Below are 121,896 nucleotides of genomic sequence, written 5' to 3' on the forward strand. Positions count from 1 at the left end.
AGACTATGTTTCAAAGTAAACACATGCAGTTGAGTCTGGGAACAGTGGGAAGTGGTGGGTGGAGAGACAGGGAAGAGGAGGTCAGAGCTGACGGTAAGCCCAGAGCCTGGGATCCTAAGTCAGACAACTTCCCACCGGTAAAGAGGGAGGAGTGGAGTCCGTGAACTCAGAGTCTGGAAGTCAGAAGAGCTAAGGGGCTTCCCATGCAATAAGGAGCCGGTTAATTAGGTGAAGGTGGAGACAGTCTCGGTGATTTGGGAAACAGGAGACAGCACCGAATTGCTCAGGAAAACCGGAGTTTTAGAGAAATGGGGTGTTTGCCAGGCAGTTTTCTGGGGCCCCGAGCGGTTAATGATTCTTTCAGCTGAGACCAGATAGCCAGTCCAAACGTTTTCCTGAAGCCGGGTCCAGCTCTCAGGGAGCAGGCCTGCGGGAGGTAGAGAAAACTGTGTTTAAGCCGGGCTGTGCTCGGCCAAAGTGCAGATCAAAGCCAGAGAAAAGCGGGTTATAATCATCGTCCTTGGAATTCGAGCTGGGCTACAGCGGGAGAGTAGAGCATCTGAGACACTGTGGAAAGGTCATCTTGTTTGTGCAAGGTATGAGGAATGCCTAGAGGGAAGAGAACAGGGAAGAAAATTGGAGCCAGGCTGGAGAGGCGGCTCAGTGGTAAGGGCCATGTACAGCTCTTCCAGAGGATGGCAGCTGGGCCAGCCTCCATGTCAGCTACCTGGAACTCCAGCTCCTCTGGCCTCTGTGGGCACCCGCGCGCGCATGCACACACATAATTCCGTCTTTGCTTTTCTTTTTTAAGATTTATTTATTATGTATACTGTGTTTGCTCTGTTTGCTCTGCGTGTATGCCTGGAGGCCAGAAGAGAGCGCCAGATCTCATTACAGGTGGTTGTGAGCCACCATGTGGGTGCTGGGAATTGAACTCAGGACCTCTGGAAGAGCAGCCAGTGCTCTTAACCGCTGCGCCATCTCTCCACCGCTTTTCACGGTGATTGTATTGTGATAGGTGTCCACAGATTTTTGATCTACTACCTCCCTTTCACCCAGCAGTATCTTTTGCCTCAAAGTCAGTTTGGGTTTATGTTTCTTTGGGTTTGCATTTTACTTCCTTCATTTTAACGAGTTCTATCCTTTTAGGAATCTCATATAGGGGGCTGGAGAGATGGCTCAGTGGTTAAGAGCATTGGCTGCTCTTTCAGAGTACTGAGTTCAATTCCCAGCACCTACATGGCAGCTCACATCATCTGCCTATAACTCCAGTTTCAAGGCTTCTGACACACTCACACAGACAAAACACCAGGCAGGCAAAACACCAATGAACATAAAATAAAAATAAATCACATATATATGATAATACCTTAAAAAAATGAATCTCATATAGGTAAGGCCTTCTTTGTGTGTGGGGTCATGCTAAGCAAATGTCTATCACTGAGCTATCTCTCCAGCCCTCTTTACAGTTTTATACTGATGTTCTTTACTCTTAGCTTGGAAGCCTGTCCTGGATCTCGCTCTGTAGACCAGGCTGGCCTCAAACTCACAGAGATCTGCCTGGTTCTGTCTCCCGAGTGCTGGGATTAAGTACACCGCTGCCACCGCCGCCGCCACCACCTGGCTTCTTTTGTAGTTTTGAGAGGAGGAACTTGCTTTGAGCAGAGGCTAGCCTTGTGCTCAGGACCCTCCTGCCTCTGTCTCCCAAAGCTGGGGCTGGTGAGTATGGTGATATTTTATTTGTGCTGAAATGTGATTTTATTTGTATGTTAATAAATATAGTTTCCTGGGGGGTCAGAGCTAATAGCAAGCCATTTAGCAGAAGTCTGGCAGTGGTAGCTCACACCCTTAATCACGATCACATGACAGGCAGATCTCAGTGTGCTCAAGGATACAGCCAGCATGGAGACACACGCCTTTAATCTCAATACCAACCATGGAGACCTGGAGGTCTGTATAGACAGGCAGTGATGAGGAGGTCATGTGGTTGGGTTTACAACCAATGAGAAGGCAGAACAGAAAGTCAATAAAAAGACACACAGGAAGTAGGTCTCTCTCGGAGGGGAAGGACGACAGTGACAGTGAGGTTTGGTCTTAGCTTTTGGCTGCTGGTCTGACCTCTTGGGCTTTTTTAACTCTGCATTTGGCTCTGTGTTTCTTATTTAATAAAACCGTTCAGAATTACGTCTACAGGTGAGCACCTCCACCCCACACTTACTTGGTTCTTTATGATTGCTTCTGATCCACTACCAGTACTTTCCTTTATTTCTTTGGGGTATTTCTATGGCTTTTGCTCTGTTTACGCTTGTCATCTAAACATGTTATTCAGCTTGCTGTCTTTCTAGTGGTCTAGTTACTACCTGTGACGTCATTTCCTCTCAAGGTTCTCAGCTCTCTTGATGGGAAACAGATGAAGAAAGGTAGGAGGAATAGAGGCCCAGGTCTTTGAGAACCTCACGTATGTGGCTGTACCTCCTAACGAGGAGTACCCTTGACCCTGTTCCAAAGCACGTCTTTGTTTTGCCAGTGTAGTAAACAGGAAAGGGTTCAACTCCAAACGTCCCCTCAAATCTAGTTCCATGTGTGAAGCCTGGTCGTCCTGGGCCACCTTAGTTCTCAAGACTCATTCTTTCTTCCTTCTCATGTGTATTGTATGGGCACATGTGTGTGCCTGTACACATGCCTGTGTGCACACGGGTGAAAACTAGAAGAGAGATGTACAGTGTTTTCCTCCGTCTGTCCCCGCCTTATTTTTGGAATCAGGGTCTCTCGTTGATCCTGAAACTCACTGTCTAGCTGGACGGCTTCTCAGCAAGCTCCTGGGATCTTCCTTCTCCACCCCACTCCCCGGCTCTGAGGATAGCATCACTCACAGCCATGCCCGCCAATCGTGATTGCTGGGGATCTGAACTCGGGTCCTCTTGCTTTCCCAGGAAGCACTCTTGCCCGCTGAGTCACCTCCCAGCCCGATTTCTTGTATTCTGGGCATGGATTGGGGGCACTGACTATTGTCATGTCAGGGGCCCATAATAATGTCCTTGTCCTGGCTCAGCCTGTCCCAGAGTTTGGTGAAGCTGTGTTTCCAGTGATATGGAACAGGAATTATGTCTCTACGTTTTCATATGTGTTTATTTTATTCTTGGCTCTATGATGTTTTGCCTGTATGTTTGTGTGTACCATATGAGTGCCTGAAGTCAGAAGAAGGCATCATATCCCCTGGAGATTGGGATCTGGAGTTATAGGTGGTTGTGAGCCACTGTGTGAGTGCTGAGAGCTGAATAGTTCTCAGCAAACAGAGCAAGTAGTACTCTGAACCACTGAGCCGTTGCTCCAGCCCCCATCTCTCGACAGGTTCTGAGGTAGCACAGGCTGGCCATGAACTTGATATGTAGAGGATAACTCTAGACTTCCAATGACTCTCCTGTCCCCGCCCACTGAGGCTGATTACAGGGGGGCGGTGCCTGCTGTCTCCGCCCACTGAGGCTGATTACAGGGGGGCGGTGCCTGCTGTCTCCGCCCACTGAGGCTGATTACAGGGGGGCGGTGCCTGCTGTCTCCGCCCACTGATTCTGATTACAGGAGGGCAGTGCCTGCTGTCCCCGCCCACTGATTCTGATTACAGGAGGGCGGTGCCTGCTGTCTCCGCCCACTGATTCTGATTACAGGGGGCGGTGCCTGCTGTCTCCGCCCACTGATTCTGATTACAGGAGGGCGGTGCCTGCTGTCTCCGCCCACTGATTCTGATTACAGGAGGGCGGTGCCTGCTGTCTCCGCCCACTGATTCTGATTACAGGGGGCGGTGCCTGCTGTCTCCGCCCACTGATTCTGATTACAGGAGGGCGGTGCCATACCTGATTTCTGTGCTTCTGGGGATGGAGCCCAGGGCTTAGTACATGCTAAGCAAACACTCTGCCAACTGGGCTGCACCTCAGCTCCAATTTTTTTTTTTTTTTTTGGGCCAGGCGAGTGATACACTACTGAGCCAAATCCACCTCAGCCTTTAATTTTTTTAAAATTTATTTTCTTATATGGATATGAGTGTTTTGCCTGGGTGAATGTACGTGTACCATGTGTATGCCTAGGGCCTGTGGAGGTCAGAAGTCACTGAATTCCCTGGAACTGGACTTATGGGTACTTATGAGGCACCGGGTAAGATCCAGCAACTGAATGGGGGTCCCTCAAGAGCAACAAACTCTTAACCACTGAGCCATCTCTCCAGCTACTCCTGGTCTTTTTTTTTTTTTTTTTTTTTTTTTGACACAGGTTCAGGCACCCTGGCTAGCCCTGAACTTACTAAATAGATGAGAAAGACTTTGAACTCCTGGCCCTCTTGTTTTACCTCTAAAGCACTAAGATGACAGGCTTATGCCACGATGCCTAGCTTTAGACAGCATTCTTAAGGTCTACAGGCAACACAGAAAGCAGAGTAAACACATCAGTTTATATCCATGGAAAAGAGAAAATAGGCCTTTGCTCGTTACAGGCTTGTCTGTAGCTCTGCAGTCACTTGGGAATCTTCTTAGACCTGGAAACGAGATAAGATAATCAACTATATTATATTATAGTGATAGTCCTGTGACAAACTGGTCTTAAACACATGGCTAGGCAGAGAGGTGTGTGGTGTGCCAGAGAAATAAGGGCTGAGCTCCTAAGGCAAACCAGGGAAGCCAAGACACAACCCGTAGCTGTTCAAGTCACTGCCACAGGAAGGGTCCCATCCAGGAGGAACAGGGATTGATATTAGCTCGTTATCTACTGCAGATGTTACTATACCACAGCTAGAACATGGCTAAAACCTTGACAGTGGTCATCACTTCAGGGAATGGACATGCCACCATTTTCTAAATTTTCTATCAGAAAGAAACTATTATTTTAATGACATTACCACAGGGAAACAATCGTATAAATATCAAAACATGCACACAAATATTTGGTGTGAAATAATTTGTAATGTTGGAAAATACCTTAATTTCTATCAGAATGGTTCAACAACTCACAGTATATCTATGCAATGTAAGTCATATAATCAATAAAATAATGATGTGTGTTTATATTTAATTTTTAAATTATGAGCCAGATGGCAGTGGCGCACACCTTTAATCCCAGCACTTGGGAGGCAGAGACTGGTAGATCTCTGAGTTCGAGGTCAACCTGGTCTACAGAGTGAGTTCCAGGACAGTCAGGGCTACACAGAGAAACCCTGTCTTGAAAAACCAAAAAACAAACAAACAAACAAAAAAACCAAAAATTGTATTGACTTAGAGAACACACAGTGGTGCTCACCTGGCGGCCAGAGGACAGATTTTGAGAGATGGTTCTCTCCGTCCCCCATGTGAGACTGGGGACTGGAACACAGGCAGTCACTTTTAGTGGGAAGCGCCTTTATCTGCTATGTTTATTAACATAGAAAACTGTCCAAGGGCCGGGCGGTGGTGGTGCATGCCTTTAATCCCAGCACTCGGGAGGCAGAGCCAGGCGGATCTCTGTGAGTTCGAGGCCAGCCTGGGCTACCAAGTGAGTTCCAGGAAAAGGTGCAAAGCTACACAGAGAAACCCTGTCTCGAAAAACCAAAAAAAAAAAAAAAAAAGAAAGAAAGAAAGAAAACTGTCCAAGATTTATGCTTAGTGAAGCAGAAGCGGCTTTAAGAGCCTCTCAACAGCGTTGTGCAGTGATGGTGTAACCAGTGAGGTTTATCTGAGGGACGACCATTGCTCATTGAGCATTTCTCCCAGCACCCCACTGCAGCGTCGTCGGCAGTGGCCAACAGTCAATGGAGGCAATAATTCCGGCCCAATAAAGATGCGTTTTTTTTTTTTTTCATTAAAAATGTGCCCATTATGAGCGTGCTTTGCAACAGAAAAGTTTGTGCACATGCCTGTGTGTGTGAGCATAAGTGATCGCTGCAAGCTGGGTAAGGAGGCTTATGCCTGTTATTCCAATACTTGGGAGGTTAGCAAGTTTCGGGACAGCCTGGGCTTCTGAATAAGACCCTGTTTCAAAACTCACAACACACAAAAAATAAAAGTGAGCGCTCCCGTCTAATAAGTAAAACCCTGAAAAGCTGAAAAGACTGATAGAGATCTGAGAAAGAAATGAGGAGGTCACAGGGCAAGCTGCTGTCGCCAGCGTTGGAGAGATGGAAAGGCAGATACGGAAAATCACAACTTAATAGAGCAGAAACCAGCGGGCGCCGGGCCAGGGAGAGGGAAACGTGAGCTGTAACTGAGGAACTGCTGGAGGCTCAGTGAGAGATAAAGCTCCCGGGGGCCAGGACAGGATGCTACCTTCTTTTGTGTCTTCCTGCTGCCAGGGGGAGGGTAAAAACAATCATTTAAAATGAGCCAGAGCATGCTTCCTAATAAGGTCTACCAGAGCTTAGACCGCCTGAGGGAGGGGTCCCAAACCATAGTTTCCTCCAGTTTCCAGACCCATCTAAGTAGAGAAACCAAACCAAACCCAAAACCGGGAAGCACTGAGTTCATAGTTCAGTTCGGGATGCAGGCTCAACAAAGACAGGTCCGGGGAGGGCTTCCTCCCTTACTTTATCACCCCACGGCCACAGGTATCTTCCCTGGAATTTCTTTCACTTGCCACATCATGTCTGCACATTGACCAAAAAAAAAAATGACAGGCACTTCAAAAGGTCAGACCGCTGTTTGAAGAGACTGATGCCTGGGGCGTGGCAGGGGTAGGAACTGTAGGCCGGAAATCAATCTGCTCTTTCTCCTTCGTCTGAATTTCTGTTTGTTTTCTTGAGACAGGATCTTACATTGCTCAGTACAGCCTCAAGCTCTCTACGTAGCTGAAACTGGCCTTGAACACCTGATCTTCCTGCCTACACCAACTCAAGCAGTGGTTCTCAACCTGTGGGTCATGACCCCTTTGGGGGTTGAATGACCCTTTCCCAGGGGGTCACCTAAGACAATTGGAAAACACAGATATTTACATTATAATTCATAACAGTAGCAAAATTACAGTTATGATGTAGCAACGAAATAATTCTTTGATTGGGGGGGTCACCAGAACAGGAGGAACAGGTCACAGCATTAGGAAGGTTGACAGCCACTGTACCAAAAGCTAGAATCACAGGTACGTGCTGCTGTACTGGTCTCTCTTCCCTCTCCTTCCCTCTTCCCCCACTGCTGGAACTCATGACCCTCAGCCTCTTGAAAGCTTAGATTACAGATGAGTGCCACCAGGTCCAGCTCAGACCGCAAAGTTAAAACAACTAGGATTATTGTTAGGGTTTTGCGGTGATCGGAGACCCTGTCTCAAAATAAAGAATAACTAATGGAGAAGAATGCATGTTTGCTACTTGTCCACGACCCCTTAGACCTTCCATCTTTGTGTCTCTAGAGCCAACACACGGACAGCATGGCGACCTTCAGCCTCCAGCTGGGGTTGGACCCTCAGTCTTTGAACCACATTAGCAGCAGCTGTTCGGTCCAGTTGCCTTCTGGGAGCAGAAGCTGCTGATGCTCTTTTTCATACACTGGAAGCTCAGCTAGGCGGGGTCTTGCCCTGCTGATGCCTTCCCTTTGTTCCAGGGCAGAGCGGACATCTCCTTGATGCTGCTGACCTCCTTAGCAATTACGGCCTCTTTAACACAAGCCCTGGCTGCAGGGCTTTAACCCTAAGCTTTTCCTCTCCAAACTGCCTTTCCTTTCTCTTTCTCCTCTGCTTGCTCTTTTTCAGTGCAGACTGGCACAAGGGAAGTTAGCAACAACCACGCCACAGTTTCAACACTATACTGTCGTGAAGTTCCTTCTTTGCCAAAGAAATTAGTCCTTTGCTTTTTAATTTGGCCTCAGGCAAGTTCTTAGGACAAGAGCAGAAGATACCTAGGTTCCTTGTGGAAATATTACAGGAATGGCCTCGTTCCCAGTGACCAACACTGTTCCCCTCTAAATCCTCTTGAGCTGGACCTCCAGAGTCCTTATTGCTGTCAGCATGACTGTCTCCCAAAGGCTTACTAGAATGGCCCTTAAGCTGTGTTTACAGTGTTAAAATGCTTTTTTGTCCAAAGTTCCAAAGTCTTACACATTCCTCAAAACAACAAAATGAACAAAACAAAACAAAAAACCCAAACAAACACACTCAGGTCCTTCACAGCAGCAGCCCACACTCTGGTACCAGTTTCTTCTGAATTTATTACTTTAATATATCTGTGATAAAATACCATGGCTAAGACAACTTATAAAAGGAAGCCTTTACTTATAAAAAGATGTGTTTATGGTTCCAGAGGGCTGAGTTCATCCCGGGAGGGAGCATGGAAGCAAGAGGCAGGAATCATGGCAGAAGCAGGAAGCCCAGCGATAGCAGCTTTTACCACAAGCACAAAGCAGAGTGAGGACAGGAAGTAGGGCCAGGCTATAAACCCTCAGAGCCCATCCCCAGTGACATACTTCCTCCAGAAACTCATAAACCTGTCCCCAAAGCACCACCAACCGGAAATCAAATGTCCTAATGTCTGAGTGTTAGTCCACCAAGAACCACCCACATTCCAGAACCAGGTGTTCCCCCAACCCCTACTCCACCTCCTTCATCTTCTTCACTAAAAGCCAATGTGACATGTCACCACTGTCCTGTACTTTCCCTTTGTACATGCTCCATATCCCTATAAAGCTTGTGTCATCACAGCCTGGAACATGAATTGTAAACAGTCTTTGTTTTGTTTTGTTTTGTTTGTTTTTCGAGACAGGGTTTCTCTGTGTAGCTTTGGTGCCTTTCCTGGAACTCACTCTGTAGACCAGGCTGGCCTCGAACTCACAGAGATCCGCCTGGCTCTGCCTCCAGAGTGCTGGGATTAAAGGTGTGCACCACCACCACCACCCGCCACTTTAATTGTTTTAGTAGTTACTTCCTGAGGCTGTGACCAAAATACCTGACAGGAAAAAAATATATGGAGAGCAAATATTCTTCAGCTCACGGTTCTAGAAGGTTCAGTCCCTCAGGGCCAGGAAGACGTGGCAGAATATTGGATCTCACACTGTGATGAGCCAGAAAACCGATGTAAAGGAATGCTGAGGTGCTCTGTGGGGACTCCCAGTGAGTGGAGTGATGTCTCCCAAGGCTGCCGGCTGCCGGCTGCGGGCTGCCAGGAGTCTCTCGTCCTCAGAGAATTCTTTCTGGCAATGCCTCACACACAGATACAGAGGATGAGTCTAACCACTTCCTAGAGGATTCTAAAATCAAGACTGGTTGGCCTTGAACTCACTCTGTAGCAGAGGATGGCCTTGAGTACTGATCCTACTGCCTCTACTCCCAAATAACGAAACTGCAGGAATGTGCCATCATCTCTAGTTATTTCCTTTTCTATATGTATATGTGCACTCTAACACATATATGCACTCTCTCTCTGCATATATACGTGCATACAGAATCATCTATAGGATTTGGTTTTCCTTTTTAAAAGTTTTGAAAGTATCTTTTGTGTGTGTGATATGTGTGCGTGTGGAGCCAGAGATGGGTGACCAGGTGGCTTCCTTGATCACTCGCCACCTTATCTGATACAGCGTCTCTCACTGAGCCTGGAGGTCAGCAACTCACAGGCTGGTGAGCCCAAGTCTCCCCAGATCTGACTGTCTCACCTTCCTTCCCTCCCAGTGCTGGGGTCACAGACATGCGGGGCTGTGCCCAGCTTCTGCACGTGGGTGCTAGGAACCCACACTAGGTTGTGTTCTGTTTTTTGTTTTGAAAGAGGAATCCCTTTGTTTCTTGTCAAAACAATTGAACAGCAATGTCGATTATCCACCTTTTTAGACAGGTAAGTTCTATTTTTGGGTGTTTCTTTCACCAGGACTCTGTGACGCTCATATCTTGATCTTTTAGTGAAAGGTGAATGGCCGCATTAGTCTTCCTCAGACACTGGGAATACCCACAGAACTCGGGTTCTCTTGGCGTGGGAGGCACTGTACCAGCTGAACCTTCTCCAGCCTCCGTGTTTGCCTTTGAGACAGGCTCTCACTGTGCAGCCAAAGCTGGCCTCAAAGTTTTCATCCCCTACTTCAGCCTGCTGAGGGCTGGGATAATGAGCATATGCTAGGATACGTGTCTTTATATTGTATACATTATTTATTGTTGTTTCGCTGTGCAGTAAGTGGAACCCAAGGCCTAGGGCACACTAGCAGGCACAGCTGAGACACACCTCCAGCCTTCTATGATAGACTCTGTTTTCTCGCCCAGTACTGAGGGTTGAATCCAGGGCCTCACATATGCTGGGCAAGCATTCTATCCCCAACTCTGTTTTGTTTTGTTTTGTTTCTTGAGCCAAGGTCTTGCTATGGAGCCTAGACTGGCGTTGAACTCATGTAAATTCTCCTGCCTCCGCTTCCCAAATGTTAGAATTCCTAGCCACTCCCCCAGCTACAGGACCACATATGCGCTGTCTAGTAGCTAGACAAGATGCTTAGTCATTCCAGGGCCTTATGTCCTACTAATCCGTGTGCTGCATGGTCACGTAATCTGTGTGCATGCATGCTGTAGCTACCTAAGCCCACATGTGCATGTGCAGGGGCCGAGGGCAGAGGCGGGGGCGGTGTGGGGGGAACCTTTGCTGCAGAAGAAAGTCAAGTTAGGAAGACAGAAGATAGGACCCAAGACCCAGTTACCAGAGTACCCAAACCTTTACTCACTGTGACCGGATGGAAGCAAGAGATTTCCTGAAGGTCGACTGAATATCTAACTCCAGCAGTCTGGGAATATCTGGGTACCCACCCAGCTGGGCCCAGAGCGTACTCAGAGATGTCTTCTCCGTTATCGGGTAGCTTGAAGTGGACAGGTCAGCATTCCAGATGGCCTCCATCTGAGCTTGCTCTCTATAGAGTCAGAGGGCATTAGGCAAAGGATGAAGCTCCTCTGAGCTCCACAGCAATCAAAACACACATATCTCCCCCTCCTCTTCCCTGTACCCGTGAACTGCCCTCCCATGCACCGGGGAGCCTTGGCTGTAGCCACTGGACAGAGACGTGGGGAAAGCAGGATTTTCCCTGCAGTTACCAAAAACACCCTTATGACTAGTCATTCATTTTCAAGCTCCTTTCTTAGCCTCGTAAAGTACACAGACCATGTATCTTTTCCTCCCAAAGCTTTTGCCTTCTTACAAAAGACAGAGAGACTGAGAAATACAGAGAGAAAAGGGGAGAAGGAAGTACAAAGAAACGTGTCAATGCTTGAAAGTTTACTAGATATTCTTTAAGTAATCTGTTTCTTAGGAGGAATCAGCTTTTTAAAATGTTGTGGGAACATGTGCCACGGCATGCACGTGGTGGTGGTGGGCAGACAGTCCAGTTCTCTCTCCCCTGAGTCCCAGGAATCAAGCTCCGTGGTTAGGCTTGGCAGCCTGTGCCTTTACCTAAGGTTAAACCATCTCTCTGGCCCAGCAGTGTTAAAAAAAAAATGAGCAAACAAAAAACCCTTTATTTTATTAAGAGAAAGAGGTGCTGGGTTGGGCGGGGGAGGACAAGGTGGCGGCCTTGGTTGTCTCCTTCTGCCTCTGTGTGGGTCCTGGTGCTTGAGCTTAGACCCAGAGGCATGCCCAATGAATGCCCTTATCTGCTAAGCCATCTTGCTTCATTTTTTAAAAAAGGAACTCAAAATTAAATGCTAAATATTTGAGTAGAAATATATGTAAATAAACCTTGCTAAGCCAGGCATGATGGCACATAGCTTTGATCCCAGCACTAAGGAGGCAGAGGCAGGAGGATCTTTGTGCATTCCAGGTCAGCCAAGAGGACACAGTGAGACCTTGTCTCAAACAAAACAATAAACCTTGCTGAATTCGATAAGGAAATAAGTACATCCACACTCTTCTTCTACCATATCATAACTGTGGGAAAAGGAAAGCCCTCTGGTAGAACTAAAATATTTTTAATTAGAAAAATAAAGCACTGGGTACCACTTATCACCAAAAGTTTAATATTGTTCTACTACATACCCCAATGTTTTGAAAATGTTGGGTTTTTTGTCTTCAATTAATAACTCCAAGACTGGCCGTTGAAATTTGGGAAGATCAGGTATCTGCTTAAAGTCGGAGAGCAAGGGCACAGGCTGGCTAAGATTTAGTTTAAACACTCTTTCAAGCTAGAAGCAAAACCAACAACAAAAACAAGTTAGTAGATATGGAAAAGAAAGCAGAGTATCATTTCTCAGCCTTTTGGACAGAGTGAGGTGTGAAAAGAGAATCAGGAAAAGCCGGAAATGTTAGGAAGTTCTGCTTTGAATCCAGACGGTAGCAGAGCAGCCAAGCCATGCGCCCACACCCATGATTCCTTTTGGAGGATGGGTTAGCGTAGACTATGGCCTGAAACTCTATGTATGTAGCTCAGCCTGACCTTGAACTTGCTCTCTGTCTGCTTCCACACCCTGACCAGCGCCTTCCCCCTTTACTGTTCCCTCTCTACGCCTTGACAGCCACACTTCACCACCTGGGTTCTGACTTCCCTGACTCTAGCCCTGTTTTTCTCAACCTTCCTGATGCTGTAACTCTTTAATACAGTTCCTCATGTTGTGGTCACCCCCAACCATAAAACTATTTTCATTTCTACTTCATAACTGTAATTTTGCTACACTAAAGCCAAAAAAGTCTTACCATAAAATGTCCAGAAAATTTGGGACACCATGAAAAAACCAAACCTAAGAATAATAGGGATAGAAGGAGAAGAATACCAACTCAAAGGCACAGAAAATATATTCAACAAAATCATAGAAGAAAACTTTCCCAACCTAAAGAAAGAAATACCTATGAAGACCCAAGAAGCTTACAGAATGCCAAATAGACTGCATCCAAAAAAGAAAGTCCCCTCGCCACATAATAATCAAAACACTAAACATACAGAACAAAGAAAAAATATTAAGAGCCGCAAAGGAAAAAAAAAACCAAGTAACATATAAAGGCAGACCCATCAGAATAACACCAGACTTCTCAATAGAGACTATGAAAGCTAGAAGGTCCTGGACAAACGTTATGCAGACACTAAGAGACCACAGAAGCCAACCCAGACTATTATACCCAGCAAAACTCTCAATCACCATAGACAGAGAAAACAAAATATTCCACAATAAAAGTAGATTTAAACAATACTGAAAGACCCTAATCAGGCTTACACCCCCCCAAGCCCCAGGAGAATAAGGAACTAAAAAGAAAACTAGTTCCAAGGGCAACCTGACTCAGCCACTATTCAATCACCCCTGCAACAATGTAACAATGTAAAAAGATTTCTGTTAAGAGATGTGCTCAATTGTGACTGGGATAGTTGCAAGTGTTCCAGGAAGGACCTCTGTGACCTTTGTGTAAACTCCACTCCCGCCCTGATACCCCCCATCCCCTTGAGGTTTCAGGAAGAACGTACATGTGGATGTGACTGTACCCACTCTGTGATCAGACCATGATCTTGTGAAACGAAATTGTATGGGAATTGTAATCTTATGGCTTTGGTGGGTTTTTCCTTTAAAAGCCCCATGGTGCTGCAGTAAGATGCGACTCTTGCTCTTAGGAGCAGAGTTTGCCCGTCTGTACAGTCTCTTCAATAAAAACCTCGTGCTGTTGCATCAACTGGACCAGAGTCTGGGTTCTTGGGGTGCCCCCTCGAGAAGGTAGTACCCTGGGTCTGGGGTCTATCAAATACCTATCCACAAATCCAGCCCTACAGAAAGTCCTAAAAGGGGAAATCCAACCTAAGGAAATTAAACACACCCATGAAAACTCAGGCAATAGATAATCCCACAACAACAAACACCAAAGAAGAGAAGCACAACACTACCACCAAAAAAATAACAGGAATTAACAATCACTGGTCATTAATATCCATCAATATCAATGGTCTCAACTCACCTATGAAAAGACACAGGCTAACAGAATGGATATGAAAACAGATCCATTCTTCTGCTGCATACAAGAAACACACCTCAACTTCAAAGACAGATACTACCTCAGAGTACAAGGCTGGGAAAAGGCTTTTCAATCCACAGGACTTAAGAAGCAAGCTGGGGTAGCTATACTAATATCTAATAAAATAGACTTCAAACTAAAATCAATCAAAAGAGATCGGGAAGGACATTACATATTTATCACAGGGAAAATCCACCAAGATGAAGTCTCAATTCTGAACATTTGTGCCCCAAATACAAAGGCAACCACATTTGTAAAAGAAACATTACTAAAGCTTAAATTGCACATCAAACCCCACACATTAGTAGTGGGAGATTTCAACACACCACTCTCACCAAAAGACAGATCTACCAGACTGAAACTTAACAGAGAAATAAAGGACCTAACATCTGTTATGGCTCAAATGGACTTAATAGATATCTACAGAACATTCCATCCTAACACAAAAGAATATACCTTCTTATCGCTGGGCAGTGGTGGCACACGCCTTTAATTCCAGCACTTAGAAGGCAGAGGCAGGCAGATCTTTGTGAGTTCGAGGCCAGCCTGGTCTACAGAGCGAGACCCAGGAAAGGCGCAAAGCTACACAAAGAAACTCTGTCTCGAAAAACAAACAAACAACAACAACAAAAAATAAACCTTCTTCTCAGCACCCCATGGAACCTTCTCGAAAACTGACCACATGCTTGGTCACAAAGCAAATCTCAACAGATACAAAAACATTGGAATAACCTCCTGTATTTTATCGGACCACCATGCCTTAAAGTTACTGTTTAAAATAACCCTGGACTTTTGAATTATAAACTGTTTTTATGTTCAAGCTATCTGTGTATTATTTCTCCTGCAGTTGTACATAAAATGTTTTTACATTCAAAAAAAGGACAAATACTATAGCATTGTATTACATGAAATATAAAGAATATACAAATTCATAGAGACAGAAAGATTAGACGTTATCTCAAGATGGAGAAGAAAGTGATATAGAGCAATTATTTCCTAAGTACAGAATCTCTGTTTTGAGTGATGGAAAAGCCCCACAAATGGACAGTAGTATCAGGATATAATGTCATGAATGTAATAAATCAATATAATTAATGTAATTAATGAATATCATAAATATAATTATTGAATGAATACTGTGAACGTAATCAATGAATACCACAAATGTAATTAATATCATGAGTGTAATTAATGAATATCATGAGTGTAATTTTTAAAAATTAATTAATTAATTAAAAAAAAGAATCTCAAAACAAGAGCATCCTGGACTAATTAGGTGTGTAATACGTCCATTGTCATTTGTCTTCAGAGTCAGGAAAGCGGACAGCAGACACATTGGCCATCTGAAAGCAGAGTTACATAGCTAAGGAGACCAGCTGATGGCTGCGACACCAGCAGAGAGGCATGGGACAGAGATCTCTTCCCGGGACCTCCAATTTCATAAACTTCTTGTTGCAGCGGTGGTAGAGGAATCCTTTTGGTTGTTGCCAGTTCTTGAGGGGGCAGATGTTCACTAAGATAGGAACTTACCCTATAGCCAAGACTGCCCTGGAATTAGCTATGTAGACCAGGCTGGCCGCAAACTAATAATTTCCATTATAAATTTCTGATAATCTGTTACAACAGCCCCAGGAAATTCATACACATGGTCTAGCCAGGAAAACATTATTGTCAAAATTTATTTCCTTGGAACTGAGCACGCCTTTAATCCCGGCACTCAGGAGGTAGAGGAAGACAGATCTCTATGAGTTTGAGGCCAGCCTGGGCTACAGAGTGGGTTCCGGGGCAGCCAGAGCTGCATAGTAGAGAGACCATGTCTCAAACAAAACAAAACTACCCTTCTTTCTTTGTCTTGCCCTGGGAGAAGGAGCGAACAGCAGAGCTACCTGGGTGAAGAACTGCATCATGGACCACAGACAGTGTTTCCGCCTCTGCTCTAACTGGTTCTGCTTTTCAGTCCAGAACCACATCACCTTCTTCTGGTAGTGATCAATTCTGTCCAGCATGGTGAAGAGGTTCTGAGTCTCGTATCCTTTCCCAGTATTTTGGATGGCTCTTAATCGTTTGATTATGTTGTTTCTTGAAAAAAAAAAATGAAGAATTAGATCCATACAGTTCCTAAACCTACCTGAGCAAACCTGACTTCTGTTTCTTTCCATTCTGCTCTCATTCTGAGTTACTAGGAGGTATGAGAAGGGGTGGGAGACTTGTTTAATGAAGTCTTTATCTAATTCTCATATAAGAATAAATTTCTGCCGGGCGGTGGTGGCGCGCGCCTTTAATCCCAGCACTCGGGAAGCAGAGGCAGGCGGATCTCTGTGAGTTCGAGGCCAGCCTGGGCTACCAAGTGAGTTCCAGAAAAGGCGCAAAGCTACACAGAGAAACCCTGTCTTGAAAAACCAAAAAAAAAAAAAAAAAAAAGAATAAATTTCTGCCGGGCAGTGGTGGCGCACGCCTTTAATCCCAGCACTTGGGAGGCAAAGGCAGGCAGATCTCTGTGAGTTCGAGGCCAGCCTGGTCTACAGAGTGAGATCCAAGACAGGCACCAAAGCTACATACAGAAACCCTGTCTCAAAAAACCAAGGGGGAAAAAAAAAAAAAAGAATAAATTTCTGAGTGGATTGGTGGTGCAAACAAAAACTATACATTTTTATTTAAAAAAAAATGAACAAAAGCTATACATTTCTGTAGACTAGGCTGGCCTTGAACTCACAGAGATCCACCAGGCTCTGCCTCCCAAGTGCTGGGATTAAAGGCGTGCGCCACACCTGCCTGGCTTAAAATTATTTTCTAATATTGGGAGGTGAGAGGACTATCCGGGCAAGGTGGCTGGTTTCCCAGTACTGAAGACTCCAAGGCAAGAGGGTTGTCATGAGTTTGAGGCCAGCATGCCGTCCTAGACTACAGGAGACCCTGTCTCAACAACAAAAACAAACAAACAGAAAACTCAAAGAATTTATAATAGACGTACATTTAAATTCCCTCAGTAGAGGGAAAGAGATTATTTTACAAATAGTGATCAAGTAACTAGGCAAGAAAAAGACCAAAAGACAAAAACAAAAAAAAAAAAACCACCCAGATCTCATAGCACAGAGGTGTGAGCCAAAGACTTACGTGCAAGAAAAACAAACTGAGAAAGGTTGGTTGGTTGGTTGGTTTTCCGAGACAGGGTTTCTCTGTGTAGTTTTGGTGCCTGTCCTGGATCTCGCTCTGTAGACCAGGCTGGCCTACAGAGCGTGCACCACCAAACCAGACCCCTAACTCTTAATTGATTGATTAATTTAAAGACAGAGACTCATGTCATCCAGGATGGCCTCGAACTCAATAAGTAGCTGACAATTGCCCTTGAATTCCTGAGCCTCCTGCCTCTACCTCTAAAGTGGTTGTAATTGCAGATGTAGCCTACCAGGCCTGGCCAATTTCTGAAAAAATGTTAAAAAAAAAAAAAATCAGGGCCACTGGGTGGCAGTGGCACATGTCTTTAATCGGGAGGCAGAGGCAGGCAGATCTCTGTGAGTTCGAGGCCAGCCTGGTCTACAGAGCCAGATCCAGGACAGGCACCAAAACTACACAGAGAAACCCTGTCTTTAAAAACAACAACAACAATGCCGGGCGGTGGTGGCGCACGCCTTTAATCCCAGCACTCGGGAGGCAGAGCCAGGCGGATCTCTGTGAGTTCGAGGCCAGCCTGGGCTACCAAGTGAGTTCCAGGAAAGGCGCAAAGCTACACAGAGAAACCCTGTCTCGAAAAACCAAAAAAAAAAAAAAAAATCAGGGCCAACAATAAAGTTGTTATCGTAACACCTTGTCTATAGCCTGCCGTTTCCCACTTCAAAACTCACGCAGAGCAGAGTCTGACGGCCCATGTCTGTCCTCCTACTCACCTGGAGGCTGAGGCAAAAAGTCTGAGAGTTGGAGGCCAGCCTGGGCTACACAGTGAGTTTCAGGTCAGTGTGGGCTTCAGGGTGAATCTTATCTCAAAAACAAAACAGAATAAATAGGTAAAACAAGACAGGCAGGCACAGTATCGGTGGAGTACTGGCAGGGAAGCGGGTCGTCCCCGCCAGCCTGGTGTGAAGATTCCGTGAGAGATGCAGCCTCGAGAGAACAGGTGTAGGGCGAAGAGGAAGACATCTGGAATCCTCCTGTCTCCTCTGGCTTCCCCGTGCAACACACATGCACACACACACACACACACACACTCTAAGCTCTGAATGCTCAACGTACATACTCCTTCTGCCTCAGCTCCCAAGCAGTAGAATTACAAGCATGTACCACCACAGCTGACTTCCTTTTATGGCCTTAAACCTCCATCCTGCAGATCCTTAATGAGAGGATATTTCCAGCGTATGATCTGGGGCTGGAGCAGTGGCTCAGCGGTTAAGGGCAGTTGCTGCTCTGCCAGAGAACTCGGGTTTGATTCCTAGCACTCACATCATAGCTCACAACTGACTGTAAGTCCAGTTTCAGGAGATCCAACATCCTCTTTGAGCACAGGCACACACATAGTACAGATAGGCATGCAAACGAAATGCCCATACACATAAAATAAAAACTAAACAATTTAGAGTGCATGGTCTGACAAACATGAAAATTCTAGGCAGTGAAGGACGGTGGTCAGCGCAAGGACTGTATCAGAAAGTGGTTGTGTATAATCATTATACCCACCTGGCAAGCTGGATCAGCCTATAGGCAACATACTTGCGGGACAGATACCCCAGCCGAACTGTATTCATATGAAGTAATTCAATTATGAGATTCCTGGCAATTGTGTGGTACTGTGAAGGGAGTCCAGCAGTTTGTGCAGCGTGATTTAATATAGCCAGGTTCTTCCTTTGAGCCTCCACATCAACAAAGTATCTGTCTTCATGGTGCTGGGCAGTGAGGGGGGACCCCACCCTCCTGGCTTTCCCAGTGCCAGGAACTGGGGATAATATCCAGGGCTCGTCTATTGGGGGGAGCCGTGGTCTTTGGCCCCTGTCAGAAGGTGTGATCTGTGATGCTTGGGAGAGCTGAGTGGTAAGAGACGGCAGTGACGCTATAGATTTCCCCCGAGCGGAAGGGGCTCTCTCACCAATGTGATGGGACTTTGATCCTGGGATCCTAGAACTAGTGACATAAGGCTGAAACATTCCAAGTGATCTCATGTCGGGAGAATCTTGGAGTACCCGCGTTTCTTCTAAAATGTCAGAAAACTTAGACATTTGGATCTTCTCCATAGGGAAGGGAGCCGGAGAGACCTCAAAGCCCAGAGCAGCACTCGGGTGAGCTCTGATTGATTCAGGTTTGGGAGGGGAAACAGTTACTGGCTTTTTCTGAGAAGCTGAAGAGGGAGAAATTCTCTGAGGTCTTCCAGGGACTGGGAAAGCCTCTGCTGAGACAGGAGTTCTTACAGAGAATCCTTGCTCAGGAATGATCAGTGATGGCTTTGGCTGTCCAGGCGCAGAGTAGATCTGCATGTAGGGAGCTTGGTCATGGATGGCCGGAGGCTGGAAGGGGACAGCAGAGCCTCCAGGAACAAAGAGGCCTGGAATCTCTCCAGAGGTCGGTGGGACTCCAGATATGAGAGGTGGTGTCAGCCTTCTGTGGGTGAGGTGAGTTTCCGGCGTTAGAGATGACCCGGTGTCTCCAGGTTTGAAGGAATGCCAGTGACCAAGGGGCAGCCCTGGAATGGAAGGGACTTCTGGTGTTAGAAGCTGTGTGGGAGTGACTTGACCTCTGTCTGCTAGAATCTGTCTGTAGGTGGGAGAGATGCATGTTTCTTCAAGCTTCTCAGAGTCAGGAAGAAAGCTCATTGCTAGGCTCGTCCTAGGGGAAAATGGGGCTTGAGGAGAAGACTTCAATTTCTGCAATGCAATAGATGTAGGAAGCAGTCTGTCAGGGGGAGGGACCAACACAGCCGGCTTTTCTGATGCGGTTAAAAGCCCCCATGTCCAGGCCAGTTCTTCAGTGAGTGCGTCTTCTAATGCTGCCACCTGCTCAGAGGTGAGGGTGATAGATGCTGCCTGAGTTTGTTCCTGGGTAAAAGTGACACCCAAATTCTGGGCTTTCTCAAGTGCAATAGTGAATGTTAGTGTTTGTATCTCTCCTGGACCAAACTGGCCCAGCAACCGGGCCTGCCTGGATGGGAGGGGAGGCTGCAATGCCCGGATTTGCTGGAATGCCTGGGTCTGCCCTGGCATGAGAGTCATGCCCAATGCTTTGCCCTGTCCCTGTAGAAGTGGAATTCCAAACGCTGGGGACAGTTGAGGAGTTAGTGGGATTTCAATTGTCTGGGTCTGTTTAGAGGCAACAGCTGGTTTAGGTGTCTGCATAGACTCAGGGGTAATAGGGACTTTCAGAGTTTGAATTTGCTCTGTAGTAGGGCGGCCCCTTAGTGCTGCTGCCTGTTCATAGGTTAATGGAGCTTCCAAATCCTGGAATTTCTTAGGAGAAGAAATACCCCATGTCTGGAACCGTGAAGGAGTCAAACGGATCCCCAGGGCCTGGGCCTGCCCAGGGGTAAGAGTAATCCCGAGGGCTTCTGCCTGCTCAGGGGTCACACTGATTCTGTGTGCCTTGGCCTGCGCAGGGGTGAGAGTGATCCCCAGGGCCTGGGCCTGCTCAGGGGTCAGACTGATCCTCCATCCCTTGGCCTGCTCAGGGGTAAAAGTGACTCCCAGGGCCTGTGCCTGCTCAGGAGTCAGACATATCTTCTGTACCTTGGCTTGCCTAGAGGTAAGAGTGAGTCCCAGGTCCCGGGCCTGCTGTGGACTGAGAGAGATTCCCAAGGTGTGGGTCTGCTCAGGGGTGGGACTGATCTCCAGGGCCAAGGCCTGCACCCGGGTCAGGCTGACCTCTTTTTCCTTACCTGGCTCAGGGGTAAGAGTGATTCCCGAGGCTGCTGTCTGCTTAAGGGTAGGAGCTATCCCCAGGGCCCGGGCCTGCTGGAGGGAGAGTGTGATCCCCAGGACCTGGGCCTGCTCAGTGGTCAGACTGATTCTGTGTGCCTTGGCCTGCTCAAGGGTGAGAGTGATCCCCAGGACTTGGGCCTGCTGAGGGGTCAGACTAATCTTCAGTGCCTTGGCCTGCTCAGGGGTAAGAGTGATGCCCAGAGCTTGGGCCTGCTTAGGGGTGAGAAAGATCTTCTGTATCTGGGCCTGCTGTGGGGTGAGTGTGAGCCCCAGGGCCTGGGCCTCCTCTGGACTGAGGCTGATCTCCTGTGGTTGAGCTAGTTTGGGAATGAGAGTAATCCCCAGGGCCTGGGCCTGCTCAGAGGTGATTGCTATCCCCAGGGCCTGGGCCCGCTCAGGGGTCAAACGGACCCTCTGAGTCTTGATCTGCTGAGGGGTGAGAGTGAGCCCCAGGGCCTGGGCCTGCTGAGGAGTGAGAATAATCCCCTGTGCTTTGGCCTGGTCAGGGGTAAGAGCCATCCCAAGAGCCTGGCCTTGCTGGGGGGTCAGACTGATCCCCTGAACCTTGACCTGCTGAGGGGTGAGAGCAATGCCCAGGTCCTCGGCCTCCTCTGAGGTGATGGTGATCTGCTGTGTTTGGGCCAGCTGAGGGGTGAAAATGCTTGTCTGTGCTTGGGCCAGCTGAGGGGTGATTGCTATCCCCAGGGCCTGGGCCTGCTCAGAGGTGATTGTTATCATCAGGGCCTGGGCCTGCTCAGGACTCAGACAGACCCTCTGGGTCTTGACCTGCTGAGGAGTGAGAGTGAGCCCCAGGGCCTGGGCCTGCTGAGGGGTGAGAATAATCCCCTGTGCTTGGGCCTGCTCAGGGGTAAGAGCCATCCCAAGAGCTCGGCCTTGCTCAGGGGTCAGACTGATCCCCTGAACCTTGACCTGCTGAGGGGTGAGAGCAATGCCCAGGTCCTCAGCCTCCTCTGGGGTGATGGTGATCTGCTGTGCTTGGGCCAGCTGAGGGGTGATATCTATCCCCAGGGCCTGGGCCTGCTCAGGGGTGATTGTTATCCCCAGGGCCTGGGCCTGCTCAGGACTCAGACAGACCCTCTGGGTCTTGACCTGCTGAGGAGTGAGAGTGAGCCCCAGGGCCTGGGCCTGCTGAGGGGTGAGAATAATCCCCTGTGCTTGGGCCTGCTCAGGGGTAAGAGCCATCCCAAGTGCCCGGCCTTGCTCGGGGGTCAGACTGATCCCCTGAACCTTGACCTGCTGAGGGGTGAGAGCAATACCCAGGTTCTTGGCCTCCTCTGGGGTGATGGTGATCTGCTGTGTTTGGGCCAGCTGAGGGGTGATTGCTATCCCCAGGGCCTGGGCCTGCTCAGAGGTGATTGTTATCCCCAGGGCCTGGGCCTGCTCAGGACTCAGACAGACCCTCTGAGTCTTGACCTGCTGAGGAGTGAGAGTGAGTCCCAGGGCCTGTGCCTGCTGAGGGGTGAGAATAATCCCCTGTGCTTGGGCTTGCTCAGGGGTAAGAGCCATCCCAAGAGCTCGGCCTTGCTCAGGGGTCAGACTGATCCCCTGAACCTTGACCTGCTGAGGGGTGAGAGCAATGCCTAGGTTCTTGGCCTCCTCTGGGGTGATGGTGATCTGCTGTGTTTGGGCCAGCTGAGGGGTGATATCTATCCCCAGGGCCTGGGCCTGCTCAGGGGTGATTGTTATCCCCAGGGCCTGGGCCTGCTCAGGACTCAGACAGACCCTCTGAGTCTTGACCTGCTGAGGAGTGAGAGTGAGTCCCAGGGCCTGGGCCTGCTGAGGAGTGAGAATAATCCCCTGTGCTTGGGCCTGGTCAGGGGTAAGAGCCATCCCAAGAGCCCAGCCTTGCTCAGGGGTCAGACTGATCCCCTGAACCTTGACCTGCTGAGGGGTGAGAGCAATGCCCAGGTCCTCAGCCTCCTCTGGGGTGATGGTGATCTGCTGTGCTTGGGCCAGCTGAGGGGTGATTGCTATCCCCAGGGCCTGGGCCTGCTCAGAGGTGATTGTTATCCCCAGGGCCTGGGCCTGCTCAGGACTCAGACAGACCCTCTGGGTCTTAACCTGCTGAGGAGTGAGAGTGAGCCCCAGGGCCTGGGCCTGCTGAGGGGTGAGAATAATCCCCTGTGCTTGGGCCTGGTCAGGGGTAAGAGCCATCCCAAGAGCCCGGCCTTGCTCAGGGGTCAGACTGATCCCCTGAACCTTGACCTGCTGAGGGGTGAGAGCAATTCCCAGGTCCTTGGCCTCCTCTGGGGTGATGGTGATCTGCTGTGCTTGGGTCAGCTGAGAGGTGAAAATGCTTGTCTGTGCTTGGACCAGCTGAGGGGTGATATCTATCCCCAGGGCCTGGGCCTGCTCAGGAGTGAGATTAATCCTTTGTGCCTGGGCCTGCTGAGGGGTGAGAGAGACTCCCAGGACCTGGGCCTGTTGAGGACTCAGACTGACCCTCTGTGCCTTGGTCTGCTCAGGGGTGAGAGTGAGCCCCAGGGCCTGGGCCTGCTCAGAGGTGAGTGTTATCCCCAGTCCCTGGGCTTGTGGAGGGGTCAGACTGATCTCCTGTTCCTTGGTCTGCTCAGGCGTAAGAGTGAGCGCTAGGGCCTGGGCCTGTTGAGGGGTCAGACTGATTGTCTGGGCTTTGGCTTGCTCAGGGGTAAGAATGATGCCCAGGGCCTGGGCCTGCTGAGGGGTTAGCGTGATCCTTGGTTCTTTGGCTGGCTCAGGGGTGGGGGCAATGCCTTGATCCAGGGCCTGCTTCAAGGTGAGAGTAATGTCTTTTCCTTGGATCTGCTGGAGAGGTAGAACTGCTCTTTGGGTCACTGTGACCCCAGATATTGGTCCTTGTTCAGCGGTTTGGGGGATTTCTGATATGAAAGACCCCCCTGGAGCCATTGTCCGCTGAAGGATCCTAGGGGCCATCAGCTGAGTCCCCAGCTCTTGTTCCTGCTTTGCTGTGGGAGGAGGGATCTGCACTTCTTTCATGGGTTCGTGACTAGGAGGACCACCCCAAACCTGTACCCACTCAGGGGTGAAAGACACCCTTGAAATCGGAGACATCTTAGAATCCACTATCTGGGCCTGCTCAGGGACGGGCACTGGGAGGGGCTTGGCAGAAACGAGGAGGGTCCTGGGAGAGAAGGGCTGCTTCTCATCAGGGCTTTCCATGGCTCTCGGATCCACTTGGAATAACTGTACTTGGCTCGTCTGGAGTTTCAGGCTTTTCATCCACCTGGGCGTTAAGACCATTGCGCTCTGGGTGAAGGTTTTGAATAGGTCTTTAGACTTTGAGTCACTCTTGCCCGGCAGCTTTGGTTTGCTCCCTTTCGGCCTCAGGCCTTCTTCTGCATCTCTCACCACCTTCAGCTTCTCCTTGTCGGTGTCCTCCCTCTCCCTCAGGTCCTGAGCCCGGCTCACGTCGGGTGTCACCGCCGCCGCCGCCGGTCTCAACTCTTCCAGCTCTGCTGCCTTCTCCCTGGCCCTGTGCTGTGGCCCGGCCTGTTTCGGAAGTCTTTGCTCTTCCTTCCAGGTCTCCTCTTCCCACCTCTGCCACTCCCGCCTCTTGTCCCTGTGGTCCTGGCCTGCTGCTGAGACTGTCACACCGTCTTTCTCGAGCTCCAGCTCATCTATGATTGTCTGTGTGAGTGCCCTGATCACTGGGTCTGACATCTCACTTAAGAGGAAGCTGATGAGGTCGGACTTGGTGCTGACCAAGCCCTGCCTGGCAAACGGCTGCGGTAAAGCAGCCGTCGTCCTTTGTTGTCTGCTGAATTTCTCTCTCAGCTGTTTTTTTCTCGCCTCTTTGTACGCCCTCAGGGTTCTAGTCACGGTTTCAGCCACTTTTTGGACATACTCTTCCGTTTTTGCCTTTATGAGATATAGTTTTTCAACGTCTGCTCTTTCTAACGATTTCTCCTCCTCCTGTATACTCTTTGGATCAAAGGCCCTTCCTACGTTGTTCGTTTTCTCTCGCAGGAAAGCCAATATGGCTTTTTGAAATGATTCTAGAGTATTTTGTTCACTCCTGGCATCAGGGGTTGCCGGAGTCTGCTTAGGCGTCCTGGGTTGTAATTTACTTTGCTGTTGTTTTGTGGTGCCTGGCGTTTCTTCAGTTTTTCCTGGCACGGGTCTTTTCCCCTTCATTTCTATTTTGGGTGGCTCTGGGGTACTCTCAGGCTGGCTTGCCTTGGTTTGTTCTACTTCAGTCTTGGATTCTTTGTCCATTGGCTTAACGGGGGGTACTATTTTAACCTCTGATGAAGCTGGGCTTTTTCCAAGTGAGTGCTCCGATCTGCCCTTCTTGAATCGTTCCCACAGGCTACTCGCTCCACTTTTGACCTCCTGGCCCTGTGGTTTGCCTTCTAAAAGGGATTTTCTGTCTTTTCTCTTCATGTCCAGTGCTTGTAGATCAGAGAACTGACTAGACGCTACCTCCACGGCTTTCTTCTCCTCCTTCTCCAGGTTTGTGTCCGAGGTCTCGGCTGGCAGTGGGACTGGGGGGTACTGCTTTTTCTGATCCTGGTCAGCCTTCTCTTCAGCTTGCTGCTGAGCCACATCTGTAGCCATTTCACCTTGGGCGACATATGTCATACTCGAGTCCCACTTTATTGCGGTGGCTCTGACACCTTTCGTTTGGGACTCGTCTATAATCTTCTCGAGCTCTTTGTTTAGGAGACTGTCAATCTCCCCCGCATCGACATCTTTGCTCACAGGTGCCTGTGGAGACCCTACGGCCAACATCCTCAAGCTCGGCGTCGTTGGGACCAATAGCTGGCGTCCTAGAAAATTTTTTATTCGGATAAGTTGGTCACACTTTTCTTCGGAATCTCTAAGTTTCTGGTGAAGCATTTCGTTTTCTTTACTGAGTTCTTGGATGACCCGCTGCAAGAAGTCTTTTTCTGTCTCTTTTTCTTCACTCACACCCACGTTGGTAACTTGAAGGGTCATAAGCTTCAGCTCGTCACTGACCGTACTCAAGGCTTTGGAAAGGTTCAGAATAGTCGCTGATATGTATTTAATGGCATTGTTTTCCAGCTTGCTTAGCATGGCTGAGCTGATGAGTTCCTGGAGCATGTCTTGAATTTCTGTAACCTTCGTATTTAATGCAAGCTGGTCGAAAATCATCTGATCTGGTCTTAAAGCGTGGGCTGCGGCAGGCCGCTTTACAACTCGTTCCTTCCAAGCTTTCCAGAGAGTACCTCTAGTCACTAGGAAAAAAAACATAAAAACAAAACAATGGACTTGCATTCCTTCTTTTATGTTGTGCTGTGCCCATGCTTAAGCCTAAAGAACTTAGGATATAGGATAAACATTCATCAGAAAAGTTTAAATAATATTGGACTTTACAATCACTAGCCAAAGGTGAGGTATCCACGGTCTCACTTTAGCACAGAAAATGGCTAACTTAACACTTGAGAGAGAAGAGACAAACCTCCATCACAACAATGGAAAACAATAGGCAGATGCTCCTCTCTACAAGAACAGCTGTGCTCTCCTTGCCCACAGGCTGCGTATATAGACTTCCTTCCAAAGATTACTTCCCCCAAAAGAAATGGGGGGAAGTAATAACATTTTTTTAAGGCAAGGTCTCTTGAATGGCCTAGAACTAGGAATGTAGACCTCGTTGGCCTCAAACTCACAGAGATCTGCCTGCCTCTACCTCCAGAGTGCTGGATTAAAGGTATTGCGCCCCCACCACCCGGTGCTGTGGGATGGTCTGTATGTCAAATATGTTGCTGATTGGTCAATGAATAAATCACTGATTGGTCAGTGGCCAGGCAGGAAGTATAGGCGGGACTAACAGAGAGGAGAATTGAGAGATCAGGAAGCTGGGTGAGGGAGACACTGCCAGCCGCCATCAGGACAAGGAAGATGTAAAGTACCGGTAAGCCACAAGCCACGTGGCAAGGTATAGATTAATAGAAATGGATTAATTTAAGCTGTAAGAACAGTTAGCAAGAAGCCTGCCACGGCCATACAGTTTGTAACCAATGTAAGTCTCCTTGTTTACTTGGTCGGGTCTGAGTGGCTGTGGGACTGGCAGGTAAGAGAGTTTGTCCTGACTGTGGGCCAGGCAGGAAAACATTAGCAACAACCCAGCGTGTGCCATCATGCCCAGCTGTACTTTAGTTTTTGAAGTGGTGATGTCTGTCCTGAACCCAAAGCTCATCTTCTTGGTGACAGTCTGGCCAGCAAGCCTCCAGGACCCACCTTGTCTCTACTTCCCCAGCTCTGGGACTACGGCTGTTCTTGGCTGCACTCTAAGTTTGTATGTGGATGCAGGGGATCCACGTTCAGTGCTTGTGTGGTATTCTTCTGACTGAACCTTGATATGATAGAATGAAACGGCACATTACTTAGGTGCTCTTTATTCCCCAAATCAGCCATCTCAGGGCAAATTTCAGCAGAGCAGCATCTTATCATGTACCTGATTGTTTCTCAAAATTCCTAAGGCCAGACATCGAGCACAAGGAAAAGTCTGAGAAACTCTAGCAGCTAAGAGGAGGCTAAGCAGATACAGAGGTAGTGTGGTGCTCACATCCAAAACAGAAAGGAATGGTAGGTGAGGACCAGGAGGTCTGACTATATTATGCAATTTCGTTACTAATAACATGCCAGTGTTGGTTTCTTTCTTCTTTCCTTTGTCTTTTTGGTTCTTTGAGATGGGGTCAAACTTGCTGTGTAGTCAACAATGGCCTTGAACTCTGGATCCTCTTGACTTTCTCTCTTAAATACTGAACTACAAGTGTGAGCAACTGCACCTGGCTTCAACTTTGGCGTCTTAAATAGAACCAGTGTACATACTATGCGAGATATATATTCAAAGATTGTCTTAGGATTAGGGTTTCTACTGCTGCGATGAAACACCATGACCAAAATCAAGTTGGAGAGGAAAGGGTTTATTTGGCTTATACTTCAGCATCATAGACCATCATTGAAGGAAGTCAGGACAGGAACTCACACAGGGCAGGAACCTGGAGGCAGGAGCTGATGCAGAGGCCATGGAGGGGTGCTGCTCACTGACTTGCTCCTCATGGCTTGCTCAGCCTGCTTTTTTTTTTTTTTTTATAAAACTCAGGACTACCAGCCTAGGGATAACCCCGCCCACAACAGACTTGGCCCTTCCCCAAATATACACCAAATAAGAAAATGCCTTACAGCTGGATCATTTTGTTGTTGGATTTTTTTTTTTTTGAGACACCCTTTCTCTGCTTAGTCCTGGCTGTCTTGGAACTCACTCTGTAGACCAGGCTGGCCTTGAACTCACAGAGATCCGCCTGGCCTTACAGTTGGATCTCAGGGAGGCATTTTCTCAACTGAGGTTCCCTACCTCCTCTCTGATGACTCTAGCTTGTGTCAAGTTGACATAAAACTAGCCAATACAAAGATTTAACTTTGTGTGTGTGTGTGTGTGTGTGTGTGTGTGTGTGTGTGTGTGTATGTGTGTATGAACACATGTATGTGAGCCCATGGAGAACAGAAGAGGTCATCAGATCCCCTAGGACTGGAGTTGTACACAGTTTTGACCATGTGGATACTGGGAATTGAACTGAGTCCTCTGGAAGATCAGGCAGTGCTCTTAACCACGGAACCATCCACCAGCCCACTAATGTAAGACACTGATAAGGGAAAACTATGGGGAAGTATACAAGAACTCTAAAAGTACTCTAAAAAAATAAAGTTCGTTTAAAAGTAAAGGTGAATGACGATGAGCCAGGGCTGGCAGGTAGGGATGTACTCCTTTAATCCCAGCACTTGGGAGGGCAGAGGCAGGTAGATCTCGGAGTTTGAGGCCAGCCTGGTCTACAGAGTGAGTTCCAGGATAGACAGGGGTGGGGTGGGCTGGAGAGATGGCTCAGTGTTAAGAGCCCTGCCTGATCTTCCAGAGGACCTAGAATTTGATTCCCGGTGCCCACGTGGCAGCTTTTAACCTTCTGTAAACTCCAGCTCCAAAGGATCTGATGCCCTCTTCTGGCTTCCACAGGCACTGCATGCACATGGAGCACAAATATATATGCAGGCAAACACCCATGCACATAAAAATAAGTAAATAAATTTTAAAAAGAGTGAAAAGCAGCCGGGCGGTGGTGGCGCACGCCTTTAATCCCAGCACTCGGGAGGCAGAGCCAGGCGGATCTTTGTGAGTTCGAGGCCAGCCTGGGCTACCAAGTGAGTTCCAGGAAAGGCGCAAAGCTACACAGAGAAACCCTGTCTCAAAAAACCCCAAAAAAAAAAAAAAGAGTAAAAAGCAGTAAGACTTTGCCCACATGACCCAATTGTATTCCCAGTAGCCTCTTTTTTTTTTGGTTTTTCGAGACAGAGTTTCTCTGTGTAGCCCTAGCTGTCCTGGAGCTCACTCTGTAGACAAGGCTGGCATTGAACTCACAGAGATCGGCCTGTCTCTGCCTCCCGAGTGCTGGGATTAAAGACGTGCGCCACTACCACCAGGCTACCCAGTAACCTCTTGATATTTAGATTTTGATATTGATATTTAGATCTTGCGGCATGAGGTTGGGCCCCACAAATATCCCCTAGCCAGTAAGATAAAGAAATAATTATAGCCAGGTGGTGGTGGTGGTGGTGGTGCACGCCTTTAATACCAGTACTCCGGAGGTCAAGGCAGGCTGATCTCTGTGAGTTCGAGGCCAGTCTAGGCTACAGAGTGAATTCCAGGAAAGGCAAAAAGCTACACAGAGAAACCCTGTCTCGGAAAAAAAAAAAAATTATAAAACTATATTGTTAGGTCAGATATGGTGGCATGCGCCTTTAATCCCAGCACTTGGGAGTCAGAGGCAGGTGGATCTCTGTGAGTAGAAACCTTGTCTGGAAAAAAAAAAGAAAAAGAAAAAAGCATAGTGGAATAAAGAACACTATAAGATATACAGAGAACAGGCATAAATTTAAGTAAATCAAGAATTACATCAGATGTAAGTGATATAATGTACAAAAGCAAGGCATGCTGGCACACACCTGTAATTTCAGCACTCAAGAAGTTGAGGCAGGAGGATTGCAAGTTTAAGACTAGCTTGTTCTACAGACTTAGCTCCTATATTGAAAAAACAAACAGAAACAATAATAAAAGTGCATATATGCCCCCTCTTCACCCTGTCATACACATACACAAACCTAAAAAAAAATCAGGAGCTGTTAGATTTGTTTAAAAGAAAAATAGTATTCAATTGTAAATGGCATACCTTAGATTCTAAGGCCTAAATAGGTTGGAGGTGAATGATTTTAACATAGCAAGGGGTTGTAGGGTGGGAGGAGACGAGAGGGCTCAGTGAGATAAGGCCCGTGCTATGAAACCTGACAAATGAGTGTAATCCCTGGGATTCACACTGCGGAAGGAGAGAACTGACCCCCTCAAGTTACTCTCTGACATGTGCCCCATAAATAAATAAATAAATAAATGTGGTTTTTTTTTTTTTTTTTTTTTTTAATGTAAGGGATCTGGAGAGATGGCTGAGTGTTAAGAGCACTGGCTGCTCTTCCAAAGGACCCAGTTCAATTCCCAACACCCAGATCCAGCCATCTGTAACTCCAGTTCCATGGCATTTGATGACCTCTTCTGGCCTCCAGAGACATCAGACATGCAAGTGATACACAGATATACTTACAGGCAAAACACCCATACACATAAAATTGAAAAATAAAAATAAAAAGCCTGTCAGGGCAGGAAAATGGATGGAACTAGAAAATATCATCCTGTATGGTGATATTTTATTTGTGCTGAAATGTGATTTTATTTGTATGTCAATAAAGTTGCCTGGGGATCAGAGCTAAGAGCAAGCCATTTAGCAGAAGTCTGGTAGTGGTAGCACACACCCTTAATATGATCACATGACAGGCAGAATCTCTGTGTGTTCAAGGACACAGTCGAGCGGTGACCTTTAATCTCAGTACCAACCATAGAGACCTGGAGGTCTGTATAGAGAGGCAGTGACGAGGAAGTCAGGTGGTTGGGTTTACAGTCAATGAGAAGGCAGAACAGAAAGGCAATAGACAGGACACAGGAAGAAGGTCTCTCAGGGGAAGGATGGCAGCGAGTGGTAAGATAAGGTGGTCTTAGCTCTTGGCTACTGCTCCATCTCTGGGCTTTTAACTCTGTATTTGGCTCTGCGTTTCTTATTTAATATGACTGCTTAGAATTACATCTACATTTGGTGCCCACGTGGCAAGAGTTCATTAAAAACCATTGGTGGTTACCGGCCTGGCCCGGACCAGCTCAGCCCTGATTCAGCCAGAGTTTACAGGCCCTAGGCCCGGTCGGCTGGAGCTACTGGTCCGGCTGCAGGCCTTCAGAGCTGCACTCAACTGTAGCTGCAGCTGTGTGGAGTTGCTTGCAGCCCAATCAACAACTCACGTGGTCCGAGCCTAAAGAAGCCGCAGCTCAGGCTCTAATCGGCTCAAGTGGGAGCACGTGGCTGGATTTCAGCCGGAACTCGTGGCTACACTTTCTTTTCTTTTCTTTCTCTCTCTCTCTCTGGATTCCCATCTCGGACACTAGGTAGCTGTTTTGAAATTCCCTCGGATTTCTACTGTTCTACACAAACTTGGTAAGTCAATTAAGATAACAGATATTTTTCTTTTTTTTTTTTTTTGTTTTTTTGTTTTTTCGAGGCAGGGTTTCGCTGTGTAGCTTTGCGCCTTTCCTGGAACTCACTTGGTAGTCCAGGCTGGCCTCGAACTCACAGAGATCCGCCTGGCTCTGCCTCCCGAGTGCTGGGATTAAAGGCGTGTGCCACCACCGCCCGGCTAGATAACAGATATTTTAAAGGAAAAAAAACTACTTAAAAGAGAAAAAATTTTCCACATTAAAAAAAAAGGGTATTATCTGTAAAATAGAAGAAAATTGGTCTTTGTTTGATAAAACTTTAGGCAGTCTGAAAATGGAACAATTATATGAGAAGATTAATGTTGATGGGATGTACATTACACCAATTATGCATATTATTACTTATCCTTATTTTACAATTTCAAAAAATAGTCAATTTAAGCACCAGGATAAAAGCTTTAGAAAAACCTGTTAAAATTATAGAGAAATTCAGACTCAGAAGAATTTAAGCGTGAAATTATTTCAGGATTGGATTATAAGGTTACAGAAAGAAAGCCTGTTTTCAAACAATCAAACTTAATTTATCTGGTAACCGTACAGCAGCTACCTGGTCAAGTGAATGTACAAAATAATTGGACTCCAACTGAAATGTTAGATTTAAGAAGATTTAAAGAGGCAATAGTATCTTATGGCATGCATTCCCCATTTGTAAAGCAAATGTTAAACTCCTGGTCAACTTGTAATAGGATTATTCCTCAGGACTAGAAAGAGCTGGTAAATGCTGTCCTGGAACCCAGGGCACAGTTGCAGTGGTGCATGTGGTTCAGAGATGAGGCTAAAAACATAGAAAGTCAGTGGAGGGCTAGAGGTGTGGAAATCTACCAGGATCAGCTTCTTGAAGAAGGCCAATATGCTGAAATACAAAGACAATGTTTATATGATAACCAAACCCTAATTTTATGTCGAATGGCAGCCATGAATGCATGGGACAGAATTGAGGAAGCAGGAAAGAAAACTGAGTCATTCACAAAAGTTATACAGGGCCCAAAAGAATCCTTCATGAATTTCTTACAAAGACTGACTTCAGCAGTAAATAGAATGGTCCCGAATTCAGAAGCTAGCAAGATAATAATCTAATCTTAGGCTTTTGAGAATGTGAATGCAGCATGCAAGAGAATAATCAGGATGTTAAAGGCAAGATCTGCACCCTTGGAAGATTGGATTAGAGACACGTTTAATGTTGAGGCTCATGACCATGATGATATGTGGATAGGAGAAGCAATTTTAAGAGGTGTGAAGAATGTCAAATGTTTTGGATGTGGAAAGCAAGGTCATTTGAAAAGGGACTGTAAACAGGGCATTCCGAAAAACAATGTTTCTTCAAGGAACAATGGCAACAGAATGCTCCTTCCTTCTGGAGTATGCAGAAGGTGTGGTAAGGGTAAACATTGGACCAACAAATGTAGATCAACAAGGGACAGAAGGTAATACTTTGCCTTGGTCTTTGGGAAACTCCCAGAGGGGCCTCAGGCAGGCCCCCACAGCAAATCCAATTCAGACCTTTCCTGCAGTCATAGAAGAAACCCCTATTCAGAGCAATTAAATAACCAAATGCCTATTGGAATAAACCAGGATGCTCAGGGGTGATGGAACAGTTGAGACACAGAGAACAGAAAATTCAGGAGAAACCATAAAGAAAATTTTTGGCAAACTTCTATAAATGAACAAAGACCAAAATTAACAATAAGAATAAATGATATTTTGTTGTCTGGTCTGGTAGACACAGGTGCTGACGTGACCATAATTTCACCAGAATTTTGGCATCCAACTTGGCCTCTTCAGGAGGTAAGCATTCAGCTGTTAGGAATTGGAACTTTATCTCAAGTGAAACAGAGTGTAAGATGGCTTGAATGTATAGGTCCAGAAGGACAGAGAGGAAAATTAAAACCATATGTGGCTAACATAGTTATGAACTTATGGGATTGAGACCTGTTACAACAATGGAATACTCAGATTAACATCCCTCCAACCTCAGAAACAAATCATAAATTAGCACGTGTTTCTGAGAGAAATATTAGAAGGTATTATTCTAATGAGTGGTCACCAGCCATCCAGATTGTACAAGAAAAAGGCACAACAACTGATGATCTTCCAAAGACACCAACAGCTCTACCTTTAAAATGGTTAACAGACAAGGCAGTATGGGTTCAGCAACGGCCTTTAACAACAAAAAAACTCCAGGATTTAAAAGAGCTGGTACAAGAGCAATTAAATGTTCAGCATATTGAAGAATCAACCAGCCCTTGGAATTTTCCTGTATTTGTTATTAATAAGAAATCTGGTAAATGGAGAATGGTAACAGACCTTAGAGCAATTAACAAAGTAATTCAGTCAATGGGCTGTCTACAATCTGGAATTCCTTTGCCTACTCTATTATCTAAAGGATGGCCTCTTATAGTTATTGATTTAAAAGACTGTTTCTTTTCAATACCCTTACAAGAAAAAGACAGAGAAAGATTGGCTTTCACAGTGCCTACTTATAATAATTCTCAACCGGTTAAGAGATATCAATGGAGGGTTCTCCCACAGGGAATGTTAAATAGCCCAACCCTGTGCCAATATTTTGTGCAACAGCCATTGGAAGTGATACGTAAAAAATTTCCTAAATCTATAATCTATCATTATATGGATGATATTTTACTAGCTGACTCAAATGCAGATACTTTAGAAAGAATGTTTAAAGTAAAGAAAATTTTGCCTTGCTGGGGATTACAAATTGCTCCTGAAAAGATACAAAGAGGAGAGTCTATTAATTATTTAGGATATAAAATAGAGCTACAAAAATTAGACTCCAAAAGGTACAAATTAAGAGAGATCGACTACAGAATCTTAATGACTCTCAAAGATTATTTGGAGACATTTCTCATCTACAAACTATTCTTGGGGTAAAAAATGATGAACTGAATAATTTGTTCAAAACCTTAGAAGGTGACAAGGACTTAAATAGTCCAAGAGAATTATCACCTGAAGCTGAGAAAGAGTTGGCCTTGTTAGAAAAGAAAGTACATGAAGGGCATGTTGGTTATTTTACCCTCTAGGCATTCTCCCATAGGAATTTTAATGCAGAGGGAAGATATTATATTGGAATAGATATTCTTACCAAATAAACCAAATAAAAAATTAAAAACTTATGTGGAAAAAAATCTGACTTGATTTTGAAAGGAAAACTGAGACTTCGTCAATTAGCAGGAATAGACCCAGCAGAAATTGTTGTACCTTTAACTAAGGAAAACATTGAAAAATTATGAACACTAAGTGAACCTTGGCAAAGAGCTTGCAGTAATTTTTTGGGAGAGATTAACAGCAAATATTCCAAAAGCAATAGAATTGATCTTATAAAGAGAGCTGATTGGATCTTGCCTCGAATTGTATGGGAAACACCCATATCTGGAGCTCGTACATTTTATACAGATGCCAACAAACAAGGAAAGGCAGGTTACAAATCAGAAAATTTAAGTAAAGTGGTTCAAAGTCCATATAATTCAGTTCAAATCTGAATTCTATGCTATTCTGTTGATATTAATGGATTTTTCAGAACCTCTCAACATAGTTACTGACTCTCAGTATGCTGAAAGAGTAGTATTACATATTGAGACTGCAGAATTTATCCCTGATGCTTCAGAATTAACTTCACTATTTATTCAATTTCAAGATATAATCAGGAAAAGGAATCATCCTTTATATATAACTCACATCTGATCCCATACAGGTCTGCCAGGCCCTCTAGCACAAGGTAATGATGAAATTGATAAATTATTGATAGGAGATGTGCTGGAGGCCTCACAATTTCATAAAAAACATCATGTCAATAGCAAAGGTTTAAAAAAGGATTTTTCTATAACCTGGCAATAAGCCAAGGAAATTGTAAGGAAATGTCCTACTTGTTCCTTTTACAATTAGACACCATTACCAGCAGGATGTAACCCAAAATGTATTCAGAGGAATGAAATCTGGCAGATGGATGTGTTTCACTTTGCAGAATTTGGAAAATTGAAATATGTACACCATACCATCGATACTTATTCAGGATTTCAATGGGCAACTGCTTTGAGTTCTGAAAAAGCTGATTCTGTAATCACTCATTTGCTAGAAGTTATGGCCATCATGGGTATACCTGCACAAATTAAAACTGACAATGCTCCAGCATATGTCTCTGTTAAAATGAAACAGTTTTTTGCTTGTTACAATATAAAGCATATTACAGGTATACCACATAATCCTACAGGCCAAGTAATTATAGAAATATCCAACAGAACTCTAAAGGATATGCTAAATAAACAGAAAGGAGTTTTAATTGGGCTTTTAACTCTTTATTTGGCTCTGTATTTCTTATTTAATAAGACCGTTTAGAATTACATCTACAATCCTAAGTGAGGTAACCCAGACTCAGAAGGACAAACATGGTATGTCCTCACTCATAAGTGGATACTAGATATAAAGCAAAGAACAATCAGACTGCAACCCACAGATCCAGGGAGGCTGCCTAGCAGGGGGGACCCTAGGATGACTGTGGCTTATAGTAAGTTTTGGTTTTGCCCAATCACTGGGCAAGCTTTAGTGAAACATTTCACTATTAGAATAAGAATTTGTACCATATCAAGCTAATGAAAGAAAATGCTGTCTGTACTTTCAGGAGGGGAGGCTAAAATCTTTTTAGATTATGGATTAGCCTATAGAAAAATGTCTGCCATAAATCAAACAGTGAAGGGGAAGATGAATAGGAATCTCACATACACAACTTAAGTGAAACATAACTCTCTGAAGAGATGAAGATAGGTTTCTTCTGTATCCCAGAATCTAATCAACATTTATATGTATAATTCAGGTATCATTTGGCTTAAAAGGGCTAATTAGGAAATGTTATCATTTCTACTATTTTCTACAGAGAAAATATTTTCCAGTTTCAAATAACCCTGGACTTTTGAATTATAATCTGTGTTTATGTTCAAGCTATCTGTGTATTTCTCCTGCAGTTGTACATAGAATGTTTTTACATTCAAAAAAAGGACAAATACTATAGAATTGTATTACATGAACTATATAGAATATACAAATTTATAGAGACGGAAAGATTAGACCTTATCTCAAGGTGGAGAAGAAAGAAAAATAGAGCAATGATTTCCTAAGTACAGAATTGCTGTTTCATTTTGTTTTGTTTTCAAAAGATTTATTATGTATACAGTGAGTGTTCTGTCTGCAGGTATGCCTGCATGCCAGAAGAGGGAGCCTGATCTCATTACAGATGGTTGTGAGCCACCATGTGGGTGCTGGGAATTGAACTCAGGACCTCTAGAAGAACAGCCAGTGCTCTAACCTCTGAGCCATCTCTCCAGCCCCGAGAATCTCTGTTTTATGTGATGGAAAAGCCCCACAAATGGACAGTAGTATCAGAACATAATATCATGAATGTAATAAATCAGTGGAATTAATGGAATTAATGAATTTAAAAAAGCCTATCAGGGGTCACATGGCGTGGCTCAGTGGGTGAGACCACCTGACAGTGAGCCTGACAGTTTGATCCCTGGGACCCACATGGTGGAACTAATCCTCCCACGTTGTCCCCTTGCACTCCACAGCACTTGCTAGGGATAGTGCTGCAAAGTTGACACCCTAGCTACTCAGGGGGTTGAGGCAGGAGGATCACAAGTTTAAGGACAGCCTCAGTAAGATAATGAGTCCTCCCTCCAATAAAAATATGATTCTAGAGACTGTAAAAGACATTGGATACTGATAAACAGTGTCAGGAAGTTATTAAAGGCACCAACACACATGCATCTAACAATTGAGCCTCAAATGTGTGAAGGAAAACCTTAAAGAGTGAACAGGAAATAGATGACTTAGCTGGGTGGCGGTGGCACACGCCTTTCATCCCAGCACACAGAAGCCAGAGTCAGGTGGATCTCTGTGAGTTCGAGGCCAGCCTGGTCTACATCAGGGGTTCCAAGGCAATCTAGGCTACACGGTGTCCAGCAAGGAGGTGCCTGCTGCAGTTCCTAACAAATACCTGAGCTCAATTCCCCATAACCTTCCTAGTGGACAGGGAGGGATGATTCCCACAGCGTGCCCTCTGACCTCCACATATAATTATATGTATATGTGTATGTGTGTATATATACATATGCGCACGTGTGCACACACACACACACACACACGAATAAATAAATGTATCAAATTTTAGAGACCACTATCCCATTCTCAATAACGAGTAGAACAACGCCACAGAAAATCAGTAAATGCACAGAAAGTTTGTAAATTGTAAATCAGTTTCACCCAACGATAGTTTAGCCGTGTACTTTTTATGCACACCTGGACCCTTCTCCAGGGTCAGCCATATGCTAGACCTGAAAACAAGCCTCTGTCACTTCAGATGATTAAAATGATATGAATGGTCCTCAAATTTGGTGGAATGCACACATCATGTCAATCATCTATCCGTCTATCTAATTAATGGATTATAGATAGTCTCTCATTGATTATCCTTTTCAAATGATCCTCCTGCCTCTGCCTCCCAAGTGGTTGGAACTAAAGGCACCACCGTGCCTGGCTTGATATAAGTTCTTAGCACAGTACTAAAGCCATGATTGTCAAAAGGAAACCTGCTAAGTCAATTGGCGCTTACCAAAATTAAACATTGTGGGTCTTCGGACATACCCACATGAAGATGAGAAACTACAGCTTTCGAGGAAATAGTTACGAATCCCTTTTCTGATAAAGAGCATTTATATAGCCAAGTGTGGTGCCACATATGTAGGAGTCCAGCATTTGGGAGCCTGTGGCAGAAGGGTCGCGAGTTCAAGACAGCCCAAGCTACATAGCAAGTTCTGGAGCAGCCTGGACTATGTTGTGAGACATGCTGAGATGCTATCTCAAAACAAAACAAAAAAAAAAAAAACCAGGTTTGAAAGGGGCATATTCAAAAGATATCAAGAAATGATAAGATTGATTAAAGCAGCAGGGAAGTTTCTGCTTTGAACATCCCAGGCTATAAAGCTGTAAGGGAGAGTGCTGAGAGGTCACGTGGTGCTGAAGACTAACAACTAGCAGACTTGGGAGCAGTGAGGCACTTCCTTAGCTCCTTCAAAACTCCCTGTCCTAGGGCAGACTTCATCACAGGGAGAGCCAACAACAGCAAAACACCCCGAGGGTAAACATATCCTGCCCCTCAGAACAGCTAAAGGTGAATTGTCTCCAGCAGACGTCAGTGTTCATCCCGTGGTATAAAAATGCCTGCAGTAGAGAGGCAAGCTGGAAACTCAAACACGGAGAGAGAACGCAGAGGACAATTCCAACTGACTTAGTTGATTTCCGCTTGATGTTACAAGCCCCGATTGGATGATGCTTCCATGGTTTGCTTTCCCCTTTGGTGGGGTAGTGAGAGATGAGATGGGGTCTCACTGTGTAGTCTTGGCTGGCCTGGAGCTTTCTATGTAGACCAGGGTAGTCTCAGACTCACAGATCCACTTGCCTCCACCTGGGATTAAAGGCATGGCCACCACACCTGGGTTTGGTTTAATAGGGTGACTCTTCTCTGCTGGATGTTGTAAATTGATGTGCTGTTTTGTCGTCTGTCAGTCTGCTGCTTCTATCTGCCTGCTATGGCTATTCCTTTGCTTTTTCTGGCTGCATGTCCAATAAGCTCACTCATTAGAAATGGAAAGCACAGCCAACATAGGTCCATAGGAATCCCACTCGGAATCCTCTGTGTACGATTTTTTTTGGGGGTGGTGGTGTTCAAGACAGGGTTTCTTTGTGTAGCTTTGCGCCTTTCCTGGAACTCACTCTGTAGCCCAGGCTGGCCTCGAACTTACAGAGATCCAGCTGGCTCTGCCTCCCGAGTGCTGGGATTAAAGGCGCGCGCCACCACCGCCCGGCCTCTGTGTACAGTTTTAAGTACAGTTAAAAAAATAAAAGGGGCTGGAAAGAGGGTTCGGTAGTTAAGAGCACTGGCTGCTCTTGCAGAGATACCAGTTTCAATTCCCAGCACCTACATGGAGCTCACAGTCATTTGAAACTCTAGTTCTGGGGGGCTCTGACGCCCTCTTCTGGCCTCCATGGGCATCAGGCATGCATGTGGTGCACAGACACACGTATGCAAAACATATATACATGTAAAAAATAGTAGTGAAAAGTTTATAGGAAAATAAAAGATGAACATTTGCAATCCCAGGATTTGAGAGGTAGTGACAGTAGGATTAGGAGTTCAAGGTCACCCTTGGCTACATAGGAAGTCCAAGGCCGGCTCAGAATATAGGAGACTCTGCCTCAAAAAAATAAAAACAGCCGGGCGGTGGTGGCGCACGCCTTTAATCCCAGCACTCGGGAGGCAGAGCCAGGCGGATCTCTGTGAGTTCGAGGCCAGCCTGGGCTACCAAGTGAGTTCCAGGAAAGGCGCAAAGCTACACAGAGAAACCCTGTCTCGAAAAACCAAAAAAAAAAAAAAATAAATAAATAAAAAAAATAAAAACAAAAACCTGAGGAGATGAGGAGTACAAACATGCAAAAGGACAAGTATTTAATAGACATTTTCACCAAAGCCGATGTAAGAGAGACTGACAAGCATATATTATTTAGTCTCATTACTTATTAGGAATGTGAAATGTAAATATGCAGGAAATACCTCTTCACAAGTGCTAGCGTGGGTAATAAAAGAATAATGAGTGTTGAGGATGTAGAAAGGCTAGAGCTTTCCTACACTACAGTCAGAAATGAAAAACAGTGAGCCACTTAGAAAACAGATTTACACCAGGCGGTGGTGCGCACCCCTTTAATCCCAGCACTCTGAGGCAGAGCCAGGCGGATCTCTGTGAGTTTGAGGCCAGCCTGGTCTACAGCATGAGATCCAGGACAGGCACCAAAACTACACAGAGAAATCCTGTCTCGAAACCCCCCCCCCCCAAAAAAAAACAACCAAAAACCAAAACAAAAACCAGGTTTACTGTATGATCAAGTAATTCTACTTGTCTACAAGCACTGTACATGCGCACAAGCTGAAACACATGCCTCACAGAAACGTGAACATGTATGTTTATAGCAGCATTCAGAAAAGCCAAAGGTGGAAAACATCCAAGTATCCCCCGGTTGGAACACATCAACCAGATGTAGTATATCTGACGACCACATAGAAAGCTCAACAGAGCAGTGTGCCCTGCATCATTGCTGAGGAAGCATTAGGCTGACTGGAAGAAGGCACGCAGGACAGACCTCCCAAAGCAGTGAGGTGTAGTAGCTCACATTTGTAACCCCAGCATTCAGAAGGCTGTAACAGGAGAATCTCGAGTTCCAGGCCAGCCTGAATTACATAGCAACACTCTGTCTCAACAGAATAAAACAACCCCCCCCCCATATAATCTGATCGTCTATATGAAATAGCCCAAATAAATTTATTGGGACAAAATAGATTGATCAATGGTTGTTGAGGACTGTGGATGGGAATAAAGTCTGCCTACACATGAGCACAGATCTTTTTGGATAAAATCAGACTGCCACGGGCTGGGGGTGTGGCCAGTGGTAGAGTGCCGAGCAAGCTTGAGGCTCTGAGCTCAACCTCCAGTGTCACCACCAAGCAGGGACAAGGGGACCGCAGCACAGCAACTGGGAGCTGACAGAGATAATTGTGCACTTGACACATGTACCTTTTAAGGAATGCAAGTTACACCTCCATAAAGCTGTATTTACATTTTTGTTTATTATTTTATGTGTATGAGGGTTTTGTCTACATATGTCTGTGCACCATGTCCACGCAGTGCCTGAGGAAGCCAAAAGAAGGCTGTTTCCACCGGAACCAGAGCTGCCGTCTGGGTGCTGGGAATGGAACCCAGATTCTCTGGAAGAGCACCTAGCGCTCTGAACCACTGAGCCGTCTCTCCGGCTGCCAGTAGAGCTGTATTTTGGTACTGGGTCAAACCGTGTCTCCAAGCATTACAAAGCACACTTACCTAGCTTTTTCTTTTGTCTCTTCTTTTCTTCTAAGAGCAATGTGGTGACCTGACAGACAGTCTTGATACTGCTGTCCATCTCCTTCAGCATTTCTGGCAGCAGCTCCATCTGCGCAATCCAGTGGTGGTATTCATCAACATCAATCTCAGCCACCTCCGACAGCACAAAATCTTGAAGAGAGTAAAAGGAAACCATCTTATGGAATTACATCCATACAGATTTATGATATTTGGTAACTCTACGACACGGTTCCATTGGGGGATAGAATTACCTGTGCTTATTGCTATTCTGAGCCTTTTCTCTATTAAATAATTATACAGGAAGAGACCTGGATAGAAGCCCACACAGTTAAATCAGCGAGTTAAGAAAATATTATCCAGGTTAAAAAGGCCTGGGTTCGTCTCCCTTTCTCGGCCCATCTTGCCTCCTTCATCTGCGAGTCCCTCAGCTTTTCTGCATGATTTAACCTCTCCACTTCTGTTTACTTTCTCCCTTCCCTCTGAACCCATCCAGACACTCACTCCAATCTTCTAGCCAGGACAGAAGTTTGGTGAGAATCTTTTCTCTGATATCAATACTCTTAATGTGCGCAGCTATCTTCTCTAAGAACACCTTTCTCTTCTTTCTCTGGCTCTCTGAGATGGAGCCTCTCTTCCCAGGAGAGGTGCTGTCAATAGCATAGCGTGTCATTATCAGCTCCACTTTGCTCATTATTTCGATCAGCCGTGAAAGAATAGCCTGTAAAAAGGAGAAATAACAAGTTAGTTTGTGTGGTGGTTTGAATAGAAGTGCCTCCATTGGTCCATAGGGAGGGGCACTATAGGAGGTGCGGCCTTGTTGGAGTGGGTGTGGCCTTGTTGAAGTGCATGTGGCTTTGTTGGAGTGGGTGTGGCTTTGCTGGAGGAAGTGCAGCACTAGGGATGGGCTTTGAGGTCTCAGAGGCTCAAGCTAGGCTCAGTGTGTCTCTCTATTCTTGCTTCCTGTGGATCTGAATATAGAACTCTCAGCTGCCTCTCCAGCACCATGTCTGCCTGTGGCCACCATGCTTCCTGCCATGATGACGTCGGACTAAACCTCTGAACTGTAAGCCAGCCCCAATTAAATGTTTTCCTTTATAAGAGTTGTGGTGGTCATGGTGTCTCCTCATAGCAATAGAGACCCTAAAGCAGAGGTTGGTACCAAGGACAGTATTGTTGTGATAGGCCTGACCATGCTTTTGTTTGGAGGAATGTGGACATGGGGACTTTGAGTTAGAAAAGCAGTTGAATGCTTGAAGTGGGGCTTCAAGGGCCATCCGAGGAGCAGCTTGGAGGGCAGTGGTGCTAGGAGTTTGGTTCAAAAGGTTTCAGAGAAGAATTTTAGTATGTCGCCTAGAGATCGTTCTTGTATATTTTGGTGAAGAATGTGGCTGGTTTTTGCCCTTGTCCAAAGAGTCTGCTGAAGGCTAAAGTGAAGAGATTTGGATTAATTCCATTAGCAAAGGCACTCTCGAATAGCCTAGTATAGACTCTGTTGTGTGGTCATTAGTGCTCACTCTTATGGAGATTTACAATGCAAAGGAGCAAGCTGAGCAAGGAAAAATACAAAAGGACAGTTCAAGAAAGGGGATGGAGCACCAGGAAAAGGAATGGAGCTAAATCCTGTGTTCCAGGAGGTCTGTGTTCCAGGAGGTCAACAGATTAAAGCAAAGCCTGAAGTTAAATGGAATAAAGGGAGCAGTGACCTCAGGGCAAGACCCCACCCTGCTAAACTTCCACCTTGTGAAAAGGAATTAAAGAACAGCTTAGGTCCAGTCATAGTGGCACAAGCCTTCTATCCTAGCACTCAGGAGACAGAGGCAAGCAGGTCTTTGAGTTCAAGACTAGCCTCACCAGGCAGTGGTGGTGCACGCCTTTAATCCCACCACTCAGAAGGCAGAGGCAGGCAGATCTCAGAAGGCAGAGGCAGGGCAGCCTGGGCTACAGAGTGAGTTCTAGAAAAGGCACAAAGCTATACAGAGAAACCTTGTCTCAAAAAAAAAAAAAAAAAAAAAAAGACTAGCCTGGTTAACAGAGCAAGTTCTAGTACAGCCAAGCTTAGGCAGTGAAGATAACCATCGAGAACAGCAAACTGGTGAAGATGTAATTGAATGGGGCTGGGGGCCATGTTCCAGCCCCAGTAAGCAGCGGAACTTGGCAGCTTCAGCCACATGGTTCTGGCTTTAGAGTTAAGGATAGAAGAAACGGGTTATGGAATCTCCCTCCATGACTAAGGAGACCAGGCATGTGTCAGGGGTGTCCCTGAATGGAGGCTTAGAGAGGCCATTGTGTGAAGCTGTGAAGTTGAAGCCTGGATTGCCTTGGAGACTCCAAGATGTTGGAGATGCCAGAGCCATGAGATACCTGCTGAGGAGAGCTGCTAAAGGAAGTGGAACCAGCCCAAGAGGAAGAAGTGTGCTGCAGTCAACCAAGCTGAAAGGAGCTGGAGTCTGAAGAGCGCTTTGACATCAGACATGGAGATGCAGAGTTTGGAGTTTGCCCAGCTGCCCTTTCCTCCCTTTTGGAATGGTAATGTATATCCTGTGCCATTATATGTTGGAAGTATGCAATTTGATTTTTTATTTTGATTTTACAGGGAATTACAGTTAAGAGATTACATGAGTCTCGGAGGAGACTTTGAACTTTTAAACAGTGCTGAGACTATGCTAGACTATGGGGACTTGAAGTTGGACTAAATGCATTTTGCATTATGTAGATAAAAGCCTATGGGGGCCAGGGAATGCAACGTGGTGATTTGAATAAGAATGATCCCCAAAGGGAGTGGCCTTATTGGAGGAAGTCTATCACTGTGGGAGCTGGCTTTGAGATCCTATATGCTCAAGCTATGCCCAGTGTGGTACACAGCCTCCTGCTGCCTGTGGATCCAGATGTAGAACTCTCAGTTCCTTCTCCAGCATCATGTCTGCAGCATGCACACTGCCATGCTTCTCACCATGATGATAATGGACTAAACCTCCCAAACGGTAAGCCAACCCCAATGAAATGTTCTCCTTTATGAGAGTGGCCATGGTCACAGTGTCTCTTCACAGCAATAGAAACTCTAAGATCATTTGAAAATAAGTTTTGGGCATGTTTACTCTCAGAATGTCAGTAATTAATATAAACCTGACCTGTTCAAGTCTTGCTAGGGTGGTAAGATGGCTCAGTGGTTAAAAGTGCCTGCTGCCAAGCCTGAGGCCCCGAGTTTGGTCCCTGGGATCCACATAGAGTTAGAAGAGAACTGAATCCGGCAAGTTGCCTTCTGACCGCCACATGCATGACCACACACATACAAGCTACAACCAAACACCAAACAAACAAATAAAATAGAATTTTTAAAAATTCTTTGTTTTGTTTTGTTTTTGTTTTTCAAGACAGGCTTTCTCTGTGTAGCCCTGGCTGTCCTGGAACTCACTATATAGACCAGGCTGGCCTTGAACTCACAGAGATCCACCTGTCTCTGCCTCCCAAGTGCTGGGATTAAAGGCGTGCGCCACCACCGCCTGGCGAATTTTTAAAAATACTTCAAGTCTTGCTAGTTCACTTGAGCTTTTGGGTGACTGGCCAAGAGGACTGTGAGTCCTAGGCCATCCTGGGCAATATAGGAAGACCCTCCCATGTCAAAAACAAATGAAGTGTCCCTAGTATGGCTTTACTGAGTCCCAGATTTTCTCTCATCTAAAAAAAGAAAAGAAGTCTTAGGTCAGGTGTGGCGGCTCATGTCTGCAGTCCCAGCACTCAGGAACTACACGCAAGGATTCAAGGCCAGCCTAGGCTACATAGGGGGTTTGAGGCCAACCTGGGCTACGTGAGACCCTGTCTCAACAACTCTTCATATAAATAAAAAACAATTTTTTAGCTTTTATCTTCTAGCAAGACTGAACATCATTGGGTTTTGACCTGGCTGTTGGGGTTCAGCCCTGACCCATTGATGGGTCCCTTGAAGGGAGGAGTGAAGAATTGAGAAATAATAGGAAGAAATATAGACGTAGACGGAGAGAAAGATAGAGACATAGCATAGCTTCAGGAGGGCCCTGGGCCAATACCCAGCAGCCTCAAGTTTATTTCTAATGGACTTTTTATACACTAGCAAGGGGAAAGGCAAAAGACCTCTCCTTTTCAAGATCAAAGCCAACGTACAATAGACCCTTCAAAACACCTGGAAATCACGCCCCATGGCAACGCATTTTGTGATTAGGACTTGAAGTATAAGACACCCGGTAACCATGCCTTTGCACCCTATTATGCAGCCTTGGAGAGCAACATAAACTCTGACTCTCTGACCTTGAGTCGTCACAAGTTGTAATCTTTGTGGGCTCCCACAGCTGGCCTAGGACCTGGCTGTGGCACTTTTGTTAAAATAGCATTTGGTGTGACTTAACATCTCCGAATGGCCTCTGTGTTATTTATGAAGCTAGACTATCAAAGGCAAAGTGTAAATTGCATCCTTGCCATGGTAGTGGGCATTGAGCCGAGGCCTTGCACATCCTCTGCAGGCATCCTACCAGTAAACCGGTGTGTTTGGAATCCCAGCACATGGGAGATGGAGGCAGAAGGATCAGAGGTTCAAAGTCATCCTTGACTACACAGGAAGTTTGAGGCTAGCCTGGGCTACAAAAGACCCTGTCTCAAACAAACAAACAGTGGAAAACTGTACAAACACACTTGTCAGAATTATCAGAGAGAGGGGTTACTAGTATCTTCTAAAAAGGTACTGTGGGGTCTGGTGATATGGCTTCACCGGGAAAGGTGCTTGCTGCCAAACTGACAAGTGGAGTTCCAGCCCCAGATCCTACTAATGGCAGGAGGGAACTGACTCCTGAGGGTTATCCTCTGACTTCCACATGGTGCTGTGGGATGTGAGCACTCGAACACCCACACATGCAAGAGCGTGCACATGAACACCTATGCGCACATACACACACACACACATACACACACACACACACAACACCTGTGCTGATTAGTTTGTTGTAAAACTTGACACAAGTAGGGTCATCTGGTGGCTTAGAGTTACCATTTGCAGCCATAGAACAACATGACCAAAAGGAACTTGGGGAAGAAATGGTTTATTTCACTCACAGTTCCACATAACAGTTCATCATCAAAAGCAGTGAGGGCAGGAACTCACACAGGGCAGGAACCTGAGGCAGGAGCTGCTGCAGAGGCCATGGAGGGGTGCTGTTTACTGGATTGCTTACAGCCGGATTTCATGGAGGCATTTTCTCAGCTGAGGCTCCCTCCCCGACTCTGACGACTCTAGCTTGTGTCAAGGTGTCATAAAACTATCCAGCTCATCAGTCAAGAGGGAACATCAATTGAGAAAATGCCCCCATCAGATTGGTCTGTAGGCAAGCCTTTGAAGCATTTTCTTGATTAAGGGTTGATGTCGGCAGGCCCAGCCTCTGTGGGTGATACCACCCCTGGGAAGGTAGCCCTGAGTCATATAAGAGAGGAAACTGAGCAAGGTGTAAAAAGCGAGACAGTGAACAGCTTTCCTCCTTGACCTCTGCCTCGTTCTTGCCTCCAGGTTCCTGCCTCGGCTTCCCATGACAGTACACTGTACCCTGAAGCCAAATAAACCCTTTCCTCCCCAAGTTGCTTTTGGTCACAGTTTTTGTAACAGCAACAGAAAAAGCAAACTAAATTGTCCCAATAATAATGCGCTGTTGCTAGTTGTATTTAGTGTTGCTATGATAAAGCTGAATTTGTATCAGGATCTATTTGTAGTTTTCACATTTATTCAATTTAACTTATACATGAAAGTCCATCTACTTCAAGTTAAATTTGACGTAGGATTTAAACACTGAGAGGCATGATATCATAACTAATTTCCTTTTATTTACTCATTCACATTAATTTTAATGTATGGCTATAATTAGTAGAGAATTTATGAATGTAATTTTATTTATTTATTTTTTCCAATACATGGTTTCTCTTGGTTGTCCTGGAACTCTCTTCATAGACCAGGCTGGCCTTGAACTCACAGAGCTCCGCCTAGCTCTGCCTCCCGAGTGCTGGGATTAAAGGTGTGTGCCACCACCCAGCATGAATGTAATTTTAAAAGAATAGAAGTGTTGAAAACATTTTAAAGCCAGCTGTAGTGACACACATGTCTAAATCCTAGCAGTTGGCCACAGAGGGAATAGAGGTAGGAGGATCAGGAATTTAAGGTCATCCCTGGCTGCATAGTGAGTTCAAGGCCAGCCTGAGCTACCTGAGATTCTGACTTAACAAAACAAAGATAAGGTATTTTGAGAAGGCACAGTGGAGGCTTAGTAGGTAAGAGAAATGTAAGCGTGAGAATCTAAGTTCAAATCTGCATAAAAGTTGAGCATGGCTAAGTATGCCTATAACCCCAATACTGGGGGGGTGGGGGGGCAGAGACAGGCAGTCCCTAGAAACCCAGTGGCCAGCTTTCTTAGTTGACATAGTAAGCTTCAGATTTGGTGAGAGATCTCTCAAAGGAGGACAGTCATGAAGAAGGACCACTGGGTCGTCCTCTGGCCACTGCGTGCTAGTACAAATAGATGTGCATACACCACACATGCACACACACACACACACAAGAACCTAGAATTCACAAAAAATTCTCAAGTAACCTGAAATATCAGTCTTGACATGGTTGGAGGTTGTTGTGAAGGGGCCCCCAAAAAAGCTTAACCACACAGCAGCCATGACAGGCTTAGGGTCCTAGACACAGCTTCTGTGACAGGCTCACTGGCAGGCAACACCCAGATATAGGAAAAGCTATAAGCTGACACCACCCAGGGGTCTACCCAGATGAGGAAGTACCTGACATTCCAACCATTAGATAAGGTGGACAAAAGTCCCTGAGTCTAGCACACAACTATTTTACAGACACCCCTAGACAAATGTCAGCCAATCAGGGTCCTGAACCATGGAAATCCCTCTACTCCAACCTCTGCTATGATAAAAATCCCACCCTGACTGGGCTCAGGGCTCTCTGTTCTCATCGCTTCGTAGGACAGACATGCCAAGCCCTGGAGCTTGAAAATAAAGGCTCTTTGCTTTTACATGTGGGATTCAGTCTCCGTGGTGGTCTTTTGGGGGTCCCGGAGATCTGGGCATAACAAGATGAATCCAAGACTGCCCAATGGGAAAATCAATTTTTTTTCCAAGACAGGGTTTCTCTGTGTAGCTTTGAAGCCTGTCCTGGATCTCGCTCTGTAGATCAGGCTGTCCTTGAACTCACAGAGATCTGCCTGACTCTGCCTCCCAAGTGCTGAGATTAAAGGCGTGTGCCACCACCACCTGGGGGGAAAATCAATTTTTAAAAAAATGGTATAAGGAAAACATGTAAATGAATCCAGTGGACCCTTACCTTATATTGTATACATTTAACTCAAAATAGATCAAAGCCTTAAATGTAAGTTAGATATGTAAAAGTATAAAACAGAAGAGAACATGGAGGAAAACTTTTTTCTGGTCTTCAAGACAGGGTTTCTCTGTATAGCCCTGGGTGTCCTGGAATTCCCTTTGTAGACAGGGTGACCTCAAAAAGAGATCTGTCTGCCTCTGCCTCCTTATTGGCAGGGATTAAAGATGTATGCCACCATGCCTGGTGGAGAAAAAACTTCTTGATGGTGAATTTAGTAATGATTTCTCAGATATGATGGTGAAATCACAGACAGCTAAGTGCATATGTATATCATCACTCTGAGATACCACCTTACACCTGTCAGAATGGCTATGATCAAAAACACTAATGACAGTCTATGTTGGAGAGGATGAAGAGCAAAGGGAACACTCCTCCACTGTTGGTGGGAATGCAAACTTGTACAACCACTGTGGAAATCAGTATGGCGGTTTCTCAGAAAATTAGGAATCGAACTACCTCAAGACCCAGCCATACCACTCTTGGGGATATACCCAAGGAATGCTCAATCATACCACAAAGATATGGTGGTATTTTACTTGTACTGAAATGTGATTTTAATTGTATGTTAATAAAGTTGCCTGGGGGTCAGAGCTATTAGAGCCATAGCAAGTGCGTGGTGGTGGCGGTGGCGGCGGCGGCAGCGGCGCAAGCCTTTAAGGACCTGGAGGGCGGTACATTCAGGCAGTGACGAGGCAGTCACGTGTTTGGGTTTACAACCAATGAGAAGGCAGAACAGCTAGACTATATAAAGACATCCACACAGGAAGTAGGTCCCTTTCGGAGAGCTCTCTTGACTGAAGAGGATCGCTGAAGCAGGAAGGGTGAGGCTCTTAGCTGTGACCTCTTGGCTTTCTTCTCTGAATCAGCTCTGTGTTTCTTATTTAATAAGACGGTTGGTTACATCTACACAAAGATACATGCTCAACTATGTTCATAGCAACATTATTTGTAATAGCCAGAACCTGGAAACAACCTAGATGCCCGTCAACTGAAGAATGGATTAAGAAAATATGGTACATCTACACAATGGAGTACTGCTCGGCAGAGAAAAACAATGACAGCATGAAATTTGCAGGCAAATGGATGGCACTAGAAAATATCATCCTGAGTAAGGTAACCCAAACCCAGAAGGACAAACATGGTATGTACTCACTCATAAGTGAATACTAGATATAAAGCAAAGAACAATCAGACTGCAACCCACAGAACCAGGGAAGCTACATAGCAGGGGGACCCTAGGATGACTGTGGCTTATATTAAGTTTTGGGTTTACTCAATCATTGGGCAAGCCTCAGTGAAACATTTCACTATTAGGATAAGAATTTGTACTGTATCAAGCTGATAACAGAAAAAATAAAATAAAATGATTAAAAAAAAAGCATCCTATGAGATGAACAACATGCTGGCTAATTTTATGTCAACTTCACACAACCTATAGTCATCGGTGAGAGCAGAGAACCCACCCTCCAGCTATCTCCTCGGCTTGGCCACAGGCTCACAGGGAACCAGGATAGCCATTGCAATATCAGGGCAATCCATTTCCTTCCTTTTGGACACTGAGCCGCTTACTCAGTCCTAAGGGAGTTTTGGGTTCCACCTCTCCTTCTCATTTCCCTATCGTCGGGGTAGGGGGACAGCCTTACCCTCCTCACCAGACCCCACCACTTAATTGTATTTTCAGGGGTACCCAATGGGAAGAGATTTTCTAGCTAAGGTAGAAGCTTCATTTCTCATTTCGTTTGCTCCTACCATTTGCCTCACTCCAGACCCGTCATCAACTGCCTCCTCTTCTCCCCATGCACAGTGACCTGCTCTCTCTCAAGTTCCAGAGGACACCAGGATCCACCGCCTTGTCACCAATTCCAGAATAATGAGGTCTCACCCCACAAGCTCTTCCCTCCTGGTTCCCTCTTCTAATTAATTACTCAGCTAATTGTTACAGGACCACCATAGAGCTGGAGGCCAAGAAGTATACCTGGGCAGTAAGGAACAGTAACAGTCCAAAGGTATTTACACCCCAGACCCAAAAGGGTCTGGGTTCTGCAAAAACCAGACTTTAATATAACAGTCTATTACTGTTGGCCCTCAGTAATTGATCACCTGTGTCTCCTAGATGCTAAACTAATAAAGGAAATAGGTACCTTAATATAATCTGTCTCAGATAAGGCTTATCTCAGGTAAAAATTAAAAACATGTTCCAAATCTCTCTCTCTCTCTCTCTCTCTCTCTCTCTCTCTCTCTAACACTAACCAAGTATAGCAGAGTACTAAAATATTACAATATCATGGTCACCAGTCCAAGATTTTAAATTTCTCATGGCTGCTTCTTAATATGTTTAAAAATTCTTCTGAGCTCCAGAAACCAGCTTGAATCCATCTGGACAGGTCAGCTCTGTTTCAGATAAGTATAACCCAAACTTTCCTGGTCCCAGGACCACCTCCGTCACCCTGGGACTCACCAAAGGAAAAATACATATATAATTCTTTTTTTTTTCTAAGCTTTTCTCTGTCTCACCAGCACCCTCTTAGGCATAAGCAGCCAGAGTCCCAACCTGAGAAAGATGATGGATTGCTCCAAGGCAGCAGATGCCAGTCCACCATCCCAGGATGCCTGGCTACCTCAGAAGCCCCCTTCCCTACCCGCCCCCACCCCAAGAGTCGACTGACGCCCACCAGGGCAGCTGGAAGCAGTTCTCGGGAGAAACAATGCCCCTATTCCTGTGCACCAGCCTTTCTTTATAATAAGCAAAGAGTCTAAACTGTTGGAATTCCTGGCCACTCCCCCAGCTACATGACCGTACATGTGCAGCTCAGTAGCCAAGCAAGAGGCCTTGTCCTATGTAATCCGTGTGCTGCGTGATCCTGTAATTTGAGCACAGCATGATCACGCAATCTATGCACATGTATGGCACAGCTCCATAAGCCCATATGTGCATGTGCAGGGGAATCCATAAGAAGCAGGACACAGGCTGGAGAGATGGCTCATAGGCTGGAGAGATGGCTCAGTGGTTAAGAGCACTGACTGCTCTTCCAAAGGTCCTGAGTTCAATTCCCAGCAACCACATGGTGTCTCACAACCACCTGTAATGAGATCTGGTGCCCTATTCTGGCCTGCAGGGAATACTGTATACATAATAAATAAATCTTAAAAAAAAAATCAGGACACAGACTCCTCCCCCTTTCTCTCCCCCACCCCCCAATGCATATGTTTTCCACAGGCCTGGTCATGTTCTCTTCTGTCCCTCCCTTCTAATAAAATTCTTATAGTGGATTTTGTAGTACCTCCTGGCTTTTCTCATACGGTAACAGTGCTGCTTGATGAATAACACTACGATGCCGCATTAAAACCAACACCTGCCATCTGGGCATAACAGAACAATAGCAATAAACTGATTCCTAATGATATTGTGCTGTAGTCTTAGATCAGCGCATGGCTCAGCCATCATCAGAGAAGTTTCCTCTTAAAGTAGATGGAAACTAACACAGACCCGGGACTGGACAACATGCAGAGAATGAGAGTGGGGGCCACTCAGTCCTCAGTGGGAGGTCTTCATCAAACCCTCCCCTCAGGGATCAGGGTATTTGGAAGAGGAGCCAGAAAGATTGTAAGAGCCAGAGGTAGTGGATGACTCGGAGGAAACAGTCTTCCAGATGAACTCCCAGAGGCTGTGGCAGCATGCACAGGGCCTGCACAGGTTCAAGTCCAATGGGGTCCCAGTATTGAAAAGGGGAAGTGGACATGGCATCCCAACACTAACCAAGAAGCTATCTGCAATTGGTACCTGCTTGCAAAGGAAAAATTAGTCTTCTCCAATGGGATCTCACTAAGTATATTTAGCCGACTTCGAAGTAGAGTTCACAGAGTAGATGACCAACACAAAATTAACTCAATGGTATTTTTGTAGACTTTGAATCTCATATAGATTTTTGAGGGCTTTTTTTTTTTTTGGTCTTACTGGTTTTTTGCTTGTATATTTTGGTTTCAAATTTTGTACTTTTGTGGATTATTTTGGGAGTGTGTGAGGTTCTTGTGTGTGTGTGTGTGTGTGTGAGAGAGAGAGAGAGAGAGAGAGAGAATTTATTTGTTTTTTGAGACAGGGTATATTTTATTTGTTTGTTTGTTTTTCGAGACAGGGTTTCTCTGTGTTGTTTTGCTACCTGTCCTGTGTAGCTGAAGTTTTCCTGTGTCCCGGCCTGCCAGCAGTTGGGACAAATCTCTCCCACTAGCGTCCCCCAAGTAAACACACAGAGACGTATATTACTTATAAACTGTATGGCCATGGCAGGCTTCTTGCTATCTAGTTCTTATATCTTAAATTAACCCATTTCTATTAATCTATAAGTTGCCACGTGGCTCGTGGCTTACTGGTTTCTTCACGTCTGCTTCTCATGATGGAGGCTGGCAGCTCCCTTCACTCAGCCCTCTCCTACCCAGCATTCTCCTCCCTGCTTGTCCTGCCGACACTATCCTTCCTGCCTGGCTACTGACCAATCAGCATTTTATTTATCAATCAGTCATAGCAACACATATTCACAGCATATAGGACAACCCACAGCAGTCCTGGGTCTCGCGCTGTAGACCAGGCTGGCCTTGAACTCACAGAGATCTGCCAGCCTCTGCCTCCTGAGTGCTGGGATTAAAGGTGTGTGCCACCACCACCCGGCTGAGATAGGGTATTTTAGACCAGCTTGGTCTCAAACTCTCAGAGATTTTCCTGCCTCTGCCACCTTAAGTGCTGGGATGAGGGATATGCACCACTACGCCTGGCTTAACACCTTTTTTTTTTTTTTTTTTTTTTTAATAAATTGCCTTGGACGTGGAGTTTTATCACAGCATTAGAAAAGTAACTAAGAAGTTGGTACCAGGAGTGGGTGTTGCTGTGACAGGCTTGACCATGCTGACTTCTGGAGGAATGTGCAAGAATTTGGAACTTCGGATTAGGAAAGTGTTTGAATACTCTAAGCAGGGCTTCACGGGCTAGCCTAGTAGGAGCTTGGAAGACAATGGTGCTGAGAATAATGTGGACTATGGAGGCCCAACTCAAGAGGTTTCTGATCGGAACAAGATTGGTAACTGGGCTAGAGGCCATTCTTGTGATATTTTGGCAAAGAATGTGGCTGCCTTCTGCCCAAGAATCTGCCTCAGGCTAAATTTAAAAGTAATGGACTAATTTCTTTGGGGGAGGAGATTTGAAAACAGGCTAATATTCAAACCCAGGACAAACAGCTGAGATGCCTCTTAACACATCAAAGTGACTGGCCACCAGGATCCCTACCTGTTCAGGGCCCTCCTGGCTGGCATCCCCACCCCTACCCTGACCTCTCCAGCCCAGGGGCTGGGCTGCCCTTCCCCCAGCTGCTCTTTCCTATACAATGTAGCTATTTGGCTACATCTACACTCTTTGGCCCCTTTGCCTTTTTGGTCTTTTGGTCCATGCTTCCCCCCTTGGTTGGCGGCTCCTCTCTTGCTCTCCCTCTTCCTCTCTCCTCACATGGCCCAGCTCAGTCTGGCCATGTTCAGTCTGGACTCTCCCAGATGTCTCTGCATTTGCCTGTATCTATAATAAAAAACCTCAATCCCTTAGGGGCAGTCCTGTTCTCCTTTTATTTCTTTTTTTCATTCAGTTATTAGTAATCACTTATGCAGGTCTACAAAGGAAAAAAGTAAGTAGGACAAGAAGAAATACAAAATGTACAATTTGGAGCAAAAAAAAGAACATCAAGAAATTTAATATTGGAACCAAGGCCTGTGCTCAAAGATGAGGAAATTGAAGAAAGGCCTGCTGCAAAACGGAACAAAGGGAAGTGTGCCCTCAGGGCAAGACCCCCTCCAGCTAAGCTTCCAAAGGCCTGAGGAATTTGTTGAAGCAACAAGTTGGGAGGCTGTGGCGCCTCTAATCTCAGTGCTTGGGAGGCAGAGGCAGGAGGATCTCTATGAGTTCCAGGACAGCTAGGACTGTTACACAGAGAAACCTCTCAAGTGGATGGGCCCAAAACAGCTTGACCACACAGCTGCCATGACAGGCTTAGAGGCCCAGACACAGCCTCTGTAACAGGCTTCCTGGCAGGTAACACCCAGATCCAGAAAAAGCCATGAGCTGACCCCACCCAGGGAGGGCCTGCATCTAAGAGGAAATACCTGACATTCTAAACATCCCCCACACCCCTAGACAAATGTCAGCTAATCAGGGTCCTGAACGCTGGAAATCCTCTCACCCAACCTCTGCTATGATAAAAACCCCACCCTGCCTGGGCTTGGGGCTCTCTGCTCTCACGATGCATCAGATGAGTCCAAGCTCTGAGCTTGAAATAAAGGCTCTTTGCTTTTATATGTGGGATTCCGTCTCTGTGGTGGTCTTTGGTTGTCCCCACGATCTGGGAATAACATTTTGAAAAAACAAAACAAAGAAAAGCTTATGCCAATGTGATTCAAGGGGGCTCCATCCCAAGCAGGCAACAGAATTGGGCAGTGTCATCCACATGGTTCTCTGTCTTTAGAGTCATGAAGGATACTTTCGTAAAGGGTTCATGGAGTCTTCCTCCATAGTTAAGGAGAGCCACTGAAGCCAGGCATGTGAAAGGAAGTCCCTTCAAGGAGGCCTGAGATGCCTCTGTGTGAAGCTGGGAAGCTGAAGCCTGGGTTGCACTGGAGACCCCACGATGCTGGAGATGCTTGAGCTGTGGGATACCTGCCTAGGGGAGCTGCAGACAGGGAGTGGCATCCACTCAAGAGGGGAGGAAGTGTGTTAGTATGTTGCAATCAGCAAAGCTGGAAGGGTGGAGCCATCTGAGGCCTCTGACATTAGACAAGGAACTACAGGACTTGGAGTTTGCCCTTCTGGACTTCAGGTTTGCTTTGGTCCTATATTTCTTCACTCTGCCCCATTCCTCTTTTAGAATGATAATGCATGTTCTCTGCCATTGTGTATTGGAAATTCGTACTTGGCTCTTTTATTTTGGTTTTATAGGGCGTTACAGTTAAGAGATTGCCTTGAATCTCCTAAGAGACTTTGACCTTTGGACTTTTAAACAGTGTTAAGACTGTAAAGACTATGGGGACCTTTGAAGTTGGACTACATGAATTTTGCAGTATGATATGACCACAAGCCTGTGGAGGCCAAGGAGCGGAATGTAGTGTTTGAATGAGAATGGCCCATAGGCTTATATATTTGAGTACTTTTTGTGAGCTTCGAGGTTTCAAAAGCCCACACCATTCCCAGTTAGCTCTCTCTGCCTCCAACTCGCTGATCAAGAAACAAGCTTACAGCTGTTTCTGCCACGGTGCTTTTGATCCTCCATCACGGACTCTAACCCCCTGAAGCTGTGAGCCTCACACTGAATACTTTTTTATGCATTGCCTCGCTCATGGTGTTTTATCCCAGCAATAGAAAAGTGACTGAGACGACCAATAAAGCTGTTAAGAGTAAACACTGGTGTTCCTGTTGTGAGAAGCTAGAACAGGAAACTGTCTGGAAAGCTAGAAAGTACCAACATCACCAACATTTCCTCTCTCTCCTCTTTGGCAGGGCTGGAGCTGAGCCTCGAGGCTAACTCAATGCTGGCCAACGGCTCTATCACTGAACTTGGTCCTCGGCTTTGATTTAGTTTCTAGATTACATTTATGGATTTATTTGCAGGGAGTGCAGGCGCCACTACATACGTGTGGAGGCCAGAGCGTGGTTGGAGAGTTGATTCTCTTCCGTTGTGTAGCTTCTGGGGACCAACTTCAGGCAGTGAGGCTTGGCAGAAAGAGCCCTAACCAGCTGAACCATCTCCGGAAAACCCACCTTTTGATTTTTTTTCTTTTTTTTTGGACAGGTCTTGTTACTATTCAGCTCAACCTGGCCTCATGTTTGAACTCAAGCTTCTCCTGCCTTCATCATCCTCCTGAGTGCTGGAATTACAGATGTGAAGCCATATTGATTGATTGATTTCTTAGATGTCTTACCTAATTCTAGTGTGAACAGACTGATGCAGAATTGGAGCTTGCTATCCATAGTCAGACTGGTAAAAGTGTCATTTGTAGTCAAAGTTAACTAAAATTCAGTCAACTCTCTTGAATGTAAAGTGTTTTCTTTTCAAGCAAAAAATTCACCCCATCATACAAGATGTGGTCTGTAAACCAATCGACTGCTTACCTCTTTGGCCCGAAGGAGCTGCGCCTGCTCAATCTTATTGATGACTGCTTTTACTGATAGTGGCATTTCGAGTTTAGTGATCGCTGGATCCTCATAACCGCCACGGGACTTTCTTTTCGCCATGGCAGCGTCCTTCAATTCGTTGTCTGAGTCGGACTCACCGTTGGCATCACTTTGCCTTTTGGCAAACATTTTGAAAACTTGGGTGATCTGTCTGTATTCCTTCTGTTTTTCACAGAATATAGGCAAATGCGAATAAAAGTGTCCACTGGGAAGCTGCAAGCCGACTTCAAGAGGTTGTGGCTTACCTACTTGGACCAACTAGAGGCCTTCTACTCTTCAAGTCTTGATGATGCTATTAATAGGCCCATTGTGACACTATCATTGATTAGAACATTTAAGAACGCTTACTCTGTGTAAAGAACTAGGCATTCTATGTGCTGTGATAGTAGAGGGGGGAGGGGCATGAAAGACTAGATAGGAGGGGCGCTAAAAGGAATAGAAGACGGTCCTGCGTGGATGAACTTCAGTTATAGGTGTTAGAACCCGAGAGCCAGTGTTCCCAATGTCACCGCTGACTCTTCTCTCTGCCACAACAGTTTTAAGCCTGTAACGGAATAGCTACCAGCTCCTCATCTGGCCCTTAACTTTTCTAGCATTTGATAACTTAGAAGGTATTTGGAAGAATATCACAGTTTCCCTTACTATTATTTTGTTTTTGTTTGTTTGTTTTGTTTTTTCCAAAGAACCCAACAAAGGCTTTGGGGTTTCATAGTTGACTCACAAAATCGAAGGGAACATTAGAGGCTTCTACCTGAGAAGAGATGCCTCTTTGGGCAGCTCTGACAGCAGGGGAGGTACTGGGATTACAGGTGTGCGTGACCGTGCTTGGCCAGATAGCTTTAAGTAAAAGAACAAGTCTTAGAAATAAAGTTGAGTTCCTCTTTCTTCTTCCCAGATGTCTGTCTCCTCCTCTATCTGACTTCATTCAGAGGTAACAGCAGTCATGAATGTGGTGCACCGGTACCTAGTGTGTCTTTACATAGTTTTACTCTGTGTTTATGTATTCATAAACTTTATAGTATCATTTGATAGGTTCTATATATTTTTTAAAATTATAGATGTATAATTTAAGCTCTCTCCAAAACTTCCTCTGTTGAGTCCTTGTTGGAAGCATTGTAAAACTAGTCCTCTGTTGAGTCCTTGTAAGTTTTGAATAGGATACAACTTAGGAGTTTTAGTTCCTAGGGAAAGAGAAGGCTGAATCAGGATGTGGTTGCTTGTCTTTTCTCTTTCCCTCCAACCCTTCTGTACGGTATTGATATTGGACGCAGGGCCTCATGCATGCCACACAAGCTCCCCACCACTAACCTGCATACCCAGCTCCACCCCCTTCTATTTTCATTTTTATTTTAGACAGTTCTTGCTAAATTACCCAGATTGGGCTTGAATTAACCCTGTACCCCAGGCTGGACTTGAATTTAAATTTTTTAAATTACATATTACATTGGTTGCTTGATCGATTGTGTGTGTGTGTGTGTGTGTGTGTGTGTGTGTGTGTGTGTATGTGTATGTGTATGTGTGTAGCTTGTGGGAATCAGTCAGTTTTCTCCTACCTTGTGGCTTCAGGGAACTCTACTTAGGTCGCCAGGTCTGGGGGCAAGAGCCTTTACCCACTGAGTCATCTCACTGGCCAAGGTCTTCAACTTTTGACCTTCCTACCTCAGGTCCCAGGTAGCTAGGATTATAGGCCTGCTCTTCCAGGCCTAATCGTTCTCTTCTAAAGGTAATAAACACATACAGATCAAATGAAATGTTCTCTCTTTAAGATGACATTGTCAGCTAGGCGTGGTGGTTCATACCTGTAATGCCAGTACTCAGGTGCTGAGGCGAGAGAATTGCTGTGAGGTCAACCTACAGAATGAGACCCTATTTCAAACAAACAAACAAACAAACAAAAAAATAGTCTCCCTCCCCTGTTCCCGAATAACTTCCTAACTGGTCTCGTGCCACAGTCACTGAGGGCAAATGTCGCCGGTGTCCACTAGCTGGCCATCTTCTCCAGAGCCGGGTCTGGTTCTGACTTTGATCTTTCTCATGTTCAGTCAGTCTTCATTAGCTCTTCCAGAGAAGCCGACTGGAGTGGGTGCCTCTCTTCACTCGCATTTCCTGAGGCCCAGAGTCCAGTGACCCTGACGCCTGTAGTCGTTACTCCCTCTCTTTTTCCATAAATCGTAACTCAGGCTTATTTACTCCACAGGTTCAGGATGCCCTCCTTTGTTGTCCAAGTATGAATGCCTCAAAACCCTTTTATGTGCAAAAAGAAAAAGCAAAACTTTTCTTCTTCTTTTTTTTTTTTTTTTGGTTTTTCCGAGACAGGGTTTCTCTGTGTAGCTTTGCGCCTTTCCTGGATCTCACTCAGTAGACCAGGCTGGCCTCGAACTCACAGAGATCCGCCTGCTTCTGCCTCCTGAGTGCTGGACAACTTTTCTTTCATTGTTTGTTTACCCTGGGAGGCATCCACCGAGCACTTCAACTAATATTTGTCAGCTGAACTAATTGAACATTATTTCTCTCTCATTCTTGTAGTTTTTTTTCATGTAGCATGGAATTCATCAGCAACTGGAAATGAAGCCTTTTTTAAAGGCAAGTTTTAAAATCTTTCCAACTGAGAAACATTTGTTGAGACACTATTATGCCACTGCAATTATCCTAAATCAAGAAGACCACACCGTAGGGTTTTTGTGAGGACACTAAAAAAGGAAAAATAAAATTAAGATGGACTGTAAGGTGCTAACAAAAGCCATGTAGAAGAAAGCTGTGGGAAGCAGAGGTTTTGGGGAAACCTTATGGAGAGAGATGGTTGGCTGACAAGTAGGGAAGACGCCCTAAGTCATGGCTTTAGAGGTAAGTGCTAAAGTTTCTGTCCTAGTGGGGAAGTTTAATGACTGAAATACAATAATGGGAGTTTACAGGCAAGGAGATGAAAGAGGGCCTGAAATAGAAAGTATCAGCAATTTAATGGTGAAGAGAGTTTGGTATCACTGTGAGAAAGTGAGGAGTTTCTTGTGTTGCAAACCAAAGGAGATTACATGGATTAAGAATAGAAGGCCACTGGTGGTGGCGCACACCTTTAATCCCAGCACTCGGGAGGCAGAGGCAGGTGGATCTCTGTGGGTTTGAGGCCAGCCTGGTCTACAGAACGAGATCCAGGAAAGACGCAAAGCTACAGAGAAACCCTGTGTGTGTGTGTGTGTGTGTGTGTGTGTGTGTGTGTGTGTGTGGTGGGGGGGGGGATGAGAGGAAGACCGTGGGGCTGCAGAGATGGCTCAGCCACCAAGAGAACACTGCTTTTGCAAAAGGTTCCAAGCACCCACATCTGGTGGTTCTCAGCCACTTTGGAGTCCAGGCCCAGGGAATCTGTGGCTTCCGGCCTTCAAGGGCTCTTCTTCCATGTGTACATAGCTGAACTCAGACACATACACAATATGTAATTAAAGATAATAAATATGAATCTTATTTATTTATTTATTTGAGTCAGTGTTTCTCTGTGTAGCTTTGGAGCCTGTCCTGGAACTTACTCTGTAGACCAGGCTGGACTCGAATTCACAGAGATCCGCCTGCCTCTGCCTCCTGAGTGCTGGGATTAAACGCGAGTGCCATCACCATCTGGCTTTAAGGTGTTTTTTTTTTTTTTTCTTTAATCACTGAATGGGGAAAAAAATTGGAAAATATTATGGCAAGTAAAAGCTTTTCCCCACTCCAGACAACGTTTCACTGTATATCATGACACTACATCTGGCAGACATAATTATTTCAAAAGATCAATGTAGCCAGGCATGGTGGCACACGCTTTTAATCTCAGCACTGGGGAGGCAAAGGTGGGACAATCTGGAGTTCGAGGTTAGTTTGGTCAACCTATCTACACAGAGAGCTCTTGTCTCAAAAAAAAAGTTTGAGGTGGTTGTGGTGTACACGCCTTTGATCCCAGCACTCCGGAGGCAGAAGCAGGCAGATCTCTGTGAGTTCGAGGCCAGCCTGGTCTACAGATCTAGTTCCAGGACAGCCAAGGCTGTTAACACAGAAAAACCCTGTCTCAAAAAACAAACAAGCCGGGTGGTGGTGGCTCTCGCCTTTAATCCCAGCACTTAGGAGGCAGAGCCAGGCAAATGTCTGTCAGCCTGGTCTACAGAGCGAGATCCAGGACAGGCACCAAAACTACACAGAGGAAACCCTGTCTCGGAAAAACAACAACAATAACAACAACAACAAAAACAAAACAAAACAAAAAACCCAAAAAGTGTTTGAAACTAAAGGAGACTGGTAAGGAAAAAATAACTCTAGCAAAATAACAAAACAAAAACATAGATTTAAAAAAGCTTAACAGAATTTTATTTGAATAGGAAAACACCAATAAAAAGGAAACCTAGACTAATTATTAGTTAGCACATTAAGGATAGAAGTGGAGCATCATTATGTTAATGAATCCCTGATTCCAAGGGACCTGGGGCTAAGTAATATTAAAGTTGTGTCTAAAGGAATCTGATCTGCTGTAGGGCTCCTTCAACAAAAATGGGGAGAGTAACAATTTATTCATTGGGTCTTATTCATTATGCAATATGCTTAGTACGGTTCCAGGCACGCAGTCTGCGTTCAATTTAGAGTAGCTGCATCGTATCTTTGCTACTACCACAGCCTTTTTCCCCCGCGCCCGCTTCTGCGTTTTTTTCGGCGAGCCAGTACGTTTTCGGCAGGGGCGGGCGTTGGGTCGACGCCGTCGCACACTACCGCCTTTTTATCAAACCTGGATTCTCAACCACGACAGCGGCCGCAATCATTAGGCGTGCGGTAGTCATCTTTTTCATAAAAGGCAGAACGGGTCCATGAGAGTCTGACACAACCCGTGGCACCGAACGGCGCGGGCCTGCAGAGCGTGGACCCACGCGCCAGGGGAAGGCGACACTTCGGGCGACGCCAGCGAGAAGCACGCGGGGCGGGGGCGGGGGCGGGGGGGGCGGGGCGGGCTTCCCCCTCCCGGAAGCAGTTTGTCTGCAGAACCGGAAACAGTTGTTGCTTCCAGGGAGGCGGGCCTGGGCGGGCCAGGGCGCCGCGGCTGACGGCGGGGGAGGAGCCGGGTCCACTGCCGGGTGGAGGGGCAAGGCGAGTGTCCTTATCCTACCGATTGGGGCCCGGGCCTGTGAGCCAGTTGGAGTCGCGGCAGCGTGAGCGATCGGGCCGAGCGGAAGCAGACATGTTGCTCTTCGTGGAGGTGAGCGGCTTCGGGCGCCCGGGGCGGCTCTGAGAAGGGCCCCAGGGTCGGGGGCGCGGGCCGGTCCCAGCGCCATGTGACTTTCCAGGCCGTCCACGCCGCGGAACCCGCCGCCGAGAGGCTGACACAGCACCTGGGCCGTGCAGGCCTGCAGCCCCGCCGTGCGCTCGGCACACTGGAGGCCGCGCTGGGGGTCGGGCCCGCGGCGGCGGCGGGGCGGCGGCGGCTTCGGCGCCGGGGAAGGGAAGGTGGCGCGTCGGGGGCACGGCTGAGGTGGCGTGAGGAGCTGAGGGAGAGCGGAGCGTCCCATATGGAGCTCCTGGAGGAGGCGAACGGGCGGGGGCGGTGGGGGGGGCGGAGTCTGCGGAGAAAGGGTGATCAGGTGGGCGCGTTCCGGGGTGAAGGAGGCCGCGCGGGGCCGGCCTGGGGCCGGGGCGAGCAACATGTGGGACCCCCGGAGCTGAAGGCGAGCCGCGGGAGTCGCCGTGGACTCGGTTCTGCTCGTGTGGGGAGGGGCGTGCTTGCTTTTTTTTTTTTTTTTTTTTTGGGGGGGGGAGAAGGGCGAGGGAAGGGCCCCACCCCCACCCCGGCCCCCCCAAGCTGGGCCCAAATTGTGTTGGGTCTCGGTCGCCAGCTCTGGAACGTTCTGTGGGGCGAAGCGAGCGCGTGAGTCTGAGCGGCGAAGCCCTCCCGGGGTCGGAAGCCTTGAAAGGCACCGCTCTGACCTTTTGTAAAAGTTACTCGGGCTGCGGCTGCGTGGTTGCGGCTCCATTCCGCGGACCTGTTAAAAAAAGCTGTTTGCAAGGAAGATTTCGGGGAGGAGAGAAACTTAACCGAGCAGCCCGGTTTTTGTGGTGGTGTGGGGTCCGTGCGGGGGTTGTGTTGTGTTGGGCCGCCCGCCGCCCGCCTCTTTGAGATTTCAAGGTGGTGATTACCTGCCTTAAATCATGAAGTATAATTTCTCTCATTTCTGCCCTGTTGTGTTCAGTGAGCATCAGCTGACTGCCTGGCAAATGCTTTGAGTAGATTCCAGATCATATTGTTCTTACATTGTGAAAACGTCAATCCAGCAAAGTGCAACTTTGCAACTTGGCGTTTGTTAACTATGCCCATAAAAAGAATCTTTTCATGAGGGAAGGAATCACAGGTTGTATAATGGACTTGGAAGCTGGGGCCAACTTAATGGGGGGCGGGGGGCGCGGGAGGTTCTAAGGCGGTGGGTGAATCTTATTCCCTGATAGTCTGGCATAAAATAAATTAGCGATTTGTTTTTTGTTTTTCAAGACAGGGTTTGTAGCTTTGCGCCTTTTCTGGAACTCACTCTGTAGCCCAGGCTGGCCTCGAACTCACAGAGATCCGCCTGCCTCTGCCTCCCAAGTGCTGGGATTAAAGGCGTGCGCCACCGCCGCCCAGCAATAAGCGATTTTATTTATTTTTATTTTCATTGTGTATATTCGTTGTACGTGGTATTTATGCCTTTTTTTTTTTACAGACGTGTATTGTATATTAAGCAAATTCCTCCTTATATTCCCTATACACTCATATTTTCCCTCTGCTATTTTACCTTTTACATTTCCTTGAAGTTTATGTAGCTAGTAAGTTTGGGATCCTTAAATTAGACGTTAAAGACACTTAATTACTGTATGTCCAAGGTTAGTAATATGTATTAATTTGGATATTTGAAGCAGACCACTAAAAGTTTTGAGATCAGTTACCTCATTTTTCTTTTTGTTTTTTTCGAGACAGTTTCTCTGTGTAGTTTTGGTGCCTGTCCTGGAACTCACTCTGTAGACCAGGCTGGCCTCGAACTCACAGTGATCCACCTTCCTCTGCCTCTTGAGTGCTGGGAGTGCTGGGATTAAAGGTGTGTGCCACCACTGCTTAGCCCAGCTATGTTGCATGTTTTAAAAGGAGAGAAAGGGAGAGGCAGCAAATTAGACAAAAGATTGTGAGGTTCGTTTGTCTGTATAATTTCCAGAATAAATTGAGTTTCAAGTTGATTTGACTTTATTAAATGTGAACTTTACTAGTTGGTACGTTTAGTGTTTTAGAGTGCTAGGCCCTCTCCTTTCTCTAAAACAACATTGCATTGTTTTTACAGTTGAGGGAACAAGTTGAGAGGTTAAAGAATTTAGTAAAGACTAAGCAATAGAAAGAATTTACATCCAAGTCACCCTAATGTTAAACCAGCCATAATTTCCCAGTTTAGATAAAGTACATGCCTTTGCCTCCAAAGTGCTTGGATTAAAGGTGTACACCTCTACATACCTCAGCTCAGCTAATGAATATTGAGGCAGGATTATTAACTGTGTTTTTCACTAAACAACTATGTATAGTTAATATCCCCATTAGTCATTTCTTTGATTCAGTTTATTGAAAATTAATGTCTTGCCTTTAATGCCAGCACTCAGGAGGCAGAGGTAGAGGCAGAGACAGGCGGTTCTCTGTGAGTTTGAGACCAGCCTGGTCTACAGAGAGAGAACCAGGCCAAGCACCAAAACTACATAGAGAAACCCTGTCTCAAAAAACCAATTAAAAACAAAAACAAAAGTAAAAACAACAGTCAGAAATAAGGCATTGGTCGTTTGGCATTTGAAAAAAAATTACTGTATTTGATTCTTAGGGGAGAGAGTGAGCAAAACCCAGAGTCTTGAACACTATAGGTATGTGTTGTACTACTTACAACCTCATGATACAGAAATTCTCAACAAGGGACCAGAGCTCAGAAGTTCTAACTGGACTGCAGATAGAAAAGAATTGAAAATTCTAAGTCATAGTGGAGGTTTAGACTACCAATTACTAGGATTACGGGCATGAACATCTGCATTCAATTTAAAGATGTTTTAAACTTACAGTATAGGCTTTTGGTGCTTTGTGTATGTGTTTAGGGTGTTGCGTGAGTACCACAAATGTCAGCACAACTTGTTTGTTTGGAGACAGGGTTTCTTTGTATAACAGCCTTGGCTGTCTCTTTGTAGACCAGGCTGGCCTCCACCTCGCAGAGATCTGCCTGTCTCTGCCTCCCAGGTGCTGGGATTAAAGGCGTGAGCCACCACAGTACCAGCTGGACAGCTTTTCTAGAGTAAGTTCTCTCCTTCCACTACATGGGCCCCAGGGTTCAAACTCAGTTTGTCAGGCTTACAGCAAGTGCCTTTACCCATTAAGTCATGTTGCTGGTCCTTCATTGGTATTTTTTAAGACATTCACATTATAATGTGGCATCACCACATCTACCTCCAGAATTTTTTCATGAGATTTTGTGAAATTGAAACATGGTGAGTTTGCTCATTGATTAAGAGTGCTTGCTGCCTTCCAGGGGACCGAGGTTCAGTTCCCAGTACGTACATCTGGCAGCTCACAACTCCCAACTCCAGGGGATCCAATGCCCTCTGTTGGTCTCTGACAGCATAGAGACATATACATAAATTAAAAACCTTTTTTTTTAAAGGATACTCTGAACCCATTAAACAATAATTTCTCATTTCCCTTTGCCTCAGATTTTTACGAAATTTGAAACATTACAAACTTTTTCTAACTAAAGTTTAATGCTTTTTTAGATGGTAGCATTTTAAATTTTAGGTTATTAGCATTATATGCTGTGATGGGGAATGCCTTTAATCACAGCAGGTGGATCTCTGTGACTTTGAGGCTAGCATGTTCTACATAGTGAGTACCAGGACAGCCAGGCCTACATAGAGAGACCCTGTTTCAAAAATAAAATAAGGTGTGGAATGACTTTCTTTTATGCTAATTAGAGGTAACATTATGCCTTTTGCCCCAAATACAGTACTCAGTTTTTTCTTTAGTTTTACTTAGAGTTGTTAGCTATCATTGAAAATCAATATGTGTACATATTTGTAGGTTTTTATGTTTCTTACCTCATGTCTTCATTTGTATTATATTGTATGTGTGCACATGTACATGCTATAGAAGCCAAGATGGATGTTGGATGACGGATGTCGTCCTCAATTGCTTTTCACTTATTTTTTTTTTTTTGGTTTTTTGAGACAGGGTTTCTCTGTGTAGCTTTGCGCCTTTCCTGGAACTCACTTGGTAGCCCAGGCTGGCCTCGAACTCACAGAGATCTGCCTGGCTCTGCCTCCCGAGTGCTGGGATTAAAGGCGTGCGCCACCAACGCCCGGCTACTTTTCACTTATTTTTTGAGACAAGTTTCTTACTGAACCTGTACATCACCTTTTGATTATGTTGGTTGGCAATCTTCCCTAGAACTGGCTCTTCCACCACCACATTTATTTGTGTATTTGTGTGTTAGTATATGTACATGTATTCACCTTTCCTTTTTTGTGTAATGACACACCTGTAGAGATCAGAGGATAGATAGCTTGCAGGAGTCATTCCTATTCCTTTGTATGTGTCCTGGGGTTCCATCAAAGGTCATCAGGTTCAATGGCAGACAGCTTTACCTGCTAAGTCATCTCACCAGCCCCCCCCCCCCCTTTTTTCCTTTGAGACATAGTCTCATTCACTATGGTGCAGCTTTGATGGCCTGGAACTTGTGTAGACCAGGGTGGTTTTGAATTCACAGATCCTTCTGCCTCTGCTTCCAGAGCGTTGGGATTAGTAGCATGAACTACCATGCTGTCCCATTTTGTTTATTTACTTTTGGAGGCAGGGTCTCTATGTAGTCCTGGCTGTCCTGTAGACCAGAGTGGCCTTGAACCGCGGCCTCCCAAGTGGTTTTGTTTTTTTTTTTAAATGTAGGCACTAGAGATAGCTCTCCAGTCTTTATGCTTGCATGGAAAAGCGCTACTCTGACTCAGCTGTTTTTCCAGCCCCCAAATTAATTTTTTTTTTAAGAATGATTTGGCAGAAGAAAGTGCATGAACAATTGTTACTATATTTAGTCTTAATTTTTTCTAGTGTGGCCATTAAACCTGAGCCTTTACATGTTGGACAGGCGTTCAAACACTCAGCATCCCCAGCCTTTTAAACTGTGAAGAGTACCAAAAAAGTTGAATAAATGAATAGCTATGGTTTTTGAACATTGGTTTCTTAGCATTTATTAGAAACAAATACGAATTTAAAAAATCAATTCAAATATTGCTACAGAGTGGCCTGAAAATTGGAATGAGATGTCTTGGTAGTTAAGTGCACTGCCTGCATTTCCAAAGGTTCTAGGTTTGATTCCCAGCACCTACATAATACAACCATCTGTTACTCTAGTCCCATCGGATCCAGGGCCCTTTTCTGTCCTGTGTGTACTACATGCACCACGTGGTGCACAGATACACGTGTGGGCAAAGCACCCATATGAGTAAAATAGGTTAATTGAAATTTTTAAAGAAAGATACAAAAGCATCCTCTGGTACTTCAAATTATAGTTTGTAAAAGCAAGTTGTGGGACTGTAGTGGCGCACGCCTTTAATCCCAGCACTCGGGAGGCAGAGCCAGGTGGATCTCTGAGTTCGAGGCCAGCCTGGTCTGTCTACAACGGGAGCTCCAGGACAGGCACCAAAACTACGTAGAGAAACCCTGTCTGGGGGGGGGGGGGGGGGGGAAGAAAAGAAAGTTACTTTAAATACTGATACTAGTCATTTTAAATTTGTTTGGGCTGTCTGCTCAATATTTCTTCCCAGTTAATGAAAGTAATCTTTGATACTCAATAAACATTTCAAATCTGTAATTCTGGTTTTCTGCCATGGAGCTTAAAACAAGATTTTGTTGTAGTTGCAAATGGAGTCTGAGTCTATGTTACAGAGGTGTATGAGGTTGAGGATGTTGAGAAACTCATAAATCCAGGTAATTTGTGTTGTGCACTGTTACTTTTTTTTCCCCAGACAGGGTTTCTTTGTATAGTTTTGGTGCCTGTCCTGGATCTCGCTCTGTTACTTTTTATAAAGATATGGGAATCTTTGCGTTAAATGTTGGCAGCAGGTAATAAACTCAACCTCAATTAAAGTTCTGATCCTCAAGTTCCAATCTGTAATTTGTTCCTATCTTCTTAGATGATGTTTATGATATTTCTGTATTAAGTCTATAATACTTTCTGGTAACAGGTTAACATATGCTACATATATAGTTGTATTGTGTGAGTTGTTGATATAAGTACAGCACTGAAATCTGTAGGGTTTAAAATAACTTATCTATATTTATGTATTTATTTGAGACAGGGTCTCTAACTTGCTATATAGCAGAGATTAGCCTTGAGCTCCTGATCTTACTTTATTCCAGTTGCTGAGATTGGTGGCTTGCATTACTACTCTGACTTTTCCAAGAAATGTTTGGGGTGTGTAAGTTGCTCATTCTGTAGCACAGGCTAGCCTCATAGTGTCCTGGTAACAAAAGATCACAGATTGGCACTACCAACTGATCAAGGGCTGTAACTGCCAAAAAAAAATTTTTTTCCTTAGTAAAGAATATCCTTTTGTTCTAAAACTTCTAAAGCAAAAATGAAGATTATTGCATTTTAAAAATACATTTATATGTAAGCATCAAAAGAATACAAATTAAGTTGAGGGGTGGTGGCACACGCCTTTAATCCCAGCACTGGGAGGTAGAGGCAGGCAGATCTCTGTCAGTTGGAGGCCAGCCTGGCCTACAGAGTGAGTCCCAGGAAAAACCGCAAAGCTGCATAGAGAAACCCTGTCTCAAAAAACAAACAAACAAACAAAAAAGAATACAAATTAAAAAACACTCGAAGATAGCAGGCTTGGGGCCTGCCTTTAATTCTAGCACCCAGGAGACAGAGAGAGGCAAGTCTTATGTGAGGCCTAGCTTTGAGACCCTGGATTCAATCTCCTTTACTATGCAAAAAAAAAAAAAAAAAAAAAAAAAAAAGGTAGGTGATTGATACACACTAGCTACCTGAATAGGAAGATTGCCTGAGCCTAGGCAATTGAGAGCAGCCTGGGCAACATAATGAGACTTTTTCAAAACAAGTGAAAACTGGACCTTTGGCCAGACAGAGAAACTGTGCTTTGACTTGGTTGCTTTCTAGTTTTGTGCCTTTGGGCAAGTTATTTAACCCTTGCTTCTCAGTTTTCCTTTTTTGTAAGTTGAGGATTATACTAATAATTTATAAGACCTATGGTAAAGTTAAGAGGAATGACAAGGTAAAACATTTGAAATTATAAGGACTTTGTGAGCTCCGGCTGGCCTTAGTATTTGTATGAAAGATGTTCTCAGGTTCATCCTCATTTGAAAGTAACAAAGTTTGCTAACTTAACATTATATACCAGGAATAAAAAAGTACCTTTGCTAACTTGAGAGACTGCTCAACAGGTAAAAGCTCTGGCTGCTCTTTCAGAGGACCTGGGTTCAATTCTTACACCCACATGGTAACTCATCTGTAACTCAAGTTCCAGGAGATCAAACACTCCTTGTCCTCTGTGGACACTGCACATATGTGTTGCAGACAAAGCACTCATATACATAAGTATATACTCATCCATGATCCTTGAGGATCTCCTGTATTCTGACTGCTCATATTCTCTCCAAGATGTTAGAGGACAGTAATTCATAGACAAGGTCACTGCCACTGTGGTGGAGTTTACAGACAGAATAATTCCAGAATTTTAAATTACAACAAACATTTTGTATGGAAGTTTAATACTATTAGGAAAATTACTGTGATTATTCTTTTCTTTAACTAAAATTCATTTGTTCCTTTCCCTGGGATGGAAAAGATCTGAATTGACTTCTGCCTTGGGGACCCTGATTCTTATCTGGTAGCTATTTTCTGTATCCATTTCTTGCTGATCATAGCCACTTCAGGTAAAACTGGGGTCAGAGGTCATTTGCTTAGAGAGATTTATCATATTCCTATGTAGCAGTATATAGCTTAGGCAACATCCGTTTATTAGTTTAAGATTGCAGACTTTCCAGACTGATTATCAGAGGTCCAAATACTGGCTTTTCCTTGCTAGCTATACAACCCCGGGCATTGGGCAGATTAATTTACTGTAAGGTAGAGTAGTTTTCTGCTCTTAATCATTAAAATGTTGATGATAATAATATTTAACTGAAGTTGTTATAAAGGTGTTTCTTCAATATTAGTAATTATTCTTTGAATGAATGAAGTTCCACCCTTTTTTGAGGCAGTTTTTTATCCTGTAGACCTAGCTGGTATGGAACTTACTATGTATACCAGGCTGGCCTTGAACTCAGATATGCCTGCCTCTGTCTGCTTCAGGAATGCTAGTCCCACTTTAATTTTTATTTTTTATTTTTCATAAAATACTTTAAGAATCTTCTGAAAATCTGGGCATAGTGGTACACACCCCTTTAATACCAGCACCTGGGAGGCAGAAGCAGGCAGGTCTGAATTTGAGGCTAGTCTGGTCTACGGAGGGAGTTCCAGGATAGCCAGGGCTATACAGAGAAACCCTGTCTCAAAAACAAAACAAAAGAATCTTGGTAGGACTCCATAGTCATACTTGATGAAATGGCATGTGTTTTCTGTTTTTTTTTTTTCTTTTTTCTGTTCTTGCAGTTACTCAATCAGGTTTTCTTATTTTTTAGATTTATTTTATATGTATGAGTGTTTTGACTGCATGTGTGTGTGGGGCTATGTTCATGCCTGATTCCTTTGGGGGTCAGAAGAGGTTATCCAGTCTCTTGGAATTGGAATTATAGATGGTTGTGAGCTACCTTGTGGGTGCCAGGAACAGAACCAGAGTTCTTTGCAAAAGCAGCAAGTTCCCTTAAATGCCGAGACATATCTGTAACCCCTGGCTTTTTTTTTTTTTTTTTTTTTTTTTTGGTTTTTCGAGACAGGGTTTCTCTGTGTAGCTTTGCGCCTTTCCTGGAACTCACTTGGTAGCCCAGACAGGCCTCAAACTCACAGAGATCCGCCTGGCTCTGCCTCCCAAGTGCTGGGATTAAAGGCGTGCGCCACCACCGCCCAGCTGGCTTTTTGTTTTTTGACAGTGTCTTTTATAGCTCAGGCTGGCCCTTGGAGTCCTAAAGATGACTGTACTCCTCCTGATCCTTTCTCCACGTGTTTCTCCATTTTAGGGATAGTTCAGTTATTTTTGTATGGTAATTATGCTGACACATCATCTACTGTATGTTGGCAATAATTGGCAACAGTTTCAGTATCTACTCTGACAGGTTAGTTTGTTAATACATACATTATGCAACTGTGTAGCCTTAGTGGCTTACTTATAGAATTTTTGTTGGTCTTTTGGTTTTTGAGACAGGATCTTTTGCTTGTAGCCCAAACTGACTTAGAACTCAAGGTTACTCTTGTGGCAGTCATCATGCTTCAGGTTCTCTCCCACACACCCCCTTTTTTTTTGGAGATAGGGTCTTCCAGTGTAGCTCAGGTTGGCCTCAAATTCCTAATCTTTCTATCTCAGTCTACTGAGTTCTGGGAGTATTTATACAAGGAGTACAGGGTGTAACACCATGCTCAGTTCTGAGATGTTTGATTATATATTTATTTATATTTATAATGTATATATATTTATATAATTATTGAGCTGTATAAGATGGAAGTCTTTATTAAACCCTAGTCAAGTTGAATCAAGAACTAAAAGTATGCTTTTGCTTGGGATGCCAAGGCAGAAGGATTATGAATTGGGGGTTGACTTCTACATATCCTGTCTCAAAGAAGGGAGATGACAATATACTGGTGTGACTACATATGCCTATAATCCCAGCACTTGGGAGATGGGGATAGGAGGATGAGGAGTTCAGGGTCATCCTCAGCTACATAGTGAGTTTGAGGACTGGACTTCATGAGATCTTGTCTCAAACAATGGCAGCAATAATGTATATATATATATTTTTTTAAAAAGTGTGATTTGGGGGCTGGGGAAGATGACTCAATCATTAAGAGTACTGGCTGCTCTTTCAGAGGACGTGGGTCCAATTCCTAGCACTCACATGGCAACTCACAACTGTCTGTAACTCCAGTTCCAGGTGTTCTGATATTCATACGGACATACATGCAGGCAAAAACATCAGTGCATATGAAATAAAAATAATTTTTTTTTAAGTGTGATTTTAATTTTAACTGATTTGTAGGGTTTTTTTTTTGATCATTTTTAAAGACATGCTATAGAAGACACCAAGCTTTTTGTTGATTATCGTGTTCCAGTTTTCCTCTTTATAATTCTGGGGATCAAACTGAGGGTCATGTTTCCTGCCTTTTCGAGTTTTTGTTTTGTTTTTGATCTCAGGTAATTTTTACAACGAACACAATATCCTGGACTAGGGATGTAGCCTATTATAGAGTGCTTGCTTGACATGCCTAGGGCACTTACAGAGAACCAAAAATCATAGCATCCTTATATATACATCCCTTAGATAGAATTCACATAGTAGGGCATCATAGAAACTTATTTCTTCACTGAGCCCTATCCCCAGCTTCTGTTTTTGCTTTCTGAAACAGACTCCTGCCTTGTCTGGCCTCATATTCCCTTTGTTGTACCAAGTGGCCTTAAACTGCTTGTGTCCTCATACCTGGCCTCCAAGTACAGATGTTTTGTAGCTGAAGTTTTCCTGTGTTCCACCCAGTCCGCAGCTGCTCAGACCCAAGTAAACCCTCAGAGGCTTATATTAATTAAAAGTGCTCGGCCCTTAGCTCAGGCTTGCTACTGACTAGCTCTTAACACTTAAACTCAGCCCTTTTCTGTTAATCTATATGTTGCTATATGTTCCGTGGATGGCTGCTCCCTGGATGGCAGGCTGTTATCCCTTGACTCAGCCATCCTCTTTCCAGAATTCTTCTTGTCTGCTTATCCTATACTTCCTGCCTGGCTACTGGCCAATCAGTGTTTTATTAAACCCGTGTACAAAAGCATTATCCTACAGCAATGTTTTAAGTTGTTACTATCATTACTGACCAAATTGATTTCTAAAGTGTTAAACTATTTTTCCTTAATGTCCAATTTATTGGATCTTTATTAGCATTAGTTATTCTAATTTTATAAATTTGTTGTGTAGGTTAAAACAATAAAAGATAATCATAGTCCCTATGTCACGTAACAAAAATAGTTTTTCTAGTTGAGATGTATTTTAATTTAAGTTTTGTGTATGTCATTACACATTTTTTTATTGTTTAGTTTTTGAGACATGCAACCCAGGCTGGCCTGAAACTTACAGTATAATGAATGAAGGTTGATCTACAACTCTTTTTTTTGTTTTTGTTTTTCGAGACAGGGTTTCTCTGTGTAGCTTTGCGCCGTTCCTGGATCTGGCTCTGTAGACCAGGCTGGCCTCGAACACACAAAGATCCGCCTGCCTCTGCCTCCCGAGTGCTGGGATTAAAGGCGTGCGCCACCACTGCCCGGCGATCTACAACTCTTAATCCTCCTGTCTCCACATTTCAAGTGCTAGGATTACAGCTGTAATGCCACCACACCTGGCTTTCCATCTACATTTTTTAGTTGGAAAGTAATCTTAAATGAGCCAGGCAGTGGTGGTGCATGCCTTTAATCCCAGCACTTGGGAGGCAGAGGCAGGCGGATCTCTGTGAGTTCGAGGCTAACCTAGTCTACAGAGTGAGGTCCAGGATAGGCTCCAAAGCTACACAGAAAGCCCTGTCTCGAAAAACCAAAAAAAAGAAAGAAAGAAAAAAAAAAAAAAAGAATGAGTATTTATAACTTTGTTTTTGCTATTCTCTATGCATTTTTGAAATGTCACATTTATATACCATAAATAAATATAACTTAAAATAAGTGAAATTTTGCTTATCAATTTAAAAACCATAAAAGTAGCATTAAGTTTTGGAAAATGTAGAAAAGCACAAAAAATGAAATAAAAGGTGCTGTTGCCTAGGGGTAACCAGTATCAGTATTTGTTTGTTTTGGTCTCTACAGTCTATCTTGTACATGTACATTGTTCTCATACAATTGAGTAATTTCCATAAGAAGAGAGTTGCTTTGTAGCCAGAAGTTTATCCAGTCTGAATCTTACCCATCCATGGTCCCACAGCTGCTTATGAAATAATCACTTGGAGACTTAATATTAATTACAAACTCTTTGGCCTATGACTCAGGCTTATCATTAACTAGCTCTTACAATTGAATTCAAACCATTTCTATTAATCTATGTTTTGCCACGTGGCTTCGTGGTGTTACCTGTATTCCATTACATCTTGCTCCCCCGGCAGTGTTTAGCGTCTCCCCTCACTCCGCCTTCCCTTCGCCTGTATCTTTCCTTGTATTCCCCGCCTGGCTCTATTCTGCCATGCCATAGGCTATAGCAGCTTCTTTATTAACTGATGAGAGCAACACGTATCCACAGCGTACAGAAAGGCCATCCCACAACATTGCTTTCTTTTTTTTTTTTTTTTTTTTTTTTTTTTTTTGGTTTTTCGAGACAGGGTTTCTCTGTGTAGCTTTGCGCCTTTCCTGGGACTCACTTGGTAGCCCAGGCTGGCCTCGAACTCACAGAGATCCGCCTGGCTCTGCCTCCCGAGTGCTGGGATTAAAGGCGTGCGCCACTACCGCCCGGCTTTTTTTTTTTTTTAAATAAAGATTTTGGTGAACATTTTCTATAACCACTTAATAATTCCTCCCACATTTATACAGATGGTCTTGTGTGCTTTATGTGTGGGTTTTGTCTGGTACTAGCAGCTTGTATAAACATTATGGGGTAAACAACAAATTGACATTGACATTGTTCAGAGTGTATTCAGAGTTCATACATTGGTTTTAAGGCTCTGGGGTATTCTAATATGTATGATCTACAGTTATTGTACAAGTAACTATAGTTAAATGTTTCTAAAATAAACATGGGTGAACATCCTTTTGCTCACCTGTTTTTCAATACTCATTCTTTAGTTGTTTAGTAAGTCAAATAAGTATAATTTCTGGAGCAAAGAATGTATACATGTAAGGTTTTTTTGACTAACATTGCCAATTCTGTGGAGAAGTTGTGTAAATGATGGGAATAAACTGATTATTTGTTTGTAATGAGTCTTTTTCCATCCAGCCATCCAGTTCCCAAATAACAACATAGAAACTTCTTATTAAAGTATGAAAGCTTGGCCTTAGCTTGGGCTTTTTCCTAACTAGTTCTTATAACTTAAATTAACCCATGTCTTTTTTTTTTTTTTTTTTTTTTGGGTTTTTCGAGACAGAGTTTCTCTGTGTAGCTTTGTGCCTTTTCCTGGAACTCACTTGGTAGCCCAGGCTGGCCTTGAACTCACAGAGATCCGCCTGGCTCTGCCTCCCAAGTGCTGGAATTAAAGACGTGCGCCACCACCGCCCGGCTAACCCATGTCTTTTAATCTACATTCTTTTACATGGCTTGGTTACCTTTTCTCTGTACTGTCCATTCCTATGGCTGGAAGTCCTACCTATACTGCTTAGCTTTTTATTAAACCAATCACAGTGATATATATCTTTACATGGTGTAATCAGATATCATAACATTTGTTGTCACATGTATAAAGAACCATTGAGTCCATTTGGGATTGTATGTTCCAGACCAGGGTGGCCTAAATAGTGAAACTCTATCTTAAAAGATTCTGGAGCTAGAAAGATGGCTTACAAGTTGTAAGTGTATACTGTTCTTACAGAAGACCTAACTTGAGTGTGCCTCCATCATCCACATCTGGTGCTCACAAACTACCCGTTATTCCAGCTCTAGGGAATCCAACACCTTACTGCCTCTGAAGGTGCCTGCACTCAGGCAGTTGTGTGACACACACACACAATTAAAAATAAATCTAAAAAGTAAACAGAGGTAGACAAGGTGATTCCTGCCTTTCATACCAGCAGATAGGAGAATCTCTTTGTTTTAGGCTAGCCCCATCTCTAGGCTTGTACCACTGTACCCTGCAAATAAGGGTTGTCTGGGCACAGGCCATATAATGCTGCTATACTTAGTCTAGTGACAGTTGATCTGAGCTTTTATTAAATGACTTAATGAGTTGTATTTCATATGGGTATGCTGGACAAAGTGATGATTCATGTACCAAGGTGATAGCGTGGGAATTTATCACAGCACTCAGAAATGTATAATATAAAACTTCAATTATGAAATTTTTCATCTCATGTTTTTAAAGTACTTTTAACCATGGGTATTTGAGCTGAAAAGTGAGACCAAACCTAAGACAGACCAGCTGTAGAAATATTATACAATATTAACCATTCAGTCTCAGACATTTAAGCTTTTGGGTTTTTTTTTTTTTTTTTACATGGGGTCACTGCTGTTAAGAGTCTTACTGATTTAATGTGAATAGCAGAAATAACACAATATTTTACTTGGTCTGCCTCCTCCACCCTACTCCTACTCCCCACTCTCCAACCCCCATGACAGAATTTCTCTGTATAGTTCTGGCTGGCTTGGAACTCAGAGAGATCCACCTGCCTCTGCCTTCTGAATGCTGGGATTAAAGGCAAACGCCACCACTGCCTGGCTTTGTCTGACTTCTTTTGAGACTCATTGCCTAAATATCAAGAATGTATACTTCGTAAACTATTATGTTTCTGATAAAATGAAGTACAGTTAACAAGGCAGAAGAAGGAAACTGTGACCAAAACATAGTAAGGTACCCAAGACACATATAAACAATGACTTTTTAAAAACTTTTTTTTAATTTTATTGCTTGTGTATGGGTATTTAACCTGCATATATGTCTGTGCCTGGTGCAGACAAAGGCCAAAAGAGGGCATTGGTCCTCTGGAACTGGAGTAGTACAAACAGTTGTTAGCTGCCATGTGGGTACTGGGAATTAAACCTGGGTCCTCTGGAAGAAGTCAGTGCTCTTAACCTGAGTTGTCTCTCCAACCCCCATGATGACTTTTGATTAAAAAATGCCTTTAATAAGGCACTTTTTATGATATTAGTGATATCAAAATGGTTAATTACGTAATTATTGAACAACAGAATGTGTGTGTGTGTGTGTGTTTTCTATTATCCCATAGTTGCTTCTCAGTTGTTAGAATTACTCTTTCGTTTTAAAGCAAGATATATTGTACTCTGCTGGGAAAATTTTGAACTGGATATTTTGATGCTATGGTTTATTCTCAAAGTTAATGCAGTAGATTCATGATATCCCTGGTGGGACAATGTGGAGGTTATGGGATGTTTATGATGTAGGATCTGATATAAGATAATTAAGTCATCGGGCTCCTCCTTCATCAATGAATGAGTAGTGCTGTCTTGAACAAGTGGCTCTGGTCTCTTGTGAATGCGTATTTCTGTCAAGAGCTGGTTGTAAAACAGTGTCACCACATGAACTCAGCCACTTTAGAGCAGTCTGTTTTCTGCTTCTCCGTGTTGTGATACTAAAGAGTGTTAAGTCACTAAGAAAGTAGCTGAACTCTAAAGATAAATAGTCAGAAAAGTACTTATCTGGAGAACCTGATAAAACTTGGGCTACCCTTACTTGATATCTGTTGATCATTGGTGGTGGCCCAGTGATCTGTGCTCAGAACCAGAATACAAAGTAAACTAGAATCAAACAAGTGATAATTCTTAGAGAAAAGGAAAACTGCCAGTTTTTAGCCTTGATTAGTATGGGAGAGGTCTTTAATAATTCTAATCCTAGTCTCTCCTTACCCCCATGGAGTATGGCTAAAATCCATACCCTATTGTTTCCCCAAACCATAAATTAAGTAGCTGAGCATGGGTCATGGAATTCAAAGCCGTTCTCAGCTACATAGCAAGATGAAGGCCAGACTATCAAAGACGAGAGGGAGAGAGAGAGAGAGAATGAGAGAATGAGAATTTAAGGCGATTTCAGACAGTAGCCTTTCTAGGTAGGCACCTGGCAAAGGAAAATAGCTTTTTTCTATAAGAGCCCATTTAAGCATAATTTTTTTCCCCACAAATAAAATGTCAAAATGGGCTGGATAAAACTTACTGGATAAGTTGGGCAGCATCTTAGAACAAACAATTGCTGAACTGAAAGAAGATACCAAGAAATTGCTTAGAATGCAAAGCCTGGCATGGTGGTACATGCCTGTAATTTCAGAATTCAGAAAACAGATATATACAGGTTTTTGAAGTTTTAGGCCAGTCAGGACTAAGTAGTGAGGCTTTTTCTGAGGGTTGGAGGAAGAATTTTACAATTAGAAGGACAGAAATTAAAATGGGTTGGTGCATGGAATAGATGGAGCAGGGATGAGAAGGTGTATGTATATTGTATTGGAGTTCCAGAAGGAAGTAATAAAGCAGTTGTGGCAGAGGGGCAGTATTTGAAGAGGTATTTCTGAGAATTGTGTAGAATCGATGAAAGACATACTACATTTCAGGGCTCAGTACAAGAAGTTAAAAAGATTCCATACTTAGCTGGGCTGCCTGGTCTACAGAGTGAGATCCAAGACAGCCAGGAGGACTACACAGAGAAACCCTGTCTTAAAACCGCAACAAAAAGATTCCATACTGAAACAGTAATTACATCCCCACCATAACATTGACACCAATTAAGCAACCAGGAAATAAAGCTTTAAAAAAAGACAGTTGACTGAATTTGAGAGAGAGAGAGCATAAAATAACGTGCTTGCCTTACATGAGAATCTTTTTTCTTTTTTTTTTTTTTTTTTTGATTTTTTTGAGACAGGGTTTCTCTGTGTAGCTTTGCGCCTTTCCTGGAACTCGCTTTGAAGACCAGGCTGGCCTCGAACTCACAGAGATTCTCCTGGCTCTGCCTCCTGAGTGCTGGGATTAAAGGCGTGCGCCACCACCGCCCGGCTCTTTTTTCTTTTTATTCGTGTGTGTGTGTGTGTGTGTGTGTGTGTGTGTGTGTGTGTGTGTGTGTGTGTGTGAGAGAGAGAGAGAGAGAGAGAGAGAGAGAGAGAGAGAGAGAGAGAATACTGTATGTGAACATGTGTGCCACGTGTGTATAGGTGCCAGGAAAGGCTAGAAGAGACTGGAGTTACAGGTAGTTATGAGCTGCCTGATGAATATTGGGAACCAAACTTGGGTCGTCTCTGTAGTCCCTGCTCTTTTTAAAATATTTATTTATTTGGGGGATTGCTACACACATGCCATAAGGTCAGAGGACAACTTGCAGTACAGTGTTTTCCACATCATGTGGGCCTTGGGGATAGAGCACAGATCATCATTGGGTGCCGAGTACCTTTACTCACTTGGCCATCTTGCCAGCCCCGTGTGTATTAATTTTTGTGTATAGAGGGATGAGTGCATGCCGCGGTGCGTGGATGGAGGTGAGAGGACAACATTGTGAGTTCTCTTGTACAGTGTGAGTCTAGAATTGAACATGGGGTTGGCAGCAAGTCCCTTTACCTGTTGAGCCATACATGTCTTGCCTGGCCCTGTGTGTGTGCACCTTGGTTTTTATTTTTCTAGTGCTTTTTTTCTTTTTGTTGACATTTTATGTTATTCTGTAATCTGTATTTTGTGAGTTTTCTGATGTCTTTTTTTCTTTTAGAAGTTAATTTCCTGTAGTTGATAGCCTTTAACTTTACCTTGAAGTTACTTTGGTAGAATAAATTAGTGTGTATGTGGTATACCTTTGAAGGCCTGCTGGGGGTGGCTCAGTGAGTGAAGGCACTTATCACCAAGCTTGACAAGTTTGATCCCCAAGAACCCATGTATGGTGTAAGAAAAGAACCAGTTCCTGTAGGTTGTACTCTGATTTCCTCACACACCGTGGGACATGCATATCCCTCATAAACATACATACAGTAAATAGGTTTGTTGTTTGAGCAACCCTGGGTGACATGGAATTGCTTGTCTAGACCAGACTAACCCCAGCTCACAGAGATCTATCTACCTTTACTTCCTAAATGCTGGCACTAAATCCATATACCACCACACCAAGCTAATTAGTATTTTTTTAAAAGTCAATATGCTTTATAAAAAAAAAAGGATGTGGAATTTTATACTGTTAAGTGCCTCTCAAGGATTAATTAGTTACCTGTTTATTATTTAAAGAGAGAGAGAGAGAGCATGAGACAGACAGTTTTATTTTACTATGTAGCCCTAACTGATCTGGAACTCAAAGGAAAAAAAAAATCCCCAGTACTGGGAATAAAGGCTTGTACCATGCCTGATTCCTTTTATGTTTTGAGACAAGATCTCATTTAGTTCGAGATGGCCTCAAGCTTGCTCTGTAGGTAAAGCTTTTCTTGTGCTTTTTTTGGTGCTCCGCTTCCATCTTCTAATGCTGTTATTACAGGTAAACCTCCATGCCCAGATTTTTTTTTTTTTTTTGGTTTTTCGAGACAGGGTTTCTCTGTGTAGCTTTGCGCCTCTCCTGGAACTCACTTGGTAGCCCAGGCTGGCCTCGAACTCACAGAGATCCGCCTGGCTCTGCCTCCTGAGTGCTGGAATTAAAGGCGTGCGCCACCACCGCCCGGCCCCAGATTTTTTTTTTTTTTTTTTAAATAAGCAATTCTGCTAGGTGTGGTAGTGCTTAATTTTAATCTCATCCCTCAGGGCAGAAGCAGGCAGATCTTTTTGAGTTCCAGTGTTGACTTGGTCTACATAGTGAGCTCCAGGCCAGCCAAGGCTATATAGTGAGACCTTGTCAATAAAATAAAAATTCTTACTTCATTTATGATTAAGGTTCAATTCAGAAAATTTCCCAGGACTATTCATGATCCTAGATTTGAGTGTGAGTTTTGAATTCAGATACAGTCTAGAGAATCAGTTGTTTTATGTTTAAATAGTAATTATTAAGCTCCATTGAGAATGTGTTCTTATTGTCTGCTGTCTTCAGGGATGAGGATAGACTTGAAGGGGGAAAGGAGGATTAAGTATGTAAATACGTGGGTCTTTCTGCTTTTGAATGCTTCGAGGTCTGGGATGTAGAGTGTTTGCCTGGCATGTAGGAAGCCCCACACCATGTAACAAGTATGGTGGTACATACTTGTAATCCTGACACTTAGGAAGTAGACAGAGAGAGAGAGAGAGAGAGAGAGAGAGAGAGAGAGAGAGAGAGAGAGAGAGTATGTGTGTGTGTGTGTGTGTGTGTGTGTTTCTTTCAAATGGTAAGTAATAGAAAAGCCCTTGATCTAAATTTACACAGATCTTTTGATTGTTTAGCAGGTAACATCTAAAGGCACTGGTTTAAATCCTAATGCCAAAGTATGGCAAGAACTTCCTTCTGGAAATCCTGATGGCACTCCTGTAACTGAAAGCTCTTGGCATGAAACTGCAGCCACATCTGGGTCTCATCCTGAGGGTAAGTATTTATTGAAAAAATTACATTTTGGTTAATTGTATGGTCAAATCAGCTCAAATAGGTTTGAGATAGACTTTGATTATTTGATGTGTTGGTTAACATTTTGTTGCTGAACAAAATATGTAAGAAAAGTCAACTTTTAAGGAACTAAGATTTACTTTGGCTCATGAGGTTTCAGTTCATAGTAACTTGGTCCCATCACTTTGGGCATTTGGGGTGGCAGAATATCATGACTGGGGGGTCTCCTGGTGGAACAGAATTGCTAATGTCATGAGACCCTCAAAGAACATGAGAGGAAAGAGCGAGTTTGGGACATGGCCACTTAAAGTTCTTCCCTTCAATTTGGTCCCACCTCTTAAGGTGCCATCATTTCCAAAGGGCTCCTAGGGTTTGGAGCTCCTGAGCAGATTGATAGATTGATGGAATGAGTCATAGTTTACTAGCCAGACTCTCACCTAAACATTGTACACCGGGGCCATTTGATTTCAAACACTTGGGGGCACTTTTCAGATTCAAACAAAGATTTGATGAAATGTATATGTGAATGCTTAGCATTATAGTTTGTCTATGATTCTTTTTTTATACATTACATGAATAGTTACTAATTTCAAGTACTGTGTGTGTGTGTGTGTGTGTGTTTTCTTCGAGACAGGGTTTCTCTGTGTTTTGGTGCCTGTCCTGGATCTCGCTCTGTAGACCAGTCTGGCCTCGAACTCACAGAGATCTGCCTGGCTCTGCCTCCCGAGCTAGGATTAAAGGCGTACACCACCACTGCCTGTCGTATGTGTATTTTTGAGTCAGCATCTAGCCCATTTATAGTATATCATTTATAATTTCTTAGAAGATTTGCTGGGGTCTGTCATCAGTTGTGTTAACTCACTGACCTTGGGCAGTTAACCTGGAGTGCTTATTTCCTTCATCTGCAGAGTAGAAATCATGAAAAGTGATAACCTATCACAGTGTATAATGTTTCCAGGAAAGTCAGCAAAGGAGTTACACCAGCAGTCAAATACATAAAATGCTAGCTTATCCATGACTGTCAAAACTTGTCTCCCTTCAGAAATAACTTAAGCCATGGGGACATTTCTCCAACTAGTACAGTTCTTTGAAATTTTTTTAGAGACTGTGACTCAAGGTTACTGAAGTTGGGTTTAAATAATTTCAATATCCTTTCTTAAAAACAGGTAGTGCAGAACTTTCAGAAGATATGTGCAAGGAATATGAAGTAATGTATCCTCCAGCTTGTGAACCCACAAGAAATACTGCAGACATCGAAGAGTCAGCTGATGGAGTGATTTTAGGACCTGAAGATCTGGGTTACCAAATATATGATGTTTCTGGTAATCTTTGTTTTTTTTTTATTGCTAAAATGAGAATTTAGTATCCTTAGCTCTCCTCCCATCATTGATCAATTTGGGGTTTTTGTTTTTGTTTTGTTTTGCTTTAAAGAAGCTTGTATCAAATAACTATTAGGTGATTGTTAAAAATACTGTTGGCTAGTAACCAGAGGTAAAATTTGTAGAGGAAGAATCTTTGTGAAATCCGGTTAAAGAAAAGTTGACATTAAAGATATCAAGAGAAAGTAAAGAGAGATTCGAATTTCAAAAGTTCTAAGTTTCTCTGTTGATTAGTTGAGATCATTGCAGTTTTATCCGTTTTTTCAACCACTTTGTCAGCATGAAATTTATTTTAAATATTTATTTCAGAGATTAATTTTAAGGAAAAAATATTATATTAAGTCAGGCAGTGGAGGTGCATACCTTTAATCCTAACACTTGAGAGGCAGAAGCAGGCACATCTCTGAGTTTGAGGCCAGCCTGGTCTACAGGGCAAGTTCCAGGACAACCAGGGCTGCACAGAGAAATCCTGTCAGGGGTCAGGGGGATATATCAGGTGGGCAGGGGCAACACTCACTCCTAATCCATGCACTTGGGAGGCAGAGACAACTGGATTAAGAGTTTGAGGCTAGCTTGGGCAAAAAAAGGAGTCCCTTTTTAACATTAACCACAGACTTCTGTGATTCTGTTTGCATCTTTTTTTCCCCCACATTGATCCAACCAATATGGAATAGTAGTCAATATGATTTAAAGTGGTTGAAAAACATTTTAGATGTATTTTTCATTTTTCAAAAAATATGTCTGTGTATGTTCACAAGCCCCCAAAGGCCACCACTGGAGCTGGAATTACTGTTAGTTGTGAACCACCCAACATAGGTGCTGGGACCCAATCATGGTTTCTTCCTTGGTACGTGCAGTGCATGCTCTTAACTGCTGAACCATCTCTCTAGCCATAAAAATGGAGGAAATGCCGGGGGTGGGGGGGGGTGGGGGGGGTGGCGCACACTTTTAATCCCAGCACTTGGGAGGCAGAGGCAGGCGTATCTCTATGAGTTCGAGGCCAGCCTGGTCTCGTCTCCAAAGCGAGTTCCAGGAAAGGCGCAAAGCTACACAGAGAAACCCTGTCTGGAAAAAAAAAAATGGAGGAAATTTAAAGGGAGCTGAAGTGAACCATAGATTGTGACTGTCTAACTTTATTTTTCCAAAGGGTCTTTTGGAAAACTAATTGTAATATGGAGTAGGCATATCTCTTTCTGCCTCAAGTAGCCCTGTGACTTAGAACAAGATCTATAAATAATTGTCTTCAATTATTCCTCTTCCTCGTGAAGCCATGTCTTCTTATGTATGTAGCCTTGGCTGGCTCAGAACTTGCTGGCTTCAAACTCAGATATGCCTTCCTCCAAAGTACTGAAGGAATTAAAGATGTTCACTACCGTTCCTGGCTTCAATTACCTTTTAAATACTTAGACTTGTTTGTGTGTACGTGGTGTGAGCATGCATCCACGAGTGTGCCCATGTATACTGAGGTTTTAGGCACAGGCAGCCATGCTTAGCTTTTTACTTGGGTGCTTAGAATCTGAGTTCAGTGCCTTATGCTGGCTCCTACCCAGGGAGCATCTCTCAGCCCCAGGCTAGATTTCTGAAAAGTCTTTTGACTTATAAGGTAATTTGTGAGGTATGTGGGGTTGGTATTCCTATATGAAGGGATGAGTCCACAGACTGGAGAGATGGCTGGCTGAGTGGTTAAGAGCACTGGTTGCTCTGAGTTCAACTCTCAACACCTATGAGGCACTGCAGTCTCGAACTATAGTTCCAGAGGATCCAGTGCTCTCTTGCCTCTGCTGGCACCAGGCATGCATATGTGGTTCACGGGCATAATTAATTTAATTAATTAATTTTTAGGAATAAATTAACAAAAAAATGAAGTGATGTCTCCTTTCAATCTATGGTCATATTACAGATAACAATTGGCTACTTTGAATATAGACTTGGTAAATGATGTAGTGCAGCTCGTTTATTTGAATGAGCTTCCTGTAAATGACATTGGAAGTGAAGTAAATTGGTTGTTCATTTAGCTAGCATTTGGATAGGTGACTTCCATATAAAAGTGAAGTTCAATTTCTAGAACCCACATACAGGTAGATGAAAAGAGCCCACCCTACAAAGTTGTCCTTTGGTTGCCACATGCATGCCTACACACATTTTCTCTCTCTCACACACACACACATTTTTTCTTTAATAATGTGTGTGTGTGTGTGTGTGTGTGTGTATATGTGTGCCTGTGAAGGCCATAGGGTTGCATCTCCCTGGAATTTGAGTTACACGTGGTTGTGAGGCTCCCAACTTGGGTGCCAGTAACTAAATTTGGATCTTCTGCAAAAGGAGCTCACACTCTTTTTAACTGCTAAGTTAACCTCTCCATCCCACAATAGTTTTTTGTTTGTTTGCTAGTTTTTTGTTTTTTTTTTTTCCAGACAGGGTTTCTCTGTAGCCTTGGCTGTCCTGGAACTTGCTTTGTAGACAATGTGAGTTCAAAGGCCTTGAACTCACAGAGATCCACCTGCCTCTGCCTCCTGAGTGCTGGGATTAAAGGCCTGTGCCACCACACCCCTCTATAATTTTTTTAAAAACAGTATTCCACAGGGCCTGAGAGGGATGGTTCACTAGTTAATAGCACTCTTCCAGGGGACCTGGGTTTGGTTCCTAGCACCCATATGGAGGCTCACAAACCATAACTCCAGTTCTAGGGGAGCTGATGTCCCCTTCTGACCTCCAACAGCAGGGTCAAATGTGATGCAAAGGCATACATGTAGACAAAACACTCATATACATAAAATAATAAAGTGAAAAAACAATGTTTAAAGATTGCATATACTAGCTGGGCGGTGGTGGCACACACCTTTAATCCCACCACTTGGGAGGCAGAGGCGGGAGGATCTCTGTGAGTTCAAGGCCAGCCTGGTTTACAAAGCAAGTTCTAGGACAGCCAGGGCTACACAGAGAAACCCTGCCTCAAAACAAAAGGGGAAAAAAAAAGGAAGAAGAAAGAAAATATTGTATGTACTTAGAATGGAAAACCTTCGCTACTGATAAAGTTAATTTATCACTATATGTTTAAGTTTAGCAACTAGTCATTTTTAGGGAGCAGAGGAAGTGCTCAGTGTGTGAAGGACTTACTGGAGGACCCAGGTCCCAATTCCCAGCGCCCATGTACAAGCTAAGCATGGTGGGTTTGAGTCTAACCCCATGTTAGACAGTACTAGTTAACAGGGCCGGGCAGATCCTGGTCACTTCCTAGCCAGCCACCATAGCAGGTGCAGTGAGAGATCTTGTCTCAGACTAAGGTGGAGAATGATAGAGGACACCAGACATGCACTTCTGGCCTCCACACACATGGAACGGACACTCTGAGAGCCCATAAACTCTAGGGAGGTGGGGAAGCTTCCACGTGTTTTAAAGCCTGCCTGGGATACATAGTGAGGCCAACCCCTGTACAATATAATCTCAGCACTTGACAGTAGAGGCAGAAAAGTTAGGAGTTCAAGGTCATGCTTGCCCACATAGTGAGTTTGAAGTTTAACATGAAATGCTGTCTCAAAAAAGTCAACACCAATCAACCAAACAAAAATCAAGAAATGAAGAAAAAAGGTATAAAAAGAGCGAGACTCACACTGGATCTATTGCTAGTAAAATAGATACAGTTACATAAATCCAATATAGCCCACTTTCATTCTTGTCTTCAAATTTAGATCACCACTCATTATGTTTGGGCTGCTTTTTTTGTTTCTTTTGAGTTTCCATTGAAGAACTGGGTGCTTTTCACTTTTTTTATTTTGTTTTTTATTTTGAAACAGGGTCTCTGTGTTGACTGGCTGTCTTGGAACTCACTTTGTAGACCAGGCTGGCCTCAAACTCAGAGATCTGCCTGCCTCTCAAAATTTTACAATCACATCAGGGCAATGTTTAACAACATAGTGTAGTCAAATGCTTAGTATTAATAGTCCTTTGTTATTTCTTAGTGAAGTGCGTGCGCGTGTGCGCGAATTTTGGTTTTGAGACAGAGTCTCATTGGCTTAGGGCTCACCTATTAGGTTATGCTGGCTGGCTAGAGAGCCCCAGGGATCTCATGATTTCACCTCCCTGGTACTACTAGAATTACAAGTGTACACTATGGTGTCATCACATCTGGCTTTTTAGTGTTCCTTCTGGGAATTGAACTTGGGGTCATTCTTGTGTGGCAAGCACTTTACTGACTGAGCATTTCCCAGCCCTTACATGTATGAAATATGTATGTGACACTGCATATTGAATCCATTGCCACACATGTGCTAGGTGAATAATCTTATCACTGTATTTTGGAGTTCAGCCCCAGCTCAATAAAATAATTCTTCAGTCAATATGAAGTATTGCTGAAAAAAGTGTAAGTTGAAAGAAATTAGACTTAATTTAAAAATACAGTTTTGTGGTACATTTAATTGGTGGTTACTCTGTAACTTCTGAATATATATATACATATATATATTGTGTAAGTTTCACCTTTGATAACCAACAGTTTTCTCCCTCTTGTTTTCTGCCATCAGGAGAAAGCAGTTCAACAATTTCTACAGAAGACTTAAAAGAATGTCTGAAAAAGCAATTAGAGTTCTGTTTTTCACGGTACAGATCTTTTTAATTGATATTCTTCTTTGTGTTTTTAATGAGTAGATATAAATTGCCTGTGGAATAGGCAGTTATCATTTCCTTTAGTCATAGATTTTGCTATCATTCTTGAGTCTGTTTCATAACTAGACTTAAAAGTATAGACTTTAGTGCGATTTATCTTTTCCCAGCAGATAGTGACAGTGTCTATTGCATACTTTTCCTAGGATCATGTTTCGACTTGAGTTTTCCAAAAGCACTAAATGAAAGTAACTTTTAAAAACTAGTAGAATAAAAGAAGAGAAAATATCTCAGTTTAAGTTTTTATTATTTTATTTTATTTTCCAGAACTGAGGACCAAACCCAGGACCTTGCGCTTGCTAGGCAAGTGCTTTTCCACTAAACTAAATCCCCAACCCCTTCAATTTACGTTTTGAACAGAGTAATTTTAGCAAGACCCTAAAGAGATAGGCAGAGAATCAATAATAGTATTGTTTTCTTTTAAACAAAATGGCTTATTTACAGGTGAGAATTCTGTAGAAATATTTATTGTTGCTTAGATACCATAAAATTTCAGTATATGGGCTGGAGAGATGGCTCAGTGGTTAAGAACACTGACTGCCTTTCCAGAGGACCCGGGTTCAATTCCCAGCACCCACATGGCAGCTCACAACTGTCTGTGATTCCAAGATCTGACGTCCTCACACAGCATATATGCAGGCAAAACACCAATGCACATAAAAATAAGAATTAATAAATTATTTTTAAAAAGAAAATGTTAAAATTTCAGCATCTAAAACAATTTACAGCTGGACATTATGACATACACTATTAGTCCCAGCACTCAGGGGGCAGAGGCTGGTGAGTCTTTGAGGTGAGGCTGGCCTCATCTGCATAGACTTCCAGGATAGCCAGAGGCACAAAGTGAAAGAAACCCTGTCTCAAACGAAGTAAAACAAAAGCTATAAGAAAAAAAATTGAACATTTGGACATACATGCAAATGTAGTGTTTTCCATTTTCTAGGCCAGAAGCAGCGATTTGGGTGGGGGGTCAGGGGGTGTTCAAGACAGGGTTTCTCTGTGTAGCCCTGGCTGCCTGGAACTCAGTCTGCCTCTGTCTCCTGAGTACTGGGATTAAAGGTGTGCCCAGCCATGCCTGGCTCAGAAGCATAGATTTTATTTCATGTTCTCTGCTTTTTTTTTAAAATTTTGATTCTGTGAGCCAGGTTCTCACTTTGTAGTTCCAGCTTTCCTAGAATTTGTAGAGATCTGCCTGCCTCTGCCCCCTTAGTGCTAGGTTTAAAGACATGCACTATCACTCCAGGCAGATCCATCCCTACCTCACACTCCATCTTTAACCTGGAGCCTCTCACATGCTAGACCACTTCAGTGCTGTGCTACTACTGAGCTGTTCTCCTCAGCCCTGGTTCTCAAATGAATAATTTGGTTTTTGATGGTTACCAAATGGCTATTTTGTGGTTTTCTAATTCTCTTGTCCCCACCTACACCTCTTTTTCTTTAGTGGTGCCAAGGATTAAACCCAGGGCCTCAGGAGTGCTAGCCGAGCACTCAGCCTATCCCAGCACTAATTCCACCAATTTTTCTGCATCCAGTAATTTGACATCCACAAGGAAACACACTTCTTCCTTTTTTTTACTGATGTTTGTTATTTTATTTTTGAGTCAGACTTAGGCAACCCTAGCAGCCCTCATGATCTCCCTCCTCAGCCACCCTAGGAATTTTGGAATTATAAGCATGCACTGTCACAACAAGCTGATGTAATTAGATTTTAATTTCTTTATTTTTTAACAACAGCAAGACCTTACTCTGTGGCCAAGGCTGGCCTGGAATTCACTGTGAGCTCGGCCTGCTCTTGAATTCCCACCAGTCCTTCCTCCTCCTCATTCCTGGTGCTGGAATTAGGTGTGGGCTAATTCATTTTCCATAAAGTACTTGAATAATTAGGGTTCTCACATACTGGCTTATCACTTCTGGAACTGCTTCTGTTGTCATTTGGGTCATCTTGCCCCCCTGTCCCACAACACCCACCCACACCCTGCTTTTTCTTTTTTATTTATTTTTAAACAGAGTTGTACTATGTAGATCTAGCTGTAGCCTAGAACTCACTGTTTAGATCAAACTCACAGAGATACACCTGCTTCTGCCTCCCGAGTGCTGGGATTATTAAAATTGTGTTCAGCCCTTGGTTCTCTTTCTGTAGGTGACTGTTTGTCTGTACGTGTGTAAGTGCATCACTTATGTACAGTGCCCTCAGAGGCAAGAAGAAGGCATTGGATCTCTTGGAACTGGAGTTAAAGACAGTTGTGAGCTGCCGTGTTGTGGGTGCTGGAAACTGAACCTTGGTCCTCCATAAGAGCAGCAAGTCCTCTTAACCCTGAGCCATCTTTCCAGCCCCTCTATCCATTTCTTGCTGCTGCCTCTTTTTAAGACAAACTTCAATTACGTAGCCCAATTATATCAACTGGACTTGAATTTGTAATTCTAATTCAACTTCCCGTTGCTGGAATTGCAAGGGTGTGTCCAATGCCCGGTTAATTTTTGTACTTTATTGTACTTTTTATAAATGTTGGTTATGTGTTGACTTTTCAGTCCAGCTCATAGTTTCCTATCTTCTTCCTTAAAATCTTAGGAAATGCTTAAAAAATGGACTATGTGTTACAGATACCTGTGGCTTTTTAACTACTAGTACCAGTCCTTTGCCTAATATTCATACCACATGTCTACACACAACTGTTCAAATCTGCGTCTCTGTTTCTCCGTTGCCCGGTAACGTGACCTATTCTGAACCACTCTACACAGATGTGTTCTAGAAGGAAAAATATTCCTGGTACTTCGGTAATTTTGTTCTTGAAGCTTCCGTAGCTCGCTTTCATGTCTCCAGAAGTAGGTTTTTGTAATTTATACAGCTTTTTAGTTTTTGAAATAAGTGTTTGTTTGTGATCTACCGCATCATACTTAGATCTATGATACACTATCAGCCAGTGTAGCTAATACCATTTGTAGCTCAGCTACATTGCCAGTAGTATATACCAGTTTTACTTGTAAGTGGGAAGTCTTTAGATGTGATATCAATTTGATTTACTTTTGACAATTATAATTTCTTTGGCTAAGCACTTTGATACTACTGGTTAAGAATGGGGCTGCTGCAAGTCAGGGTTGGCTTACACCACAGTGTTTTACTTATGCAGAAACCATGTTTACAGGTTTCTGATTTTCAAGTTATTAAATAATAACTTTTATTACATTTATTGCACTTGTATTAATTTGTCCTTTTATGATGAAAAGGTATCTTCTTACTGTTATATCTTACTGGTATCTTCTATTACCCTTCCCTCAACAAATAACTGCCGTGATAACTATCTTAGTTGATTTATTTTATTTTTAAAATTTTGTTTATTTATTTATTTTTTTATTTTTGGTTTTTCGAGACAGGGTTTCTCTGTGTAGTTCTGGTTGCTGTTCTGGATCTCATTCTGTAGACCAGGCTGGCCTCAAACTCACAGAGATCCACCTGGCTCTGCCTCCCGAGTGCTGGGATTAAAACCTTTCACCACTGCTGCCTGGCGCTTTGTTGAATTTTAATTTAAAGATCTTTGAGCTTACTCTGCCCATAAGAAAGTTTTTGATATATTTATTTATTTATTTTTCATTTTTTTAAATTTTTTTAATGCCGAATGCCGTTTATTGAAAGAGGGAGGAGGTTTTAAATACAGGCTTACAGCATAATGGGAGAACCCCAGAGGGCAGAAGTTCACTACCGATGTTTTACAATCTTGCATCTAAGCTGTTAACGCCCATTATGCAGGATACACAGACAAGGAACTTCCTTTAAGCATTTAGGGGGGTGGAACCCAGTAGGGAATTAGCATAGGGAGGATATCAAAGTCAAGGTCAGCAAGCAAGGCAACAGTTACCCAAAAACAGGGCCCTACAGGTCCCCCTTTTACTAATAAATGAGCTTCTGACTTAGGTTGCTTGGGACGTCAGTAGGTCTCACCTTACCCATCATGGAGACACCTGCCCAGGCCACACAGGCACTCAGAGTGTCTTAGGTTGGTGAGCAACCCCCAGGCATTACCCGTCTCTGAATACTCATTATCATACAGGCTCAATCATGTGTGAGCTGCAGAGTTAACTGCTGCCAAAGATTTCAAAGTGGTGCTGGGCTTGCAATCTGTGTGTTCAAAGTCCTAACCCACCCGTAGCCGATAGGCTAAAGGCAACTGAGCCATTCCCTTCCTTTACGAGCCTTACTGTAAATTGGAGTCCTTGTAAGATGGTATCCTAAAAGCAAATGGATCTTGAGTTTATAAATTTATAATTTTCAAAGCCAGTTGAAATGTATATAACTATTGAATTAAATTTATCATGCCCAATAGAATGAAAGATTAACTAACTGTGGTAGCTACTTTTGCTGACAGGGTTTCCACTGTGCTAGCTGTAGTATCCAATTATGAAATGGTAATCCCAGAAACAGTAGCAGCGGTGGCCGCCACTGCCATAACAGCAACAACAGCAGCAGCAATGTCAAATTCTCTGGCATGGATACAGCTCCAGGAACAAGAACCGCCAAGGCCCATTTTTCTTGATCCCAGCACGACTTAAGCTGGCAGTTCTACAAAAGAACAACTAAGAACCATAAAGGAAAAACAGGCAGCTCACAAGGAGCAGAACTAATGGTCTCATAATGGCTACATTTCAGGCTCATAAATTTTAGGCTATCTTCAAAGGGGGCTAAATGAATTTCAGGAGGCCAATAAATGTTGCACAGAGCCACTCCTGAAAAGTAGGTACTACACCAGCTTGAGGATTGTGAAAATTAAAAGGCTTAGCTGGCATGCTACTGTTAACAAATGGAGGTTAGTGACCTTCAGGGTTATCCTTAATCTCCAAGGTGTCTGGGTGACACGTTCTCAAACATACTTGAAAAAGGAGTTACCATACATTACCTTCTGGAGAATCCAACCGCATGGCTACAGTTCCTTGGCTTACGTTAATGCTTGCCAAAGCTGGCCATATTGGGCTCTCAATCCTCATTGGCATCAGAAGGGGATAGTTTTTCATAAAGGCCCAATAGGTCTCTGCCGTGTTGGGTTTCAGCTGCAGCCACAGTGTGCACACAGTGCTCAGGAATCCAAAGAGGAACCTCATTGTCCTGAGGAAAGACATAAACAGAACCCCGGGCCCACACCAATACCAGATCGAGTCTCCTCCAAGTGCCAGTAGAAAGATCCTTCCATCGCTCCAGAGGGTGATTTGCAACAGGAACCCTCCAGTGCTTATCTACAGTGGATACTCCAGCAGAATCCACCAATAAAAAATTTAAAATATGGCCGGGCGGTGGTGGCGCATGCCTTTAATCCCAGCACTCGGGAGGCAGAGCCAGGCGGATTTCTGTGAGTTCGAGGCCAGCCTGGTCTACTGAGCGAGATCCAGGAAATGCACAAAATTACAAAGAGAAACCTTGTCTCGGAAAAACCAAAAAAAAAAAAAAAAAAAAAAAGAAATTTAAAATGTATAAAACAAGGGAAAGAATAGAATGTGGAGAGGAATGATGAGCCCCTAGTTCCCCCATTTTACTTTAGCAAAATATGTTTGTTTGGGTTTTTTTAATAGTTCAAATTTTTCTTTTATTTTGTATTTTTATTTTTAATTAATTAATTTTTCTATTATCATCTTGATATAGTATAAATTTTTATCTTAATAGTGAAATGTTTCATTGAGGCTTGCTCAGTAATTGAGTAAAACCAAAACTTATTATAAGCCACAGTCATCCTAGGGTCTCCCATGCTATATATATAGCCTCCATGGTTCTGTGGGTTGCAGTCTGATTTTTCTTTGCTTTATATCTAGAATCCACTTATGAGTGAGTACATAACCATGTTTGTCCTTGTGTGTTTGGGTTACCTCACTCAGGATGATTTTTTTCTAGTTCCATCCATTTGCCTGCAAATTTCATGCTGTCATTGTTTTTCTCTGCTGAGTAGTACTCCATTAATATCATAAATATGTGTATGGGTGTTTTGCCTGCCGATACGTCTATATATCATTAACAGTAGCAGTGCCCAGAAGAGGGCATCAAATCCCCTGGAACTGAAGTTAGCAGGTGGCTATGAGCTGCCATGTGAGTGCTAGGAATCAAACCTGAATCTTCTGGAAAATCATTCAGTTCTTTTAAACTCCTGTCCCTACTCTCCAGCTCCCATAAGATTTTTAATGCATTATTGAGTCATGAAGATCTTTCATGAACCCATAATCTAACTGCAAAACATAAAAAAATAAACATAATAAATAAACAGGTGATGATTGCTATGAGTTAAAAAATTAAAATAGAACAGCATAAAAGAAAGGAGAATCTAGAGTAAGGGTTTTTTTGTTTGTTTGGGTTTTTGGTTTGGTTTGAGTTTGGGGAGCGGAGGTTGTTTGTTTCCAAATGGTTTCTCTCTGTAGCCCTGGCAGTCCTGGCTCTGTAGACCAGGCTGGCCTGGAACTCAGAGGTTCACCTGATTAAAGGCATATCTCACCACCTCCAAGCACAGATATTCTTATTTAATCTGCTTTAAAGACTATTGGATGCAAACAAAACAGACAAGATTTTGAACAGGCCTTAGGAGTACACATCTGTAATGCCAGCTCTGAGCAGAGTCCCTTAAATCTTCAGTTTTAATTTTAAATACCTTTCTAGTTACAATAGTCAAGCATCTTTATGAAAAAACATAAAAATGTTTATATACTGAATATCATCTATGACTCAATTTATGGTTAAACTATTTTTTCCATATACTTTGGGATTCAAATCCTATTGAAGTTGTTACTGATGTATTATTATGTTGGTATGTTTTAAATTGAGCTGATAAAACTGGAACTTTTCATAATTCATCTTAGTATCTCTACTACTTTGAATTCTCCAGGAATAGTGATAAACATGAATGTGGTACTGTTTTTTTGTTTTGTTTTGTTTTCTTTTTCCAGACAGGGTTTCTCTGTGTAGCTTTTGGAGCCTGTCCTGGATCTCGCTCTGAAGACCAGGCTGACCTCAAACTCACAGAGATTCACCTGCCTCTGCCTTCCAAGTGCTGGCATTAAAGGCTTGCACCACCACTGCTTGGCCTGTTTTAGGTGCTTTTTAAGAATTGCATATTATAATTGCTTCTGTTTATTTCTTTCAGAGAAAATTTATCGAAGGATCTTTACTTGATATCTCAAATGGATAGTGATCAGTTCGTCCCAATATGGACAGTTGCCAACATGGAAGAAATAAAAAAACTGACCACAGATCTGGATTTAATTCTTGAGGTGTTGAGATGTATGTAAATGACTTTTAACTTTTTTGTAGTTATAAAAATTAACAATTGTTATTTCTAATCATACAGGGAATTGTTTTAAGTGGCCTTTTAGTGTGTGTATGTGTTAGTGTGTACAATTTGCTTTTTAATCTTGTACATACAGCAAGTATTATTAAGAATGTCCTCATTTGTTTTAATTTGATTTCAAAACCTGCTAATGAGTTGTGACCTATAGTATAGTTTGACAAATACTCCTGAAGTTAGATAATGAACTTGTACCTCCCTCAGTCTATCCCTTCCTGTATATGTGCTTTTTGGCCTTTGTGGTGATTTATGTAAGAGTGGATATGTTGGGGTGAATCCTGGGCTTTATCCTCATCACTAGGATAAAGGAGGATACGTTGAAGTCATAACAGTAAATGCTTTTTGTTCTCTGGAGGGTTCTTTTCAGCACATTTCATCACAGTGTAGGTGCTCCAGATACTTAATTAGCAAATAATATTTGGTAATCGACTTTGCATACAAATCTTTTTCTTTTTTAGCATGACAGTAATTTTTGACATTTTACCTTAGCATTTGACAATTTATTTGGATAGAAATTGAACTGAATGGTTTTTTTGGTTTTTGTTTTGTTTTTGTTTGTTTGTTTGTTTTTTGGTTTTTTGAGAGTTTCTCTGTGTAGTTTTGGTGCCTGTCCTGGATCTCACTCTGTAGACCAGGCTGGCCTCAAACTCACAGAGATCCACCTGGCTCTGCCTCCCAAGTGGTGGGATTAAAGGTGTGTGCCACCACCGCCCGGCAAACCAAATGGTTTATAATGGCATCATTAATACCATTTAAGTGAGACATGTTGTTTTTTAAATTTCAGCTTCCCCTATGGTACAAGTTGATGAGAAGGGCGAGAAAGTGAGACCGAGTCATAAACGTTGTATCGTAATTCTCAGAGAAATTCCTGAAACAACACCAGTAGAGGTAATCACTAATTATTATTAAAACTAAATATCCTTTAACTGTTTATATTGGAGGAAGTAGGCAAGCAAGAGTAGAAATCAATACCCTCATATCAGTTACTGTTAACTTTGTTAATTCTCAAGTATTAGAATTGCATAAAGGAGAAAAAACATTAAATATTGCGGTAATAGTACTAATTTTGAATGTATAGGAGAATTCATCTAATAAGAGTAGATGAAGAAAAAATTCGAATAATGATCAGTTAGCAAAGTGTAAAACAACTACAGTCATAAGGATCAAGTGTGGTTCAGGTTTGGGAATAAAATAAAACAGTATATTGCAGAATCAGACCCTCCTAAAAATACAGAGACGTACACACATTTCCTTAATAATTTCTACCAGGGTTAGGCAGACACAGGCGGATTTCTTCGAGTTCTAGACCAGCTTGGTCTACACAGCTAGTTCCAGGACAACCAGGGTTACACAGAGACCTGTCTTAAACAAACAGGAAGCCTTTTTCTCTCAGTTGGGGAGGAAAAGGCCTGGAGAGAGCACTATAAGGAAAATTAGCTTGCCATTAGAACTGAAGTACTTCTGCTTTGTTGCTCATAAAATAATGTTTGTTATGTGTAAATTTTACACCATAACTGCAGGTGTTTTCGTTTTAAGAGTTGACTCTACTTTTTCTGTTTTAGGAAGTGAAAGCTTTGTTTAAAAGTGAAAACTGCCCCAAAGTGATAAGCTGTGAATTTGCACACAACAGCAACTGGTACATCACTTTCCAGTCAGACACAGATGCACAGCAGGTGAGAGGAGGGCTTCTTTCTTACTGGGAAAAGAGGTTTGCTGTTGGAGTGAGGAGGATGTGCTAGGATGGGGTGTGTCTGGGATACCTAAGGTCCCAGGTTAAGTGGTCAGTACCACAAGAGAACGCCGGATACGGTAGTTTTCTTGTATAATCTCAAAACTTGGGAGGTAGAGACAGGCAAGATCAGGAGTTCAGGACCAACATGGACTACATAAGTGAGATCCTGTATCAAAAACTTTAAAAAGAAAAAATAAAGTAGACGTGGGGGTGATGGTGCATGCCTGTTATCACAGCACTTGATAATGAAGGAGGAGGACCAAAAATGTCATGAGTTTAAGGTCAGCCTAGGTTACCGATTGAGACTATGTCATTTTATGTTTACCAGGACTGGCCATACATTTGCTTAATTGACAATTGACTTTCTTTTTTATCATCTGCATATAATTTTAACAGATTTCTTTTTTGTTGTTGTTGTTGTTATTATTATTTTGGCTTTGGTGTTTCAAGACAAGATTTCACTGTGTAGCCTTGGCTATCCTGGAACTGGACTTAACAGATGTGGAAATCAAATTCAGTTTTTTTGTTTTGTTTTGAAACTGGGTTGTCCAGGGCTTTTGGTGGTGGTAGTTGTGTGTATTTTGTTTTGAGCCAGGTGCTCACTGTGTGAACAAGGCTGCCCTGGAACCTGTGGGTTTGACCAGGCTGGCCTCTCTCTCCCAATAGTTCTGTGTCAGAGCCATTACTCCCAGCTGAGTAAAATTAGAAGTTGTTACCTGATGACACTTGAGTCTCTTGTGTTCTGCCTTTTGTTACAACTCCATACCAACTTCTTGTATTACCTACAAGCTATAACTAGGAATGTGTTGTTTTCTTGCTTTTTCTTCTCATTACCTCAGGGTTTGTTTTTGTTTTTGCCTTGCTGTGTCCACGGCTAGCTGAGGTCACAACAAAGCCCTCTCCTGTGTAGCTCCTGAGTGCTGGGGTTACAAGTGTGTACCAGCACATGGCAAGACCTTCTTTTTAGTTTAGGAACTGAGAATAGCAAACTCATTTGGTAGAAGGAAAGTGGCTTTAATGAAATGTTTAAATGCTAATAATATTCATTTTTCTTTTAACAGGCTTTTAAATATTTAAGAGAAGAAGTTAAAACATTTCAGGGCAAGCCAATCATGGTAAGAAACATTTCAAATACATTAGCTGCTAGTATGAAATAAGGGGTTTTGGGAGGAGGGTGATTGTTTTAGGTTTTTGTCATGCTTCGTTTAAAAGAATTAAGAATACATGAAAGATGTTTTATAAAACCTATAGTAATTTTAAAAATATTTCTATGTTCTTTAGAAAATTAGTTGACAGAAAACACGAAAATACTCTGGCTACAGAATTTTTTTTTTTAAACAGAATCACAAAGTTTTTATGCTAATTCATATCCTATAATTCTAGATCTCAAAATGAATAAGTATAATTTCTTAATAGTGATGAAAATCATTTCCAGTTCTTTCAGCCTTGTCTCAATTAACTATGTTACCACAGTTACATCCATTTGAGAAGGAATTGTCATTAATAATACTTACTCAGTGTCTTTACATGTTAACTCTGTTCTCAAATTCCATAAAATTTGCCTTCATAATTCTTTCCATCATTATTGCCATAGTTTAGATTTGAACAGTTGGTGTGGCCTCATAAGCACTGATTTCCTAACTCCCTTTCTTGTTCTCTTACTCGGTTTTAAGCACTGTACATATATTAACTCATCCTTCCAAACAAAGTGAGACAAGGAAATTGGTTGTTTGGGGCTAGTTTGAGCTGCATAGTTCAGGGCAAGCCTTGTACATATGTAAGGACCCCTTACTGAGACAGGCTTTCTCCACCTTGACTACTGAAGAGAATGACAATAGCCACTCTAGTGTCACATGTCTAACTTGCACTTCAGAGAAATACCACAAGACACTACTGTATGAAGTGACATTTAAATCTGACCTGTGTGGGGTTGATGATAATGAATTTACCTATTACAAATGAGTTTCCTTTGATAATCCTTCTACCTTTGATCTTTGACTCTCTTTTTTAATCACTGTTCCCCTTTGAGGATACAGAGATACTGTTTTGTGTCTCTCTCTTTTTTTTTTTTTTTTTTGGTTTTTCGAGACAGGGTTTCTCTGTGTAGCTTTGCGCCTCTCCTGGAACTCACTTGGTAGACCAGGCTGGCCTCGAACTCACAGAGATCCTCCTGGCTCTGCCTCCCGAGTGCTGGGATTAAAGGCGTGCGCCACCACCGCCCGGCTGTTTTGTGTCTCTTAATGACTTGAAGCCTTTATATTTATATTTTGATCCTCAATAAAATTTCATTAATTTGGTGTATATTGTAGAATAAAACCTAATTACAGTTTTTAACATTTTATTAATTTATTATATTTTCATTATTATTTATGTGTATATATGTTTATGTCTATATATATGCATATGCCTGAGATCAGAGGTATCCCCTGGAGTTGGGAGTTACATGCAGTTGTAAGCTGGGGTCTTCTGAGAACAATACATGTTCTTAACCACTGAGCTATCTCTGGGGGGGGGGGGTTGCTTTTTTTGTTGTTGTTAATTTGGACAGTTGTCTACTTTTACTTGTTGACTGAACCTGTCACATATCTTTAGAGATGTTTCTTGGGATCTTTGATCTATTTCTTCAGTCTTTTCTTCCCTGAACCACTACTGCTGTCTTCATTATGACAGCTTCAGTGTCCTTTTTTCCATACGTGATTGTTTTTCATCTTTTTATGATTTTATTGTGTAGATTCATGTTTATCTGGTGCCAACAAAGAACCAAACAAAGCAATTTTGAAATCAATGGGATACCAGTTTTTAAATTAAAATTTATTTTAGGACTTATTTTTTTATTTTAATTATGCATCTGTGTATATTTCTGCATGTGAGCATGTACATGTGAGTGCAGGTGCCAGCAAAGGCCAGGGGAACCTTTTTGTTCTTCACTGTTTCCTATAACCTAATGCCCTCCAGGTTCGTGTTGATACAGATGGTAACATTTTCCCTTTGCAGAGCTAGACAATCCTCTGGAAGAGTAGCGGGCTCACTTTTTGGTTTGGTTTGGTTTTTTCGAGACAGGGTTTCTCTGTGCAGCTTTGGAGCCTGTCCTGGATCTCACTCTGTAGCCCATGCTGGCCAACTCACAGAGATCTGCCTGCCTCTGCCTCCTGAGTCCTGGGATAAAAGGCGTGCACCACCACTGCCCGACAGTAGACTCACTTTTAGCCATTGAGTGAGGCCATGTTCACTTATTTTTAACCTTGTTTATTGTGGCTCTTCTCAAGTCCACAAGCTATTGTTTTTCTTTGCTCTATTGATTCTAAGCAGAAATAAATCATAATACATGTAAAAAATATGTTGAATATATTTGTTGTAATACACACTTCATCTTTTATTTTTGTTTTCTTCTAGGCAAGGATAAAAGCCATTAATACATTTTTTGCTAAGAATGGTTATCGATTAATGGATTCTAGTATGTATACTCAACCCATTCAGACTCCAACCCAATACCCCTCACCAGTCTTTATGCCGCCAGTGTATAACCCTCACCAGCAGTACTCAGTGTATAGTATTGTGCCTCCGTCTTGGTCTCCAAGTCCTGCACCTTACTTTGAAACACCACTGGTAAGTGAGACTTTTAGAAAATAATAAAACATTTAGTTCAAGCTAAAATGTAAAGAAATCATCTGAAAACCAGGTGCAGATGCATTTGCCTGTAATTGGAGCACTCACAAGGTAGCGTTAGAAGGCTCATTGCAAGAGGCCAGACTAGTCTGCATAGCAAGTTACAGACCAGCCGGTTGTCACAAAAATCACCAAAAAAACAACAATCTAATCTAGTTGGTTAGTTTTGTGTTGGTTACCTTGTGGGTAAACTATGATAGTTCCTCATCCATTTACCCTTATTACTAAGAGCTGAGCTGTTAGTTTCTACAGTTTGATTCTTTCCATTTTACTAATTGATTGATTGGAGGTCTTACCATGTAGCCCTGGCTGCCCTGGAACTCTGTGTAAATCAGGCTGACCATGAACTCAGAAAGATAAGATCCACCTGCCTCTAGAGTGCTGGGACTTAAGGTGTGTACCACCATGCCCAGCTTCTTTGTGATTCTGCATGACCCATTTTGTCCTGAAAGAGTGGTTCGCATGTAATGAATTAGTGACATGTCATTTATAATAAAATGATGTGTGGTGGGAATGTTGCAGAAATGAGTAAGTATAGAGTTTTCTTCTTCTTTCTTTTTTTTTTTTTTTTTTTGGTTTTTCGAGACAGGGTTTCTCTGTGTAGCTTTGTGCCTTTCCTGGAACTCACTTGGTAGCCCAGGCTGGCCTCGAACTCACAGAGATCCACCTGGCTCTGCCTCCCGAGTGCTGGGATTAAAGGCGTGCGCCACCACCGCCCGGCGAGTTTTCTTTTTTTGACTATTGAAGAAACTGATATTAAGATAGCTCACCTGGGTTTCTCAAAAACCATCTCTTGCAGTATTACATCCTTACCATTAAATATTCATGTTTTCTTCTAGGCTCCTTTTCCAAATGGTAGTTTTGTGAATGGCTTTAGTTCACCGGGATCTTATAAAACAAATGCTGCTGCTGTGAATATGGCCCGACCATTCCAAAAAAATCGGTAAGATAGGAAATAAGAGCCAAATTTATTTTAAACAATTCCCAGAAATTCCCGAGGAATTCCCATGTTCTTGTTGGAGACTCAATATAAGTGTTTTTGTTTACTATACAAAGTTCATGAATTATTCAGTCTAGGATTCTTCAAGATCAGAATGAATAATAGCTATAAAGGGTCAGGATTTCAATGGTTTCCGTTTTGTCTTTTAATGTATTTTGTCTTGTATGTGGGTGTTTTGCCTACATGTATATCTCTACCACTTCGATTTCCATTGCCCTTGTAGCCTAGAGGAAGCCCGTGTGTCCCCTGGAACTGGAGTTGCAAATGGTTGTAAACCATCATGTGGATTCTCTAGCCATCTCTCCATCCCCAGTTTATTTTATTATTTTTATTTTTTCATTTTTCCAGACAGGATTTCTCTTTGTAGTCCTGGCTATCCTGGAACTCGCTATGTATTCCAGGCTGGTCTCCAACTGGTCACCTGCCTCTGCCTCCCAAGTGCTGGGATTAAAGGTGTGCACCACCACCGCCTGATTCCCAGTTTATTTTTTTAATATGAGTTCTGGGGAATGAATTTAGGCACTCATGCTTCTAAAGCAAGCACTTAACCAATGGAGTTTCTTCCCAACACACACAAATTTTTTTAAGGAAGAGTACTGATTTTTGCAAATGTTTGTCTTAAAAGTATGGGGCTGAAGAGGCTGGAGTGATTGCTTAGCCCTTGAGAGTACCACTGGCTGTTCTTCCGGTGGACCCTGGTTTGATTCCTAGCACCTCCATGGCTCACAGCCATCCATGACTCCAGTTTTGGAGAGTACCTCCCTCTTCTGATCTCCACTGACATACATGTAGCCAAAACATCCATACACTTAAAATAATAAAAATGACAAAACAAATAAAACCAAACCCACAGGGTGCGGCATGTGGCTTAATGGTAGTACTCTCTCCCCTCGCTTTATTAAGGCCCTGGATTTTAATCTCCAGCACAATAAAAGTGTGCACATGATGCATGCAACCATGTATGTACAGTTCTTTTGTGTGTTCTTGTGTTCATGTGTGCATTGCATGTGGGGGTCAGAGGACAACTTTGAAAAGTCAGTTTCTACCTCCACGTCTTTGTACCACTGTACACATCCAGTCTCGCTGGCCCTTGAGTCTCTGGGCAGGCCTCTCATCTGCTTCCCATGTCTGCAAAGGTGTGTTAGGATTACATATGCCACCCATACAGCTTTGTACGGGTTCCCAAGGTCAAATGTTCACCTGCTTAGCCATCTCCTACAGAAATAATAGGAGTACCTTCTTACTTAGATGCTGAGATACTAGCTTTTCACTACCAGCCCAATCCTTGTTTCTTGCTTCTAAGAAGTGATGGTCAGCCAGGCCTTTTTCAGATAAAGGCTCCTGTCCCTTTAGGTTTGTATATGGTTTTTGTTTTATTGTATTATTGTTGTTTTGAGACTCGGTCTCAAAACAGACTGTATTTGTTTTGCTCTTTCCCCTGAAGAAAGGGAAAGGGAGGGGTGGGGAGAAAGAGAGTGTGTATGTGTGTGTCAGAGAGTTTTTCTACATGGCTCTCCTACCCCAGGCTGGCTTCTCCCTCCTGAGTAGTAGGGTTAAAGCCATACACTACCCATTACTTTTTGTTCTGCTCAACTTGGTTGTTTTGTTTTTATGTATATGTTTGAGTTTTGTTGGTATGGCTTCTATTTGTTGGTTTTGTTTTTTCAGACATAGTATCTAGCTCAGAAACATGTAATGTGGTCAAGAATGTCCTTTAGACTCTTGCATCCACCTCTCAAATGCTTGGTTTACAGGCATACACTCCACGTCCAGTTCGTACCTTTTTGCAGCATTTCTTTCAACTTTTGATAGCCCAATGATGACAAGTCCTACCTAGTGAGAATGAACTAACTTGCCATGGGATAGACAGTTTTCTACTGTCCTTTCTCTCCTTTTTTCATCCTCCACCCTTTTGGTGCCTGGACTGTGAATGTTAAGTCCCTCTCAGTGAGAGGTAAGATGATGAGACCTGAGGGCTCTTTAAAGTTAATAAACTTGTGTAGTAGACCTGTACAATGCATGGTGAATTTTGGTGAATGATAGTTTCCAAACTCCATGTGAACATTGTAATTTACCTTATTTTCAGAAAAAAATAGGTAACTATTCTAAAAGTTCTATTAAAGAATATACTGTAATTTTCGTTACTTTTAAAATATTTTATAACGAAAAAATTTTTTTTTTTTTTTTTTGGTTTTTGGATTTCCGAAACAAGGTTTCTCCGTGTAGCCCTGGCTGACCTGGAACTACCTAGCTCTGTAGACCAGGCTGCCCTCAAACTTAATGAAATATTTTTGGTAGCATCATTTTAGACTGACTTGCAAAAATTTTAACCTTGCTTTCCATCGTGTCTGGGGAGTAAATTAAGGCTTTGTCCATAAAGTATGAGGCTTGTGGGGGAGAGTTGTGATTTTTGGTTTGGTTGGAAAAGTGATTCGAATTATACCTTTATATGTTCTAATTATTTGTGGTGTTTTAAATCTGTTCAGAAAGCCAAGAAATAACATGTTATTGATAGGATCAATTGATATCTTTAGAAACAGGTTGTAAGAAATGGGGCATTTAGACCGCAAACAGTGCACCAATTATAAATCTCATACTTCCTTTTTAATTTGCTATAGAACCAAGGTCCTCTCTCTGTTACTTAGGTTTTGTTTTTAATGTTTGTTTGTCTATTTATTTTTCTGGGGCAGGGTCTCACTATGTAGCTCTCACTGTCCTGGAACTCTATTTGTAGGCAAGGCTGGCCTTGAACTCACAGAGATCCACCTGCTTCTGCCTTTTGAGTGCTGGAATTAAATGCATACACCACCACTGCCCTTTTTTAGTTGTTTTGTTTGTTTAGAGATAAGGTCTTTGTAGCCCTGTCTTTTCTGGAATTCAGTATTTTCCTCTAATCTTAATAAACAGAATTTTCCCATGTGTGTGATTATAAATAGATAAAAACAAATACAGTGTTTTTGGTCACCTCATACAAGAATATGTGGGGTTGTTTTTGTTTTTTAACTACCATTGGTGGTTTCACCCTTACTCAGATACCTGGTACAGCTTTATTAGTAAATGTAAAGCCTGGTGTCTTTGGTGGGGTTTTTTTGTTTTGTTTTTGGTAACAGTAAAATCCTAACTGTGGCTTTGTTTCTATTGCTTGAGACAGTTTCTCTGTTGTAGCCCTGACTGTCTGTCCTGGAATTTCCTATGTACACCAGGTTGGCCTTAGTGCTGAGATTAAAGATGTGCCCCACCAGACTTGGTACTGACTGATGTTGATGTTGAGGTAGAAGTAGCTTTATCTAGAACTTCAGATTTTTTCCCCAAATTTTGTCAAACACATTACATAATGTGCAAATTCCTTTACCTTTTCTTAAAAATATTGCATCAGAGATGTAACGTTTTCTTGACTTACCCTTTGTATATCTTTTCTAGTGTGAAGCCTCAGTTTAGGTCATCCAGTGGTTCAGAACACTCAACAGAGGGCTCTGTGTCGTTGGGGGATGGACCATTGAGCAGATCTAGTTCAAGGAACTTTCTCTCAGAACGGCATAACCCTACAGTAACAGGGAATCAAGAACAAACTTACCTTCCAAAGGAGGCTCCCATTTTACAGATGGAACAGAATGGGGACTTTGGTAGAGGCAGGTAAGGAATTGTTGTATATATAAAAATTATTTAGTCATAACATGTTCATCTTGGGCTTGAGAGATGGCTCAGAGGTTAAAAGCACTGACTGTTCTTCCAGAGATCCTGAGTTCAATTCCCAGCACCCACATGATGGCTTGCAACCATCTATAATGAGATCTGGTGCCCTCTTCTGTATACATAATAAATAAATAAATCTTAATAAATAAATAAATAACATGTTCATCTTTAATGTTGAAAACCATCTGATGATTTTTGTTCTTTATTAATTATTGCAGTGTGAATATCTTAAATGAATTCATTGTTCTTATAAATTAATTAATAGGACTTGGGAAGACAGTTTTAGTTTTGAAATGAGCGTTTGGCAATGCTAGGCTTTTGAACAAATGTTGTCAAACATCTCATTTAAGCACCACCACTGAGTTAGACTTTCACCTCTGAGTCAGTGGGAGGTCTTTGGAGGGGGGCTTGTTTTGTTTTTACCCCTGCTTGGCCTGGAACTTGCAATGTAGAAACTAGGCTGGCCTCAGAACTCTCAGAGACTCAACTGCCTCTGCCTTCTAAGAGGATTGGAGGTGTGCTTCTCCCATGTCTGACTCTGCCTTCTCCTTTGACTTTCTCCTTCCTTCTCAACTGTGAGAGTGGAGTTCTGTTTTGTCTACTCTGGCTAAATTAGACTTTAAAATGCTTCTTGTGTGGAAAATGTATTGCTAATAGAAGTGGGTCCAGCTAACTTTGTGGTCGTAGTAGTTAGTGAACTTTTTTGTGGATTAGCTCAAGATCTCTTCAAAAGAATTTACTTCACTACTTAGTAACAATGGAGGAATAGCACCAATTTTGAACATGTCAATACTTTAAGTAGAGTCTTTTATAGGAAATAAGTGCATATGTTCAAGAATTTGACCTGGGTTCTTCTTCTCTTGTTCAAAGGAGAACGCTTTTCAGAGGTCGAAGACGGAGAGAAGATGACAGGATCCCAGTAAGTGTTTTCATCTTTGTATCTTTAGAATTCTTTTTCCTTTGGTCTGTCTTTCCTTTCTGGTTTTATTTTGTTAATTATTCAAACAAAAATAATTGAGCCTGATATTGATCTGAAAGTCATTTATACATTCACTCTCTAGTGCTAATTAGCTGTTTGAGGTTGTATTGCTAATATTTTATATCTAGCATATTCAGTTAAAGGCGTGGTGTTTCCCTTTAGTTTCAGCTCCCAGAAACAGGCACTTCGCGCCAGCCTAGTGTACAGAGTAAGTTCTAGTCCAGCCATGGTTGTGGGGCAGGAGAGGTAATTCAATTTGAAGGTTTATTACATTATTGTCACTTGATCTTTGTGTTTAGGCAGTGCCTCACTTTATAGCCCATATTGGCTTCCAACTCAGTCCTACTGCCTCAGCTTCCCAAATACTAGGATTATAGGTGGACAGTGCCATGCCCAGCTCCGTCCGTTAACTATGTAAAGATGTGTTGCATTGCCTACCTGTGAGGTACCTGATTGGTCTAATAAAACGCTGAATGGCCAATAGCTAGGCAGTAGAGGGATAGGCAGGGCTGGCGTGAAGAGAGAATAAGTAGGAGGAGGAATCTAGGCTCAAGAGGAAAGAGAGGGAGACATCCTGAGCCAGGCAGCCACCAGCCAGACAGGAGCAGCAGGAAAATTAGGATATACAGAATGAAAGAAAGGCCTTTAAGTTGTAAGCTAGTAGGGCTAACATAAGGCCAAGCGTTCATAACTAAAAATAAGCCTCCATGTCATGATTTGGGGGCCAGTGGTCCAAGAAAGCCTGCTACATTAAGAAAGCCTGGTACACCTGTCTATTGCTCATAAACAGCACTGGTATCAGTAATGCAGTGATAACCTCCTTAATTAATTTTACTGTGACCAGATACTGGACAGAAGCAGTTTATAGGTGGAAAGGCATATTTTGGTTTGTAGTTTTTAGGGCATATAGTAGGGAAGACAGGGAAGTTGAAGTGGCTCCGTAGCAGAGGGAGCAGGAGGCCATGGCTCCTCACGGCTTGGCACACCAGGAAGCTAAGGGCACAGAACTAGAAGTAGAGCTGGGGGCTGGGGACATGGCCCAGCAGTGAAGTGCATTTGCTACTCTTTGCCGGGCCTGATTTGGCTTCTAGCATCCACACTTTATCTCACAGCTGTCTGCAACTCTAGGGCCACAGGATCTAACGCCTTCTTCTGGCCTCCGTGGGTTCATCAAGCACACATGTGGTACACAGACATACATATAACCAAAACACCCATACACAAGAAATTATAAAAATAATTTAAGGCCCGGGCGGTGGTGGCACACACCTTTCTTCCCAGCACTCAGGAGGCCAAGCCAGGTGGATCTCTGTGAATTCAGGCCAGCCTGATCTACAGAGCAAGTTCCAGGACAGGCTCCAAAGCTACACAGAGAAACCCTGTCTCAAAAAACAAAAATAAAATAAAACAAATAAATAATAGTAATAATAATAATTTTTAAAAGGACTCAAAAGCCAGAGGCAGGTGGATCTTCAGTTTCAAGGCCAGCTTGGGCTACGAGGCAAGTTCTAGCAAGCCAAAGTTAAAAAAGTAGTAAAATTTGGCTATAACCTTCAAAGGTTCACCTTCAAATAATCTGCTTCAGGCAGTCAGTCCCCACAACCAGATAGTACTGTCAACTGAGCTAGGTATTAAAACACATGGTATTATGGGGACATTTTAGATCCAAGGCATAACCTCGTGTGTAGTGATCATTCTCCATGTCTAGGCATAGTTAAAGGAAAACTGTACTAGTCAGAGTTCTCTAAAGAAACGTATTAAAGGGGAGTCTATTAGATGCACTTATACAGTATGGTTAGAGTCCAGTCATGGCTGTCCTGCAACAGAGAGACCAAAAACCTAGTAGTTGTTGAGTCTGTGAGACTGAGAGCCTCAGCAGTCCAGATCTGGCATTGAGCTTCGAGGGTTCCTGGAGACCTCTTTGGCTTCAGTTCCAATTAGAGGCCCAAAGAAGTTGATTCTAATAGCAGAAACAGCAGTGTCAACAAGGTGGGTGAAGTCCAAGTAATGGAAAGGTTCTTCTCTTTCCATTCCTTTGGTCTTGTCCACATCTCAGGTGAATTCTTCCACATCTCTTCAAGCAACCTGATGGAGTCAGATTCTCATTGAGAGTCTCTTGCAGGTGACTAGGTTATGTGAAGTTGACATTTAAAATTAATGGCCAGGCATAGAGGCACACATAGCTCACATGGCAGAGGCAGATGCAGGTGGATCTCTTGAGAGTTCCAGGCCAGCTAGAGCTGCAAAGTGAGACCCTGTCTCAAAAAAGAACAAAGATGAACAGGCTCGAGAGGTCACCTGGTGGTTAAGAGCACTTACTGTTCATCCAGAGAGCTTTGGTTCAGTTTCCAGCACCTATGTGGTAATTCACAACTGTCCGTAACCCAGTTCCAGTGAATTCAACACCCTTTTCTGAGTTCCACAGGCATCAGACATGTAGTTCACAGACATACATGCAGATAGACATTCACACATAAAACAAATCTTCAGACAAAACTAACCATCACAGATCCTTTCAGGTGGGAATTTTTAAAAAATATAGATTAAGAAAATCCGGCCAGTCAGTGGTGGCACACACCTTTAATCTTAGCACTTGGGAGGCAGGGGCAGGTGGATCTCTGAGTTCAAGGACAGCCTGATCTACAGAGTGAGTTCAGGACAGCCAGGACTAGACAGAGAAACCCTGTCTCAAAAGAAAGGAGTGTGGGGGAGAGAGAGAAAGAAAAGGAAATCTTTATTTATATAAGCCAAGCATGGTAGTACAGGCCTATGGTCCTAGTACTTCGGAGGTAGAAGCAGAAGGATCAGGAGTTCAAGGATCAAAGTCCAAGTCTCTGATCTCTTGCCTCCCAGGTGTTGGATCACATTATTTTTAACTTGCTAAGGAGCAAATCCAAGCTTCATGTATGCTTAGTCAGGAATTGTGCTCAATTGTTTTATTTATGACTTTACTTTTTATGGGCAGTCATAAAGCTTTAGCCCTTGTCTTAGGGTTTCTGTTGCTGTGAAGAGACACTATGACCACAGCAAATCTTATAAAGAAAAACATTTAATTGAGACTAGCTTATAGTTTCAGTGTTTAGTCTATTTCATCATGGGCAGGACATAGTGACATGCGGGCAGACATGGTGCTGGGGAAGGAGCTGATAATTCTACATCCTGATCCACAGGCAACAGAGGGAACTGTGTTCCCACACTGGGTGTAGCTTAATCATATGAAACCTCAGAGCCCACCCCCAATAGTGACATACTTCCTCTGGCAAGGCCACACCTCCCAATAATGCCAGTCCCTATGGGCCACCAGTCTGTGAGAGCCATTCCTATTTAAACCACCACAAGCCCTGACAACATTTTTAGCATGTCAGTTGTAGCAATTCTTGTGAATCCTCAAGTAGCCATCAACGGTTGAGGAGAGAAAACAAGGCAGCCGAACGAAGGATACCCGTAATCTCAGCACTCAAGAGGATTAAACAGAAGGGTACAAGCTTCAGGCCAGCCCGGGATACATAGCATGGTCTTGTCAATGGATGAATGGATTTGGATATAATACATTAAAAATGACAGCATCAAAGGCTACAAGTTGGCTTGAAGGAAATGAAGAGCATTGGTGTGGCCGGGCGGTGGTGACACCAGCTGTTAATCCCAACACTCTGGAGGTAGGGGCTGGTAGATCTCTGGGAGTTTGAGGCCTCAAAAATCAAAAAAAGAAAAAGAAAACAGAAGAGGCAGCTAAGACTGAGGTGGGGAACCAGGAATTTATAAGGAGGTAATTCTGTGTCCTTTACAAGTCTTTTGTTTTTCTTAAAGCTTCTGGAGTAGAGGGTCAGAGAAAGCATTAGGCACGTGACTTGTTTAATGGTTTGTTTTTTTAGAGACCCCAGCCTTCAACACCTGAAGCGAAGGCTCCAACACCAAAGTTTGACTTATTAGCTACAAATTTTCCTCCTTTACCTGGAAGTTCGTCAAGAATGCCAGATGAACTTGTTTTGGAGAATAGAATGTCTGATATTGTTAAAGGTGTCTGCAAAGAAAAGGTAAGCACTGTTCTTTCCATTTGTGGGGTTATATGTTAAGTTTGTCAGGATGATTGTTTAAATTCATATTTGCATTTCAATTAGTTTCTTTAGTTTGCATTTCGAATTAGTTAATTTCAGTTAGTTTTCACCATTTTTCAAGAGCTTTAAAAAGGTGTATAATAGCCGGGCGGTGGTGGCGCACGCCTTTAATCCCAGCACTCGGGAGGCAGAGCCAGGCGGATCTCTGTGAGTTCAAGGCCAGCCTGGGCTACCAAGTGAGTTCCAGGAAAGGCGCAAAGCTACACAGAGAAACCCTGTCTCGAAAAACCAAAAAAAAGGTGTATAATAAAACTCCAAAAAGTCAAGAAAGTGTTCCTTGGCCCTTGTGTCCGTCAGCTCAGTCTGGTAGCTTAGCTGAATGGAGAAGAGGTGTCATTTCCACAAAGGGCCTGTACTTAACTAGTGATGTAAAGAATCCTGAGCTAACTTGGTCAAGTCGGTCTTTCTAAGTAGATGCCAACCAGTGTACTCATCTGCTTTGGGCGGAGTCTTGCTGCATATCCCAGACTGGCCTTAAATTTTCTGTTCTCCTGCCCCTGCTGTCCTAGTGCTGGGGTTGGCATTGTAGGCGCGTGGGCCTCACTTCATGTGTGGAATCACAGGTCTCATAAATTTTTCTTGTTTTCTACCTTAAGTTTTTCTCTTTTAGGTTTGTTTATGTATGTATAGGTGTGTGGGAGAGAGCACATATATGGAGGTCAGAGGACAGCTTTTAGAAGTCAGTTCTCTCCTTCCACTGTGTGTTCCAGTGAGGTTCAATGCCAGCCTTGTGCATTGAGCAGTTTTACCCACTGAGGCGCCTCCCTAGCCCTAATTTTGTTTTAATTATAATAATACATAGACATAATGTATCTTATAATGCAGAACAGCAATACCTGAAACTACATTTAACATCAGATTTTTTTCCCCCTCCTTTTATTATGTCAAATTCACATTGCTATATATAGGGTTGTCATTGGTGATAAGATACACCAAGTGAAGGGGATTGCCAGGTAGACTAGAATATGCCATGATTTATATGCTGCTTCTCAGGGGTTTGAGACTTGTTGTATACTGTGGTTAGTCTCTTTGGTGGTGGTGGGGACAGTTTTGTTGTTTGGTTGGTTTTTGTACAGCCAGTGCCTTCTACATGCATGGCTGATAGGACTTCCCTTCATCACAGGTTACTTTCTACTCTTAAAACCTTGGCTTTTGGACTTTTAAGTACACATATATACATGCTACTCCTGAATGTGTGTGTGTGTGTGTGAGAGAGAGAGAGCGAGCGAGAGAGAGAGAGAGAGCGAGAGAGAGAGAGAGAGCCCCCGAATGCAAGCGAACGGGAGAGCGCACACTAGACAACAAGGTTGGGTGGCAGGCTTCTCCTTCCACCTTGTTTGAGAAGGTCTCTCTTGTTCACTACTGCAGTTTTCCTTCTGTCCATCTCCTCTCCACTGTGATTCATTCGTGTGCACATACTGCAGCCAGCTTTTGTGTGGGTTCTGAGGATTCAGATTTAGGGTGTCAGTCCTGCGTGGTAATTACTTTACCCACTGTGCCCTGACTGCCTGACTAACAGAGATGACCTGAAACTTGCTGTGTAGAGCCAGCTGACCTGGAACAGTGATCCTTCTCCCCACTCTCCTGGGTGCTGGGATTACAAACCTTAAATATAAATTTCCCCTTCCTTTCAAATTTTATCTTTTTAAAGATAAAAAAGAGGAGGGATGGTGGATGGTAGAGCGATACAATGGTCAGGAGGGAAGGGATGAAAGTAATTAGGAAAGGAAAAATGGAAAGAGAGTATAAGAAAAATGGGGCCCAAGAGGGGAAATATTCAACAGTGGTAAGAAAGGGGGAGGCTGTAGTAATATATTGGGCCAGGCAGTGGTGGCACACGCCTTGAATCCCAGCACTCAGGTGGCTCTCTGAATTACAGGAGGAAAGCCAGGAATACATAGAGAAACCCTGTCTCAAGTATTGTGTACACACACATTTATAAGTGTAGATATGAAAACACTAGCTATTTCAGCAGTTCTGAAGAAGTATATCCTTTTTTATTTTACAATCAAATTAGACTGTTTTCAAATTAGAACCTATTATGGTTAAAGAGACACATAAATAGCCATCTACTACAAGCTGTCCCTACTCTATGATTGCAGGCCTTTGCAATCACAGTTGGCATGTATAAACACTTTGAAAGGACCATAATAATGTATGTTTCTCCCAGAATCCCATTCTCCAATTGTGGGTTGTAAAAATCCTCAGTATAGCAGGAACATGTGTATCCCTCTTTATCTGCTCTTCTTACTCGGTCTTCTTACAGAAAAGCATTATTTTGGTTGGGGAGTGATAGTTTTCTTGCTTTCCTTTTACCCCTGAGTTGACAAAGACTTTCTTTAAGGAGCCAGGTAATAAATATTTAAGGCCTGTGGGCCAGATTCTGCCACATATTTTGTCTTGTTTTCTAATTTGTATATTTAGGAGGTGGGGTAGGGGATGGTACAGTGTGTTTGTATGTGGTTGAGTGTATTTGTTTGCACATATGCATGTGCCAGAGATCATTTCTCACCGAATGTGGTCTACCTTATTTTTGAGATGGCCTCTATTGAACTGGAGCTTGTTTGTTAGACTGAGCTGCCTGGCCATGAGCCCCAGGAATGTCCCTGTCTCCACCTTCCCAATGCCGGGATTATACAGACACAAGCCACCACACTCAGCTGTTGATGAGTGTGCTACTGATCAGACTCTTTCCTTCATGCTTAGACCTCAAGGACCTTACCAACCGAGCCATCCTAAAGCACACTGTTTGCTTTTAAAGCCCTTTCTTTAATAACTTACAAGCCTTTCTTTGTTTAGGAGCCATAGGGAAACAGGTTTCAGACTGGTCTCTGCAACTCAGTTTGCCAGTCATTCCTTAGACAGTATATTGTTTAATGTGTGTGGTTCTTGTGGGCCTGGCTACTTGTTTGTTTAGTTGGTTGGTTTGGTTGGATTTGGTTTGCTCTCTTCTCTTTCTTTCTTCCTTTACTTAAATTTAAGTAAGTTTCCAGTGTTTGACATAGTTTTTTCATTAGATTCTTTTTTTATATAAATTTGTGGGTGTTTTATTTTAATATGTTCTGGATACTATTCCTCTGTCAGTTACATCTATTACAAATGACATTTCAGCTTTAATGGTTTTCAGTTATTTTCCATTCTGTTTCATTGAGATTGAGTATCATACAGCCCAGGTTAGCCTCAACCTTAGTATGTACCATATAGCCAATTCCTGATTTTCCTGTATCTCTCTTTCAAGTGTTAGGATCTATTTACAGTCTTGTACTTGTGGTGATCTTGCCTTAGCCTCTCAAGTGTTTGGAGATTAGAGTCAGCCATTGTGCTCAGCTATCCAGAACTCATCTTTGCAATCATGTTTCCCCTATTCCCCCTAGCAACCAGCCCTTTGCTTTCTGTCTTTATGAGCTGACTCCTGTAGGTATCTCAAACGAAGTAATGCAGTGTTTACTTTTCTGTAGAATAACTTATTTTATTTAACAGAGTGTCCTCAAGGGTCGTGTTCTTTGAATACTACTTGGTTATGTTTATACATTTACTACTTGGATTTGCATTGGGTTGTTTCCTTTTTTGGCTCATGTAGATGATGCTATGGTGATTATTTATATGAAATTTCCTGTAGTTCTAAGTATGGGCAGAATGCCTGGCTAGACTTTTTTTTAACTGTAAGATAAATTTCATTGTTATTTGGGCACATTTTTTTAAAGATTTATTTATTTTGTATGTATATAGTGTTCTGTCTGCATGTATTCCTCCATGCCAAAAGAGGTACCAGATCTCATTACAGATAGGTGTGAGCCACCATGTGGGTGCTGGCAATTATATTCAGGTCCTCTGGAAGAGCAGCCAGTACTCTTAACCTCTGAGCCATCTTTCCAGCTGCATTGGGCATATTTTTTTTTATTACTTTTAGATGGCAGGAATAGAATTGGTTGAAAAGTCATATGATAACTGTATTTATTTAACTGTTTGTTGTTTCTCTCTGTGTAGCCCTGGCTGTCCTGGAACTCAGTCTGTAGACTAGACCAGCCTCAGATTCACAAAGATCCTCCTGCTTCTGCCTCCTGAGTGCTGGGATTAAGGGTGTGAATCACCACACCCAGCTTCTGAATCTCTATTACAGTATAAAGCAGTCTTATTGCTGGTTGTATAAATGGAAGTTTCTGTATTCCACAGCCACTCTCAAAGAAACACTCAGTAAAACAAACTATTAATTATAAATGCTCAGCCAATGGCTTAGGCTTATTACTAACTGCCTCTTACCTTTTTTTTGCTTGTTTGTTTTGTTTTGTGTTTTGTTTTTCGAGACATGGTTTCTCTGTATAGTTTTGGTGCCTGTACTGGATCTCCCTCTATAGACCAGGCTGGCCTCTAACTCAAAGAGATCTGCCTGGCCCTGCCTCCCAAGAGCTGGGATTGATTAAAGGTGTGTGCCACCACCTCCCGGCTCTAGCTCTTACGTTTTAAGTAAACACATATTTCTTACATATGCTCTGCCACTTGGCGGTACCTTTGTTAGCATGGCACATTCATGTCCTGTTCCCTCTGCACCTGACTGGTATCTCCTGACTCCACCGTCCTTCCCATCATTCTCAGTTGGGTTTTTCCACCTAACTTCCTGCACAGCAGCCTGTCAGCTTTTTATTAACCAATGAGAGTAATACGAATTCATAGTGTAGAAAAGGATTGTTCCATAGCATGGTTTAATGATAATTGGGCATACTGTCAGTAGTTGTTGGACAGTTGTTTATCTTCTTTATTAATATGTTCAAATGTAATTTAAAACTCTCTTCTTTCGACTTTTAGGACAGTGAAGACTTGAGAGTTAGTTGCCCAGTGCCTGCAGAGGATGAACAGACAGACTGTGCTTCTGCCCAGCAACTCAGCAGAAGTCCTGGTCCTTCCTGTACTGCTGAGCCTCCTGCGTTAAGGTGCTTTTTTTCTTTTTCACAATTAGAGTACTTCAATATTACACTACTTTTTCTTCAGCTTGTAGCACAGAGCTGTAATTTCAGCCCTTTGAATGTTGAGTAAAGAGGATTACAAGTTTGAGTTCAGCCTTGACTACACACATGGAGACCCCTCTCGAGAGGTTGGAGGTGGAGCTGGTGAGGTTGCTCAGAAGCTGAGAGCACCTGCTTTTCTTGTGAAAGAACCCAGTAAACCTTTGCTGGGTAATTGGCTCAGCATTTAAGAGCACTTGTTGCTCTTCCAGAGGACTGTAGTTCAATTTCCAGCACACAACCATCTGTAACTCTAGTTCAAAGAGGATCTGATGCCCTTTTCTGACCTCTGTGGGCACACATGTGGTAAAAAACATGCAGGCAAAACACACATACATAATAAATACATATAAATAAACCAGATGTGGTAGCACACACCTTTAATCCCGAAACTTGGGAGGCAGGGGCAGGTAGTTTGTGGTTTTGAGGCTAGCCTATCTACATAGGGAATTCCAAGATTTCTAGGGCTGCTATATAGTGAGACCCTATTTCAGAAAACCAAATACAAATAAGTAAAAATTTAGATATTTTAGGTAAGAGGGGACTTATTTATTAAAAATGGGGACTTTTCATATATTTTGTATGTATTCTTTGAGGGTCTCATTTATGTATTTGATCACATCTACCCCTATTTTTCTCTTTCCTAACTCTTCTTTTTCATAACCCACTGAGTCCAGTACTGGTGCTCACATGGGCATGGGTTAGAGCTGATACTGGGGTTTGGATCCCCTTCCTGGGGTTACCACTCAAGGAAGCTGAATCCCCACTTTCCTGCAGAGGTTCTCAGCGGTAGCTCAGCTGCTCCTGTGTGTTAAACTAAGCCTAATATCAAACTCTTTTCTTTAGCACAACTCAGCAAGAGAAGGATCAGATGGAGGATTCTGCAGTTCCAAAGGATGGTCTCAGTCAGATGACTGTACCTGTTTCTTCTCCAGCTACTACAAAGCCATCAAGGGCAGACACTGCTTCACCTTGCAATAGTAACCTAAACACACCCACAGCTGTGAGTCTCCAGGTAATCTGAGTAGTTTATATGAGAAAAAAATACAATAGGGTAGATGGTAAAACTTAATTTTTCAGATCTGGCAAGATGGCTTAGTGAGTAAATGTGCCTGATGCCATGCTGTCCTGGGTTTAACATCTGGGACTCACTTGGTAGAAAAAGACAACCGACTCCCACAAGTGTAATTGTCCTCTGACCACCATAGACCCACCATGGCACATATTTATCTACACACACACAAGACAGAGAAATTTTATCTATATGTATGTATGTATGTGTACACACACACACACACACACACACACACACACACACACACACACACGTTATTTTGTTGTTGTTGTTGTTTATTTATTATTTGGTTTTTTTGAGAAAGGGTTTCTCTATATAACACAATCCTGGCTGTCTTGGAACTCACTCTATAGACCAGGCTGGCCTCGAACTCAGAGATTCGGCTGCCTTTGCCTGCAGAGTGCTGGGATTAGAGGTGTGCACCACCACTGCCCAGCTAATTTAACAGGCTGGCAGTGGTGGTACACGCCTTTAATCCCAACACTTGGGAAGCAGAGGTAGGAGGATCTCTGTGAGTTTGATGCCAACCTGGTCTACAGAGGGAGTTCAGGACAGACAAGGTTACACAGAGAATTTAAACTACTTTTTCACATAACACATTGCTAGAGCAGAGTCATTTGGGAGTATTCCAATGTGGACTGCCTGTATTACTAATAAAAGGAGGGCAGACATAATAATGCATGACTGAAATTTCATCACTCTAAAGGCAGGAGGAGCACAATGAAATCAAAGCTAGCCATAACTAGAGTGAATTTGATGTTAGCCTGGGCTATAGAATGAGATTCTGTGCCCCCTCCCCCTTAAAAAAGTTTGAAGTCACTATTTTATCTTATCTATATTACAGTTAAAGGAAGTTACTTAGGGAGTTATGGTATATTTATAATTTTAAAGATGGTGTTAGAGACATCAGCCTTCTTAATATTCTTGTTTTATTTTACTATTTTTATTAGCATGTTTTATAAATTATTAGCATATGTAAAATAATATGTTTCATTATGACATTTTAAACATGAATATAATGTACTTTGGCAACTGTGAGGGGAGCATGGGTGAGCTGGGAAGCTACAACATGGTAAGCTAGGGGCTGACCTCCCCAGATGGGGAGGAGCAGATGATGAGTGGTTGGAGCTGCTGTGGCAGGTACTTCCCAGGCACAGGCCTCTGAATAGCAGTGGAATCATTTTATTTCATCATTATTTAATCTTTTGGGGCTGGGGAGATAGCCCAATGCTTTCTAAGTTTAGGTTCTCCAGCATCCCCACAGAAGCTAGATGAAGTGGTACACACTTAGAGCCTCAGTGCTGGAGGACCTTGGGCTCAATGACTTCTAGGTTCAGTGCAAGACGCTATCTCTAGAGATGAGGTGAAGTGCAGTAGAGGAACATACTCAGCATTCTTCTCTGGCTTCCACAAGCAGATATGCAGGCAAGTACAACACACACACACACACACACACACACACACACACACACACACACACGATTTAACCTGCCCTTAAATGTTAGAGATTTAGGCCATGGTCATATCTGGCTTTTTTTTTTTTTTTTTTTTTTGGTTTTTCGAGACAGAGTTTCTCTGTGTAGCTTTGTGCCTTTTCTGGAACTCCCTTTGTAGACCAGGCCGGCCTCGAACTCACAGAGATCTGCCTGCCTGTGCCTCTGCCTCCCGAGTGCTGGGATTAAAGGCGTGCGCCACCACTGTCCGGCAATATCTGGTGCTTTTACCAATATAGATAAAGCTGACAAAAGTATCCCTTCTGCAAAGTTCCTCAACTAAAATTATTGGGTCAAGATGTGGCAAGATGGTTTGGTGGGTATAATCTTGCGAGGAGAGCCTGCAGATCTAATTTGATCCCCCAAACCCATGGTGGAAGCAAAGATCCAACTCTCAGAATCTGTCCTCTGATCACATGTTCACACACATCACAAACGGACAGTAATTATAATTAAGTGAATGGGCTAGTGAGATGGTTCAGCAGATAAAGGTGCTTGTCACCAAGCTTGACAACCTGATTTTGCTTTGCTTTACATTGCTTTGTTTATTACAGATAAAGTTTCTCTGTGTAGTCCTGGCTGTCCTGGAACCTGCTCTATAGACCAGACTGGCCTTGAACTCAAAAAGATCCAACTGCCTCTGCCTCCTGAGTGAGAGGTGTGCGCCACCTCTGCCTGGCCTGGCAACCTGAACTTGATCCTTGGAGCACAAAAGAGAACTGGCTCATTCATAGACATCTAAACTCCTTATGTGAACTGTGGGGAGGAACACAGAAAAACAATGGTGATGGCCGGGTGGTGGTGGAGCACACCTTTAATCCCAGGCTTGGGAGGCAGAGGCCGGAGGGTCTCTGAGTTCAAGGTCAGCCTGGTCTACAGAGAGAGTTCCAGGACAGCTAGGGCTGTCACACAGAGAAACTCTGTCTAGAAAAACACAATGATAAGTTTTTTTAAGTTTAAGTAAAAAGTTTTAGAGAAATTCCAAAGGCATTAACTGTACACTATAGCAATGTACACGAGAGTACATATTTCCCTTTCCTAGACAGTAACATTACTGTCCTCTGGTTAAAGCCAGAAATAGACACCATAATTGTTTTTCGTATCTTTTTAAAGGAACCTCGAAAGTTAAGTTATGCTGAAGTATGTCAGAAGCCTCCTAAAGAGCCGTCTCCAGTTCCTGTACAGCCACTACGGGAACTTGGATCCAATGTCGTGTCTCCCACCAGAAATGAAGAGAACGGAGCTCCTGAGAAGCCTGTTGAAAAAGCACATGAGAAACCAGAAACAAGGGCTAGTAAGGATCATTCTGGCTTCCGCGGCAATACCATTCCCAGGGGAGCAGCTGGAAAAATCAGGGAACAGAGACGCCAGTTTAGCCATAGGGCTACACCTCAGGGAATGACTCGACGTAATGGGAAGGAGCAGTTCGTGCCACCCAGATCACCAAAGTAAAACCAAACCGTAACAAAAATCACTCAGAAACTTCTCTCTTCCCATTAAACTTGAGCCTATATTGAACTGTTCTGGAGGGAGGAAGTAGCCAGGAAAGATGGGAAGTATGTCCTTAAATAATGGATTTTGGAATTGTAAGAGGAGCCCAAAATTCATCTCTAAACGTTTTTCAAATGCTGGAGGATTCCAATCAGTATAAATATATATAAATATATATATACACATATATATAAATATAATTTTCTATTTTTGTTTTTGATTTTAATTTGCAGGGATTTTCTGCCTGGAATCAATTTTGAGGGTTCAGATTTAGCTTGGGAGAGAAAACAAAAAAACATTATACATCCTTCAGTATAGGAGACGAGGGAGTGAGAGAAAATATTTTTTGAAGAAATTTTGACATTTCTGTAAAAATTAGAAATTACTTTTTTTAATCTATTTAAAGTTTGGCTTGAAGAATGCCATCTCTTGACTAAATGGCCTTGTGTTGCAAAGCAGATCAGTAGCTGGGGTGTCTGTTCTGGGTATGAGTGTGTGCAAACGTGATTTAAGCCAAATCTGTTGTCATGTTAGTAAATGATTTGAAAACTGAATGTAATACTTGAGTAGATTTTTTGTAGTTTGGACTTTAGTTTTTGACATTACTAATATTGTGTTATATTGGGCTAGCTGTTAAGCTCTGATTGTGTGTGAAGCTGTGACTACCAATCAGTTTGATATTCAAGAAAAGAATAGAGATTATTAAAAAAAAAAATGGAAAAATTCTGTTTTAGACCTGAATACTGGATAGGTCAAATAGATTTCAGAGGTTCAAACTGCCCTGTGACTTTTTTTTTTCTTCACTTCTCTTTAAAATGGGAGACAAATTTTTTTTCTTAGTTGTTTATTTGTCTCTGTTCTTTGACTTTTCACCCCCAGAAGCAAAATAACCAACTGTTTCCTGGATTGTGGTTTCTCACTACTTTGACCAGTTTAATCAAATCATATAACTACCCTAAATATTATAATGGATTATTGAAAGATTTTATTCTTCTATTAAAGAAGTTAGAATTTTAGATCCCAGAATGGTACTGGCCTGCCATTAATTTATTTGTATTGGTATTAAAAATGAAACAATGTGCTTCTGGGTGTGGTGGCAGACATCTTCAATTCCAGCTTCCGAGGCAAAGGCAGGTGCATCTGGGTTCCTGGCCCGCCTGGTTTTCGTGAGATCCTGTCCATGCAGGCCTACCTAGTGAGAGACCCTGTCTCCAAAAAAAAAAGATGAAAAAAAAGATGAAAAAATGAAAGATGAAGCAATGTAAAAGAGGAAAAAAATTTAAGAATTAATTTGGGGGAATTTTTCTTTTTACAATATTTGGCATCTTTCTGACCCCATCCCCCCAAAAAATACAGTTTGGAATTTACTGACTAAAAACAGCAAGTCAGGGAATTTTTGAGATAAAGTGAGAAAAATGGTTGAAGAAAATACATGCATAATTTCTCAGTGAATAAAGTTGTAGCTGTCATATATTAAATAGGCAAGTTTACATACTGGTATTTAGAAAACAGCTCAAAAATGATAAACCATGTTGCATTAATCGTTTTAAGTCATACCATTTTTATAGTTCTATGTAGGGTGGTGGTTTATTTTTCTGCTTAGGGATAGTTTACAATAGTAAGAACTGTCCCTTATATTAGTGAGTTTCGTTTGTACAAATTGAAACTGTAAATTGTGAACACTGGAAAGCAACAAACATTGTGACATAAACATCGTAGTAATATATTTAAAATGAATGTAAATGGAAGTTAAAATTACATAACTGTGAAAATTACCTTCCAACTCTTAAGTGTCAGAGATTTGTGTTAGTGGGTAATTCTTAAAAGCTTTGAAAACACTGCACGATCCGTGTAACCAGAATTATTATTTCTTTGTAACTTATTCAACTTGACAAGCGCTTTTGATTTGGTGGGTTGATAACATGGTATATTTGCTCAGTTGGAAATGATTATTTCTATATACTATTTTTTTAATCATCTACTAGATGAAACATACAATAAAACTACCTGTACTAAAATTTGGGAGAACTTTAGATCCTTTAAAAAGTATTAATAATCGTTAGCTACATCTATGATAAAAGTGTTTATTCTCGTTTACTTAGAAATGATAAACATTTAAAGTGTTAACATCCTATGAATGCAGTGGATTAATAGAATAAACATTTTGCAAAAATCACTTGGTAAAGGTGATAAACTTTATTTTTGCACTTAAAATGAAAAAAAAATTGTTTTGTTTGTTTAAATGTGTCACAGATGTAGTTTCCAATTTCTTGTAAGCTTATGTGATTTACTGGTAGTCTGTTAACTTCTAAAACGCTACAGGTTGCTTTTTTACAGTGCTGCACTTGAACCCAGGACCTGCACAGGCCCCATACGTGTCCAGCACTGAGCTATACCCCCAACTTCTAAAGGTTCTGATTGAAATTCAAGAAAATTTTCCTTTAAAAAACAAAAACAAACAACAACAACAACAAAAAAAACCCAGAAGTATGTTCTTGTTTTTTCTCCACATACTGAGTATAGAATTTTTTTTTTTAAGCATAGGATTCTTGATGTAATTTTCCTCAGTACTTCTAAATAGTTCCCATTTGATGGGGGTGTATGTGGGGTTGGGGTGTAATGAGAATGAATATGTAACATATATATATTCACAGTGTGTATTTGACAGTTATTTTATTGCAGCAGATTGAGGGTTTGTGTGTAAATGATGCCTGTAAGTTGTGTGGAACTGGCTCTTGCCCGTCGTTACTATTCAAGCCAATTGGGTTGGTGTTCACTGCATTTCAGCTATTTTTATTGGTTCTTTAGATAGGAAAGTTTAAATATCAAAGTTTCCTCTTCACCCTATGACTTAATATTTCCTTGCATTGTTGAAGGCCAAAAGTAGACAAAAGTGATAATGTATGCTGCAATAGTCCATTATGAAAAGAGCAAAAGTCACACATGTTCATCACTTTGCGCTTCGTAGAGAAGGTAGGCAGAGGGGCATGGCAGAACCTTCTTGTCTTCTGTCTTGATAATATCAGATGTCTGTCTCTAATCTGA

At 43.1% G+C, this 121,896-nt stretch overlaps 2 protein-coding genes across 4 annotated transcripts; one reads left to right on the forward strand and one right to left on the reverse strand.

Annotated features, from left to right (window-relative positions):
* Positions 1–4,270: 4,270 nt before the first annotated feature.
* Positions 4,271–42,077, reverse strand: Fam186a (family with sequence similarity 186 member A). Its single transcript, XM_052748950.1, has 7 exons — positions 41,866–42,077; positions 41,344–41,514; positions 18,557–26,000; positions 15,775–15,967; positions 11,936–12,081; positions 10,635–10,817; positions 4,271–4,525 (listed from the first exon to the last, which is right to left on the reverse strand). Exons 1-7 carry the CDS (start codon positions 42,053–42,055, stop codon positions 4,504–4,506), a joined length of 8,349 nt encoding a protein of 2,782 aa, XP_052604910.1. The 5' UTR covers positions 42,056–42,077; the 3' UTR covers positions 4,271–4,503.
* Positions 42,078–61,972: 19,895 nt separating this feature from the next.
* Positions 61,973–121,027, forward strand: Larp4 (La ribonucleoprotein 4). Of its 3 annotated transcripts, none has more exons than XM_052748951.1 (16): positions 61,973–62,169; positions 81,103–81,241; positions 82,426–82,581; positions 87,159–87,234; positions 94,407–94,543; positions 95,392–95,495; positions 96,170–96,280; positions 97,401–97,454; positions 99,733–99,945; positions 100,845–100,948; positions 104,426–104,638; positions 105,569–105,617; positions 109,550–109,711; positions 114,596–114,720; positions 115,639–115,807; positions 118,474–121,027. In XM_052748951.1, exons 1-16 carry the CDS (start codon positions 62,152–62,154, stop codon positions 118,810–118,812), a joined length of 2,169 nt encoding a protein of 722 aa, XP_052604911.1. In that variant the 5' UTR covers positions 61,973–62,151; the 3' UTR covers positions 118,813–121,027. The 3 variants fall into 3 exon arrangements, with proteins under 3 accessions (XP_052604911.1, XP_052604912.1, XP_052604913.1); XM_052748952.1 differs by having other exon boundaries at positions 81,106–81,241; XM_052748953.1 differs by lacking the exon at positions 61,973–62,169 and adding an exon at positions 62,768–62,835.
* The last annotated feature ends 869 nt before the right edge of the window (positions 121,028–121,896 follow it).

Source organism: Peromyscus californicus, unplaced genomic scaffold, assembly GCF_007827085.1.
Source record: "Peromyscus californicus insignis strain IS unplaced genomic scaffold, ASM782708v3 Scaffold_20__1_contigs__length_68692818, whole genome shotgun sequence".
NCBI classification, from domain to species: Eukaryota; Metazoa; Chordata; class Mammalia; order Rodentia; family Cricetidae; genus Peromyscus; species Peromyscus californicus.

Bases quoted from the DNA above. Each gene is read 5' to 3' on its own strand.
- Fam186a (XM_052748950.1), bottom strand. From the start codon at position 42,055: ATGAGCAAAGTGGAGCTGATAATGACACGCTATGCTATTGACAGCACC. The intron at 12,082-15,774 runs GTAGCTCTGCTG...TTTTGCTTCTAG, and splicing joins TGATGCAGTTCTTCACCCAG to CTTGAAAGAGTGTTTAAACT. The intron at 10,818-11,935 runs GTATGTAGTAGA...CTGACTCTATAG, and splicing joins AACATTTTCAAAACATTGGG to AGAGCAAGCTCAGATGGAGG.
- Larp4 (XM_052748951.1), top strand. The intron at 87,235-94,406 runs GTACAGATCTTT...TATTTCTTTCAG, and splicing joins TTAGAGTTCTGTTTTTCACG to AGAAAATTTATCGAAGGATC. The intron at 100,949-104,425 runs GTAAGATAGGAA...TATCTTTTCTAG, and splicing joins CGACCATTCCAAAAAAATCG to TGTGAAGCCTCAGTTTAGGT.